Genomic DNA, 126,855 nt, shown 5'->3' on the forward strand with positions numbered 1-126,855 from the left:
TTAAACTCCCAAGGTTACAGCTTTTCTCTGACCTTGGCTTGGTAAACGCTGCCACCACCCAAATGCAAAAAAACCCTTGTGAACCCAGGAAGGAGCACTTGGGAATTCCTTCCTGTGGGGTACCCTCAAGCCCTTTCACCCTGCTCTGGGGAAGAGCTGCGAAAGAAAACAAAGGAAATTAGCTGTTGCCACCAGCTAATCAAACAGCATATGCACAAACCTCTTAGGATGCAAAAATCCAAATCCTGTTCTTAAAAAAGGTAAATTTTATTAAAACAAAAAGAAAGAAAATACATCTGGAATGTAGGCTTTTGCTAGATTTTAAAAGAGCAATTCCAAAAATTAAGCACCCAAAATAGCTTTCTTGGGGTTCAGCTTAAAGGTTAAAAGCAAACAAAAGCATCTGGGGTTAGCACAGAGGTGATCCACAAGCCAAAATAAACCTGATCACGTCTATCTAAACATTCCCTGTCTCAATGAATTCTTCTAGGTATGGAAGATGATTTTTCATACCTGGTTCAAACCTTACACAGCATTCCTGCTTATAGCATTGCTGCTCCGTGTCCCTGCAGCCCAGAGAGAACAACGGACAACAAAGGGAAGTTTTTTTCCAATTTTAAAAAGTTCTAGCCCTCCCATTGGCTCTTTTGGTCAGGTGCTCACTCCCCTTTTTTTCTTTTTCTTTTTTGTACCTATGCAGGGAGGCTTTTTAACCCCTTACAGGTAAAGAAAGCAGAGAACAGCTACCGAGAGGGATTTTACAGCTAACTGGCTAGCTAGGTGTCCATAAAAGGGAGCTGCCCTGCCTTCATTTATCACACCCGTGCACCCTGTTTGTCCAGGATTTCAAAATATTCTGAAGAAGGGAATCCACAACACTTGCTTATGCTCTTCCCTTTCTTGCTTTCTTTACTCCTGTTGGTCACCGCCGCTCTCTTTTTGCATAACTATCAAATTGTCCTTGGAATGCATTTCACTGAGGGGAATGTGTGGTGAATTTGGGCCTGATTCTCCACTCCCTTGCCCCTTAGTCATTTTCCCTTGCGCGGCGTGGCCATAAGTTACACTACCATTTTGTCTGTAACCTCTTCAGGGCAGGGACTCTCTACGACTGTGTATTTGTACAATACCTAGCACAATGGGGGCCCTGTTCTTGGTTGGTCCTTAGGCGCTACTATAATAAACATGAATAATAATAATAATATATCCCTCCCTTTGCATAGGAGTAAATGAATACACAAGGTACAAAGCAGAGGTCAACCAGACTCTGGGTATCATTTGAATAGATGAAGCCCAGAGCCTCCCAATGGGTCTTTATCTTTGGACACTTCAGCAGTGGATTTTATTTACTTGTTTATCTATTTGCCCCAGTAGTAAATAGTCCAACTCCAACTCCTGTGTAATGTAGCGGGTGCCTCACTTCATGTTGTCAAACATTGATTTTGAACATACGCAATTAAACCAGTTTCAATTCAAGAAGCTTCTGTCAGTTTGTCTCCTAAAGCAGACAGAGCGTTGTCTTGTCTGTCTAATCTGTGTTGGGGATCTCCTATGGTTCACCGGTGAGAAGGTAAGCAAGGGATCTTAAGTGGCTGCATGGGAGTAAATCAAGGAGTCTTTGCCGAGCAAACAGCGAGCACCAGCAAGGGAAGGTTTACAAGGTTTACCCAGCAGGACTCCACAGTGATTAGCTACACAATACAGCAATTTTAACAGTGGTTGGGAAGGAGACACGATTGCACCAGAGACTGTAACTATAGAAGCAAACAATATATTCAGCTATGCTTTTAATTATTGCGGGGAGGCTGACAAGAAGTATTTCAAATGTTGACCAGTGGGTGATGGGGGAGGAGGGGTCAAGGCTTACTGAAACCTGAGGGGGGGATCCAGAGCCAGTCTTAAAATTTGTGGGCCTTGAAGATCCTGGAAGGAGCCTTGAGTCATCTGCTACTTTAGTTATGCCTTCAGAGAGGGAGGTTGACAAGCCCCGAGTTGCAGAATTAGCATGGAATCTTGGGGTCCCTTGGAGCAGGGCTCCCTGTGGCATCTTGCTTTGTTTGTGCCAACAGCCAGCCCTGGGGGAATTCAAAGGGAACCTCTGCCAGGAAAAATGTTGTATGCCATTTAGTACAATTGGATGTATTCGACAGCCATATAACGTGTGTGCTGCGATCCTGTCATATTGCATGTGGATGGGATGGGAGATCTCCAATTATTAATAATAGTTGGGTCCACCGCCAAGGCTCACCAGCGCTGAGCCCCGGCCCCTCTAGGCTTGGCAGTTCATAACCCCGGCACCTCTGGGCTTGGCATGTCAGTTATAAATATAAAAAAATTGCTTGAGCCCCAGCAACTAATTACTTGAGCCTCAGCACCTCTTTCTTTACTAGGTTCCATAGGAAGTGCTTTTCTTTAGTCCACTCTACCCTCTATGTCTGTACTAAACCAATACAGTTTAGTTGGTGTTGGGGGCTCTGTACTGCTGGGTTCGATATAAAACCTCATTCCTAATCACTTGCAGTCATGCAACAGTCTTTTAGGGAGAGGAAGGGTGGTAAACCTGGTTTCCTGGCTATATTTCAGCTCTTCTAATTAACTTTTTCTACCTGAATTCCCCTTTTATTTTCAATTTAAATTAAACCCTAAATGGCTGTGTGTTTTCAAATGATTGTCACATTTCTCCCCAGAGGTGGCTGCATTTCACTGGTGGATGAAGTATTCTGTATTCATTCATCTGTAGAGCACTTTGAGGTTCTTAGGTATGAATATGGTGCCATATAAAAGTAAGATGTTAGTATAAATATTCTCAATTCATTACTGTCGTTATGATTACAAACATTTTTTCATTCATGTCCTGCCACGTCTCAAGGTTTTTGAGGCTGCCACACTATTGCAAAGACATCTGTCTGGTCAATGCATGAGATAAATCACAGAACACAGTATATACAAACAATGCATAGGTTCAAAAGCGACACCACCAGCCTAATGTAAAGACTTCTACAGTCGCCGCATATCTGATCTTGAGACACAAACACAATACAGATAGATGGGAGCTAACAATGTGTACTAACATACGGGCCTACAAATGTAATCAATTTCTGAATTCCTTTCTGTGTACCAGTCAAACTCTGACATCAGTCTAAGCAAATCTTCTCAAAGACTTCAAAGAGCGGAGCATATTTGCTGTCCACAGAGGAGAAACAATGCTTTCCCTTTTGACCCATCTCATAATAAAGTATCTCTGATAGCACATATTAACAATGCTGACAGAAGGGCTTGCCTAAAAACATGTGATAGAAAGTGTTTGCAAGCGATGCATGATGCTTTTCTGCAAAGCATTCTGGGAGCAAGATGGAAAGGAACTCACTGTATTTCTTTATGCATAGTGAAGAGCCACATATTACCACAGGGTCCAATCCTGCTGTTACTGAAATGTCAGCATTCTCCATTGACTTCAGTATGCCAGAAGAATTGGGCCTTTAGTTCTTGGCTAACCAGCTGAACTGGTAGAACAAGATTTGAAAAGTTACGTGTTCCAGAGTAGTTTGCTGTTGTTTAACTGGACTATTAAGTTTACATCTATCTGTGCCAAACATTTTTGGAGTTGCTGAAATAGCTAAATATAGAGGAGCTGTCAGTTGAAAGCTAGATCCCTAATGGTTAGAGCAGAACATAAGCTGGCATTATTCCTTCTTGTCTTTGGCATCTGCTTGAGAACTCAGAGTGGATTGCTGTAGTTTTCGAGAAGAAAGTTCCCAAAGAAACTCTGAGGATGAAAAACGGACAATTAAATTGGGATGAAAATCTAAAGGGACGAGATGGTTCAGGGATTGGCAATGGGTATGGATCCTTTCACCTCTCGACGGGTGTTTCAAATCCAAACCTGGTTGGATCAGGTCCTCAGCTTGTGTGAGTCAGCACAACATCAGTCCTAGAGTTCAGCCCAGGACCAGACTCCTTAGTGCATGATGCGGATTTGCACAAGTTCCGGACCAGTCCCACTTGTCTTTACGGCACGATGGGATGTCTGAAATGAAACAATGATACGGGGATAGAAGAGGAGTTCACTGCAACTGTACCGCCTTTCTGTTGGGCCACACGCAGAGGAGAGAAGATCAGTGGGTCACAGACAGAGGTGTTCCAACAAGCACGAGGGAATGGCTGAAACTCCACAACAAGTTCCTGCACACGGGGCACCAGAGTGGGAGTCAAGAGGCCAGAATCCTTTGGCCCACCTGCTGTGCCGCGTCAGGCAAGTCACGTCACCGCTCTGTGCCTCAGTTCCCCTGTCTATAAAACAAGATCTAAGGATTATAAGTGTTCTAAATGCCAATTATTATTCACTCACTGATGGGGGGAAAACCCCGTGCAGCTGCTCTCAGATAAAATCCAAAACCAGAGCCACACTATCACGGCTCTAATGCAAGTGGTGCCAAAGGAGGCGGTAACCTGATTTTGACTCAGCTTAGCCTGCAGTATCACCAGTGCTCCTTCAGAGCAAATACAAGACAATTGGTAAATGGGATTGACTTGTCTGAACAGGTGTCAGCCTTGCCTCACTTTCTTCTGGGGGGTAACAAAGGGGTCATGCCGCCTCCCGCCCCTCTTGTCAGACTTGCAGCTACAGAGGCTCACCACCAAACTTTTGAGAAGCTCTTTGCCGCACACTGCCCCAGAGCCAATGGGAATGCCTGTTGGTTTCGTCCCGAGAGCCATCTGATCAGGAGAAAGCAAACAGAACGTGGAACAGAAACCAGTTTGTTATCAGGCCATTGTGGAAGGATTGTAGCAGCATTTTCTGCTGAGCAAGTTCTCTAGGCTCATGCCACTTTGCAGAAGGAGGCCCTGGAGATTGGTACTAGAGGTTAGCGTAGTGGAGGGTGGGATGCAGGACTCCTGGGTTCCAGTTCTGCCACTGACTGGCTGTGTGACACTGGGCAAGTCACTTCTCCACTCCATGCCTTAGGTTCCCCCCTGTGAAATATGTGTAAACTGCCCCCAACACTGTTGCATGTTAGAGCCCAGCCACAAAACACCTTCCCTTATTATTCATTCTCCCGGCAGGAGTAATACATACACACAGCTGGACAGCTGTTCTGTGAACACTACTGTGCTGGCCAGAGGCCAGAAGTGGACCACAAAGCTACTTTTGTACAGTAATTGATATCCATTTGAGGGCAAAATGGAAGAGAGAGAGAGAGAGAAAATTTGCCCTTTGTACTTTATTCCTACATGGTTCTGTTTTTAAAACAATAATTAAACGTGGGCCAGATCCTTCAGTATCAATGCCCAGAAACCTCCCATTACCTTCAGCGTGTCCCTGGGAGAGCTATCCATCTAAATGCTGCAGCAGGGAATCTGGTGTTTGTAATTTGGTGGTGCTTTCTCGTGATTCCAAAGGACCACATCAAGCCCAGGGTGGCAACTCTCATGATCTGATCACAGAGTTCATGGTATTTGGTCTTTTCTGTAAAGCCCCAGCTCCTAGGGTCACAGATTACGTGAGAATTTCAGCTCTCACTGAGGGTAGGGTCAGAAAGATGTTTCTAGCCCTCACTGTTGCAGAGGAAAAGCTTCGGGTTTTAGACTCCTAAAGGCTCAGGAACCACAAGACATAAGAACAGAACATTTATTATTTTTTACAATCTCAATCTCATTATTTTGGGGTTCATGATCTTTGAATGCACAGGGCTGGTGCAGTGTGTCATCGAGACCAATTTTCCCATCCTTTCATTTAGGACAGGATGGAATGATTTGGGGGAGGGGAAGGTGGCTTTAAGCCACCTTTTTAGGCCCCATATTGTCAGGTGGTTCAAGGTACTGCCCACCCCAGTGTGAGTTAGAGCAGATTCAGGGGTGTTGTTATGACTTTTATTTGGTTGATTATAATAAGAATTCTTAGGGTTTCTTTTTTTAATCCAACTCTACATATTCACTGTAAAGGCGAATTAGAACATAATTATGGGTCTTTTGACCTGCTGTGCTCCTAACCATCTATTGTCATGTAATAATGGCATTATTGCCCCACTGGGTGTCATGGAAAAGTCAGCTGCTAATGATTTGCTTTATTATTCTTATAGGTGGCAGTAATCGCGAATGTAAAGTGGTGGCCCTTTGTTTTGTAGCGAGTCAGAATGCGGGTTGTTACTAATATAAAGAAGTGATCTATAAAAATTTATCTTGCAGCCATGTACGGATCTCCATTCACAAGGAATTCCCTTGTTAAAGTTTTGAACTGTAAAATAATTATCTTGCCTTGTAAAATTCTATTGCTCATAGATGAACTTTGTCATGTAACCAGCATTTGTCACTCTTCTCTTCACAACAATTCCATCACTAACACACACAAAAACCTAAACACCCCCAGGAAAGGAAGTCAGAGAAGAGGGTCCTTGAACATTATGAAAACTGCATCTCTCTTAAAAATTTGATGGCACATTTACCATGCATATTACTGTGTGTGTTATGAGAACACCTGGAGGTCTCACTTGAGATTGGGGCCCTGTTGTTCTAGCATCTGTACATACCCATTACCACAGTTGTGTGACAAAAATACATAGTAGAGCTATACACTTTTTAAAAAATACTGGTTTTATTAGGAGCAGTTAATACAGGATTACTTCTAAAATGAAAGATAACACTGTTTTCCTTTTTTGGGGGGGCACATCAGACAAAATAAAAATCCCTTTCAGTTCATGCTCAATTTTGTAAAGCAAACAGATTGCATTTCATCCTGAACAAGCTAAACAGTGACCGAAAAGTGACATGGGTTGCTTTTGCATTATTCGTTTTGGTACTGTAGTATCTTGTGTATTTTAGGTTTGTTCTCCTTCCGCTGCCCTCACTTACTGTTATTTAGGAATAATTAATAAAATGGTCACATTAGAAAGAATGGCACAAATTCTGTGATGAGTTGCACCCATGTAAATTTTGTCCATCATAGATGAGTTCAGTGCCTACAAGGTAGTCCGGGTGGCTGGTAGCCTTTTGGGATGTGGTACCTATAGCACTAGTAATCACAAAAAAGTACAATCTCATTCCTGTAGATGCAACCTGAGAATCCTCATATTTGCTCATTAAGTGATTGCAGACCCAGTATGTCTAAACCAGCTGCATGAATGAGCTCAGTGAGTCTTTTGTGACAGAGCAGAATTCAGTTTCACTTAAGCCCCGATTCAGGAAAGCACTTAGGCACATGAGGCCTGGGGTCTGATCCAATGCCCTCACTGAAGTCAATGGAAAGACTCCCGTTCACTTCATGATCTTCGGCTCTCCGCCCCCCGGTCCCCCATGCAACCACAGACTGTGTGGGCTGCAAGCGATGGTATGTTATACAGAATGACTCTGTAAAAGGAGATAGATTAGCCAATGAACGTTTCTAGGGTGGAGAAGCCTCTTGAATCATTTCATGAAGATGGGAAATGTTTTAGTTCTTAATCTTAACAATAGTGTTCACCATATTAATAATCTAAATAAGTCAGAACTATTATAGTTGCAGCCTTCATAAATATATGCCAGGAAGTAAATAATCTTTCATGAAATTCCATAGCTGGTTATTATTTGTATTACTGCAGAACCTCGGGCCTCAGCCAAGACCCCTAGGTGCTGTAAAAACACGTAAGAGACAGCCCTTGCTCAGAAGAGCTTACAGGAACAACAGACAAGACAGACATAGGGTGGGAGAAGAGTCCCAAGGCTGCATAATGCTGTGTCTTTCTAGCAAATGAAAGAGATGAGACTCGTCGCTCAACTGAGGCTTCTGTCTTGCTGATGTTTCCTAGACTTGCTGACGCACAGGAACTCAGAACCAGCTCTGATCTAAATTCGGATTTTCTGTCTCTTACCACTTCTGCTACATCAATATCAGAAGGCTTTAATTCTGCCAGTGGCTGTGCCCAAGTTCATTCTTGCACCCACACAATGCCCCATTGACTTTAGTGGGGCTCTGCATGGTGCCGAGGTCTGCCTGCATGCAGGTTCACGGCCTGTATCTTGTATGGTATTGCTTACTGTTGCCTCCATTAAATGCTGAGTTATTTGAATTTTCAGCCACCATCTTGGTTTTCCCCTTTCCAGAGAGGCTGGTAAATGTTTGGCTCTGATATAAATGTTTCCCTGGCTTGACTGCATTTTCCACCCACATCTTCTCACCCTTGTGTCCTTTCACTTTCTTATCTGCCTTGTAGTATTTATTATGTTTCTGAGGTCCTCACATCTAGTAATCTCCATCTTGCCAGGCGTCTGTCATAGAGATTCTCATTTGCCCTCTGTTCTTCCCCTTTCTCTAGGGTATGGTTTTCATTTGGGGAAAGAAGTAGGAAATGGGCACTTCAAATAACAGTGTATTTGAAAAACAAAATTTATTCTTTTTTTTAAAAAAATCATCATTTTATGACCGTTTTAAAGATGGTTCAGAAGTGAGACCACATGGGATGCAAAACAAAAAGTAGCATTCTGCCCAAAGCATCGATAAGACATAGCAAGTTATTTAGGGCCAGATTCTCTTACTACTAATGCTGGGTAGTATCTCACTCCATGTGGAGTACCATTAAGCCATAGCCTCAGCTGGTTTAAATGGTATAAACTGGCATAATTCCAATGACTTCAGTGGAACCATGTTGATTTACACCCCAGCCCCAGGGATCTGGCCTATAAACTTCAGTGGGGACACTCACGGAGTAAGATACTAGTCAGCATTAATAACAGGATCTGAACGTGGTCTTTTGTCTGCAGCTAAGCCCAATGCATTGTGAAATTGCCAATATTTAAGAGTAAAGTTCAGACTGTTTCATCAGCAGTACATAGCATGTTTCAGAGTAGCAGCCATGTTAGTCTGTATTCGCAAAAAGAAAAGGAGTACTTGTGGCACCTTAGAGACTAACCAATTTATTTGAGCATAAGCTTTCGTGAGCTACAGCTCACTTCATCGGATGCACCTTAGAGACTAACCAATTTATTTGAGCTTAAGGTTTCGTGAGCTACAGCTCACTTCATCGGAAGTGAGCTGTAGCTCACGAAAGCTTATGCTCAAATAAATTGGTTAGTCTCTAAGGTGCCACAAGTCCTCCTTTTCTTTTCAGTACATAGCATGAAACTGTCAAAAATTCATTGTCGAATTCAGTTCAGCTGAAGGGAGAGGGATTGGTCCCCAGGGAACTGCAAACAGCTGCACTTAAACTGAGCTGAATCTTTTCCCAAAAGCTTTATTAATTAAAGAACTATTTGATCATTGTCATTTAGACTCTTATAGTTTTGATGCTTGTTAATTGCTTTCAGCTTTATGCTTCCAACTACTGGCTGGAGAGGATGCAGAAATACAGACACTTCACAAGAAAAGTTCTCCTTATAGCGGTGTTTCTGCTCCAGCGAGAACCAAGGGACACCCGAAATCTCCCAAGAAAGCCATTGCCCCAAGATTCTAAGCCGGATATTCTTGAACAAACAGGTTCAGACAGACAAATTTCAGATAAGTGCCCAAACTAAGACACCGATGCAGATTAACCCAAAACATTGAAGCCCAGATCCGCAAAGTTGGTTAGGCCCAGAATTAGGAAATTAGGAGCCTTTAATACACCTTTGAGGATCTGGGCCTGAAGCTCCTCCTTTTTGTGCTTTAATAGTCTTGTAGTTGTTCATTTGACAAAGAGCAGGATTTAATAAACCAGCAATACTCTGCACCTATCTAGCACTTTGCAATCAAAGACCTCAAAGAATTTTACAAAGGTAAGCGTCCTTCACCCCCGTTTTATAGATGGGGTAAATGAGTCACAGAGAGATTATCCGGATGGGAGCTCTTTGTCTACCCTTTTGAATGTTACATCCTAAGTGACTTACTTAATGATTATAGTTAGGTGTCACAGTCAGTTGATGGCTGAGGTCCAAGCCTTGGTAGAATAATGTCAACACCGTTAGTGCCATAGCTGGTATTAAACTTTAGTTCCCTGACTTTCAGCTCCAGGTTCAATCCACTAGAGATATGGCCCCAAAATTTCAGACAAAGGTGCTCTAATTTTGAATTCTGAACTGGACTTTGTAAATGGCCCCTGTCTTTATAATGGAGTGAGTCCAAATCCCAGATATAAACACCCCCAAACTTTGGGCTGCTGGCAAGCCAGAATAAAACGTTTTTTCTGGAGCCCATTTCTTTTTCAGATTAAATCTGCGATAGTAATATGAAATATTTGATTTATTAAATCTGGCCAACTGGAAATCAAGATCAATGTTTCAAGAGCGAGGGAAACATTTAGCTTTATTCTTTGATGAGAAAACTCATTCTGCTTTCCACACAGCCTGTTGAATCAACATCTGTAGTATGGCAGTTACAAGCACTCACCTTGTGCTTATGACAGGTCTACCCTAGAATTACTTTGCAAACATTTAAATTCATCTTGTTTTTGTCAATGAAGGGATGAGGATATTAATGCAATATTACCTGTGCCTCAGATATACATCACACACCGACAGTGAGCCAGAAGAAATGGTATTTAATTATAGTATGCATCAAAATAAATTTCATTCCAAAGATGGCTTTCCAGTTCATAATGATTTATTATTTGTCATCCAGTAATTCTTACTAATCCCAATGAGGATTGGGACCCCGTTGTGCTAGGCATTGTACAAACACAAAAGTAAAAGATGGTCCCTGCCCCCAAAAGAGAATCTGCTTCTTTTATATTTAGTATTGATCATTCTGTTCACAGGAAGACTCTAATGAGGTTTACCCTTTTTAATTGCTCATGGAGTTTGGAATTAAGGCACCTGGTAAAAAACTTTTCAGAAGTGTCTAAATGGTTTAGGAGCCTGTCCAATTTTCAAGTGACTTAGGCATTTAGGAACCTACGTATCATTGCAAGTAAACAAGATGCAGGTCCCTAAGTCCCTTTGAAAATGGGATTTAGGCACTTTTGAAAATTTTACACCAGATCCTTAGCTAGTGTAAATCAGTGTCACTCCACTGACTTCAATAGAAGTATGCTGATTTACAATCAGCTGAGGGTCTGGCCCAGTATCCCTTTTTTCCTATAGTAGCTACAAGCTGGGGAGATGCTAGCTGTCTGATTTACATTCTAGAGCGGTTAGCAGGATGGAGAAAAGTTCCAGTATCTCGCTCCAAGTTTGGAGGAGGACCCAGAGGAATTTGTTATTTGTGCGCTCCCCTGCTGGCTACTAGTTGATCACTTGGTCTCCTTGCCAAAGGCCTTAATTCTGGTCCCTCCAATGTTAAGGAAAGTTTCGTTATGGATTTCAAAGGAAGCAGGATTAGACTCCAGTCTTCTGTTGAAATGAAGTTGGAATGGGAAGAGATAAAAAATTTGTTAGCTACACACCCCTCCCAAATGGGCCTTTAGCTTAATAATTCTCCCCTCTTCCAGGAAATAACTTTCTCAAATACCTCTACAGCCAACAAGTAAAGAACAGCCCAATACAGCAGTTCTGCCAGTGCATCAATGGGTGGCAATGGAGATATGCACTCAAAGCCATCACAGCCCCTTTATGGTCATTTTCCAGCATGTACTTTTCCGGTTTAGGGCCAGGTTGTGATACCTTTATCCATACTGGACTAAGTAGTACCTCACACTATGCGTAGTCCTACTGAATTCAAAGGCATTACTTGCTGAGCAAGACACTATTCAGTCTGAGTCATGGTATGACAATGAGGCTCTTTGTGGCAATGGGTATCTGGCTGTCAGCATGAAACACTCCCACTCCTGGCACTAGAGATATTGTATCCAATTGCAGAGGAGGGAAAGCCAGCAACAGGCTAGGAAGTAGCATCAGAACTATGGCCTTGGCTTGTTAATTGTAAAGGGAAAGTTAACAAGGCTTGAATGTAAGATAATTGGCTTATATTAATAGATTTTATTGGGCAGGAGACCAGGTGATATTAGGCAACAAACCCCTTCCCACTTCCGGAGGTGATATTGGAATTTCACTTCTCACTCTTCCCCCCAGCTCCAAAGAAGATCAGGATTTCTCCAAACCCCTTCAGAGGTGTAGAAAGTTCTCACTAAAAAGTATTGTTACCAGCCCATTCAGGTACATAGCAGCAAATGCTACAGGCTCATTTGAAAACTGCCCACATCTGTAAGCTGAAAACTCCCAAAGCAGTCCACATGTTTTAATTCCCTCTTCCCTTGCCCCTAAACATTCTCACTCAAAATGCCTACATGTCAGGGAATATCAGAAATTTTTGAGCTCTTGCATATTGGCAGTAGCCACCAGATGGATGGTGCATTTCATGGTTGCTGGGTAGCCAGAGGTTGGGTTATGTATTTCATTCCTGGTCCTTCACTAAATTTGGGTTCATATTTGCCTGGACTATTGACCAAACCACGATTTGTCAGCCTTTAGTAACAGCTGTACAAAGGATGAGCTTATGTCTGTCCTCACAATTTACTAGGCCCAGGTGTTTCCTCACGATTTTGTTCATTTAAAGAAAGAAAAAGAAAGAAAGACCTTCAGTTCTGACCTTTACAAAAAGAGAAATAAGAAAAATGTTGGCAATATATACAGGTGGGGAAATTGCACTTAATTACAGTAGTTTACATCCATTGGACAAAATTTACTTCTTTAATATAACTCTCTATGTATAGATGGAGATGGAAGGATCGGAGAGAAGTTTATCTATATTTACAGTTTAATTGGCTCAGTTCAACAGCACATGCGATTCCTTCTTCCAAACTCCACGTAACTGCTCCAAGTCTCATCAGTCCATTTGGTGAAGGAATATAACTTAAATAGTTTTGATCTTTGTCTTCCTCTTCTGTCAGTCATCAGTACATTTTGTTCTTATTTTCTCATGAGAGCCAATGCCCTCTCAAAGGCAAATACTTAAATCCTCAAGACATCTCTTGGAAATACTGCATGAAGGAAATGGAAAAGCACAGTCTCTGGGCGTAGGCACTTCGGTCCTGTCAAGTCACAGAAGGGTGGCAATTAGTCTTGAAGCGCCAGTCTTTTTCAGGTTAATGGGCTTCTCGCTATGGCACTAGACAAGCTGGCTGAGCTTCGCTATGGCAACACGCCTCGGACTTCGTTGGTTACCGGCGTGATGTTGTGGAAAATAAGTTCCTGTTGCTAGGTGCAGAATAAGTGAGGTGTGGAACATCACCAGGCTTGCAGGGGACACTGGGAGGGAACAAGCAGGATGCATGAGTTAGAGAGCGAACAGAAAAAAATGTTGCAATGTGCAGAGGTGGAGTCATGGGACCTGGATGATTTTATGACACTCGGGATTGAGCTTCCAGGACCATTCAGGTGTTCATAAAACGTTCAGAGTGATACAGACAGTAATTCGTATGCTGCCTTTCCTTCCATAATATTACAGGAGCAGAACATTCTGTCCTGAACCAGGGCTCCAATGTGCCAAGCAGCCTCAGCGCCACGGATTTCTGCTAGTATTCTACACATCCCAGTAGGTCCGTTTATTGTGCTAAGATCCTCAAAAGTATTCAGGGACCTAACTCCCCTTGGAATGAATGAGAGTTAGTCCCCTAAAGGCTCTGGATCATCGAGATCAGTCCTGTTTATACTAATTCCCATTAGCCCCAATGAATTCAAAGGGAAATACTCCAAGGTTGCAGATTGGGCCGATAGCTCTTAGAAGATTTTTATGCAACCAGTACACTGGGTCCAATCCTGTCAGCTGACTTGGTAGTTAAGGACACTCATCGGGGCCCAATCCAACTCCCACTGAAGTCAATGGGTGTTGGATCATGCCCAAGGTCTCAAGAGTTGCAATGGGGAACACAGTGGGAAAATAGTTTTCACGCCAGATGTTGCAAAAAAAGGGCCTGTGTGTGCCCAGCCTATGGGAGAAATTGTTCCAAGATCAGTTCATTCGCCTTTTCAATGCTGCCAAGATCAGCCAAGCGTATGGAGATCTGCTGAGTAAATGCAGTCACACGAGTTAAAAGTTGCTGGGGGTGGGGGTGGGGGAAGCTCATGTTACATACAGGCCAGGAGTTATGACCCTCTGATGGCTTTTTCGTGACCTATGTAAAATGAGTTGAGGATCTCAATCCCAGATCCACACAAGTATTTAGGCTCCTAGCTTGCTGGGCCTCCATGCCTACAAGGTAGGTGTCCACTTCACATCATCCACGCAACTGGTGCTGCCTTGCTAGCACTCAGCAGAAAATGGGACTCACTTCTTGCACCTAGAGGTGGCCCCTCCAGATGAGAGTTGAGGCATATTGACTACTGGGGAGCATAGGAGATGCTTGCCTTGCAGCTGCTTCTGCTGTGTGATGGCTACACAGAGGACTCCAGTCTCACCAGCACTGACTAGAGAACAACATGCCCCTCTGCATTTCTTTTCTCGTCTGCTCGGTTCATCCTCTCTCTTCCTGCCTCACCTCCCCAGCCCCACTCCTGACAAGGTGCATGTGGCATTTCAACAGAGGCTCCAAAGGAGGGAGAGAGGTGAGAGCATACACTGAGAACCACTTGAACAAGGGCAGGAGGGACAGAGATGAGCCCTTGGTGTCCCTCATTGGTCAATTATTTTCCACCTGAAGGTTCCATGATCCTTCACTCTCCACCCCCTCCCATCTCGCCTACTCAGTTCTTCAATTTTCAGATTTTAGGTGGAGAATGAGAAAGCCTGGGGTGACCTTGTAGATTCAGTGAACAACAATAAACATCATAACTGGGAGATAAGGAGCCACCAGGAGGCCTCTATGACATGTCATTAGAGATGGGCCTCACAACTATCTGATGTTTGCTAATGCAATAAAATGGTGGCTCAGCCTTAAGTGTTGTCAAAGGAACTGGGAGTTATTTACCCCTTCCAAGTCTAAACAACCATCTGATAAGAGATCAGCAATGTGGTGATCAGCCATGTGGTGCTGGTGAGCCCAGCCCAAAGGGGCGGCTTAACCACTTAAGGCAGCATTCTTCACTGTTGAGCCAGAGACACCGGCTGTGCTCCTCTTCCTGCCTCCCAGCAGGATGGGGATAGAGCACTGCGACTGGTCCATAGGGCAGGAGCGGGAGAGCCACCGTATAGGTCAGAGAGCAAAGCCTACCACCAAGCTACATAGATAAGCCCCATCCACTTTTGGTCTGCCGGAAGGATCCTGTGAAAGGCTAGGAGAGGGAAGATGAATCCCGGATAGGCTTCGCATGAAATCTCTCCTTCGAAATGTCTCAAAATCTTATACATACAGGAATTTGCATTGGACATTTCAGACTTTCCTGAGGAAGGAGCACCCTGGCCCCCCATTTTTATTGGTCTGTCAATCAATACAGATTTCCCATCCTGACCAAGTCTAAACAGTGGCATTTACCTATTTAGGAATGGGAGTGGAGACCATCTGAGGCATACCCTCTTCTCGCCCTCCTCCACACACACACTGAACGCCTTCCAGATACATTTCTTCTTTTGTACCCATTCTCTTCCTCCTGCAGCAGCCCATCCTCATAAGATATTATAATGCCCTTCTTCACCACACACCACCACCACAACAGTAGTTTCCAAGAAAATGGTAGGGTCCTCCTCCTACTTTGACCTATTTAAGCCACCGCTTGTATGTGCCACTCTCCACTATTAGCTGGGATGGTCAATCTGCTCAAGTGCATAAGGTTCCTCCTACTGACTGTTCTAGCAACAGGCCTCAACCCAAGGAGATGTACGTCTTGGAGATGAAGGGTCTGATTTTAATGCTCATCGCTGTATATGTGCAATGACTAAGTGGCCATGCTGTCTTATGCATTCAGCTGTGGCTGGATACAAAGCTATTTTAGCCCTGGGCCTTGTGCATTTAAGGTGAGTGTGTCTACCTGCACATGGCTTGGCACAGAACTTTACCATTGGAACCACTAGCATTATGCTTTCAACATCAGCACTCATGTCCTTCTGAACACTCAGAGCAAAACTCTAGTTAGCAACCAGTTTGAGGATGGGGGTTAAAGGATCCCTGTGAAGACACGTATGAGATCAGGAAACAAAAACCTTTTTATTAAACAAAGCCTTTTGACTCTTTTTTTGTCCTCTCAAAATAGAGCATAAATCAGTTAAATGATCAGCTGATGCCCTAGGGGCTGATCCAAAGCCCCCATCTAGGGAAAGGCTCCCACTGACTTCCCTGGGTTTTAAATAGTCCCTTAATGTCTTCTCTTCAGAATTCTGCTCACCTCTTGCTAAAAGCAGTAGGTTGCAATGAAAAAAAAAATCAATGATATTTAAGATGAAAATTATTTCTTGCCTTTGCCCCTAAAGGTCAAATGGTGCCTGCAGAATGGATTATAGAAAAGCAGGCCCATCTATGCATACTTGGACCGGGACACTTAATAATGAGCTTTGGGACTGCTGAGGGTGAAATTTATTCCAATGCACAGACCCTTGCATCACTCAACTCCCACTCTAGCCCTACTCTTGTGGACTTAAAATGGGTCTTAAGTGGTTCACTTGCCTGGTGCCAGGCCTGTGCCCATGGAGAAATTTCATTCTATGCTCAGTACAATTTGCATGATCAGGTGCTATGGTTGAGTAACATGGTATTTGCTTATTATGCTCAGCGCTTGTTTGCATGGGATAAAACAAGAGTACATTAAAAAAATTCAAGTAAAATAGTGGGGGGGAGGGAGGGGAAAAGAGTGGCTTGATTATCTTGGCCAGCCATGCTTCAAGGTAGCTGATCATTCTCTCCAACGAAGGGCATAAGCCGTCATTAGGCTCCATGACAGGCCTAGCGGGTAGCATCGTGCGCTATTTTGATTAAAAGAACATTTCCTGTATTCAGAGGGCTTGTTTCAACAGGCAAGCATCAAAGTCAACTAGGGGTAAGCCAGGATAATTAATCAAGAGAGAAGTTAGGGCTGAGCGCACACCAGATGGATTGATAAAGCCTTTCAAAGGAAATGGTATTCCCTAGGAGTGCTGATGCGCCTGATTGCCCGACTGATTGAGATTTGTGGGCACAGATAAATGTTTTCCCTGCACACTACAAAGAGTGGGAAACCTGACAGGAGTTGCAGGGGCAGTGGGATTTGGAATTACACTTTCACCTTCCATTTTGTGAGAGAAAGGTTCTGTGGCGGGTCCCACACCCGGGGCCAGATCGTCAGCTGGCATAAGTGTATCTCCCTTGACTTCAAAGAAATGCCGCCAAATCACACCCACTGGGGATCTGGCCCACTGACTCCAATGGAGTTGCATCAGTTTACACCAGCTGTGCGTCTGGGTCATTGTCTTGGGTTGGTCTTACACAACCCTGTTTCTTCTCATTTTTAATAGTGGCAGATCCTTCCCTCTGCCATCCTTGCATGGAAACTTTAAGGGCATCAATGAAGATGATGCAGCAATTCCAAACATTATTTGCTGCGCATTTGTTGCAAAGATTTTTCTCTTCCCACCGTTAGAGCTTAGCAAAAAGAAGTTTATCTGAATACAAGTTCAAGGTTGTCTCCTATTTATCTAGTAATCAATAAGGGCCACATATTTCCCACAGTCCCCAGAGCACTTTTTTTTTTTTTTTTTTTTTGAAAGGGGCTATTGTCTGATCTGGACACTAAAAAGGTAGGGCCTGATTCACCTTCACTGGTATAAATCTGGTGTGATTCCAATAAAAGTTTGGGGACTAGGGACCAGATTCACAGCTGGTATAAATCAGCATAGCTCTATTGACTTCAATGGAGCTGTGACAGTTTTTACCAGCTGGGGATTTGGCCCAATAATTTCAATGCTGATACACACAAGCTGAGGATCTGGCCCCAGATTCTGATCTCATTTCCACTCATGTACATTTAGTGTAACTCCAATGACTCTGACAGTTACACTACCTTGTCTCGCTTACAGTTTAGAGCCGGTCTCTCAATATGATCATTCATTGTCATTTTCAGTAAGCCTTGAATGACAACAAAACAGCAAAAAATCATTTTGATTCAAGGAAGTTAAATTGACTTTGATGGAGTTATGCCAGAGATGAACTTGTCCATTGACTTTGCTGCACTTATCAAAGGCTCTGCATACCACCTTCAAAAGACAAGCCTGGGAGCTTGAATTCATAACTTTGCTAGACACTAAAAATCATGGTCTTCATAAAGACACAGGATTTATGATTTATTACAACAATCTCTAACCCACTAATCTCCCTCTTTATCCTATGACGACAGGGGTGTTAATGGGCCACTTCATCTTACATTGTCTTAGAATCTGTGTGTTAACTACTTATGCTAAACAATCTGTTCCATCTTATATTTAGCTGGTGTGACACTCTGAGTATCTTTCCCAGACCTGAAGAAGAACTCTGTGTAGCTCTTTCACCACCAGAAGTTGGTCCAATAAAAAGGTATTACCCTTACCTACTGTCATAAATATAAAGGGAAGGGTAACCACCTTTCTGTCCACAGTGCTATAAAATCCGTCCTGGCCAGAGGCAAAACCCTTTCACCTGTAAAGGGTTAAGAAGATAGGATAACCTTGCTGGCACCTGACCAAAATGACCAATGAGGAGACAAGATACTTTCAAAGCTGGGGGGGGGAGCGGGAACAAAGGGTCTGTCCGTCTGTGTGATGCTTTTGCTGGGAACAGATCAGGAATGCTCTTCAGAACTGCTGTAAAAAGTTAGTAAGCAATCTAACTAGAAATGCATTAGATTTCCTTTTGTTTAATGGCTGGTAAAATAGCTGTGCTGAATGGAATGTATATTCCTGTTTTGGGGTCTTTAAGGTTTTGCCTAGAGGGATTCTCTATGTTTTGAATCTGATTACCCTGTAAGGTATTTACCATTCTGATTTTACAGAGGTGATTCTTTTACTTTTTCTTTAATTAAAATTCTTCTTTTAAGATCCTGATTGCTTTTTCATTGTTCTTAAGATCCAAGGGTTTGGGTCTGTGTTCACCTATGCAAATTGGTGAGGATTTTTATCAAGCCTTCCCCAGGAAAGGGGGTGTAGGGCTTGAGGGGATATTTTGGGGGGAAGACGTCTCCAAGTGGGCTCTTTCCCTGTTCTTTGTTTAACACGCTTGGTGGTGGCAGCATAGGATTCAAGGACAAGGCAAAGTTTGTACCTTGAGGAAGTTTTTAACCTAAGCTGGTAAGAATAAGCTTAGGGGGTCTTTCATGCAGATCCCCACATCTGTACCCTAGAGTTCAGAGTGGAGAAGGAACCTTGACACCTACCTTTTGCTTTTTAAAACGAGTCATAATAAATCAACACAGCTTGGTGTTACATCTTCATGCTAGCCATTTTTGGGGCCAGGTTTTAAGAAGAAAATGAACTGGATTCACAATGGGTGACAGGTGTTGGGCTGAGAGCTCTGGAGACTGGAGTGAAGTCCTCCATATATACACTGAATAGGCACAGCCCAAGCCATGCGAGGACAAGCTTTCCCCTAAACAGATCTGCCAACATGCCTTAACTCTGCTCTGGGATCACATATAGAGGTAGGTGAATAGCTCACTCTCCACAGCCCATTCACGCTGGGCCCTCTCCTTTGAGTCTGCCATTAAGAATGCCAGTTACCAACATGGACACTTGTGCACTATGAACAATCCTGAGACCACCCATTAATTTCCACGCAAAACATTCAGCTGCTGTGATTTATATTATGCACCGGTCATCCTGGTATTTAGGGCTGAATATCCAACACTATCCACAAACAGCAACACACAGGCCTTTGGATCAGCTTTTGTGAATTCTGATGTGGTCCCTGAATATCACTCTTAGAACAGTGGAACTGAGAAGCAGACACTGGGGTTTATTCACCACCAGATGTATTGGATTAAACTCCCATTAGCAGTAGCAGGCGTACCAGGGAAGTACACCCTGAACCGTTCACACTGAGAGAATCCTATCCCACTTTCCCAGTATGCGCCATTACCTGTTTATTGGAAGACATATTGGTTAATGTACTGATGCTGCTGGTATCTGTGACCACCATGGCTGATGGAAACCGGGAAGTGTGGGAATACTGGGGAGGCTCCTGCTTGTGTGCATACACTATGAAAATGAAGAGGACAGACAGCAATCATATAAATGTCTACAGTCTTCATGCAGATGCAAAGCAGTCAAGCCAAAAGGTTTTCAACACATTTGTGGGGGCTTTTTTTGGAAAAACAAATAAGAAGGAGTTCTCTGCATCCTCCTTAGAGGTCTGGAGAATCCACCTGATTTCTCTGCAGCAGCATGCGGAGAGATTAAAGATTAAAATGGCCTGGTTTGATCCAACAGCTGTAGACCCTCAAACCACTTTCTGGGAGGCCATTCTGCTGGAGAACCAAATGTACAAGCCAGACAATGAGAAGGAGTGCTGGACAAGAGCATTGGAGGCAGTGCAGGAAAATATCCTAGATGAAGTCAGTGGGAGTTTTGTTTACCAGGCTGACCGGGAATCGGAATGCCTCATGATCATTAAGAAGCAAGCTCTTTGTCCAGCTGAAAAGTGTGAAGCAACTTCCCATCCTGTTCTCCTCAGACAGGAAAAAGGTAAAAATAATTCTTAACTCTGGTTGGTTGTTTTGAAGGGCTTGTCAAAAACCGTTCGATAGAAAATTGGTTTTTTTTGCAAAAAAATGTCTGCTTTCTGAAGAAATTTTGGATTTTTTATCAAATAATGGAATTCCCCAAAACTGAAATATTTCAGTTATGAAATGCTGCTGCAGTGCCTCATGAGAAATGTAGTTCATGTTCCTCATGCTTTAATTCTTCTCTATGGCTGGTCTCCCCAGACAAACTTCATATCCCATGGTGCACTACTACCATATAACTGCCATGAGGTACTACCTCCTCTCATCAAGATGAGACAATGATGCATCTTGGGAGATGTAGTCTAACCAGGGACCCTAGTGGAGAGAAGAATGGATGCATGAGGTTCCTGAACTACAACTCCCATGAGGCACCACAGTGGTATTTCACAATCTAACTATTTTAGTTTTTGGACAAAATATTTTGCACAAAATCCAAATTTTCTGTGGAAAACATACATACACCCCACCTCCTTTTCTGACCAGCTTTAGTGTTTCGCAAGATACTCCATCTGCTGCTGCTGTCAAACCTCAGTTCGAGGACCTATGTTATATTCACCAACTGGCTGGCCAAGAAGAATTGGAAGAGTCTTCCCCTCACAGTCTCTGCTACTCCTCAGTTGGCCAAAGGCTTATTCTTTAGTTAAATGAGGCCCCTGGCTGCCTGGAAAAACTAAAAGCCAGGTATAAAGGCCATGTATTCCATTTGGCAAAACACCTTGTTAGTCACAAGGACCAGGCCAGCCTGCTTACTGCCTTTTTATCACCAAGGCAAGGATGTTTTAAAAAATTTGTTCTTAAGCCTGAGAATATGCTACAGGTAAACTACACCTGAAAATGCAATAAACATAACGGGAGCATACACTAGTTTACAATTAGACTGGGGTCTTGGAAAATAGTAAAATTGCAATTCACTTATATTATGCAATTAGGCATCTCAACCGCATTGTACATTTAAGCATCTTGCAGAACATGATTCCCCAATAATTTGGGGAAGGAAACCCTGGACACAAAAGATTTCTTACTCTAATCTAGGTCATAAAGTTGTTGTTTTTTTTAAATGATCATGAGAGTGTAAATGTATTGGACACAATCTGAAAATTTTTGTTCATAGAACTATAATATGAGAAAAACTCAACTAAAAAAACATCAACAGACATAAAAACAAAGGCATCATTTGAAGAACATACAGGTAGTTCATCCTCCCCCACATACCGATGTTCTAACTTCCTCCCCGAAGTGCAAAGACCATAAGAAGTAAAAGGAAATGGTTGGGATTGTCAAGGAGACTAAGGGAGTTAGGCACCTAAATCTTATGGATTTTTACTGACTCTCTTTGAAAGCCCATGCCAATAAATACAGCCATATGGAAAAAGTTATCATCTGTCGCCTGCCCAAATGTCCACAGAGCTAAACCTGTTTATTTTTCAACACCTGCCTGGCCCCCTAACTCCAATAATCATGTTGAGTGTACCTTAAAAGGGTGGTCCTATCAATTGCAGTTAGAGAAGAACTCAAAATTTCCTTGGATAGCACACTACAGGCAAGCACAGGCGCTATGGGGACACAAACAGAAGATCCTCAAACAAATTCTGCTCTGGTGTAAATCCAGAATAACTCCGCTGACATTATTCTGAATTTATGCCCGTGAACGAGAGCAGAATTTGGCTCCTGGATTTGCAGACTGGGGATGAGGAATAAGTTTATGCAGAGGGAAGGTGCACTCTGTATTCTAAAAGAGGAGCAAATACATGTACTATGGAAGGGTGAGACGGGAGGGATGTAACAATAGGGAGTGGACAGCATTAATTGCCCTGTGTTGGTTCCCTCTGATGAAAACTGAGTAATTTCCTCTTTGGGTTCTCACATAGTCCTGAAAGGTGAAGTTCTGGTGTTTTCATTCCCCTGTGCTCTCTGGGATTAAAAATTCTTCCATAGTGCAGCCTTTTTATCTGACTGTTTTAGGGCTGGAGAGTCTGAGATTCCCCCCTGAATCATTCTACTTTGGAAAGGGAATGTCCTAACACCTGCAGGAGAAGATGACCCCAGTCATGAGTTCGAACCAACGAACTGGAGGGGTGGAGAGGGCAGGGAGGGGAGAAAGCAAAGTTAATTCAAAATGTATTTATGACAATTGGCAGTTATAATGCAGCTAAATCCTTCCCTTCAGGCCTCAACAAATACCTGACAAGATCCTTACTGTGTGAATTCTGCAGCTGCGTCACTGTGGCCATAAAAGGCTGCTGTGTCATATGGCTGGGCGACTGCTGCATGAGTGGCTGTTGATGAGGACTGTGTAGCTGCTGGGAAAACTGGACGGGTTGTAAAGCTGCCAGACTTCCGGCAACACTGTTGATAACAGGGACGCTCTGTGCCTGGGAAGTATTTAGACCTATGAGAACAGAAGAGAACGAAACAACATGTCAAGATTTCAGTGCAGGTGGAATCAGAAACAGAGACAGCTGCTGCAGTGGAATAAAAATTGAGATGAATGTTATCTTCGTACATTGGAGATACCCACTAGGGTTGTGCTGTATGCTGTCTGCTTCTCTCTGCAGTACAGCAGGGTGTGCAGTAAACCCTAGTAAAGGAAAATCAAAGGGTTTTATCCCCCTCTCAAATACATCTGTTTTCACAGCTTTCAATGGAGTTCCTCATAGTTTATGCCTAGAGCAGCTGGTCAGATCAGGTCTTGAACACACTGGGTGAAATCCTGGACCCACTGAATTTGATGGCAAAACTCCCATTGTCTTCCACAGGGCCAGGATTTCACTCATGACACAGAGCCACTGCTTCCCTTCCCCTCTGAACTTGGTGGCGAAACACCATAGCATGCGGCAACACCACAAAGTGCACCAGTGCTGGAATGAAGAACATTACTGTACCCGACTGGAACCACAGAGGAGGGGGGATTCAGAGCTGCAGAACGGAAGTTACTCACATACTGCTTCTAAACATACCAGCCAAGGGGATAAAAGCCCCATCAACAGGAGTGTACTGAAACTAGAGAGTGGCGAGGCACTTACTTTGCGCGATTGCCATGACGCCGGAGAGCGGTGTCATGATGAGGTTCTGGGACTGTTGTGGGTTGTGATGGGGCAAGCTGTGGATATTGGTCAGGGTACTTACAGGGGGCAGCCCACCTCCCGAAACAGAGATCTGTCAAGAAACCAAAAGGGACAACAGACGTCAGAGGTGCAATGGACAGGAGCTGGGTGACCAAACAGCTCCTAGACAAACAAAAGTGACTTTGGCTAGGGCCAGCCATACAGAAATGACTCCCTTCATGCATGATGAGGCCGTTTCACAGAAAAGACAAGCAAAATCATCTCATGGAAAGTGATCCAGTCAGTCGGGGGGGACTCCACAGTTTACATCAGTTGGAAGCTCTCTGGGACAGGAACTCTCTTTTTGTTCTATGTTTGTACAGTGCCTAGCACGATGAGGTCCTGATCCATGACTGGGGCTCGTAGGTGCTACTGCAGCACAAATAGTTAAATAAACCACAACAGCAACAGAGAGAGGCATTTCAGGAAACCTGCTTCCACTGCTCCCATCAGTCTACCAGATCCTAAATTTTGGATCCTCAAGTCACACTGCAAAAACTCATCTTTTTGCCCAGGCCTTTTCTGAGTAAACAGCAATGTCGCCAATTCTTGAGAGTTCATTGCAATTTTCTTGGTATTTAGTGTTTTATTCTTAAAGCCTCAGATCCTGGAGTCATGTGATTATGGGAGAGTCAGAGGTTTCATTAAAAAAAAAATAAAATAAAGCACAAAAAACCCAATAACTTTCTAGCTCTCTGGTTACAAAGGAAAGGTGAAAAATTTGAATAATAAAGGTTAAAAATACAGAAGGCAAAGAACAGACCCCACATGTATTATTTTTAAAAATTTCATGAACTTTTAAGCCAGTTTCATCATTTTAGGGGGCTAGACTCATGATTTTTGAACTGCTGCAGCTGGCAATACTGAAACAGGCTATATGGTGGAGGAATGCTAGTTAAGTGACTCTGGTTAGGTTTAGGATCCAGTTCAGCAAGGGACTTAAGTAAATGCCCAACTTTAAGTGTGTGACTTGTCTCATGGACTTCAAGGGGACTGCTCATGTGCTCAAAGTTACGACACATGCTTATGTGAATGTCTTGCTGAATCGAGGTCTTGATGTTTCAGACAGCAACCCAACTGCTTATACATGGGTGCCTGAAATGAGGTTGTTTAGGCCTGGTCTGGAGGGGAGATATGTCCCACTTACAGCCATCACTATAACTGCACTATTGCAAACCCTGGTGCAGACAAGGCCAACTGCTTGACATCACAATAAGCTTTCCCAGTGCATATTGTGGCTTTCCTTGTCTGCAATGGTGAGGGTTTGCACCAGTGGCTGAAATTGGGGTCCCTGATGCAGGCAAGGATTCAGGTACCTAAACAAAACCAGTCTGATTATCAGAAGTGCTGAACATCCACAAATTCCACTGATGATGATGGGAGTCGCAGGTGCTCATCCCTTTGAAAAATCAGTCCACTTTTATTTAGATACCTCAGTATGGATTTAGGAGACACTTCGGGGTCCCCGGTGTGAAATTTTTGGCCTCAGTTTACGAGTGTATCTTGCACATGTGAGCTTGAGATGGGCCTACCTTTAATTGAAACAAATATATCAGTGGATTTCAGAACATGAGAATGAGTCAGATTTTCTTATCCGATATTTTCCCTCTTCAAAAAGTTCCTCAAGGCCAGCTTACACCACAGCAGGTGTGCAAGTCAAACAATCAGTCACAAAACCATGGAAGTCTCTTGCAGTTTGGGCTAATTTCAAACTTGAGATTAGGACCAAAAACTTGAACCAAAAGAAACCGCTAGAGATCACGTGACCAAGAAAGTATTCAAACCACATCATTAAAACAACCTTCCACTGTCATAAAACAATGACAAGCCCAAACTCCTTATAGGTTCAATAGCATGTGCCTCAAACAACAACATTATTTTAAGCCGCAATGACTTCCTTGGCTGTTGTTAATTTGATATGAGATATTAGAGAAACATGTTTACACACTGGAAACGACAGCCCACAGCATATTTGTGTTAAATAACTTGCAAGCACTAGCTAGCTCTGTGGAGGAGATCAGACATAAACTAGATAACAGCTCCATACGAATGGAGGACCATAAATGTTGTTGATAGTGCTGTACATCCTACACTTAAAGGGGCTGGTTGAGCACTGTGTCAAGCTGGGTAAAAGCTTTTACTGCTGTGCATGTTTCTGTGATGGTTAAAATTGGTTCCATTTCTGCTGTAACTTGTTCAATTTCAAACAAGCACCGGCGTGCTTTTTCCCATGCTGCCCCTCACACTTGGGAGGAGCTGCCTGTAAACATCTGCAAAACGACCTCATTGTCCTCCTCCAAATCCTTCCAGAAAGCTCTCCTTGGCTGTGATGGGCTACAGAAACCTTGTTAACAGTTAGGCAGCTAGAGTGCAGAGACCACTGGCTATCATCATGCTGACCAATCTCATCTAATTGTGCTTCCTCCATCTGTCTGTCTGTCTATGCACCTGCGGTCTCTTGCATAGGCGCTGACTCTGTGGGTGCTCCGGGGCTGGAGCACCCATGGGGAAAAATTGGTGCCCCTGCCCCACCCCAGCTCACCTATGCCTCTGCCTTCTCCCCTGAGCCCGCCACTGAGTCCTGCTTCTCCCCCAGGCTCCCAGCACTTGCGCCGCAAAACAGCCATTTTGCAACAGCAAGTGTTGGGAGGGCGGGGGGAGAGGAGGGTGAACACGGCATGCTCGGGGAGGAGGCGGGGCTGGGATTTGGGGAGGGGTCCAATAGGGGCATGGAGGGGGCGGAGTTGGGGTGGGGACTTTGGGGAAGGAGTTGGAATGGGGACGGGGCAGGGCCGGTGGGGGGGGCAAGCACCCACCAGCGCCGGAAAAAGTCGGCGCCTGTGGTTTCTTGTCTTATACGGAGACTGTAAACTCTTTGGGGGCACGGACAGTCTTTATTCTGTTTGTACAGCGCCTATCACCACGTAGTTCCTCTCTGTGACTGGGGTTCCTAGCTGTTACTGCAATACAATAAAATAAATAAGGTGTTTGGGCTACTACTTCAGAATACTCTCCTGAGTTTTAAAAGGAAAGGCTCACAATGCCTTATCAGTCATTTTATCCATTGATTTTTAATGCCTGATGTGTCATCTATTCTTCTGGATTATTTTTTATTATTATTCGTGATCTGCTTAGAAATGCATCTCCCAAATTTTTGGGGCATGTGAAATCTGAACATAGGGGGTCATTTGAAAAATCCAGATCTCTCTTTGCAGTGAGAGTCAAACCTAACATTCGGATTCAAAGGCTTCACTGTAGGAAGTTGTTAGGAATCTGGATTCAAATTCTGTAGCTTGGGCCCACTGATATTTATTACCATTGCCCCATACCTTTTTTCAAGGCTCTCATTAGGGAAGTACTTGAAGCCAGTTCCCATTGTCCTAATCTATATTATGACCAGGACTCATTTATATTTCAAAAGCCTGCGTGTGGGCCACCATCTTGTCTCTCTCACCAACAGAAGCTAGTTCAATAAGAGAGATTACCTCACCCATCTTGTCTCTCGAATACCATGGGACCAAGACAACACTGCAGGTCACCATCTAATTAATACATTGGGGAGTTGAATGGGGACCTCCAGAGTTAAATGCATAAGCTGCTACAGCTTGAACTACAGAGCCTTGTTTACTGGGTCTGTAATTAGAGCTTGGCATTTTCAAAATGTTAAAAATAAAATTGGGTCAGACCAAAGCCAGAGGTTTTTTTGAAATTTTTTGGGAAATTGAAGTTGAAAAACATTTTCATTTTGGGTCAATTGAAACATTTTGTTTAGCTATCCACCGTTCCGAATTGTTTTTGAATGTCTTAAAAAAAGAGAGATGATTCTGATATAAAAAAGGCCCTTTCAAACTGAAAAAAGGAAAAACATTTCAATTTTTTAAAAATTTTCAGACAATTAGGTGAAATCGACATGAATTGGCAAAATGTTTTGGTGTCACCAAATCTGTATTTTTTGCCCCCCCAACCCCCTGGAAAAAATGAAGAAAAAAATGAAAAAGAAAAAGCTTTGGCCAAAACTATTCCGCTCAGCTTGAGCGGTAACAGATTCCCATCCTCTGTGAACCAGGTGCGGAGGAGGACCAGTAACACACATCGAGCAGCAGGTTACGAGTGTAGGTGTTACCCGGGATGCGTCTGTGTGTGTGTGTCCGTGTGTGTGTGTTGGGGTCAGAGAGGGGAAGGGGCTTGCTTGTAAAGGAACTGCTTCCCTGGTGAAACTTAGAACTTTGGAGGGCTTAAGGAGAAAAAAAAAATGAATGAGCATTTTATCAACACGAATGTCAGCGTCAGCAAAAAACAAACAGTGATCCACCCTCTGTGCTACTTTACAAGGCATTCAATCAATAAAATGAGAACGGTCCTGTGTCAGGTTTATTGGCTGGGTTCAGAACGTACACCACTACCTGGCGGGGAAAGCTCTGGTCCAAGCGCTGCCTTTGACTCATGGCAGCTGGGATTTATTTTACCCCGCCCCCCAGCCCTACAATGCTTCATTGTTTAACGTGGGCCTTGTGTGAAACTTTAAAAAAAAAAAGAAAAAAAAAAGTCTTGTTTGTTTTGCCTGCTGGGCCCTCTTATCTTATCAGCTTTGGAACTACAATAGGCCAGGTGTACTCACCATTTTACCATCAGGTGAGAGTAAATTGTGGCCCGGGTCCAACCCTGCTGGAGAAACCTGCTGTAGGACGGACTGGCTGGTGGTCACCATGGCGTTGTTGCCGTGGTGACTGATTGTCGAAGAGGAAGTGACCTCATTGTTCCCCTGCTGGCTGTATCGGACTCCTGCAAAAACAAGGCCAAGTGCAGTGTATTAACAACCCCCATCAGCCAGACAGTCATAAATAGGGTTGCCAACTGTTTAATTGCACAAACCGAAAAACCCTTGCCCCGCCCCTTCTTGGAGGCCCTGCCCCTTCTCGGAGGCCCCCCCCCCACTCATTTCATCCCTCCTCCCTCCATCGCTCTCTCTCCCCCACTCTCACTCACTTTCACTGGGCTGGGCTGGAGCTGAGGGGGTTCAGAGTGTGGGAGGGGGGCTCCAGGCTGAGCCTGGGGCAGGGGGTTGGGATGCACAAGGGCTGTGGGGTACAGGCTCTGGGAGGGAGTTTGAGTGCAGGAGGGAGCTGAGGGAGGGAGTTGGGGGGCAGGAGGGAGTGCAGTCTCCAAGCAGGTGGTGCTTACCCCGGGTGACTCCCGGGAAAGACCAGCATGTCAGCACCTACGCCCAGGGACAGCCAGGTGGCTCTGCGTGCTGCCCCTGCCTGCAGGCACCGCCCCTGCAGCTCTCATTGGCCGCAGTTCCCAGCCAATGGGAGCTGCAGAGTCGGCACTCAGGGCGGGAGCAGCGTGCAGAGCCCCCGTGGACATCCCTGCATCTAGGAGCCAGAGGGATATGCTGGTCGCTTCTGGGAACCATGCGGAGCCAGGGCAGGTAGGGAGCCTGCCTTAGCCTCTCTGCACTGCTGACCAAACTTTTAGCAACCTATTAAAATCTCCCAGATTGGTTTCAGTAGCCACCGGGAGATTGATTCCGATTCTGGGAGACTCCCAGCCAATCCGGGAGGGTTGGCAACTCTAGTCATAAAGCATTTTCAGTATATACGACAGGTTAAAACAGCAGCAAACAACAAGTCAGCATGAGATGGTGACATTTCTGGGGAGAAAAAAGGACATTTTTCATGGCTTTTATTTAAAATAAACAATAACAATAATAATAAAAGACACCAGGGATAAAACTCTTCTGATACCGCATAGACAGAGACATCTGTACATCCGTTACCAAGGCAGCCACGATAGTTCATGATCTTGTTGCTCTGTGCCTTTGTTACTAGTCTTACATGTGTGCTTGCAAAAACACCAGGCCTCATTACTGGTGTTGTTTTCTTACAAGGAACACACGAGATGGGCTCAACCGGGACCTCGATTCCTAACACTCCAAAAACTCATGAGATAGAGCTCTTCAGAGCCAGAGATTTGCTTTGGGCCTGTTTTTAATCTTCTACGCTGATTGAGAACAGTAGAACTCCTATCCCTGCACCACAAGAGATGAGAAAAATTGTATATGAACCCACAATGTTTGGGCAGGTGGAAAGTTGGGGGTAAGTTTTGGGTTTGCTTCATCTCTCTAATCACTGACGACAAAAGCAGTGAGAACAAGACATTGGGCAAAGGGCTTGAAATCTTTTGCGCCTTAGCTCTGCTCAGTTGTGTCTTCTGTATCACTTAGAATCCGGGTCTCAGAGTGGTTTTGATTTGTTTTGCACTTACTTTCTCAGACCTGGTTTGAATCAATTTAGTTTGCTTTGCATTTGCTTTTAAATCTCTCGTTTTGATGGCACAGATGTAGGAATTCTGAAGTAACGGCAGGAGTGTTCGGGCTGCTCAATCACATGCAGTTATCCATAATGCTCTTCCTTCTAGCAAAGAGTTATTTCATGACCATGTTAAAAAGAGTCCAAGCAAATCGGTGATGCACGGAATCCAGTGCTAGGTGCTTTGCTAGCCAGAATTGGGGAATATTTCTCCCCTCTCTTCCAGAATTCAGGTTAGGGCAAAGTTTCCAAGGTGCCCTCAGCCAGGTCTCAATAATTGCACCTGCAATTTGGTTTTCATGATTATTTACTTGTGTAAATCAGACAGTTGGATGTCTTGCCACCCACAATTTGTGCATGCAAGTGCGATTCCTATGTGCAAATGCAGCATTTTGCATGCAAAAAAGCCAGCAACCAAAACTCAGAAGGCAACTGTAAACCACGTTGGTTTAAAATATGTTGCCCTTGTTGCATTGGGATTTGCTTTTACACCACTTGTTCTTTTAGACAGGTTACCCACTACTCTGCAGTCACGCCATCTATTGCATTGGACCAGTGACAGGCAGAACGAGAGTGCTCAGAATATGCACAGCACTGTTTAAGCCTGTCTAATTGCACTTTATGCAACATGTATTTGTTGCTGGGCTGAGAGGCGTTTCAGGGCTGTAAAACCCTTGATGGAGAGCTTTTGTGCAAGAGCCACCTTTCCACAGATGTTTACAACCCCCCCTCCCCCCGAAACAGTAAAAGCTAGAAAGCCAACAAGAGAGAAAGTACACAATGTGTGCTGACAAGCTGGCATGCATCCAGGAGTCAAAGGCCCAGCGTTTATTTTACTGTCAGTCAAAGTTCTGTCCCAAAATGGGTTGTAAAGACAACCTAAGCGGAGAAGGCCAAAGCTAGTCAAGGACTTGCAGGAAAGCACATGGAAAAACGATGTCACCTCTGATCTAGTCCCAGCTGCTGTTATTTAACTGCAGACTTGACAGCAGACATGGGGACTCACACAGGAAGAACACCAGCACTCACTTCCCAGATTCCCCTGAACCCAGTATTTATGTCACTAGAAATGTTTTTAATTTTAGTCCTGGTGCAAGATGCCAGACTGGCGCCGTGGTGACTCAAGGCCTCTATTTAACTGCACAATGGAGACTAGCCGAGCAAGATTCACCACCTTGTTCCACCTGCGACCGCCCCTCTCCTTGTGGCTGGGCCATCTCTCTGGGCAAGAGGGCATTTCATGTCAATTCAGTTCTTGGCCTTGCTATCTTGGACCCTGATCCTGAGGTGAGATCTGTGCAGATGTACCCCAGCAACATCCAAGAGCACCACTGGCTTCAATGGGGTCTGCGTGGGTGCAAGGGTCCACCCACTGGGAAGCCAGTTGCAGCGTACCCTTCACCCTGGTATCTGGGCCTCTCTGCTGAGACAACCCAACGTGCCAAAGAGAATTACTTGTGATGATGTTTCTAATGACATGGACACTCTCCCCACTGTAACAGGAAAGGAACCCCTCCCCTCAACTAGGCTACAACTGCAAACAAGGTAACGTACTCAGGAACTTGTAAGTGTTTATGACAACATTTAAAAAATGGGGGACAATCAGGGCCAAAAATTAACTTCAGTGTTCCTGGTAAATATCAGGGTTAATACTGGGGAACAGGAGGACAGAAAAAAGCATCAAATAAGAGAAAAATAAGAGTATTGAAAGTCAAAGCAGTTGAATGTATAGTTTACATATATTAACAGTATGTACACATATGTACCATGCACGCACGTGTATGTATTTCCCACCACATTGCTTTACTTTAGCAGACGGCCTTGCATTTACGCTTTGACTAACTTATTATGACCACATTACCTAATGTTACGTACTGGATTTTCTTACCATAATCAGTATTTTCATGTACTTAAATGGTCTAAAATTTGGGTGAAAACCAGTAAAAACCAAGAGTCTACGCTGCGATCATGACTGCAACTTGAGTTGACATCCCTGAGCTAGCTAGCCTGGGCCCCTGAGCAGCAAAGCCACAGCAACGCATGCTTCAGCATGGGCTAGCCAGCGAGTAATTCCCCAGGGTTCTGGACGGGCCATGCTTAAGCCTGTGCGGTTATGGCTTCATGGCTCCAGTACCCAAGCTAGCAACGTTAAAAGTAGCTCAGGTCCCATGACTGCAGCATAGACATACCCACAGTAATAGCTATAGATACAGCTGCACACTCCTGTCATGTACTGGTTTGGACAGTGAGGTGAGTGAATCTGTGTCCCATGAGATGACTATTCCCCCTCCTCCGGCCTTCAGCTCCTGATTCTCTCAGCTATCAAAAAGTTTTCCTAGCAGCCAAGTGCAGTCTGGTTCTGACTTCCCTTTCAGGCCTTTATGAATCACGTTTCCCCTCCTGACTCAGTCTTGAGACACTTATGAGTAACAGATCGTGTCAGGGAAATAAAAGAATGACAGCTCCAAAGGGAAGAGGACATCTCAGCCCATCAAAGTCTACATGCACCAACAATCCAGTCTGGAATTAGCACAATGCTTCAGTATAAATATATTTAATTTGGCTAAAAAATCCCCTGCATTGATAACCATAGGACCTGTAGTGTGCCATTGGAAGGCATCTACAGCTGATCACAAATAATTAACTGAGGAAACCCACTGGAAACAAAAGCTGCTTTTACGAGGCCACCTTGGCAAATGCAGCATAAAAGCCATTTATTATAAACAGTCAAGCGCTACATACAACAAGCAGGTTTAATACACTCTCTGGGGAGATTGAACTGACTGGTTATGATAGGTACAGGACTGGCAGCCCTGGAGCTTGATTGCCTCTGTCTATTCACAGAACAGATACAGCATGGGCAGCAGAGATGCAATTGCCTCGCCATTGTGCCTCAGCCCTGACGGAGAGGGACACCACCTCAAAAGGGTCTGAAAAGGGTTCAGTCTCCAGGGCCCATTCCATCCTTAACCTCTATGCTGAGACCCCAGTAAGAATGCTAGTTAGCCCCAGCGGAGATGCAGAGTCCTGTCCAGTAAGAAACTGGAGTGAGACCACCAACTCACTCACACAGGCCACCGCAAAGCTTTGAGATGTGACGAATATTGACAACGTAGCGTCTGTCATTGCCGAGAATCCAACAGGGTTTTACAAACATCTTTGAAAGGCTCCAAGTTAAAGCTAGATGAAATTTTTCAGCCAAACATTCCCCCCCCCACCAATAAAATAAAATAAAATAAAATCCAGATTCAGGGCAGCTGCAATATTTTGCAAATTCATGTCAAATTCACCAAAATCATCTCCGTTGATAATAACCTCCCCCCCCAACTCCCAAGACATTGAAACATTTTATTTCGACATTTTCAAGATGAACCATTTTGATTTTGCAATTTGAAAAGACTTTGTTTGGTAATGCACTTCAATTTCATTTTAAAAATGCTTTAAAAAGCTCAAAAAAACAAACAAAACATTTTGTTTTTTGGTCGAACAAAATGTATCATTTGCTCTGTAACTTTTTTTTTTTTTGAGTGTTTTGTTTCACTGAAAATTTCAACAACAACAAAAATTCATGTTTGGTTAACACTAAATATTTTGCCCTCAATTTTTCAGAATGGCCAGCCAACCAAAAAACAAACAAACAAACAAACATCAGTTATTTGTACAGCTCTACTGCAAGCCTCATTACCATCCTGTCCCCCCACTAACCTACCTACCTACCTTCCTTTCTTAATGACCTGCACCACAAGGGCTGTGATTGGGAGCTATGGACGAATTGTAGAAGAGCTGATTGCAGCTTTGACATGACATGTCCCAGCATTGTATGATGGCTACACAACATCGCAAATCCTGAATTTCACAGATATTGAAGTGACAAGGAGCTGTGAAAATATCAGGCTTTTCATGTGAGAAGGACCCAAGGAAATCACAACTGTCCTAAGCATTTAGGGCAACTTAGTGGCAGCCCCGTATAAACGAGAAAAATAAGATTCCCTACAGTCCACGTGGAAGGCAACTAAAACGTTCAACTTGGAGATGCATCAGGTGGCTTATGTGCAGCTCTGCACTAGTTGAGCTGCCTGGGGCTACAAACCTAGCCTGGAAACTTAGTGGATTTCTTTGAGAGCCTTCTGATACGCCTGCTTCTGGACAGAACCGAGCAGTACAGAGGTAGCAAAAATGAAAGATAATGGGGTGGTTGGAGAGGACAAAGGAACTTACACAAATGTCACAAGAAATTTGAAAAAGTTTGGGCGAAGTTTCACTTTGGTCATTATTTCAGCCAAGGGGAGAAAGGCCCAAGGGTCATAATATGGGTTAGTTCAACCACAAGTTGGTGGGCTTGATGCAGAAATCAGTGGGTAAAAGTTTAAGAACTAAATGATCGTTAATGGTTCCTTCTGGCCTTAAAACCCTATCAATCAATGGTGGTGAAAGAAAAATGAATGATGGTGGATTAGAATGATCTGACATGACATTTTTCCTCCTTTAAAAATTAGCATAGAAACGTAGAGTTGGAAGTCAACTCTAGAGGTCATCTAGTTCCATCACCACCCACTGAGGAAGCACCGAACTGACACATATGCACCCACCCACCACCGAAATGCAACCACCTCTGGAGAGAATCTGTATGATTCTTCACACACTGCCCAACAAACGAGTCCAGAATGAACATGAAAAGGCCTCTCTCAATCTTTTTCTTTAGATTTTCAGCTGGTTAAACATGTTGAACAGTTAGGAATCCTCCTGTGATGACTTTGGCTCCTGGTTTTTCCCCAGCAACTCTCCCATCCCTGATAATGGAAGAATGTTCTTTGGCAGGTAGACATGTGCCAGTCTGAGTGACTGTCCCAGCCACGAACAGGGTAAACATTACTCAACTAAATCACTGTCACACACATTCTTGTCCTGTATTCCTAACCACATGCAAAGTGTGTTCCAACTGCTGTTGGGTCAGAAAATCTGACAAATTATTTAAACAATGGGAGGGGAGATAAAACCAAGAAGGGGGGAAAGTGATATTTTTTAAAAAAAAAAAATCTATAAATGATAGACAGCTCCTGTTTTCTTTAGTAGGAAGCAAAAATATGATTTGGTTCCTGATGGAAAAGCCCTATCTAACTTATTACGGAACAAACCAATAATGTTTTATAGAAATGTAATAGGATTCTATAGAAATTACTCGAAAAACCGGTAGTATTTTATAGAGAAGGAGTGTCTTTCTAGAGGTTTAAGCAATACTATAAAATTCTGCACTAGGGATGTTATACTCTGTTAAATCCTAGACAGTTGTTTCAATCTCTATTAAATATAGTAGGGTTTTTCCACAAGGACTGATTCTGTTACAAACACAAAAATCACAATATTTCCAACCCTGGGTCTCAAAAATCATGAGTTAGCCCCTTCCTGCTCCCCCCGGCCAATAATGTGATTGGCTTAAACATTATATTCTTTTAAAATGATGCATTTGGGGTTCTTTTTATTTGCCTTCTGGTTTTTGAGCCTTTAGAATTTATATTTTCAAGCTTTCTTCTGCCCCTGTGAGAGTAAGAAGTTTTGTTTTAAGTAAAAAACAAAAAAACTGAGATTTTCACATAATCACATGACTCCAGGTGCTGGGGCTTTAAGAAAAAACACCAAATATTGCAAGACATGATAAAATAATGAGAGCTGGCTACACTGCATCCACGGGTGGTAAGAAAGATGGCAGTCTTGACATTCGTGCTAAGTGGAATTTTTTAGATAGGTTCAAGGGAGAAAGAGATTGTACAGCTTGGTCAATTTCAGAGAAACAGCAGCTTTAGCTGTGTGGGAAGTATCTACATGGTGAGGAAGCGAATAATTGCTAACATTGCACTAGGGTCATGTCTACACGACGAGTTAGGATGTGATTCCCTTGCTCGTATATATACACATACTTGTGGTAGCTCGCTGAGAGCGAGCATGAGTATAAACATCAGGATAGCTGCAGGAGCACTGGCTGGGGAGCAGAAGCCTGCCTGAGCATGTAAAAATCCACCTGAAACTGGAGGGTATGTACTTGGGACAGCTCAGCCATGCCTCCGCTGCCACTACCCAGAATGGCTACACTATTTATACTCAAACTAGCTTGCTGAGAGCTAGTACGCGCATGTGATAAGGACAATCATACCCTTAGCTTTTAGGTGGGTCCTACACCACTGAAATAAAGCGTATTGTGCAGCCAGGTGGTCTAAGCATGGGACTAACTCAGTTCTTCTCTTGGCTCTGACATTAAGCCACTCAATTATTCTGCCTTGAATTTCCCCTTCCACTCAATGGGGGTCATTACTATCAGTGATACAGCACTAATGCCAGGCAGATACTTTCACTTACGTGGGTGGATTAAATATGTAATGTCCGTAAAACACTGAAAAATGCTGGGATGATTATTAACTTATTAATGATTAATTATTATTATTAACAGTGTCCCCTAAATATCTTGATTGGCTTTTAGCACCCAAGAGCACTCAGTAGTTTTAGAGCAGAACACAGAACAGAACACAACACAGAGCAGAACGTTCTTAGCTATGTTCGTATAAGAAGCCTAGTAGAAGATGTCATATTTTAGGCTTTGCCCAGGCAGCCTCCATGCTCATAAGGTGCCTCCCACACCCATTCACCCGCTCACTCTTTTCTCCTCACATGCTTATTGAAGGGTTTTCACAATGCCCCACAAGAAGCGAGTTTGTAACATAGTTTGTACAAACAGGAAACACAAATCTATGCTCAGTCCTCCCCACCCAAGGGTTGCCCAGTGCATCCGGATTAAATGTTTTCTGAGTGGCTATGGAGTCTGAGATCCCTTAAAGGGGCCTGATTTTCAGAGCGTGGGTGCTCAGCACTTCCTGAAAAATCAAGGCTTTTAAGTGTCTCGGATTGGGCACCCAAAAATGGAGACATCCACAATCATTAATCCCCTTTTTGAAAAATTCTCCTTCTAGCCAGTAAACGATTTGAAACAGGGACTGCCCACTGTCCTATACTGAGCCCTTTGCAGGTGTTCAAAGGACACATGATCCATTAGAATCCTAGAAACATAGGGCTGGAAGGGACCTTAATAGGTCATCTAATCTATCCCTCATGCTCTGGTAGAATTAAGTATGCCTAGACCAGTGCTTCTCAAACTTTTGTACTGGTGACCCTTTTACACAGCAAGCCTCTGAGTGTGACCCCCCTTATAAATTAAAAACACCTTTTTTTATATTTAACACTATTATAAATGATGGAGGTGAAGTGGGGTTTGAGGGTGGTGGCTGACAGCTCACAACCCCCCATGTAATAATCTTGTGACCTCCTGAGGGATCACAACACCCAGTTTGAGAACCCTGGCCTAGACCATCCCTGGCATATATTTCTCTAACCTGTCCTTGTGTTTGGTATGGTGCTGATTGCCAGTGATCTTTTGGAAATCCTTGATCTTTGCCATCAGCTAGAAAAATCATAAGCTATCTTGCAAACACAGCAGCTGTTTTCTGCCCCAGAATATAATGCTTTCCTCTTGCAAAGACTTGGGACAGAGAAGGCCCTCAGAGATCTTCCTAATGTAGTCAGAGTTCATGGTTTACGGAAAGGTCGGACATCTTTTGTAAAGTTGGATCCATGGTTCCCTCTCCCCCCCTTGAAGTAGCTCCAGTGTAAAGAGATTTTATTTCTCCCCCGTCTTCCCTGCCCACCACCCCACTGCAGCCTGCGCTGATAGGAGCCTGCATAAGAAGCACTGTCAATGGGCTTGTGCTTTTTGTAGTGCTATCACCCTAATATAAAAGTCTGTTTATTGGACCTGGCTATTGTTTGGCCACCAACTTGTAGAGCCTGGGAAATTTTTTATTGGCTTTTCCATGTTTTCGAGGGCAACTAGCCCAGCATCAGCTCCAGCCCAGCCATGAAAACTTCAGCTCCTGATGGCCTTTAGCCACAGGGTTTTGTTAGACTAAGGCCGGGGCTTAAGAGGCAGATTCCTCCAGCGCTAGGTTTGACTCAGGATAAACAGCCAATTAAATGACCTACGAGGAGGAGCCCAGCATAGGCAAGAAGCTTTCCACTGCTGAAGATTTAAGTAAAGGCGGCCATCAGATGCTGTTTACGAGACATAGGTGGGGGCAAGGATTTGTGGGATGCTGGAGTCCACACCCAGGGTCATAGGACTGAGTTGAACCCTGAGGTGGGGAATTTTCCTGTCTCCGTTTTGCTTAGGTGATTCATTTTACTCAGCGCTCATGTCACTTAGAACCCTGGAGCTTCATGGGCCTTGGGGAGTTTAGGGGTGGAACCTGGGTTTGCAATGGAAGTTGGTGAGTTTCATTTGGCTTGAGATTCACTTGGCTTGAGATGGTGAGTTTCACTTGGCTTGTGAATATTCCACCTGGCTCCAGCAGTGCGTTTCAGGTCCCAAGAGGAGAGCAGTTATTCTTACTGATCAGAGGAAGAGAGCTATAATCACACAGATTACTGTCAGTGATGATCAGATGATTATTACTCTCTGGTTGATCCTGTGCTTTCCTGTCCCAGGTGAAGAAGAAATAAAAGTATCTGCCGCCAGCACAAGGGGTAAATCTTGCTTCCCTTCCCAACCTCTTGCAGGCATTGGAGACCTTGGAGGCAGCAGAACTGGGGTGGTTCTGATGTGCAATGGAGCTAGCAGGAGGGAGTCTGTATCTTATGTGCAACGTGGAGCTGTGCACTGTGGACTTTCTTCCCATCCTGGCAATCAGAGGGGCTAAGGGCTGAAGGGCAGAGCTTCTGGATCAGTACCTGTGTGGACTTGCCAGCCAAGCCAGTCCCCTACAGGGAGGCCTGCAGCAATAAGAACCCTACAACACCCTTAAGGCGGCAGTAAGGTCCCTCACATACGGCTCACTTGCTCAGGGCCAGGATTTAGCCCTACAAGCTGTAAAACTCTGCTCGTGTCTCAGAAGCAAGGAAGCCCCGGTCTGTCTCTCCTTCCTGGAGCCAGGGCCTTGAAATAGCAACAGGATAACACCCACAGAGATAAGTTCCTCAGGCATCACAGGAATCCCACTCTCTGTGGCCCACCTCAACTCCCTTTAAAGAAAGCCCAGGAGCAGAGAAAGGCAGCCCACCTCTGCTCTCCTGGCCTGAGTCCCTTTGTTACATTTCATGTACACCAGGCCTGAAGGCAGCCCTCCCGTGTGCCACGCAGAGTACACGCCACACAGTCGCCTTCTGCGTGACCTCTCAGGTACACAGGCCGCTATTTTAAATAGAATGGAGGCTCCAGACCTCATGTGTACTGATATAGCCACAAGCACTGCCATGTACATTAGATCTGCACCAAGAGCCTCATTCAGTCCCACTGACGTACGTCCGCTTCCATGGGAGTTGGATCACGCATTAAGGTACTGATCTTGCAAGATACAGTGCAGCAATAGGGGAGAGGAAGCCTGAATAAATATCAGTGAGAGCTGGGCTTCTGGTCTGAATAGTGCAGAGAGTGAATAGGTACAGGCTTTATGAGAGTACCTCCTTAAATCAGTCAGACCGTGTTTTTCAGATACTGGTTCATTGCTCTTCCTTGGTTTCACTATAGGAACCCTTATCTAATATAGAACCACTTGATCAAAGCCCCCACCCAGCTGCTGGATTAATTTTGATCATTATCAGCTCACTTTAAAAGGTCTGATCGGTCTCCCTCCAACACCCCCCCCCCATGCCCCATCACAGTAGTTGCATGGTACCAGAATCCTCTTGCAGGTTAGTCTGTGAAGGGCTCCCTCAAGCCCAGCACTCACTCCCTCTTGTGGTCCCATCTGACCCTGAGGTTTATGGCTTTTGGGATACAGTGCTAGATTTGTTTATTTGAGCCGGGTTTCTGCTGTGTGTGTGTGTATCTGGGAGGGGATTTATTTGGAGTGGTGCAGAATGAATTTCTGTGGGGCTTGTGACTGGTAATAGCCAGAGACTGTTTGAAAGATTTTTTAATATGCAGCCCACTTATGTGGGGTGAGAAAAAAATTACTGAATAGGGATCAGAAAAATGTATCCCGCTCAAAATAGGATTTTGGAGTTGGAGGAAAGAGCACAAAAAGAGTAAGTGCAACCCCTAATTGTTTTGGGGAGCAGGAATGCTGGTTCTCTTACAATTTAGGAACCAGATGGATATTATTTGCTTGAAAATTTAGCGTACTTGATGTCTTTTTAGTCTCCTGGGCTGGGGAATTAATATATGGCCAGTTTCAGTTGTGGGTGAATTTTTTATGGACTGCTTATAGCACCCTGAAAACAAAGGTTGACAATGCAAATGCTGACACCACTAGAAGGCACTTTTGTCTGAAGCTTCACTGGCTTCATAACAAAAACACCCCATGAACTACAAGCGGTGTCTGGACCCCAAACCTAACATCCGATTTGATCGGCCCTCAATGGACAAACTAATATGATCTGTGCTGTTTCTGTGGTGGAGCTACCTTGATCATCGTGGACAAAACAGTTTGCAAACATTTCAAATAGTGAAGTAGCTACCGAAACAGGACCAGCTAAATGAAAAGGATTGGTTTGCTTTTCAAATGGTTGTATCTTAGCCAGTGGCCCTGCTTTCAGTTGCACTTTGGGCTAGAGGGCAAAAGGGGAAAAAGCCTTCCTCCCTTTCAGATTTCCAGCTCAAAAGTGAATTGAGTGAAACATTATTTGCTTTTTGGGCTGCCACTCAAATTGTCTTGAAAGTGTTAATTTCGCTAAGTTATAGGGTGCATAGTTTATATCCATTATAAACCTGTTTATGGGGACAAGACCCTCCCATTCTGCTGGTGTCATAAAGTTCTAATTACCCCCAATAAAACCAGAAAGGCTCTAACAGCACACTGTACTGACCTAACAGGACAATGAACAGAACAGTAAAATATTGCAATTGCTGGGCAATGCCAGTTGTATACCTCTAGCATTAAAATCTAGAATCGGAACCAATGGAAGTAACCCTAGGCTAAAAAGAACAACCCTGTAAGATACTCATCTAAACTGAAATGATCAGAACCAACTTTGTACCGATAGGCCTTTAGAGAACAAGTACGAACCGCGTTTTGCGTCCAGATACTGTGATCCTCACTTGTATCAAAAGGAATTCAAGGGTATGCTACAAATATATTTTTATCGCGATGCCTCTCAGTTTGACACATTCGAGGATACAGGGCTAGCTCCTGAGCTAGTCTAGCCGCACTGGATTTTAATGGCATATGTCTAGTTACACCACCTAATGATCTGGCCTTGACAATACTCCCTGCTGTTTGGAGACGGATGGTTTTCTCTGTAGCTTGCTTAAGCTGGCTGAGTTGAACTGCAAATACACCTCCCTGGCCTAGATGACTGGCTCACCAGGCACCAAACCATGCCCACATTAGTTATGTGTACGAGATTCAAGCAGGAAGAGCTGACAAGGAATAGGTTATTGCTCACTCTTTACTTGTTCACTCAGTCCTGACCCTGGGTCCAGGAGAGGAGGTTTCAGTAAGATTGCGGTGCCATTCTTACAGAGCCTGATCCTAAGCCAGCCAATGAAAAAGACTCCCATGGATGTCAGGAAGCTTTGGAGCAGACCCACTGTTAACAGGAACTTGTCAGCTGTAGCTCACGAAAGCTTATGCTCAAATAAATTTGATAGTCTCTAAGGTGCCATAAGTTCCCCTTATGATAGTAGTTGTGTCCAAGGCACAGCATGACTATTTTCAGGGCCTCTCTCTCCTTACACTCTGGTTTAATCACTGGCTCTGTGTGATCTGATGACTCTCACTGCAAGTGGGATAAGAGATCAACTGTAGAGTTAACATTGAGCTGGATAACAGAGGCTCTGTTCTCCCGAAGAACCAATATTTGCTCCTGTTTCAGGTGGTATTTCAGGCTGTAGCACAGATGCTGGGGGGCTAATGTTTATGAGTGTTCGCTCCATGACCCTACATTGGCTTCCATGCACTGCACCCACGCAGACTATTCTCTGTTCCTGACTGTATGAACTAGCTCTGCACAGGCCCCAGGCTGTATTTGGGACATACTGTGTGTGCCTATTCTGGCTGCTTCCAGGTGCCAGCCTGAATGGGACCCAGTGACACACAGTTGCCTCATTTGTGAGTAGACACACCCACAAAACCAACTCTTGCCTGGCTTCTTTGTATGCAAACCCTAGAGTCTGACTAGGTTATCATGTGGAAATTGACAGCAGAATGCTTTGAGCTTTATGCTGGTTAATCTCGTCAATATTCTGATTGTTTTCAGGACTCCTGAAGATAAAAATGGTATAAACCCAGCGTCTGTGGGAAGGGCACAAGATAAAACAGCCTGACCTTCAAATCAAACAGACAATGGAGAACACTGATAAATGCGCTATAGGAAGGGACAAGTTCAGGAATTAGAAAAAGCCCCTTATGATAGGTTTCAGAGTAGCAGCCATGTTAGTCTGTATCCGCAAAAAGAAAAGGAGTACTTGTGGCACCTTAGAGACTAACCAATTTATTTGAGCATAAGCTTTCGTGAGCTGGAGCTCACTTCATCGGATGCATTCACTTCCACTGCATGCATCCGATGAAGTGAGCTGTAGCTCACGAAAGCTCATGCTCAAATAAATTTGTTAGTCTCTAAGGTGCCACAAGTTCCCCTTATGATAGTAGTTGTGCCACTTAAATAGGCTGTAAAATATCCATCTCTGAATAATTAAAAACTAGGGTTAAGGATTAGATGAATGGATACCCCCAGAGGATTTCACGTGTATTTATTTTGATTTGTTTTTAAATAAAGGCCCTCTAGGCACTAACCATGGTACTCACACTCCCTTCATTGAAGAATACACATTCTCTCTTTTTAACCAAAGATGTTAAACATAGGAACGATTTTGCCACTGCCCCATACATTCAAATCCCATTATTTCCAGGCCATAGAAGTCATTTGGAGAGGGAGGCTGGAGGAGGGGGGGATAGGAAGTGGGTGCTGCTGCAGTCAGGCATGCCATTAAGCTGTTAAGGCATTTAGTGCTCCAGACAGCCGCACACATGGTGCAAGGACAGTTCAAATCCCAGCATGGACAACCAGAGTTGAGGTCGGTGAAACAGCTGGTAGGGGGAGCTGCCAGCCAATTGCATCTTGCTGCTTTCTTGCAGGCATTACTCCGCCCTGATTAAAAATGCTTGGGGAAGAAGTCACTAACCAGCAATCTGAGGGCTCCTTACAACCTACGGGTAGGAGTTAGCAATGAGATCTGAACTGGAGCCCTGAATCTGAGCACCCTGCACATTTCTGGAGGGGGCGGGAGGGGAAAGATACTGTTTGATTGGAGCCCCTGGATCTGAACCTGACCCTGGGATTATGCAGACAATGTTGGATCAACAGTGGAAAGGGACCCCTCATCAGGATCCAATTCTGAAGTGTTCCAAGATGGCAGAATCTCCTAAAATTAGGGAGTTGAGAGATTTCTGCCATTCGGGGCCAAAAAAAAATTTAAAAAATTAATAAATGAAAAAAAATCACATGAAAGCAACTCAGGAGGGTTTTATACTGTTGTATCCAAGCTGGAACTCTGACCTCAATTCAGCCTCAAACCCTAACCCTAATCTAAATCCACACAGGTCTGCCTCTAGGACCAGCATGTCTGGACGGTGCTGTGCCCTCCTTAAAAGCCCCCCACCCAATCAGTTACCAGCGCTAGTCAAGGGGAAAGCCTCAGAAACATGGATCTGGATGCTTCAATAGACCCTCTTCTCACACCCCAAAGATCCCTCTATAGACGAAAATATTCTCCTTATTACCAAAGGCCCTTTCCCCACTCCAACCCCCTCCTCACTCTCCAAAAGCAGTGTTAAAATCCTACTCCCTATGCCAGGCACCCCACCATCCCCATCTCGAGATCATATACTGGATCTCTCTGCTCTTCTAGGCTGCTCTGTTCTTGGGAGTAGGTATGAAAATATGGCAAGAATCCTGCTCTCTGAAGAAACCGGCTTGCCCTTTGCAGACAGCAGTGCCCTTCAGCATAGCCAGAAAGCTGCCAGTCACACATGCGCCCGAGATCCAAGGCCAGCCTTACTCATATCCTGTGCCAATTTCCTCCTTCTTTGAGGAATCCAATCAATATGAGCACCAGTCTCCAGCAAATTCAATCAGTTCCCACAGCCAACCCCTTCTGACCTTTCCAAAGGGGCCTTTCTCCAATTGAGTAACTAGATCAGGGAGGCAGCCATCACTCCTGGCCTGCTCAAAAGAAGCCTCAGAATAGGCTGTCACTGGGGCCTATATCCCGGGACAGCTCCTGCTGGCTGAGTCTAGTGCTAGGAAAATAAAGGCCTAAGCTTAACGGCCTTCCAGCCTCAAGATAAATGAACATGGTTACAGCAATTGCAGTCCCCCTAATAGAAGAAGACAAAGGATGTCATGGAGCGACCCAATACGCAGTGGAAGGATGAGGACACATCAAAGGCAACAAAGCTTGTTCAAAGCCCCAGCTTAATTGTCAATTAAGCATGCATCAGGGGGACAATGCCATGACAACGCAGGGCTGCATGCTGGTGTATTATTGTAAAGCCAGGAGGAGAACACTGAAAACAGCTGATTTTGCTGACAATGTGCTTGTAGGGCACCTTGTAAGCAATCAGCCTATGACAGAAGGGCAAACTTCTTCCCTGCCACCCCTATTGTGGGGGACATTCCAGGGTTAGGGTCACATTTTGGTCATCATGTACTTGCTGTATGTGGAATGGATGCATGGCCGCTGGATGAGTAGCAATCCTAAAGCTTTCCTTACTGATGGCAAATAGACTCCCCCCACATAAGCCTGCTTTTATAATGACATTACCATAATACCTTCAGCACCCATTCAGAAGTGCCTTACATTTATGTTCTGAAATATATCCCACAGGCCACGCTGTGCTAAACCAGCATAAATCCAAATGGACTCCTTTTGCTTCGGTGGAGTCACCCTGGATTTACACTGGTGTAAATAAGAGTAGGCCTTGGTTGCAGTATGGCTTGTGTGGTTGCAGAGTCTTTGGGAGGATCTCAATGTCCTAATTCGTGTGTGTTACTATTTGATGCTTGTAATGCAGCCAGAGCTCCAGGTGAGGGTGCAATGGTAAATGCAAAGTGAGAAATATATACTGTAAAATAATTATTTACCCCTCACCGTAATGCAGGCAAGAAAAAGACATATTTCCAAGGGGGATCATGGGACTAAATTCTCCGATGTCTGAAAACCACGCTGAGATCTTGGATGGACTGCACAGAAAAAAATATCCTCTTGTTCATTACCCTAGGTGCCTGCTCTGAATGAGGGCAGATCGTTAAGTGATAGGTACCAAAGAGATACATCAGGGAGCTGCGTTATTGAGCATTTAACAGGAGGGGCCCAAACAGGCCCTGTGATTTCCTAGTTCAAACATCCCACCTTAGCCCCTCTGTGAGATTTGCCTTCTGTCTTCCCCCAGCCCTCTCTGACTTTTTGTTCCCTTGCTGACTCTCTCAAGTCCAGATGATTAATTGCAGCATCCCAGCAGAGATGCGCAAATGTGGCATTAAAACCAGTCGCTCACTCATGTTAATACTGATGCCCAAAGTGATCACCTGCTGTCTGACTGAAGCGACTGACCTGATAACAACACGTTAATTTGTAGCATAGGTTAAAGTTCCACGGGTAACCCACTTCCATGTCCGTGGACTCCTGGGAACACATCACAGGCGGCTCAGCACAAAAAGTGGACATTCCACATAGTTAACCAGCATCAATTCATGCAAGCACGAGGCCTAGGGTCCCTGCAAACAGTGATGCAGAGAACAGGCCTAGGGTCCCTGCAAAGAGTGATGCAGAGAACAGGAATAGAAAACAAGGCTGCGTGTTCTGGAAAGAAAATAAAGAAAACCCATACAGTGGATGGAGGGAGCCCATGAATCCAGCTTCTCCTCTTTCCCCACCAAGCCCATGGAAGTCCCTCCAGCTGAGCAACCACTCATCTGGAGGGTTGTGGCTGGGCTCAGGAAAAGCAGAAAATCCCGCATGATGCTGCTCTGAGTAGCATGGAAGGGTGAGACCATCCAAGACTGCCACCCTTATCAGTACTACAAGCATGTGCCAAATCTTACCTCCCCCTGTCGCCAGGAGTTAAGTAGCTTTGTCTGCAGGTCAGCAATGGGGCTCCAGTGGATGGGGGTGGGTGTGTGGGAAAATATGCCCCATTTGTTCATTCCCTTGCTAGAGAGACAGTTCTTATTCAAAAGTGAAGTTATCCAAGTTAGACTGTAAGCTCCGTAAGGTCAGGGACCATGTCTCAAGAATGGGTATAACAAGTAACCTGGACAGAAAGCATTGTTCTTTTCTCTTTGCCCCAGTGCTTAATTTGTACTAAAAGAGGTGCCAGAGCTCAAGCAATTCAATGCTGGGGCTCAAGCGATATTTTTACATTCATAACTGATGTGGCAAGCCCAGAGGTGCCAGGGCTATGCACTGCCAAGCCTAGAAATGCCAGGGCTCAAGCCCTAGCAAGCTCTGGCACAAAGTAAGCACTTCTTTGACCTCATCCTCCTCTTGTCTTCCCTTAGACTGGCAGCTCTTCTGGCAGGGATTGTCTTTGTTAGTCTTTGTAAAGCAACAGGTATATCTGTGATGCTATACAATAAATAACACAGCACTCAGTACCTAAGGAGGGATTTCCAAGACACTGACAGCTCTTATCCCCTGCCCCATGGATTTTAGGTAGGAGGGATTGCTCTGATTGTCTCTTTATAGCAAAAGAGGAGGATGCTGTATTGTTCAGTGAACCATCAGAAAGACCCAACAGTGAGAGCCGCTGACCCCTCACTGACCCCCACGCGACCCTAGCACTTGTCAGAAAGCTGCCCTCTTTTGTTTGCCTCTTGAGCTTGCTGACTTTGGTGTGTAGATTACAGGTACAAGGACAATGGGGATTGTTTTCCCAACAATGCCTCTTGCCCCACACCACTCACTCAAGTTAGGGACTTCTCTGATTAGCCTCCACTCTCTTCTAGCCTAGTTCTTTTCTGAGTCCCCTCCCTCCCTCCCTGCTCCACAGTGATGCTGTCTCTGGTTTAAATCTATTTAGAATTTTCTGTCCATTTGCTTTCGGTCCTTCCCCATTGTTGCAAATCTCAGATGAATTAAAGAACAAGAACATGGAAATGAATCCAACTGTGAAAGGGGAAAGAATGGAGCGAGGCCTTTATCCCAGACAAATCACCTGGACAGAGAGAAGTTCTGTCTCTTCAGTGAGTTTAACTGAGATGTGTGGGACAGAGGAATAGGGCACATGCAGACATCTACACTGATATTTCATGGTGGAATCAGTTCTCAGTTCCCAGTTCCTCAAGCCAGCCTGGCTCAGACCAAAAGACCATAAAACACTGTTGTTTTTTCTGGCTGGTGTGGGGAGGAGGAAGACAATTCTGTGCCTTGCAAGTAAGTTGTCACCCAGACACCAGAGTGGAGACCAAACCATCCCTTCCTGCCACAGCTCCTCACCCAAGTCTTCAGCATGCCAGCGGATTGTGCAAGCTCAGCAGAGGCTACCCTATAGGGAAGAGCTGAACAGCCATGCACCTGGTAACACCCTGCCCTCTCGAGCGAAACAAAGCGCACCACACATTAAATTCCAGGCGCAGCTTTCATAGGATGGGCTATTCTGAAAGGCAGTGGGGTGGGCCTATGCCAACTAGCTCCCACCACAGGCAGTCCCCTGCATTATTCCAACACAGCCCAGCACAGTGCTCTGCCCCGCTGTCAAAGGGCCAAACTGCGCCAGCAAGTTGGCAAGCCTGCCAAGAGAGCAGATCTGGACTTAAAAATCTCTTCCCATGCGCCTCCGTCTGGGGTGCGGCTGGTTGACAGCACAGCAGCCACACACACCACGGTTTGTACCCACAGTATCTGCATCACCATATTCTGCATTTTCTCCTATGTGCTCCCTGTGCCTTCCAGCCCGTAAACTCACGAGGACATGTGCGAGGAGAAGCGTTTGTGAACGCCAGCTGAGGAAAAACAGGGCACAGAGTAGTGAAGTGACTTGCCCAAGGTCACAAAGGGAGACCAAGGGGAAGAACCCAGGTTTCCCAGACTCCCAGCCCAGGGATCTTCACCACAAGACCATCGTCTCCTCCTGACAAGGACAGAGACAGGCACCTTTTTGGGGGTGAAGCGTCGATACCCCGAGGTGGAGTGATATGCTAGTGAGGCAGAGGAGGTCTTCTAGAGCCTCGATCTGCAATCATGGTGGCCTGGGTGTCAAAAAAGCACAGCCAACCCCTCTGCTGGCCATGGGAAAGGAGTCAACGGCTCTTCACTGGATGGGGTTGGGAGATGACTGCTGGGTTTGGGGGAGGGCAGGATGCAGGGGGAAAAGAGCAGGGCCTCTGCGCATTGCAACCCCGTCTCATGATCTGTTATGCTGAGGTGGCTGAACGGACATTGAGTGGCTTATCCTGCTGTTTTCTGAGTATCTGATCAATCCACTCTTTCAAACCCCACTCAGATCCCATCCTTGAGTGTTCTCTCGTGGGGGTTTGTAGACATGTGCGGTGACAGGGGGTTTAGACTCTCATGGATTAGCTCAACCCTCCTGCATAGGCCTGAAGCAAATGCAAAATCTCAGTGCAAAAAGTTCAAGTCAAATTGGCCAAGTTTCACCTAGTTCCAATGCACTATTGTAACTCGCTCCTCAGCTTAGTGGAGACCTGGAGGCTCCACTCAACGCGGGTTTGTGAATCTTAGCAGTACTTTCAGTGAGTCAAAACTTGGATTTGTAAGTAAAGCCCGAAAGCAGGGGAGTTTTGCATGGCATGGGGGTTCTGCAGCGGAAGTTTGGACAGTGCTCATTTCAGAAAGAGTGACTTAGCAGCAGTTTGAAGGAGAATTACAGGGGATACTTCACGTAACAGGGAGACAAATTTTGCTCCCAACTACGCTCATGCAACCCCACTGATTTCACATTACAGGTCAGAGGAATGATTCTTAGGGTCACATTCAGGCATGAAATAAATGGGATGCAAGTTACATATTGGGCCGAAGGGGTAGAAAGCATGTAAACTTGCTCCAGTTCGTGTTCAGTGGGTGTGCAAAATGAGTGACTTACACCAATTTGCTATTGCATGGGGACTACGTTCTACCCCGCCATAAATGTTGCATCTGCTTATGCTCCCCAGTGTGGAGGACAGGGCTGTGTTTTGAAAGTGGAACTACATGGCTGCTTTATCTTTCACCCTTCTTATTACTACTACTATTTATTTGCATTGTGGTAGCACCCTAGTAGCATCATGGTGCTAGGCGCTGTACAAACACAGAACAAAAAGATGGGCCCTGCCCCAAAGAGCTTACAATCAAATCCTTCTTAGTTGCTTTTCCTGCCGCACCCTTTCTTCCCCCAGTAAACTCACTTGCACACCCAGTGAATGCCCAAAGCAGTGAAAGCCACACACTTCTTTTCTGGTTCTGGCTAGTGTAAGGAATCGAATCAATGTCATAAAACCAGCAAAAATCAAAAGAGGCTCCACCTTGTTGAAATCCAACTTGCAATCAATACATAACATCAGTAATCATCATCTACTGCTCTTCTCCAACACCTTCACGTTTGTATTACGGTAGCACCCAGAGGGGCCAGCTAAGATCAGAGTCCCATTGTATCAGGTGTTTTACATACACATATTAAGAGAGACAGTCCCTGTCTCAAGGAGTTTAAATAGACCAGACAGATTAAAGCCTTAAACTCTACCCCAGGTCCAGGTTTGGAAAAGCAAAGTACCACACCCCTGCATTGTACAAACAGGGAATTGATGCACAGAGGTGCAAAGGGACTTGCCCAAGGTCACAAAAAGAATCTGTCACAGAACCAAGAATGGAAGCCACGCCTCCCGAGACCCAGTCTGGTGCCTTCACAACAAGCTCATCCTTCTTCTTCACAGACAATATTGCATCAAGCCACATCACCACCACCCTGTCACTTAGGGAATCTAGCCCTATTTTACAGACAAGGGAAACAGACTAAAATCACTCCAGCTCACAGAGACAACAGAGCTAGATCTCCAGATTCCTGCTTCCCACAAGATCACTCTTCTCTCCCCACATACACTAAGAAGCGGTTTGAAAAAACGATTCCTACTCCCCTTTGCACACAGTTAGGTTCTCACTTACCTGCCATTTTGCTGGGGGGCGAAGAGCTGGGCTGCGTGTGATGGGGTGAGTTGTGGGACAGCAGGAGGTTCATGCTGTGTGGCTGGCTCGTGCTGTAGGCATCCATGGCCAGCTTCTGGCGGAAAGCCTCCTCTTTCCGTCGGTTTGCGAACCAGTTGTAGACGCGAACCTCCGTCACCAAGTTGGATCCCAGCCCGTGCGCTTTGGAGGGGGACACTCCTCGCTGGAGACATTCCGCCCTAGGTGGGGAATGAAGAGAACACTTTGGAATGGGTCACTTGCTGCTATGAAGTCCATAATGATACATCGCATTTCCATGGCCCTTTACTGGTTCAAAGCACTATAAGGACAATAGCGAGTGCATCCCCGTGACATCTCTGCACAGTAGGTGATGAAGCAAAACCCCTATTTTACAGGTGGGGAAACCGAGGCAGAATGGGGAAGGGTGACTTGCCCAAGGCCACACGGTGAAACAGCAGCACATCAGCTAGATCACACTCTTTCGCAAGACATTTTTTGTAGGTGTTTATAAGATCACCCGTCCATGGAGGGTACTTATCTGGTCCATCACCTCTTGGTATTTATCCTCACTAAACCCCGGTGAAATGGGATTATGGCACTGCCCTATTTTACGATGGGGAACTGAGGCACAGAGAGACGACGTGACCTGCCCGAGGTCACCCAGGAATTCTGGGTGGGGGAAGAACAGGGAATTGAACCCCTGTAACCCAAATCCCAGTCTAAGGCACTGGTTGACCCTTCCTCTCCTTGCCCTTGCTTGCACCTTGCAGCTGCAGTTCCAATCGTGGCCAAGATCTATTAGTCCAAAGCAGCATTTAAAAAAGTTAATAAAATAAAAGTAATTCTCAGCATCTGAGAACCCCAAGGAGTGGTTTGATTTTGTGCTGGGTGTAAAAATGGGCAAAGGGTTGGGCTGGTGGGGGGCGTGGTTCTGATTTTTCCACCCCTCCCTAAACAAGGCTAAACTTGGCATTCGGGATGGGCACAAACCCAAACCCTAACCCTGTGTGTGGATACCACTGAACTTGGAAAGAGCTGGGATTCGGATCCAAACTCTGTGGCCTGTACAGGGCCCTGATCCAGCAGAGGCCGTAAGCGCCTAGTTCAATGGCAAACACTTGAATAGTCCCCTTGATTGCAGTGGTGTTGCTCATGTTCATGTTATGTACATGTTTGGCTGCTCTTCTGGATCAGAGCTTCAATCAACAGAAATACACGCACATGCACAGAAGCCTTGGGGAATGTCTGAGCCAAACCTTGAACTCAGGCCCATCGCATCTTCTTTTGGGGAAAGAAAGAATTTATGCTCAGGCCAGGTCTGCACTGGAAATGTACCTCGGTATAACAGTGTCACTCACAGGGGGTGAAATCCCCTCCCACCCCGACTGACTCAGTTATACCGACCAAACCCCTGGTGTAGACAACGCTACGTTGCTGGGAAGGCTTTTCCCATCCATACAGCTACCACCTCTCGTGGAGGTGAATTAACTATGCTGACAGGCGCCTTCACTGAAGAATTGTGCAGAAGGGAAGTGATGGAACATATTTTCCAGGATTCGATTGTCATTTATCTGTGGAGCCAGGCTCCTATTAAGTATAGCAGATTCCCTCTCTCCAACAGCACCAACTAGAAGCCTAGGACCATAGGGATTTGGGGCTTCCTTGGTTTGGTTGTTTTTTTAAACAAAGGCTTTCCAGCTAATTGAGAGACAATGGAGCTGGGGGGAGAGTAATATTCTCTTGAGCCAACTCAGTGCCATTTTACCTGTTACATTCCTCCACTAAGGCTTCCCTTTCCTCCTTGCTAGGGTTCTTTTGCCGGTCGTAGGCTTGGTACAAGATTTGCTGCGAGGCAGGCCCCCATTTGAATCGATTCCGTCGCATCTTCTTGCTGGGGGTTTCAGAGCAGGTGTCCTCGAGCTGGCCCGTGCCCTGGTTCTGCTGATTGAACTCTGGAAAGAGAAACAGCAGCTGATCCTGACTGCTTTTGTCTGTCATATTTCCAGAACCCTGGACTGTCTGGTTGAATTCTGAAAGAGAAAGGAGCAGATTTGATCTGGCCTGTAGCCACTGCCACTCAGAAAATAACCTGCATTCATATTCATATCGTCACATTGTTTCCTTGTGCTCCCCCATCTGCCTCCCTGTATCCACTTGCTGTCTGTTTTATACTGAAATTTTAAGCTCTTTCAGGCAGGGACTATCTTTTTGTTTGTACAGCACCTACCACCAGGGGGCCCTGGTCAGTGGATGGGGCTCTTGGCCACCACCACAATACAAATAAATAATAAATAAAAATAACAGTAGATTTTAAGATAAGGAGGAACCATCTCGTCCGGCCTCCTGCATAAAACGGGCCAGAGACTATCACCCAGTGATTGCTGCATTGACGCCAATTTCTTTGCTTTGTTTGTTAGCAAAGTCACATGAACAATTTTGAGACCCAGCACAGTACACACCAGCCAAACACCACTGCCATCAACTGAAAGGTCAATAAAGTTATCCTTGGATGTGTGAGACTGGGGCTGGCTAATCACTTCAGTCTGTGCCATTGATCTCTTCTCCTAAAGAGCCTTAGCAGGACTGCAGTTTGAAACAATAGGCAATTTACTTGCAGGCAGCAATCTGGATACCAGCAGGATCAGAGAGGGAACCCACTTCTCCCTGCCTTTCCCAAACCCACCCACTCCCTAGCAATGAAAAACATGAAATACAGACTTGTGAACAGCCCTTGCACAAAACCATGTACTAAGACCAAGGCTGGCCCTTTAGGGCAACCCCGACACCTTTTAATGGACCCTCTCTTGGGTGAGCTGTTTGCATCTTTGATGCTTTTTAGACTGGTTTACGTTACCCTTCCAACGGGCTTCCCCAGAGTTCCAGTCTCCACACCCCATCCCGCACTCAGCAGCACCAGTGCCAATCCAGAATAGCTACCGGCTTCAGTGGGTTTGCTCTGGATTGACACGAATGTAGCTGAGCACTAAACGTAACCCCTAATTTCAATGTTTTATATAGAGCCATCAGTGCACTTTACAGATTATTACCCTGGTGGGAAGGGGGAGATAGGGAATGGCTTGTGGTTAGGACACATTCAAGGAAGGCTGGCAATTGGGCTAGTCACTCCCCTTATCTGTGCCTCAGTTTCTTCTCTCAGCAGGGTGCTGTGAATCTGTTCAGTAATGTTTCAGAGGGGCTCAGTTGCATAAAAAATAAATAGCCAACTTCTCAAAATGGAGCAGATATCAACTCGAGAGAAAGGTGCCAAGGGCAATCTTGGATAAGTCACTCAGTTTCTCTGTGCCTCAGTTCCCCCAGCGCCCACCATTTGTCTGTCTTGAGGGTGAACTCTCCAGGGCAGGGACTGTCTCTTACTAGGTGTAGGGGTTCTTCCATTGTTGTAGTAAATCCACCCCTCCGAGAAGCAGTAGCTAGGTGGATGGAAGAATTCTTCAGTCTACCCAGCAGTGTCTACACTGAAGCATAGCTCAGTTTAATTACATCGCACAGCGTGTGACATTTTTCACTGCTCTGAGCAATGTAGTTAGGCCGACCTAACATTGTGTAGACCAGCCCCACGTCAAGGCCTCAAGATGCTACAAGTATGCAGTAATAATCAAGTAGCCATGGGCTAATCTGAAAGGGTCAGTTGTTCCATTCAAAGTTCAGAGAACGCATCCAAGGATTTGGAAGATTCTCTGTGCAAATCTCTTAAGTTTGCAAAGCCAGGCTGGAAATCTTATGAGACCAGGTTCTCTCCCCTCTGCACCAAGCTGGGACCTGGAAGTGCAGAGTCCCAAGACAATGACCAACGACTGCGGGTGGGAAGTTCAGAATTTTTGGCAGTTCAGAGAAGGTTCCATAGGGCAAAGGTCCAGCTTTCCCGAATATGTGGCTTTTCTCTGAGCTTCACCTCTCCATCTTGCGACTGCAGCTAATCTGCGAAATGCCTTCCCATGCCTATGCCAAGACACAGCCGCAGATGCATGTTCTAAAATTATTATGGATATGTATGAGCCTCACTGAGCTGTGTGGCAGCTCCCTTAATGAGAAGTCATATGCAGGCCATACATATTCATGGCCTGGCTTTCTGTGCCTGCCGTGTACTTGTTCGGGGGTGGGGGATTCTGTGAACTTAGACTAATACATTATGAGTTAGGCAGTCAGACTTCAAAGATCCCCCCCGAATTCTGCCTCTCTTTGTTCCTAAAGAACTCCCCTCCTTTGATACAGCTCCATTTCAAATTAATGGGAAACACACACACACTCCTACAGCAGTAAGGAAGCTTAAATCAACCCATGTATGCAGCGGGATCGCCATTTCCAAAACCGAACACCTTGGGCAATGCAGCTCAGCAGAGGCATGAGGAGAACGGGTGACCTTCCATGCCTGCCTGCCACAGAGCTGGGGCCTGTCAGCGCAGCAGTAAAGGGAGATTGATGGCCGGTTTTATTATTCTCGGTTTTGCAGGGAAATTCTCCCTCTTTTTATAATAGCTTTTCCCTTGGGACAACAACAAGAGAAGCAGAAAACAGAGGCCAAGGTTGGAGCAGGAGGTTGGTATTTTTTCCCTCTAGGTGGATTTTCAAAGCAATGACATTCAGTTTGAAAGACTTTCTGGACTCCGTATCTTCCTGAAATAGACCGATACTCCATCCCGTTGGGAGGACAAGTTTTGAACTACTTGTTAAGACACAGTTTAGGGCTCAACCCCGGCAAACCTTGACTCACGTGGATAGCCCCCGTTGGATTCAATGAGATGAATTGCAGAAGTAAGGACTAATTACATGAGTAAAGTCGAGGTCTGTGGGGCCATTCAACTCGATGGCACAAGCGAGATTGGGATTGTTAAAGAAGGCCACAGGAACAACCTGAAACCTTTCTGCATTCTTCATTGCCTAAGAATCACTGCAGGAAACATGGAAATGCAGCACCCAGGAATTTTAGGGATTTTTGTTTTAAAAGGGGCCATACTCCTTTAAAAGGAATGATGGAGGAAACACTATTGTCCTTCCATATACAGCTACAAACTTGGCCTTAGATCATTAAAGCAAAGAATTTTAAAATTCTAATTAACTTTCCACCACTTGGGCTGGCTGCTTGCTTCATTTAGTTTGTACTTCATTTCATTTCGACAGGGACATCAGACTAGTCAAGAACGAGGTCACTGAGTCCCTTGCCCTGTCCACGCAGGAAAGTTCTCTTTCTTAATTTCAGCCCATCACCCCAAGCTACCCCCAAAATCATCTCCCTCCTTCAAACATGTGCAAATTCATGTGCCCCAACTTACTGATCACTTAAAAGTTATGCGTATTTACTTCTAGGATCTGTTCCCATTCGCACTGAATTCAATGACAAATCCCACCAATGGGATCAGAATCAGACTTCATCAGTCGATCCTGCTTCTATTTTTTGTTCCTGGCCTCTCACAGATGCTGTAGCAAATGCTTTACTAAGATCCAAATATGTCATGTTCACTGAGCTCCCATCACCTGCTGACTAATTCTATCACGAAGTAACCAGTTTCTCTGGCAAGGCCTAGTCTTTGTGGGTGAAATTCATCAGTTTCAGCACCATTTAAAGTCCCACAAACCCTAAGCTTAAGGTGTGCTCAATTGCACTTCTGCATGAGCGTGAGTCTCACCATATAAACCTACACTCATTATTGCTCTTTGTTCCATTATCCAATATATTAAACTTTCTGATTTTCATGCATTAGCACAAGGCTGTAACCAACCAGTGGTTTGTAAAACACTGCAGAGGCATGTTTATATTCAGGCAAAAAAACCCAGCTGATTTCAATGATTTTTTTTAAATTGACAACTATATTTCTATCAATATATTAAAACTACAATTTTTGTCCAAGGCATTTGTCATTGCCACTTTAAGAATCCAGGGGAAGATTCCTAACAGCCTGGCAAACATGATAAGTACTGGAGTACTGGAAAATATTGCTAGAGAAAATAAGCTAGAGTACTGGAAAATATTGCCCCAAAAAGATTTCCTCAAGTAGTCACATCTCTGAAAAAACAGATTTTTTTCTGCTGTGTTCACATCCCCCTTTTTAAGGGTTCATTTCCCACAAATACTGCCGCAAATAAGTTCACTGATTGGAACATCCAGGGCAACAGCAAGTTTTAAGCAAGCGTTATAAAAATATTCCGAGGCCCTAATTCAGAAAGATACTTATGCATGTGCCTAACGAAGCACATGACTAACCCCACTGAAGCGGCTGGGACCCTTCACGGTATCTGAGTTAGGCTCAGCTGGGGCCAAAGAGCACAAGTATTCTCCCCCAGAAATTTGATTCTAAGAGTCATACCCTTGCAATCCGGGAACAGAAATAATATCAGATGACTTATGTGTCCAATCAAATCAGCTTGAGTTTAGAATCCTCCCAACAAACTGTTCAGAAACAAGCCAAGGACCAAGGATTATTTGAAGAAAATATTTTGAAGAAAATATTTCCCACATATTTGTGAAAAATGAATAAATGTGAGAAGCTGCGGACAGAAAGGCAAAAGTCATCTAAATCAGGTGTTCCTTATGAATGATTTGTCTGGTTCTAATTGTAACACATACATGGGGCAATTCAAAGTGATTTTAATGGGGGCTATATGGAAGTTGAACGTTGCTGCTCATTGGGCTTCACTGTATTTCTTATGGGCTTTTTCAAAAAACATGTACTTAAGATGCATCTCTTTTTTTTTTAATTTTATGCAGTAAAATTTCAAACAAAGCACCAAAAATGCAGTATAATCCTTTGAGTAATGGCACTACCAAGGAGCTGTGGTGATCACATGGACAGCTAAATCAGGACGTTATGCATGCTTCAAGGCATGAAATGTCTCAGTAAGACAATAAGCTATGATTTGAGCATGAAAAAAGGGGGGGATTATTCATTTTCTACCTGCTTCATTTCATTGATGGACTGAGAACATCTGATACAGAAACCACCGAGAGACTCAAGCCCTGATTCAACAAAGCATTTTCATCACTTGGTTAATTTTAAGCATGTAAATCCATGCCTATGCAGCAAATCACTACGCACGTGCTTGACTTGAACCATGTGGCCCTGTTAAATCAGGGGTTTAAAGCCAAACGTGTGCATGACTGGACCGAGGTATCAATAGAAACACGAAGCCCCACTATACGGAACTTTTCAGAGCAGATCTGCATGGTAACGAGCCGCGGCGCCCAGGCCAGAAGGAACTTAGTCTGTAAGTAAGCAGACTACTTACGTCTGAGAATCTCCCTCTGCTTCCGGACGTACCAGGTGTAGAGGGCTGCCCGCTTCTGCGTTTTCATAGGTGTCCCCTTGTTGAGGTGCTGGGAGAGGTGAGACTGATTCAGGCCTGTGACGTCCACCACCTCCCTCTGGGGGATGTTGTGCTGCTGCATGTAACCTTTGATCATTTTCGCCGCCCGCCAGGGGTCCTCACTACAGGGGAAACAAACAGTGAGTTTGGTCTGGGAGGGGGGGTGCCCAGGGTGAGCTTATTCCAATGACAAAAACCTCAGGCTGATGGCTAAGAATCTATTACCAGTAGGATGGCAGCATTAGGCCTTTTGAATGCACGAGGGAAGCCAGAATCCATTACAGGTGGGCATCCCAAACCCCACAACAGGATTTCCTTGCAATTGCCCAAGTTGGGCAGTTTCACTGATGATGGGTCGGCCTCCTTAAAAATCACTCTATCCATGAGCCCTGCACAAGGACAGATCCCACCCTGTTGCCCTGGAAGACCCTTCACTCCAAAGGGGGCAGGATCAGTCCCTTAATCTCAATCTGACCCTCTAGTATTTGATCCACAAATTTACGCCTTCCGGTCACATCCCGCTTCCAGCAGGAATAACCTCAGCTGGATGAAAAGTAAATTTGATAATGTTGTCCAGTGGTTAAAGCAAGGGACAGAGTCGGAGCTCTAGGTTCCATTCCCAGCTTCACACCTCTGTCTAGCCACCTAATCTTGGTCTGTGGCTCAGTTTACTCATAGGTAAAATAGAAATAAAACTTGCTTGCTTCACAGGGGTGTTGCAAGGCTTAATGAAGCATTTTGAGATCCATCATCCTTGAACAAAAGATCCAACAGAAGCATTAAGTCTGAGTAGTAGTAATGGTAATAATAATCCCTCTCCTTGATATGTAGGAACAACAGGGAGCTCCAGGTTCCATAATGGGAGTTCCCTCCATAAACACAGCGGATAGCGAAGACTTCTAATTTTGTGAAAATTGGACATTTTTCTTTTTACCTAGCCTCTGTTCTATGCCCTTTCACACGGCATTAATGAGTGATCCCCAAAAGAACTGAAGATCATTGGGAGTGTGACAGCACAGAACACTGCCTTTGTTGAGACCCAGACCTTTGCAGCTTTAAGGTGCGTTACAAATTACATCCAACAATAGCTTTAAAATGGTAAGTATTTTCGCCCTTCATTACTAGCGAGACTCACACCTTACTCCTAAGCCCTCCTATGATCCTGCTGCCTTCTCCAAAACCTGAGTAAAGAGATAGCCCAGCAGATGCTTCACAACTCTGGGCTCTAGCAGGCCAAGACAGGGCAGAGCTTGTGAAAGTTTGTTTCAAGTCAGAGCAGACATTTGGACTTGGGTCTGAAAAGCCCAATTCTGAGGACCTTCAGGGCATGTTGCAAAGCTCACGTTTCCCCCCAGGCTTTTAAAACCAGGATGAGAGAAATTATAAGCCTGGAGAACTGTAGGAGGGAGAAGGTGATTTGAGCTTCTGAGTTCCATCCGTGGAAGGTTATATTGGATTGTAGTGCTGCACTGTAATTATGGTTGAATATGAAGACCCCAAATTCTCCAGTGGATTCGGGCACATGCGTAACCTTATACACTCTCAATAGTTCCCTTGCAGTCAACCAGGGTACTCAGTGTGTAAGCAGTGTTGCCAGCTGTTACGGATTTTATCACAAACATTTCTTGTTTTCTTCCCTTAAATTCTCAGCTCCTGGAGTAAGTGGTTATGTGAGAATCTCAGCTTTCATTTACAAAAGTCATATTTTCAGCCCTCATGGTAGCCAGCAGAAAGCCCGAAAACATGAGCCCAATACACTGTTAATTTAAAAACCAGAAGACAAATTTATTATTTTTTAAAATCTGATTATTTTTGAGCCACGTCTCATGATTTTAATGCTTGGGCTTTGCAAGGCTGCATGTGTATCGGTATTTGCAAGATCAGGACCTGATTTTAATGTATTTTTAAATTATTTCCAGGGCACCTCCAGTGTCTGGCCAATCATTCTTTTTTGGGGTGCATATCATTCTAAATAAATACATTACATGGTAAATACTGTTAAATCTGCTAAGGGCAGTTATTGTAAAGACAGGTTAATACCCAAAAATACATTTCAATTATTTAAGATGATTGGATTTTTATAGACAAGGACGGTGAATTACAAGGAAGTGGTTTATGCTGAAAAACCATTTTTGATCATGAACTTGGTCACAGTTGTGCACTAAAATAATGAGATATTCTAATATTTTACTTGGAATAACCATCCAACTGCATTTTTAAATTTATTTGTTATTTTGGATCCTTCAACTTGTCAAGGAAAAAAAAATCCCATAGATTTCTTACCTTTTGTCCTGAAAGCAGCTTATAAACAAAGCTACTGGTAAACAATGTGAAAGTGAGTTCGGAAAAATTTTGTTATAATAGTGCACTTTTCCCTCATTTCCCCTCTAAAACAATAACTATTTTATTTAACAATAACGCCCAATCCTGCTTTCTCAAAGTACTGAAAATTCCCAGTGGTTGTTCTGTGTTTGTACAGCACCTAGCACAATGGGGTCTTGGCTCATAACTGGGGCTCCTAGATGCTATTGTAATAAAAATAACAAAATAATAAATAATTAAATCAAATAATAATAATAATAGGAGTTTGGGGTGTATTGATTATGGAATGCAGGATCCAACACAGTATAGCAGACTCAAAATTTGACACCCTACCCCTTAATTTTGCTCCAGCCATTAATGAAGTTCCTCAAATTATTTTGGTGACTTTTTCAAAAGGAGTATGTCAGTGACTTTTTCCCTACATATTCATTCATTCATATGACATCATGGTATGTATGATACATACTTACACATTGTTATTATTGCACCAGTGCTTAGGAGTCCCTGTCTAGGCGCTGTCCAAACAGAGAGCAAAAAGGTGGGCCCCGTCCCCAAGAGATACGCTGCCATAACCTAGCGCTTAAGGACAGCCCTCCTCAATACCAAACGTGTGCGCACATATGATGGAGGAAAACATTGGTTTCTAAGGGTTTGTTACAAACAGCGTCAAAATTAAATTATATGATTGTAAATGATTTTCAAAGTCTATTTAAACAGAACTGGACGGAGACAATCCACACATCAGTGAAATATCGAAAGACTCATGTATAGAAATACAGAAAGACCCAGAACATATATAAGGTGGCTTGAGAGTGGTGTCTCATTGACCAGCAACTGTAATTACCGTAATTGTGAGTTTTCAGAACTTACTGACTTTGCTCTACATCGGGGGTCCTTTTTCTTTCTGAGTCCTCCCCCCCTCCCTCCTGCCAACATGCTATAAAAACTTCATGACCCCCTGATGCCACAACAACTGTTTTTCTGTATATCCAGTAGATTAAAAGCCAGAGCCAGCATCAGGGGGTAGCAAGCAGGGCAATTGCCTGGGGCCCCATGCCATAGGGAGCCCCACAAAGCTAAGTGCTCAGGCTTCAGCTTCAGCCCCAGCTAGTGGGGCTCAGGGACCCAGGCTTACATGGCAGGGCTTGAACTTTCTGCCCTGGGTTCCATTAAGTCTAATGCCACCCCTGCTTGGCAGACCCCCTGAAACCTGCTCATGGCCCCCCCAGGGAGCCCCAGACCCCCGGTTGAAACTGCTGCTCTATATTTCATGCCATGTCCTCAAACCTGTAAAAACCTGAGCAGGGAAGCACTGTTCAATTGAACTATTCCCATAAGTTGAGTTATTCATGTGCTTACAGGGTCAATCCTGCAAACACTTAACTGTAGCAAACACCGTTACATTAGGGTTGTGACAGACTTCCAGATCCAGACCATCTGGGGAAATCTTCATTCATGGTGAGAAAACCGAGCTGCCCCATTCCCCCAACATAAAAATTGTAGAGTCAAATCTGATTTGTATTATCTGCAAGTGGAGCCAATGAAATCAGTGGGAAAGACAATCAGGACCAGGAATGCCTCCCATCCTCCTCCTACAGAGGTATTTGTCCTGCGCTTATCGTCCCTAATTTGGGTGACATCCTCACATTTCTTATACTTCATCAACAGAGATGACACATTCCCCCCAAATCTCTTACAGGAATAGACACTTGAATTAAAGATGATAATAACTGGCTTGCCCCAGCTGTGTCTACATCACGTTCCATTTATAGTGTAGCAAGCGAGTAGACTGGCGGAAATATTCACCTAAGCAGTAAGCTTTAAGCCAGTACTAGAGACTTTTTTCAGAAAGTGAGTTTGGAACTTTACCACCACCACAGACTGGATTTTAAGGGTTACACTAATCCAGCCAGTGAACAGAAACAATGCTACATGACCTGCCTCCAGTCAGCACTAGCCAAAATATCTCAAATGTTGAACATCCTAAATGAAATGCTTGCAAAACAAACAAACGAGCAAGCAAACAAACAAAAAACACCCTACCAACCAAGGATCATTTGTGGAAAGTGTTCAGTGAAGAATTTGGAATGGTGAATACATCGGGGGAGGGGGGGAATCTCTTATGAAGAGAAAGAAATCTATTCAGTCAATTATTCCCTACAGATTATTGTGCAGTTCTACCTGGCTCTGTGCTGTCATCGCAACTACCCCTAGCTATGGGAAGACTGAATCCCGAAGGGTTCCTATTATCAAAGTTCAGATAGTGCTGGCTCTCCCCAATTTATTCCTTTGTTATGGGTCACCTCTCTCCCTGTATGATCAAGGTGATCCAGCAGCAGTCTGTCTTGGTTGCAAATCCACATTAATCTAGCCAGGTCTTTCCCACTCTGCACGGGGATTACAGGTACACAGAGATCCAGAAAAACTGTAAACTACTCTGGTCACAGCCTCTATTCTTGATGTGGCTGGCCCTTGCTGGAAATTGAACGTCTGGCTCACAAGACTTGCCCTTCCTTGCTTCTGTGTTCCTCTAGAGGAATCATTTTATCGCACATATTTATTTAAAGATTCTTAAAGAGCTCATCATTTTAAGAGCTGGGTTCTATTTACCAAAGGGGAAGAGCATTCAAGATTATACAGAGAATTACCTATAAAAGCCACGGCTACTGTAAGAGGCAAGAAAGCTTCATTGCTTTCCTGTTACCTGGGAAGATGACGAAGAGAGCAGGAGGTGACTCATATATACACTCTTATATTACACTTTTTATCCTTCCATCTCAAGCTGCTTTATAAAAGGAGGGCAGTATCACTATTCCCATCTTACAAAAGGGGAAACAAACACAGGGCGGGGAAGTGATTTGCCCATGGTCACACAAAAGGCCAGAGCCAGGAATAGGAACCCAGATCTCCTGAGTCCCAATCCAGTGCTCTACCCACTAGACAGACCACACTGCTTCCAATCTGTATACGGATTTTCTTTGGCTGTCATTGGCTTATCTCAGATGAATGATTTTATAAAATTACTGAACAATAAAGTTACTAAAATAGAGTAACTCAGCATTTCTAAGAGAAACTGGTTAACTTCATACTAAATTAAGCTAGATTTTCGGAGCCCGATCTTCAGCTGGTGTGAATGGAACATCTTGACCCCCCACCATGAATCTGGACCTTAACTCCCTCCACATGCGTAGCATTCCATGGTTTTCTCAAAGCAGATAATGGGCCTGATCCTGCGTTCCTTGTCCATCCAACTCCTCCTATTGACGTCACTGGAAGTTCATCCCTAAGTAAAAATAACTAACAATAATTTGTCTGTGAATGTATGACCCAAACCAGGGATTTTCTAAAAACCATGCCTAGTCTTCTGAGCGGAGGTTGCCTGTTCATAGCTAAGTTGCATTGTTGAGGTCACATGAAGCTTCTTTCCAAGGATTCCCTCCCTCTCTCACCCCCGCTCCCCCACTCCAGCCTTGAAAAGAGGTAAATAAATCTCTTGACAACATCCTCAGAGAAATATGCCAAGAATTTATACTCTTGGATTATAAACCAGGCTCTCTGCATAGACCGTCTATCTAATCTGTATCTCTTGGTACACACGCAAAGGCTTAAAAGCTCCTAAGGTGTGTGATGTTCAGTCAACCCTTACCCTTTTATTTTAAACAGACTTCTTTATACTACATCGAAAGGCTGCCTCTACACCAGCAGATATTTCGCCAGCCATTTCTCGCCTCACCTTCCAGTTATAGGGGGATTTTTGCGCACCTCGTGCACAGAGCAAATTCCTATTGTTTGCATGTAGCAGTCACATGTCCCTCTTAGCCAGAGTCATTCAACAGTCATCATTATTAATTATGATTATTTACTGAGGATAGCCCCAGCCATGTGCTGTGCACCATCCCAACTCTCAAGGACAATCTCTGCTCCACAGAGCTCACAATCACAAGTGGACAAGTAGGCCGAAGACAAGGGAAGTCAAACAGCAAAAGGCAATTTAGATATGGGTAAGCCAAAGTCACTGTAAGCAGCATGGAAGAAGTGGGTCTTTAAGAGGATTTACATTTGGATAGAATAGGAGCCTGGTAGATGTGGCTGCACTATCCAGAAGGGGCCACACAGAAGAAGGCACAGTGGGGATTGTGCCAGAAACTATTATTTTCTGACCAGAGGTGGCAGGGTGACTACTACAACGCCTTAGGCAAAACCCAATGGAAGTCAATGGAATCACAGCAGAGATGGATTTAGTTCAGCATAACTGAAATGGTTACTTATTCTTATACCCCAGCTCCCTCTCCCAGTACGTATGAGCAGCCATACTGGGTCAGACCAATGTAGCCCAGTGTCCTTCCAGCAGTGGCTGGTGCCAGATGCTTCAAAGGGAATGAAAAGAACAGGGCAATCTATCGAGTGATCCATCTCCTGTCTTCCAGTCCCAGCTTCTGGCAGTCAGAGGCTCAGGGACACATAGAGCATGGGGCTGCATCCATGACCATCTTGGCGAATAGTTATTGATAGACCTGTCCTCCATGAACTCAGCTAGTTCAGTTTTGAACCCAGTTATACTTTTGGCCTTCACAACATCCCTTGGGAATGAGTTTCACAGGTGGTGCACTGTGTGAAGTACTTCCTTTTGTTCGCTTTAAACCTGCTGCCTATTCATTTCATTGGGTGACTCCTGGTTCTTGTGCTATGTGAAGGGGTGAACAACACTCTTCTGTATTCGTTTTCTCCACACTGCTCATGATTTTATAGACCTCTCTCATGTCTGTCCCCCCCGTTGTCTCTTTTCCAAGCTGAACGGCCCAGTCTTTTTAATGCCGCCTCACATGGAAGCTGTTCCACACCCAGAATCATTTTTGTTGCCCTTCTCTGTACCTTTCCCAATTTCTAATCTATCTTTTTTGAGTTGGGGGAACCAGAAGTGCACTCAGTATTCAAGGTGTGGGGTACCATGGATTTATATAGTGGCATTACATTTACTGTCTTATTTATCTCTTTCCTGATGGTTCCTAACGTTCTGTTCGCTTTTTGATTGCTGCTGCACATCGAGCAGATGTTTTCAGAGAACTATCCACAGTGACTCCAAGATCTCTTTCTTGAGTGGTAACAGCTAATTTAGACCCCGTCATTTTGTATGTATAGTTAGGATTATGGTTTTCCAGTGTGCATTACTTTGCATTTATCAACATTGGGCAACAAACTGGCAGATGAAATTCAATCACCCAGTTTTGTGAGATCCCTTCATAACTTTTTGCAGTTTGCTTTGGACTTATCTTCAGTAATTTCATATCTTCAAAAAATTTGCCACCTGTTTAATTTTTTCTCCAGATCATTTATGAATATGTTGAACAGCACTGGTCCCAGTACAGATACCTACTATTTATCTCTATCCACTGTGAAAACTAACCATTTACTCCTACCCTTTGTTTTCTGTCTTTTAACCAGTTACTGATCCATCCCTCTTTACTTTGCTTCAAAGCATTTGCTGAGGAACTTTGCCAAAGGCTTTCTGGAAGTCCAAGTATGCTGTATCCACTGAAACACCCTTGTCCACATATTTGTTGACATCCTCAAAGAATTCTAATAGATTGGGGAGGCATGGTTTCCCTTTACAAAAAGCCATGTCACTCTTCCCTAACATATCCTGTTCATCTAAATGTCTGATAATTCTCTTCTTTACTACGGTTGAATCAATATGCTTAGTACTGAAGTTACGCTTGCCAGCCTGTAATTGCCAGGATCACCTTTCTTAAAAATTGGCATTACATTAGTTATCCACCAGCCATCTGGTACAGATTTAATTGACAGGTTACAGAACACTGTTAGTAGGTCTGCAATTTCATATCAGAATTCCTTCAGCACTCTTGGGTCAATACCACTTGGTCCCAGTGACTTACTACTGTTCAATTTAAAAATTTGTTCCAAAACCTCCTCTATTGACACCTCAAAACTGGGACTGTTCCTCAGATTTGTCATAATGGCTTATGTGTGGGAATCTCCCTCACATCCTCTGCAGTGAAGAACAAATCAAAGAATTCATTTAGCTTCTCTTCAATAGACAGTTCTTCCTTTGAGTGCTTCTGTAGCCCTGCAATCATCCCGTGGTCCCACTGGTTGTTTGGCGGGCTTCCTGCTCATGAGGTACTTAAATATTTATTGTTAATTATTATTAGAGGTATGTATGTTGTTTCAGCCTCCATGATGGTGTTTTAAAAAAGTTTCCATGCTGCTTTCAGGCATTTTACTCTTGTGACTGTTCCTTTTAAGTTCCATTTAACCAGCCTCCTCATTTGCATGTAGTTCCCCTTTTTGAAGTTAAATGCCATTGGAATGGGTTGCTTTGGTATTTCCCCCCCCTACATGGATGTTAAATTCAATTACATTATGGTCGTTGTTACACAGCGGTTCAGCTATATTCACTTCTTGGAGCAGAACCGGTGAACCACTTAGGCCTAAATCAAAAATTGCCTCTCCCCTTTTGGGTTCCAGGTATATGTGCTTCAAGAAGCAGTCATTAATGGTGTCTAGAAACTTAATCTCTGCATCCCATCCTGAGGTGACATGTTCCTAGTCACTATTGGGAGAGTTGAAATCCCCCATTAATATTGAAGGTTTTGTTTTTATAGCCCCTCTAATCTCCCTGAGCATTTCACAGTCACCATGAGGGTGAGGTGGTTGGCAGTGTACTTCTACTGCTTCCTCCTCTTATTATTCAAGCGTTTCTAGCCAGAGAGATTCTGTGGTACCATGTGATTCATTTGAAGATTTTTACTATATTTGATTCTAGGCTTTCTTTCACATATAGTGCCACTCCCGCCCCCAAAGCAACCTATTCAGTCATTCCAATATAATTTGTACCCTGGTATTACCATGTCCCATTGGTTATCATCATTCTACCAAGTTTCTGTGATGCTAATTATAACAATATCCCCATTTAGACTTCTTGCATTTATATACAAACACTTACAAACTGTGTCAATATTTAGTTATCTGCCTTTATGTGATGTAATTGATTGGGGCTCTTTTTTGTTTGACTGTTTCCTTTCATTTCCCACCTGTACTTTATCAACTTCTATCCTCTCCTCTTTACTGGGTTATAAAATCTCCCCTTTAATAAGTCCCCAACTAAGGGATGCGTTTGTCCTAACCATGTGCTCCTCCACATCTGTTGGCTTTCCCCCAGCCCTTAGTTTGGAAACTCCTCTACAACCTTTTGAATTTTACATGCTAGCAATCTAGGTCCTGTATAGGCTCCTCCTTTCCCAACAGGTTCCCCAGTTCCTAATAAACTTAAATCCCTCCTCCCAATGCCATAATCTCATCCGCACATCAAGACCCTGCAATTCTGCCTGTCTAACTGGCCCTGCATGCGGAACTGGAAGCATTTCGGAGAATGCCACCATGGAGGTCCTGGATTTTAATCTGTTACCAAATCATAAGTTTGGCCTCCAGGACATCTCTGCTATCTTTCCCTATGTCACTGATACCTACATGACCAAGACCACAAAGGCTCCGCTTAAAGCAAACTGGGAGTTCTTTGCAAAAGAACTTCCTCAGGGAAGTGTGCCTGATCTTAAGAACAGCCATACTGGGTCAGACCAAAGTCCCTCTAGCCCAGTATCCTGTCTTCTGACAGTGACCAATACCAAGTGCTCCAGAGGGAATGAACAGAACAGGTAATCTAGTGATCCATCACCTGTCATCCATTCCCAGCTTCTGGCAAACAGAGGCTAGGGACACCATCCCTGCCCATCCTGGCTAATAGCCATTGATTGACCTATCCTCCATGAATTTATGTAGTTCTTTTTTGAACCCTGTTATAGTCTTGGCCTTCACAACATCCTCTAGCAAGGAGTTCCACAGGTTCACTATGCATTATGTGAAAAAATACTTCGATTTGTTTGTTTTAAACCTGCTGCCTATTAATTTCATTTGGTAGCCTCTAGTTCTTGTGTTCTGAGAAGGAATAAATAACACTTCCTTATATACTTTCTGCACACCAGTCATAATTTTATAGACCTCAATCATATCTTCTCCCTTAGTCATCTCTTTTCCAAGCTGAAAAGTCCCAGTCTTATTAATCTCTCCTCATATGACAGCCGTTCCATACCCCTAATCATTTTTGTTGCCCTTTTCTGAAACCTTTTCCAATTCCAATATCTCTTTTTTGAAATGGGGCGACCACTTCTGTACGCAGTAGTCAAGATGTGGGCCTATCATGGATTTATATAGAGGCAATATGGTATTTTCTGTCTTATTCTCGATCCCTCTCTTAACGATTCCCAACATTTTGTTCGCTTTTTGGCTGCTGCTGCACAGTGATGGATCTTGTTTGCACTGGAGGCAAGCTTTGAACTGAAAGGGCAAAACTCTGCCCAGAGTTATTGTCCAAGCAAACCTACCAGCTTTAGGGATGTTACACAGGTGTCACTGGGGAAAGGGGGCAGAATTCAGACCTTCACCTACTTCAGAAGAGGGCACACCATAAGAGACAGGTGTAATGAACAGCTGAGAGGAGTGTGGGGTGGACTGTCACACACCTGGCCTCTCCAGCCAGAGTGCTGAGAGAATCCCAGGGACCAAAGGGCAGGAGAGCACACCACGGCAAATGAAGATAGGGAATGCGAATCTCCTGGAAAACACCCTGAACACTACAGAAAAATGTTCTGTTCTGATCAATGCATCTTCACCAGTGTCTAAGCGGAGTCATTTTTAAGGAACTATTAAACTAATCGGCCTTCTTCTCTCCCCCCCCCCACACCCCCATTGTCTCAGATGTACAGATTGTAAAGTGTCTGCAGATGACATACAAGCCCTGTGCAGAGCACAATAGGGGCCCAAGACTGAGGCCCCACAAAGGACCACAAAACAACAAGGGGGTGCAGATACACCTACACAGAGCATTATAGTCCATTATAGATAGAGGGTGTGGAGAGAGCTGAGGGTGTTTCCCGAGGGGTGCAAAGGAGCTTTGTAGGTGAATCCCTGTCTGATAGATTGACTGAATGCTGCTGGAGTTATGCTGTATGGTTATTCAGGGTTAGGGCTCCTGGAGGCTCTGTATTATTTAAATCAAGGTAACTAGACGTGCAATCTGTAGGTTTTGGGGACTACAGCGGGGTGCATTAGAAATACCCGATTTAGACACAAACAGGAGGGAGCCTCCGTGCATTTCCCCCCGCCCCCCCCCCCCCGTCTCTCCCCCCTTAGGCGGAGGGGCAGGGGATTTCGCTGCCTTACGGGAGTGCATGTCCCGCTCTGGGACCGCAGCGCTCCCCGGTCCCCGACGGCCTCAGTCCCAGCGGGCTTCTGCTGAGGATACCCGGCTGTGCGGGGGGGTTCCGCCCCCACCCGCAGGCAGGACCCCCGCCCCAGGTCCCCCATGGCCTTGATGTCCTCCCCGTCCCCATAGTCAGAGGGCAGCGCCCCACTCTCGGCCCCGGGGCGCCCCGCTGGCCCCAGGCTCGCCAGGGACCGGGTGCCCGCACCGCGGCCAGGCTGGGGCAGCGACACCGCCTGCAGGGCTGTGGGGGGAGGGGGTTAAATCAGCTCGATCCCCCCCCCCGCGAGTCCCGACCCGGCCCTTCCCCTCTCACCCCTTCCTTCGCCTGGCAGCGGCCGGAGCTGGGCTCAGGGCCCGGGCCCTCCCCGGCCGGGCTCGCTCCTTTCCTGGGCACCCTTTGAGGCGAGCCCGGCGCTGGAGGAGCCGCCCGGCAGCTCCGGGGCGTGTTTATTTATATAAGAGAAGGCCAAAAAAAAAAAAAAAACCCAAAACCAAAAACAAAAACCCCAAACACCCGCGCCTGGGGTTTTCCTCTGCCCCCCCCCCCAGGTTTACAGCTTCGCCAATGAATAACCCGCCTCTCCCCGCAGCCCCGGCGCAGCCCCGTGTGTATCTTTCGGTTGATGATTTATAGACATAAATTAATACCCCCCCCAGCTCCAGGTGCGGCCGGTTGGGGTTGCCCCGGAGCGCGCGGAGGGAAGGGGGCAGCCCGCGGGCGGCTCTCGGGTTGCTCCGGGCGATAGGTTGCAGGTAACGCCCGGGACGGGCCCTCCCAAAGCGGCTTTCATCCCCTCGCCAGCTCTCAGGGCAACAAGCGCCAGCGCGGCCCAGAAGTGGGGAGCCGCCGCTGGGTCCAACTCTCCCCGCCCCGCGGAGAGAGAAGGGGGCCCCGGCTCGCTCGCTGCTTCCCTCCCAGAGCAGCCCCGCTTTGCACAGAAATCCCCTGCTCCAGTTAGCAAGCCGCTTCGGAACCACACCAGCCCCTAAAACCCACTCCGAGCCGCCAATGCGTCCTGCCACCCGTGCCCAGTGATTCGTTAGTTACACGGGTCGGTCTGGCTGTTTCCGCTGGTTTTTAGCAAGGGCTAAATTATGCTAAACTAATTAGGCATCAGAATAAAAAGAGTAAAAAAGTTACCAGCGGCCTGAAAAGTATTTTCTCTGTTCGCTTCTACGCTAAGACACTGCAGCCTTCGGCTAGAGACTTTCCTGGTGTGTTCAAGTCCCTGGGGTTAGTAAAGGGCCGGGGCTGGGGTTAGTTGATATTTTGCTAAAGAAAAAGAAACAATGAACGACGTGGATAATTAGTAACTAACTAACTAACTACCTTGTCAGGGCAACAGAGGTCGGGGAAGCGTCGCAGCGTTTGATCAGCATCCCCCGGTTCCAGGCAAGGAATCGGCTCTCCACGCGAAAAGTTACTCCAAAGTTTTATTCCTTGTTAGCCAACGTCCCAGCCGGGCTCGCTCGGAAGTGCGCGGATCTGCTCAGAGTCCGTTTTTATTTTCTATTTAACTCCATCCTCAAATTTCCCAACCCCACCGCGAATCCACTGGGAAGGAAAAGAATCCCAGGATCCTCACCTTACTGGTTAGCTGCACGGTATGGGGCTGCTCGTGTGTGGTTTCAAAGCGAGGTGTGAAATAGGAGCGGGAGCGAGTTTTTAAGAGACTCTTTCAAATCCAATTTTTAAAACACAAGCAAGCCCATCGCCACTTCCTCGGGTCGATTTTCCTTCCTTTTTAAAGTTTAGTTTGAGGCGCCCAGCAACCGCGGATGGGCGCAGACAGCCGCTCGGACAAAGTGGAGTTCAAAGGAGCAGAATTTCGTGGAATTCAGCGTTAAAAAAAAAAAAAAAAAAAAAAGCCCCACTCCGATTTACTGATTTACACGTGCCCTCTCTGGGCCCGAGCCCTGGGCTCAGCACGCCAGGAGCGCGGGGCGGGGAGGGCAGAAAATGACCTGGCAGGCGCGGGGTCTCCTGCTGCATTTACACGCGGTTAGAAATCGATTCTCTAGTTACCTGCGTGGGGGGGAACCATGAAGGGCAGGTTCCCAGGGGCTGGAGTGACCTGGGTTTAAGAGTCCGGGGAGGGGGCAGAAATGCAAGGGGACTACAGCCCACCTGGGCCTCTGGCAGCAGGCATATGGGGGGGGGGGGGAAGAAGAGGGAGCCCCGTTTGTACCTGATCATCCGATCCACCTCCGCTCTTTGCTCTACGGCCTCCTCCGTGTTGAGCGCCTGCAACTCCCGGAGGATCTGCGGGGTGTCGAAGTCGTCCCCGTCCTCGGAGCCCTCGTCCCGGACAGCTTGCCCTTGCTGTGGCCGTTGGTGAGGGTGTGGAAGACGGGCTTGCTGTCCGCCTCCGTCCCGCTGCCTGGGGACAGGGGCAGGTTTTCCAGCTTCACCCCGAAGCTGGTGGTGGGCACCATGTCGTCCAGGGCTTGGATCAACGCCTCCTTGGTGGCTCCGGAGCTGAGAAGAGCGCTCAGAAGTTCCTGCTGCAGAGAGCTGAGCTTGGACACCATTTTACCAGGAGGGGAGAGAGAGAGAGAAGGGGGGGGGTAGGGTAGGGGTGGGGTGGGGGGAGGGAAGGTAAGTTAAAAAACACCCCAAAGTCTTGGATTCCCCCCGTGAGCCCCAGACACCTGCTCCTCCTCCGTGCCCTGGTGAATCTCCTTTGAGAGGGCTCTGCAGACCTCTACCTTGCCATGATCTCCTCCATTAGGCAATATAAGATATGCAAATCAGTGGGAAGGGAGAGTCATTCCTGCAGGATGCAAATGGAAAGGGGGCTAGTGGGTAAAAGGTTTGGGGGGGGGGGGAGAGAAAAGAAGAGCTGCTGCTCTGGGCCTGGGTTTGACGGAGTTCGTTGTGTTTATAGGGGTGGCTGAAACCTTTTGATTGGTTCTGTTTTTATCAGCCAAACTTTAGCTGAACTTTGGACTTGTTGGGCAAGGAGGCAGCCAGCCCCAAGTGCACCAGCTCCAGGCTTCTGCAGCAGCGCTGCGGCTTGGGAGGCCAGGAGGAGGAATTAGGTAAATTCGATCAAAACAACTCAAAGCTCTTTAAAACAACCCAAAGCCCCAGCCTCTCAACTGAGCTCTTTACCTGCCCCAGGAAAGGTGAGATGGGAGAGTGGTGGCGTGGTGCGGGGTGGCAGGTCAGATTGTGAAAGAAACCCAGATGAAAGGGAGTCTGCAAAATATACCCATTAAAATCAAGGGGGAAGATTGCATTTGGCTTTTCGGTTTCATTGGTATTTTCATGTGGATTTGGTGTCTGAGGGAGGGTCGGAGCTTGTTAACAGAAACAACATCGAAGCGTTTGCATTAAAAAGAAAAAGCGCAAGCAGACCAAACCCACTGTCTCCTTCTGCAGAGCAGGACTTTCCCTTCTCACGTCCTTTCATGGGGATATTGGAAGAGGAATCAAATGTAGGGGTTAGAAATAAGAACTTCAAAAACCCAGAGGAAGAGAAAAAACCAAAGGGAGTGGTTTATATTCGTGTATATTAGGTCTTCACCTGCGCAGATTTTAGTCACTGGGATTATTACGAGTGTCGTTGCTGAAGCCGAGAGGGGAGGAAAAAAAACACAGGATGAGTCCAGTGGTAGCCGTCTGTCTGTCTAGCCATCGGATGTTTGTCTGAGGTTGCGTGTGTCTAAAACAAAGAAATCGGTTTGTATATAAAAAAGGGGCATTTGGTAAAATATCTGGGGAGCATTCCTTTGGGGGTTTGTATCTGCAAAAGAATTTTGAAACAGACCGACATTTTAAAAGCACGGTTGATATGAAAATAAAACAATGAACGCAAACTAGTGTTTAAATTGTGTTTGTTTTTTTTAAAAAGATCGAATTAATTTAGACATTTAAAAAAAAACGCTGTATTTATTTTAATCCGTGGGGTGTTTTTTTTGTTTTGTTTTTATTTTGCATTTCAACGCAGGAAATATTTTGCACTCAGAAATGCTGGTAAAGAAAATGCTTTTTTCCCCCCGGCATTAACCAACTGCTATTTTAAAAACAAAAATCAACGCTTCGAGCTATGATTTTAAATGTATTGATCTTGAAACGAATTAAGATTTCTTGTTTCACGACAGTTCGTGGCGGGGGTGGAAAACTCAGTTTAGTTTCCCGTCCCAGGTAAAGAGATTTTCATTTCCCTTTTTTCCCTCGGTCCCTCCAGGGATTTGTAAAATGTACTCGGTTCGGGTTATTTTTTAAAACGATCTCGGAAAAGGATTAAATCATACGAAATAGGAAACAATCGAAAGAGGGAATGGAAAAGTAACTCAAACTAGGAATTCGGTTTATTCTGGACTCCCGGAAGCAAAGGAGCTCTTAAAAAATGTTCGAGCCTGGGTGGGGAGGGAAAAAAGCTAGAGAATCCACTGAAGTTTTAAATCCACAAGGACAATTTGGTTTGTTTTGCCTGCAGTCCAGTTTACCCGTCCTCCTTCAGCCCAAATACAACTGCACTGGGCGCAGCTCGTCGCGTTCGTTCAGCAGGTAGGAGAAAGGCGCGCTGGGGGCGGGGGTAAATCTTTTCTTTCCAGTGGCAGAGGATTTGGGAGAAAACACTGGGCTTAAGGTACGTTAGTAGGAACCCAACGAATCCATCTGGTCCTCGCCGCGTGTTCTAAGTGGAAACAGCAGCGTTCACACAGATCATTGGGCTGTGATCTCCTGAAGCAAGGGAGTAGTTAGCCGAGCAACAAGCAAGTTCAAAAGGTTTGTTAAAACACCCCCCCCTCCAGGAGATCTAGTCTCCCCCAGTGGGGTCTAGCGAGGCCTCCTGGCCCAAGCTGCACGTTCCCTGGATTTCTTCTGGGATTGCACAGTTATGAAATACGCAGCTGGGCAGAGGCGATCCTGGCGACATTTCATGAATAAAACACGCCTGCCCTTTTCCCACCTGCCCGAGATCCGTTTATACCTAACATGGCAACGTGTTCCCGTCTCTATTTCACCATCTCTGGGCCCTCCTGAAGCCTGGTCTGCTCCCTACCTAGTTTGCTGATGAATTGAAAGGCTCGGATTCTAGGCTGCATAATTACACACCGATCCCTTTCCCTTAGCTATCGATTAGACTCGGCGCTGGTTTTCAAATGGTTGGTCGCCCTGTATTATTTTAAGTTTTGTGGCATGATCTACGTATACAATACCGGAGCGAGCCAATGGGCCGAATGCCTCAGAGCTTACGCCAACCAAAGGAGTCTTAAAATGATAAACAACCCCGCGCTATTTGCCCTGGTGAAATAGGATCTCAATAAACAAGTTTTGAAACGGATCGCCAATTGTTTGACTCTTTATTCTTCCTTGTTTTCCAGTGGGTAGCTACTCAAAAACAGGAAGCAGGGTGTGCTTTGGACTGTGGGATCCCAGCACTGCAGAGGCAAACCACTTCACTGGAAAAAACAAAAAACACAAAGCAAAAACAAAAAAAACCCAAACCACTCGCCTTAAAACTACATCCCTTACTCAGGGGCTGCAGCTCCTCGAGCATTATCTGAGCATCTGCCCCCCCCCCCCCCCCCCGCGTAAAACCAATTTCTGCTACAACTTCTGCTGCTCTTTGCATCCAGTGCCTTTTAGCCTGGCTTTCCCAGTGCTTTTTCTAAATGGGGATTGGTTTCGTTTCACTGGCAATCCCGCCCCCATTTCTTAATGCTAATGTTCTCTTCCCACTGCTGCACCAGGGCCAGAGAAGTCCAAGTCCAAGAAAATCTCAACTCCTTGGTGGGATTGTAATTAGACTGTAAAAGATCCATCCACAATACCATCCCTCCCTTCTGCAGGCCTGGTGAGCTGTTCTCTGGAGTTTGTGCTCCTCAGGAATTTCCACCCCACACGATCCTAACCCTGGGACCCTGTTACAGAAGTACTTGGGGGATTGGGGTAGAGATATGTCAATTTCAAATGAAATCATCTCCCTCCATGGTGAAGTGGCCAGATCTATTTCCCTTCCTTTTCCCTCTCCGTGTAGAAACCAGGAGCAGGGTTAGAAAATACAAAATCCAGGCTATTCCCTAATTAAGTAGCACTAGGACATTGGAAATAGACCCAGGTTTTACAAGCCAAGTCTCAAAGCCGGCTCCACCATCAGATTTTATGCTTCAAAACCTCTCAGAGGACAGAAAGTGGATGTGGATACCAAGTGACACCCCAACGCAGGGACCCTGTGTACTATGGAGATGGGAGGAATGCCTCTAGCTAAAGAACACTAAAGCACTGGCCCTTTAAAGCCAGAATTTTCAGAAGGGCTCAGTCACAACTGAGGCCAGATTTTCATAAGAACTCAGCTCCCATTCAGACACCAGAATGAGAGAGTAGATTTTCACTAGTGCTTAGCACAATGGGGGCAAAACCTGGGCTGTTAAATGTCACAACAGGAGGCGCTGGGGGGTTGAGCACTTTGGAAAATCTGGCCCCGGCTGTGAGTACTAAGCCTTTCTGAAAATTCTGGCCCTAAATCGCTTGGGTGAGGGGAAATGCTTCAGCTTTGGTAACAGATCAATTACTCAAGAGAGGCTCCAGTGCTCTGTACCGGCACACTCTTTCACCCACAAACAAGACAAAAAACAAAACAACCCCCCTCCAAAAAAGCCAACCCCCACCCCACCTTGCCCCCCCCCCCCCGCAAAAACAAAGCAAACAAAAAAAGAAAAATCAAGGTCATTTTAAACAACACCCACGCACACAAATCAATAGAGGGATGCACACACCCCAATCAGACTGAAGAGAGGCCATGGTCTACAGCACAGCAGGGCAAATTTTGCGGCATGAAGCTCTGACCAAGGTTTTCAATCAGAACGTGAAAAGATTTTTAGGTTCCTCAATTTTGATTCCCTGCCCCCGCTGCCTTGAGACACCTTAAAAGAGAGGTCTGATTTTCAGAGGAGTGGGGGTTCAGAATTCTCCCAATAAACACAAGATCAGAGGTCAGATTTTTAAAAGGTATTTAGGCGCTTAAAGATGCAGACAGGAACCTCATGGGGATTTTCAAGAGCATCTAGATTCCTCTTTGACTTGTCAAATCAACTTTAAAAAAACAAAACAAAAACAGATTACTAGTTTGATTGACAAAGGTAATAGTGTGGATGTAACACACAGCCTTCTGCAAGGTATTGGATTTGGTACCACACAATATTCTGATTAAAAAACTAGAATACAAAAATTACACATTAAATAGCTAACTGATGGGTCTCAAAAATGTAATTGTAAATAGGGAATCATCACGGGGCGGGTGCTTTTTCAATGGGGTCTCATCAGGATTGGTTCTTGGCCCTATACTGTTTAACATTTTTAATCAAGGACCTGAAAGAAAACAAAACATCATTAGTGATAATGTTTCCAGATGACACAAAGTCGGGGAGTAGTAAATAAAGAAGAGGCCAGGTCACCGAAACAGCAATCTGGATCATTTGGTAAGCTGGGTGCAAACAAGCAATATACATGTTAATATGGCTACCAGAAATTTCTTTTAAAAAAAAATCACATCTATGAACAAAGAACATAGGACACACTTACAGGACAGGGGACTCTATCCTGGGAGCAGTTAACTCAGACCTGGGGGACATGGCAGGCAGGCAGGCAGACAATCAGCTGAACATGAACTCCCATTGCAACAGTGGCCTTATCTATTAATCTATTTAACTACACTGATTTTGAAATTGATTTAATTAAGTCAATTTCATTTCTGTGTGCAGACCAACCCATATGCTCAGGAGAGTAGGGCTGCAGGATCATGTCCTACATACAGAAATGGGCTTCAGGAGTGAAAGGACCATGTAACTTAAAATTTACTTCTTATGGGCCCAGTCTCTATAGAGATCTCTCCCTCCCTTATTCATTTGACAGACCTGCTCATGAACATTTCATTTGTAAATCCCCATTGCTCTTTGCAGGCAGAGAGACCAATAGAGGAGGGGAGAGAATTTAGGAGCAAATCAAGGGATGTAAGAATGTGTATTAGTAGAAAAGCGTATGATCAGAGTGTTAGAGGAAAGCGCATTGTCTGAGAAGTGTCTGCTGTGCTGTAAAGAAAGGCTAAGTGATAAGAGTATCTAAAAGAAAAAACAAAAACACCCTCAATTATCTTAGGCCTGCACCAAGTATGACACCTCTGGAAAGCCAGAAGAAGTGGCAACATGAATGTGCCAAACCCTCATGAAAAGGGTTTTTCATTTGGCTGAGGGTTGCATTCAACTGTTTCCTGTGCAGAACAGGAATAGCACCTGCAACATTGCAGCCTACGCTATTTGCTATGGCTATTAAATGCTCCACTGTGGCCTTTAAGGGGGCATGAAAAAGCAGTTAACGCAGACCTGGGTAAATGCAGAAAAATTTCCCATTGATATTCCGCTGAACCTTGGAGAGAATGGGCTTTGGCCACATTCATGTTCACTTCCCATGAACATTCCTAGCATGAACTCAGAAAGCAAGTTTTTAGGGCACGTGCGCAGGCAATGGCAGAAGGAATCACGTGGATCAGAGATCTGCAGTGAAGCTGCAAGAGGACAATTTTGCCTGTTAGATTTTAATTATCATTATATATATTGCCATAGAGCCTAGAAGCCCCCTCATGGACCAGGTCCCCATTGTGCAAGGTGCTGTACAAACACATGACCTTGCCCCCCAAAATTTGCAATAGAAATAAATGTTTATTCTATCGAATGAGAAAATGTAGGCGTGTTTTCATGCCCCAGTGAACGTTCATGGTGGCATGTCATCTACTGAATGGAAGAGATCTCTTCACTGCTGTTCTTTAGAGTGAACTGAGCTGTAGCTGTCTTAGTACATCCCCTGCCATACACATGATCTTTAGGGAGGCATATGTTTAATAATGTGCAAAAGATGCACAGCTTGGAGGCTTGCCTTCTGGATGATTTCTCTTCGATTTGCTCATCACTTTGTGAGATGCTTCACTGATGCTCGTGACTCTTTTAGGTAAGAGCAACAGCAGTATCAAGGATGTACGTTTGCCACAAAACAGCCCAGAATTAACACTTCTTCAGCGACGGACCCACAGCTTTGACTATCATGCTGCCATCTTCCCACAACCAGTCCACTCGAAAAAACAGCTGTGGAAAGAAGAGCTCTTCCATTCAGAACAGGCAAGAGGTTAGGCAGTGCGGGTGAGCCTCCTGATTATTGAAAGGACAACTCATGAGTTCAAATAAAAATGAGGACACACAAGAGAGGATCGTGATCTCTGCAAAGCCAGGCTGTAGCATTATCTATGCTTGTAGGGCTCCTACGATCACATGCGAGTATTGGCCTGTGGATCCACATAGTCAACAACCCATTTGCCATGCTCATTACTAATCCTCCCTGAATCCACAAACATGCTTTTGACCACGGCTATGGATTGTGCCAATGGCGAGTATTACTCTGCAGGCGTCAAACACGTTACAGTATATACACATTAAAACATTTGGACTAAGCCAACCTTACCAACTATACGACTCACCCAGGGAGGGGTCTTGTTTACTGATGTGTTTTTGGTGGGCAAGTAAACCAAGCCTCAAGTTTTCTCAGTACCATGGAATACCATCCCTACTCCAGACCAACCACCATCACCAAAGCCATTGCAGTTGATGGAAAGACTCCCACTGAGTTCATTGGGTTTTGGATAAGACCCTTCGAGCCTGATCCTGAGAGGTGCTCATCACCCTGCTGGATCAGGCCTTGAAATGCCTTCTGAAAACTCATTTCTGCCGGGATATCTAACACAGTGGAGTTAGAAACATTTTCTCTCTCAGATCTTTATTGTTTCTACTTGGAGGCAGTGGGTCTAGTGGATAAGGCACTGGCCTGGGACAGAGGAGACTTGTTCCCCACACCCCCAGCTCTGCCAGTGGCCTGCTGGGTGACCTGGGGCAAGTCACATTACCGCTCTGTACCTCAACTTCCATTCCTGTAAAATGGAGATAATAATACTGGCCTCCTTGGTCAAGTACTTTGAGCTCTACTGTTCAAAGACAAAAAGAAAAGGAGGACTTGTGGCACCTTAGAGACTAACCAATTTATTTGAGCATGAGCTTTCGTGAGGTTCACTTCACCGATGAAGTGAGCTGTAGCTCACGAAAGCTCATGCTCAAATAAATTGGTTAGTCTTTAAGGTGCCACAAGTACTCCTTTTCTTTTTGCGAATACAGACTAACACGGCTGTTACTCTGAAACCTGTTCAAAGACAATGTAAGAGCTAGGTTTAAACACTGAATAGATCCAGCAAGATATGCACATATCCAGTCAATTAACCTAAGTAACGATGCGATCATGCAGCTCTATCCCTCCCCCCATCCTCTCTACTCTGATGTGTCCTCACACTTAAGGTCTAAATTGTAAACTTTCTTGGGGCAGGGACAGTGTCTGATTACACATCTTCTGTGCTGCACCTACTACATTTCTAGGCACTATGAAATAATAGTCATCATGGTAAAAGGTGGGCAAATAAGTCTGCTGTATGAGTTGGTAAGTTGTCCAGGACATTTTCTGCATGGCTGGACTTATCCCATTGGTGTCTTATTGGAAGGATTCTGTAAACCTGGACAAAGCAAAAATGAGAGCTTTCTTGTAAGTGTTCCATTTGTACTGGGGAACAGAACGCAGGTCTGATGCTGCTTGGACTCAGTAAGTATTATAAAATGCCTAGAGAGGAGCATTGTTTTAAAGAGGCAGCCATTTGAAAGAAAGAACTGGTGAGCTTCAACTTGGCCTTTGGACAGGTTTCATGGCATTGCATTACAATAATGTTCTGTCACAGTCAGTAACCTGGACCTTGGCCTGTTTCCACACATTTTGAGCCATCCAACTAATTAAATGGATATTGTTTTCTGGTCCATCTCTCATACCCTAATGCTATTTTCCCCCCTCTCTGCCCCTCGCTTAGCCGTGGTGTCAGGAGTGATATTGCAATTGGCCTTTTCCCATCGTTGTCCTGCACACCTCATTAATTCTTTTCAGCAGAAGATCATGGTCATTATGTTTCGGAAAAGCTGATGGGCTCTTCAGAGGGCTGAGGAATGCAGTTTCCCAGAAGTGCCAGCCTCAGAAATTCTCTCCCGAAGGAGGCAAGAGGAGCGTGGCTATTTTAGCAGTGCTGCAGGAAGGGAAGTTAGAGACAGTACTTGTGAAACACCAGCCATCTTTTGCACTAGGGACTTTAAATGAGGATACTGTTACTGGAAATGGAATACAGAGGTCTTCATTTCTAAGGCACTGGTTCAAATCCAGCTCTAGTAACTGAAAGCTGTCCTCTTCCCATGGCTATTTAGCAACTTATATTAAGACCACTAGGAACTCAAGTTCACAAGTGCCCATGTCCCCCACAATACACAACATGATACGCACTAGTTGGGCCCCTCGTAGATAGGCTCAGTACAGAAACTGGAACGAATGGCTGGAAGACACCTCCTAGAGGCCATCCCGCCAGGACAGCAGGCAGCTTGCCCTGCTGCTGCCAGGCTATGCCTGTCCCGTGGGTAGAGAATTTCAGTCTTCAGGGCCAGCACCTCTCACTGGCACTCCTAAATCCCAATTTAAATTTCAAACATGCGTTGCAGTCGGCTTGTCAGAGTTCATGCCATTGTGCTTGGCTACTTCCAATGGCTTGAGCACAAACAGCAGGCTTGTCTGCACGGGGAAATTTCCCCGTATAGCTATAGTGGAATAATGATAGTCCTACCACTACATAGATACTGGTGACGTAAAGGCCCTGGGGACCCCTTTATGAAGAGTTTTGTTGAGTGCCCTCCATAGGTGCACAGGGCATTCTGCACCCTTCAGGCTTGGGCCTCTCAGAACCTCTGTCCAGGGCATCGCAAATGTTGATATCAGAGAAACAAGGAATCCACGCTCGTTACCTCTTTCATGGAGCCCCCCTTCCCCACCCTGAACCTATACCATTTCCTTTTAAGAGGTGCGTTCTAATCACTCCTGACTTACTTGGGCTTATCACTGCTAGCGGCCACCCCATCTCATAGCTCATGAACTTTGATGGTCATATGCTGAATCTCCATTACCAGTGGAAGAAGCCTTAGGGAATCTGACCACAGCATTTACTTAAGCAGAGAAGCAATTCCCTCCCACCCAGTAGAAGCAGCCCAGTGCTCATGCTCTTCTTGGTAACTTCTGAGTTTTTGGGGCCATACAGGAGAACCTTGACTGTATGAACATCAATCTTACAAATGACCAGTGATGCAAACCATTTTTCCCTGATGGGGGTGGGGAGAAAAAGAAAAATCACATAAAAGAAGTGATGTCAATGAGGACTAGACTTCCCTTCCCATTCCAATACCTTCTATGCAGCAGAAGTCAGTTTGCGGTGGTTTGAAGGACAAGGGAAAAGCGATGCAGTACATCACACTGCAACTTCTGGACCACTTGGAGGGGATCAATTTTATGAACTTTCAGTTTTATGAACCCCTCAATCCCATATATTGATTTCCATGTGGGCAAGATAAGCAAAGCAAGGTTATAAAAAACAACCCCCCAAACAGCTAAATGGTCTTGAGCCAGTCAATGCTTTCTGAGTCAGCAGCGTTCAGCTTGAGACGACCTCCGGGGAGCCCAACGTGGATACCGCAACCATCCAGCATGCGTGGCACACCCTCCACAACACTACAGGTGCATAGTGGGCTGTCCTGGATGCCCCAGGCACGGTCGGTCTTGGCACAGCAAACAACGCCACAGGTGGACCTGTTAAGCTGGCTTCAGAGGTGGAATGGGACCCCATCATACAGCTTGGTGATGATGTAGGAGTTCCTGGTTGTGGCTCTCTCCTGTTCTGTCTGAACTGCAGATATCATCAGCTGGATGGAGAAGGTGCAGCCATCTCCAGATAAGATTTCTGCTATGCAGTCATTGGCAGGGTGCATCCCATAGATCCCTCAACGCTGCCAAGTGTGGCATTTACTATACCTTAACGATCAGTTTGTTGGCTGCATCCAGACACCAGATGTTAGGTGGAGGAATATTAGCTAGGACTGGTATCCAGAGAAGTTTTGTTGGCTTCAGTGTGCCTGTGATAATTCTCATGGTATGATTAAGCGGTGCGTTTACTAGTCTAGCATGGGCAGAGTTTAACCAGACAGGGGCACAATATTCGCCAACTGAGAAGCAGAGAGCGATCCCTGAACTACAGTGTTTAGGTACGTTGTACATTGGGTACAATGAGGCTACATTCTTGTCGTATACACTGTGATTACCCCTTGGGAGGAAACCAAAGCTGGGACCAGTGAAACAAATCTATTGGATCATGGTTACTGTGGCCCTAGACCAAGGGTGCTGGAACACTATAGTGGGGGTGCTGAGAGTCATTGAGCCAAACTGTAAATTCTGTATTTGATGGAAACCACTTCAAGCCAGGGCGTGCAGCAGCACCTTGAGCAGCCCTAGACAAGAACAAGGAGCTGCTATAAATGTTGGTCCTTCCCTTAAGGTGCTATTGTTGAATAGTGAGGGCCTCCCAGCCACAACCGCTCTATAACTGAAAATCCCCGGTTAATAAGATAGGGGTTCTACTGCAATCAGTTTAGATGTGGTCCCTCCAGATCACAACTGAAAGCAGATTGGCAAGGGGGTAGCACGGGGAACCTTGCACTTAAGATAAGTATCACTTGAGTAAGTCTGGCACTGTTTTGGGTTGGTGAGGAAGACCACACTCACTGAGCACACAGAAGGAGACACTGTGGAGATAGAGGATGCTGGGACCCACTGAGGTGTGGTTCTGTACTTACCCTCCCAGAGCACACTGGGATTTCATTCCTTTCCTGCGGCACTGGTTAGGTCATGATGAGTCATTTTGGAGGCTGGAATGAACTTCCTGGCTTTTGAAACACAGGGTCAGGCAGTAGCTGACTCAAAGCTGCTCCCCCACGAGGCTGGGGATGCCATTTCTGCCAGGGTAAACCTTACCTTGGACTCAACAACAGAGCCCTTAGGAGCCCACACCAACCCCGTTCCAGTCACCCAGCTCCAGGGGGGGATGTTTTGAGTGGAGATGCTTGCGAATTTTTTACAGGGGTCTATTTTTGAAATGTCATTAAACACCTCAGCGCATGCCAATGTGTCACACTCTGACCATTCGGCCAGTGGGCGAGAGATTTCTCCGCAAACAAGGCCATTAAAACCCAGTGAGTCGTCCCGCCCACCCCGTGCAGATTTTTGCATTCTCTCTTTCCCCACCTCAGCTGCATGGAGTGCCGTCATGTTTTGAAGCCCTCTCCCATCTCCACCTTTATTAAATATGACCCGTGTTTGATCCCAGCGCTCGGGCGAAGGGAAGCTGTGGTTTGAGAAAGGATCAGACATGAAAGGGATCGCTGACCATTTTGCTCTAGGCTCAGTCAACAGGTAGTGAAGGGAGTGGTGTACATATGCATTAGGGAAGTTCTAACCCTAATATTTACAGTCACAAGTGTGGCAAATGTAGAGGTGTTAGAGGTGGTGACAACCGAGGGGGACTATGAAATAAATAGCACTTTTATGGATCGAGGAGCAGCAGCAGCTGTTGGAATTTTGCTTTTGGGGGGAGGGGGGGTAAATGGACACACTGCCCTTGCTTGGGGGTGAAAATTTTAATTCTGAAAAGGTACTCGACTCCCTCAAGCATCCCTGAAGTTAATGGAAGTCGAGGGCACTCTCCCCTTTCAGCATCCTGCTCTTTCTGGCACATGATGAGAGGAAGGGGAAATCCTGCGTTAGGAATAACAATCCTCACTAGGAGAGGGCAATGTATACATACCTACATATACACACACCGGGGTAGGTTTCAAAGTGTGGCCTGTGTGTGGATGCAACAAGGTGCACACACATTATTTTTATGCATGGATTTTTGTGCACAGTTTACACACAAAAACCCATCTGCCCAAACAGATCCAGCACCAATGCCTTTTTTGCTTTGCACATTGATCATTTCCAAGGGCAAACAAGCATGGAAGAGCATGTGCACACCCAGTTCACGCACAAAGTTAACAGCTCACCAAAGGAGTCTTCCTGGAGACCCCCTTTGAAAAGAAACATAGCCCAGTCTCCTTTGTTACAGCAGTGCAATTCCATTAACATCAATGAACTTCCATAGATGCAGATGAGAACTGAATAGGATTCACTAAATTCAAATCTTTGCATGATGCATGACTTGGTTAAAAACTGGATCACCACAAATAACGCTATGGCCCATGCTGTGTTCTTCCCCTTCCAGCAAACTGTTTAAGGACAGCCCTTTCAGACAAATGTTCTACTGAGGGCTTGGCCACACAGTGACGTTGTGCACAGCCAGCTGGGGTGTGAATCTACCGTGCACAACGAGCCCATTGTACATGACGAGCCCATTGTACACTCTCATCTTGTGGACTCTGCTGCCGTGCGCTAAAAGTTCCGTTGTGTGCTTGGACATAATTTACTGCAGTGAAAGAGATTAAGCTGCCAGCTTTAAGTTCTTTTTAAAAAATCCTTACCAGGGTTACAAATACCAGGTTAGAATTTTTTTGTATGTCTGGGCCTGTCTACAAAGAGAGAAATTTATTGCCGTTACTACCTTATGATAGTTATATTGATATAAGGCCCTGCGTGGACACTCTTACTAGGACTACCAGTGGTCTTTTGCGATTTACTTTGCTTTGCAAGTGACACAAGCTAAAAAAAAAAAAAAAAAAGACACTGTTCTTTCCAATAAGAGTGGCCCTATGGGGAATTATACCAGTATAACTATAGCAATATAATTTACTGCCATTTCTATATCAGTATAAATATACCTACAGGGACAAGCCCAAATTTACTTTTCACCATTAATGCAGTTTGGCTTGCAAAAAGTAAACAGTTTGATGACTGTGAAACTAAAATGGTCAGTTTCAGCTTTGAGTTGTCGCAAACGGCACAGCATAATTCTGCCGTGTTTTGATGGCAGAGAGAAACAAAAAAAGAGTTTAAAAAATACCTAATGACTTTTTTTTAAAAAAAAATTGTTTTGTTTTGTTTGTTTTTAAATCTGAGTTTTGGGATGAATATGCCAGACAGTGTTTCTTTAATGTTGTGCCGTAGAATCAGATCTCCTTTGTTGGTTAATGTTAGGCAACCGACTGGCTTCATGTTGATGGCAGTGAGAGGACTTCCATCTGAGCCCTTCTAATATGCAGTGTAACATTTACAAAGTGTGCCTTGTAAGTCACAGGTGTAGAATACAAATCCTCAAGCGATCAAAAGATTCTGATGCTATTTTAGCCTCCCACACACTGCACAAGTAAAGCAAGATGTGGAAGAGAACTTTTAAACAAAGAAAAAAAAAATTGTCCTAACTGTTAAAAGTTTGCTAGGTCCAAATCTCAAGCAGAATTTCTAAGAATAACTAAGTCTTACCCCTACTCCCATCCCAATTAAGTTCTCACTCAACCACATGATGTGGCCTTGATGCAAGAAACAAGGGATAGAATTATATGGCCTGTGTTATGCAGGAGGTCAGACTAGATGATCGTAATGGTGCCTCCTGGCTTTAGAATACTATCAAAAGTAGTTTCATTTTCAAATGGTAGGCTAGTGGTACTCACATCTCCTATACCCTGCTTCACAAGCATAGCCCAGCATTTAGGCCCAAATCAGCAAGATGTTTCAGAATGTGATTTAGTGCTTCACTGAATAAGGGCCTTAGCTTGGGGGTCTTAAGTAAGTATTGAGATTCTATAGTCTACCATAACCAAGGTGGTCACCAATCTCCATTACAGACTGGTTCAGATCTGCCATGACAGCGAACAAGCCCATTTCCACACACCCCCTCCCAAGAGATTCACTTCTTAGAAGCCTGAGCCAAGAGCCTATCATACTGAATAGTGGCAGAAGTGGCCAATCTGTAGTGGACGTGGACACTGGGTTTAATACGTTTCAGTCAGACTGTAGATCGTTCAAAAATTCTCTGAAGGAACATCATGGGGTAGGTACTCCATCGGAAGGAAGAGCTACATACAGCACCAGTTCTACAGCAGTGCCTATCAGGCCCCCAATCCTACTCCCATAAAGGCCAATGGGAGTTCTGCTATAGACTTTAAGGAGCGAGGGCCCATTGCAGCTCCCATGCATCCTTCTACAGGGAAGTTGGGCTCACTAGAGACCAGAGCTGGAAAGAGCCTATTTGCAATCCTACTTGTGATGGCAGATACTAGCAGTGGTGATTACTAAGATTTACCCAAAGCTAAAGAAAAGGGGTACTTGTGGCACCTTAGAGACTAACCAATTTATCTGAGCATATTTGAATGCATCTGATGAAGTGAGCTGTAGCTCACGAAAGCTTATGCTCAAATAAATTGGTTAGTCTCTAAGGTGCCACAAGTACTCCTTTTCTTTTTGCGAATACAGACTAACACGGCTGCTATTCTGAAACCTGTCAAAGCTAAAGGTTGATCCAGCCCTTGTCTTGGCAAGATCTTTGAGTCTTTCCTTTAAGATGAAGGACACACTGAAAATCATAATTTCCTCCTCAGAATACTAAAAATCCAGTGCAGTTTCCAAACACAGAAGTGTATCATACATCTGTTACCCACCGCCCCATAGTTACATTCAGTGAGCATGTGGAGGAAAGCAGCATTACAGGGAGCAAATGCTCAGAAGGTAGGTGGACAGAGCTAGTGGGCTGTTTGATGGAAGAGATCCTTCCCACTCAAAGCTTTACAGTCTTGCCGTAGACAGTAAATAATAGCGTTAGAAGTGATAGAAGGCTGGGACATTATGGGCCAAATTTCCATACTGCCCTTTGCACTTGCAAGCCAGTGAAATGGAGAAACACACAAGCAGCTGGGAGCACGGTTACCTAACTGCCCAGTTCACTCAATCGACCTAGCCAGAGAAGTTAGTTACAGGAGCAAAGAGATTGTATATGGAGGCCACTTCAGGTTTGTCTGACAGTTTGGCCCTAAAGATCCTATAGAAAGCAGGGTTGCCAGTGAAAGTTTGTTTCTGCACACATTTTAGGGGGCGGGAAGGACTTGTGGAAAGGGGACACACAGCAGCAGAATTAGACTGTCACTCAGATAATTAATGCTTTTCTCCCACACTTTGCAAATAGCCAGAGACTCTGTGTCGAGTGATAAATAGCCCCTTTGAAGTTTTCCTTTCTCAAAAGCAAAGCAATGAAACACCTTCATAATCCAGCTTCAACTCCTTGTCCTTTGCAAAGACTTTAATACTCCTGTACCGGGTGTTTGTCATAATGCAGCATGTTTTAATCATATAATGCCCGATTTACATCTTTATGTGTGTGCGGTGCTTAGCACAACAGAGTACTGATTCACGACTGGGGCCTCTAAGCACTGTTAGAATACAAATAGCTTATACACTTAGTGGAGTTACACCATCATATAATCAGGGAAAGAGGAGGAGGATTGGATACACTCGGTATAATTTAAAACATGACATGAGTTTGGTTGGTGACATGCTGCAAATTGTTTTCTTCTATTACCTGGGAAAAGAGATTTTTTTAAAATACATGTATTGTTTGGGAACAACATGGGATTCTATAGACAAATCTGGCTACATTTCATGTTGACAAGGATTGGGGTCAACAAATTAAACTCCACATTCACATAAAAGTCTCACATAAAAGTCAGAGTGTTGCCTAAGTCAGGCATTTGGAACTGGTCCCAACAGGAAAGTCATCATTGCGATAAGCAGGTTTAAACTAAAACTTCAGGAAGTACAAGTTATTAGAAATTAGAGGACATGCCTATGGTGGCCAGCGGAATGGCCATTTTAGAAGGAAATACTTTTTCACGTGTGATTAAACTGTGGAACTCATTGCCACAGGAAGCTGAAGCCAAGAATTTAGATTCAAAGGAGACTGGATATTTATCTAGTTAACAAGAATATCCTGAGTTCTCATAATTATGACAACAAAAAATTTGGAAGGGATATTAAACCTTGTGCTTCTAGGCTTAAGCCAAACTCTATTAGAGAGCAGGATGAGAACTATTATTTCACATCTGCTACTGCAGGGGTTTTATACCATCCTCTGAAGCTTCTGGTGACAGCCATTGTCCGAGTTAGGATGCTGCATTTGACGGATCTTGAGTCTGATCCAATCTGGAAATCCTTACATTGCCATGATAAGGTGATTTCAATCTCCACCATTTCTAATTTCTATGAAAGTTGGTATTCTCAGGACTGATTTTTTGTCATACAAACTGACCAGAATTATTTTCTGCAGACTGATCCAGTCTGAGCATCTACAATATCATGAGATCGTTACTTGCATTGCTTCAAAACTTAGAGTTAGCTCAAAATCATCATAGGGTGTAATACAAGGGACAAGACAAAGTGTTCTCAGACAATTCCACCTATGGAATAGGCACAAACGAACCTTTCTTCGACAATTTGTCATATCAGGCTCTGTTGCTTTAGAATCTGGATTTCTCCAGTCTCAAAGTTCCTCACTTTGCTAGGTGAATGCCTCTGCACAGAGAGAAAAGCTCTTCACGCAGACTGGGGTACCACCTGGGCCATGCGGTTATTCTTTGTGCAGAGAAAACACCAACAGTTCAGGAGGAGAAAAATCTAAGGCCTGTGCTGACCTTTCCAATCTATATACCTACTCTGACCTCTGTAATAGGAGGCTTCTACTTTAAGAATAGCTGTCAATATAGCAGGGAGTTAGAGGGAGTTTTCGTTACCGGATTATATTTGTAAAGATGTTAGGCCATTGGTGTATATACTGTAAAGGATACCGTCATTTTTTTATTAAGCCTGGGATTGTCAAAAGAGCTCAAGGATGTTAGATGCCCAACTTCCATTGAATCAGGATGTGGCACCTAAATCCCTTAGGTGACTGAAAATCCCATTCCAAAATTATTATACTCATGGTTCCTTTGAAAATTCCAGCCTGGGTTTTTCTTATCCTCCTGCTTCACTTACAAGGTGAAAACAGGTTCAGTTAGATCACAATAAGTATCAAAACAGTGAGGGTGATGGAAGTTACTTGAAATGAATGCAAATGAAATCAACATTTGAGAAATTAACCTGCACTTGCAGGTGGTCATTGGGTTTAAGTGTCACCGCAATGCTATCTCCAAAAGAATCACAGCAAAAAAAGAACACAGTGCCCACCAAAACCCCAAACAAGGAATCATGAACCAGAGCATGTCACCTTTAAGCAAGCAAGCTGTTAGTACTGAGGGAAGTTTTAGTGACCTATGGGATAGGAATTTGTGTGCAAAGAACTCATATAAAACTCTGAAGGTTTCAATCCATGTGCAATTGTACCTCCCAACTCTAGTTGAATTTTTGGTTTGAAGGACCTAAAAATCCCACAGAGTTCACAAAACCATGAATTTCACAAAACCATGAATTTCAATGAGTCCAACACAAAATAAGCCCAGGATCACTTGAGAATGGACCAAGACTTAAATCTTAACGATCCTATTGGCAAACTTAGTCCAAACTTTGAGTTTGAAAGGAAACTAGGAGACCTCTGCATGGCATGAAGCTTGCTTACAAAAACTTCACATAGCATTCTCTCGCGTTCACCATGTGCTTCTGGAATGGCTGTATGTTTATTCAGAAGACATTGCCAGGAGAAGTTTTAGGGAACCAAACCCAGAATGTTTGTGCTTCAATTACTTTTGTATTTTTTAGGGCTTAGTTTCCATTTGGTTGAAAGGATCATTCAGAAGAGACCCTGCTGCTGACAGAACAGAGCTACTCTACCAAAACCCTGAGATACTAGGACACAAGGAGAGATTAGGATGTATCTTCAGTAGACTTTCCTAAGTCTCTTTCTGAAGAGTCCAGTTACTTGCACAGGACATGTATTTTGTCCAGGCCATTCTGCTCCATTGAGCACTCATTTGTCTGATGACTTTCTGTTAATTTTTAAGGAGAAATGCAAGGAAAGATGCTTTGGTGCAAGTATTTTCAGGTGTTTCTGTTTTCTTGCAAACAATACAAAAAGTAACATCATATTGTGCCACCGCAGATGGCTTTACAATGTGCTTAATATCACAAAGGTACCCTACTTCTCACGCCCTCCAAGAACTCCTGCCTCTGTAAGTGGTTCCAGACATTGTAATGGAGAGCTTGTGAATGCTGCCTTCAGATTGTAGGCTCTCTGGGGCAGGGGCTTTGTGCTGGGTTTGTACAGCACCTACCACAATGTGGCCCTGGTCCATGTTCGGGGTTTCTAGGTGCTACCACAATAAAAATAATAAAATAATGTAGACTGAACTAGCAAATATGAAATCCTAGAGAGATTCCCCCTTCCAGTTTCCCATTAGACCTCTGGCTAGTCCAGAGAAGACACTGCCTCCAGTAATCCATGCCACATCTTATACTAAGCTTAATGCATGCTTGGCCAAAACAAGACTTTTGGTAGGAACCCACTGCAATGCAGACAGTCACAAAGTGGATGGGTATGTGCCACAGGATGGAGTCTCATTGCTTTCACTTAAGGAGATCTCATTATCCTGGGGCACAACACCTACCCCCACCACCGCGCCGTGAAATGCCTCTCCTACTTCCAGGTACCCTTCTCTCCCACCCCTGCGTTCTAAGACACTCACTCTGTTCTGGACTGGCCCTGCTGAGCTAGTCTTTATTTTGGGTGCAGGAAGTGACTAATGGGCGTGGGCAGACGACAGTGTTCTAGCAACATTCACCCTCAACAAAAGAAAAACACTGTAGGCGAGATGCAATTAAATGCAGATGAGGTTATTCCTGGAAGAGCTTTTTAAAACACAGAGCACACCTTGTCCCACTGGCGTGGTGAAGGGGCTTTCCGAGCGGCTTTTTCGCACACACGTTCCTGCTGTACAATGTCAGGTGGAGATCAAAGACACGTGGTTTCCAAACACATGTGGTTTGGGTCCTATAGCAGAGCCTGGGTGGGTTTCTTTTGAGGGGGCTAAAAACGACCTCCACCGACATCTCTCTTAGCAGGGGTGTAAGCTACAAGCTGCAGTTACTTGTAACACCACCATCATAGGAGCCGTACCTAGAAGATCATGTACAATCCTAGGCATCTCAGTACTTGGGTATCTCCACACAGCAGCTGGGAGGTGTAACTCCCACCTTGGCTAGATGTAGGTGTGCTAAGTCGGCTCAAGCTAAGGCCTCGTGGTAGCAACGTGGCCATGGCAACATCCTGGGCTAGCCACTCGCATCCATAGCCAGGGGGTCAGGTGGGAAAGTACTCAGGTAGCTAGCCTGAGCTGCTGCCTGTGTGGCCAACACCACATTGCTAATTTTAGGCACTAGCCTGAGCAGAGCTAGCAATTGTATATCCACCCGAACGGGGAATTACACCTTCCAGCTGCAGCCTCAACGTCTCCTGAGAGAGTTGAGGGCAGAGAAACCTGTTTCCCTCCCCAGTGGAATTACCGTTTTCAGTTCCATCCCATACTATAGTGAGAAGCACTTTACAAACATTTAATATCAGAAAGATGCTGGCAAGCAGGCGGGAATTCACGGAACAGGTACCAAACTATTCCAGGACTAGATGGGAGAAGTGACCTAAGACTAAAGGCTTCAAATACATGTTGCTTGCCCAAATGACAACTGGATGGAGACATTATTAGTAGCATTGTGGTAACCGGGGATCAGGACCCCATTATGTCAAGCACTGTAGATGCACAGGATGAAGAGACAGACCCTGCCCCATCTTCACAGCAGCCAAAGGTGCGAACAGCAGGTCATGTAGACGCACCCGTTCTAGCCATACTCCAGCTAGCTAACTAAAAACAGAGGTGAGGACACTGCGGTGCAGGCTTTAGCTGGGGCTGCATGAACCCACCTGATAGCCCCCTCTGCCAGGTATGTACGATGCAGCCTGAGCTGTGGCATCCTCTCTTCTATTTTTAAATGAGCTAGGTAGAACGTAGGTTTGTCTGCACCAGTTGCCATCTTCACCCCGGCTGCAGTAGAGACATGTCCTGTGTGCTTGCTTAGGGTATCTGTTTACTTATAGCTAAAGGGCAGGAACACCCAGGGCCTGATCCAGCTTCCCTTGCAGTCAGAGGGAAAGGCTTCCATTGACATCAACAAAGGTCGCAGCGGGTCCAACTAGAAGAGGGAGGGGAATTGTTCAGGCTGGAAGGGAGCAGCAGGATGAAGCTGACCAGAAGGAGAATCCTGGAGCTCTAGTTGACAGACAGCAGAAGGCCGGCCCCGTGCCCATCCACCCACGCCTTGAGGTGGCTCAGCAGAGCTCTGTTTAGCAGATGATATAACCAAGCTGGACTTCGCCTCCATAAAGCCTCAGCCGCTGATTTTACGGCTGCTGAACATGGACCTGCTCTGGGTTGCCTGTCACTGCCTTTCCCACAAGCTATAGGTCACTGCATTCATCCAGCTAGTGACCCTTCCAAGAGACGAGGTCTCTAAAGCCCTGTCATTTGGCCCCTTCCCTTTCCCAGGGAGGCAGCAGTCACCCTCCCAGGGAGCGCCTCTGAAACCCGAAAGAAATTGGAAGGAGGATCCACTTTCTTGGACAAATTTCCTGCTGTCGTCAAGTCGTTTTGCAGGGAGAACTCGATCAGCGGAGAGGGCTGGTGGAAGCACTCTCCCAGAACCCAGCCAGCTGCACCAGGCACTGTGTCACCAGCTGGGGTGTGGAGGAGGTGGGGGATGGGGGAAGGAAGGTCCCTTAGTCTTTGGCTGAGGCCCCGAGGCCTTGAAACAGACAGGGTTTCCACCAGGCCATTTATAGAGACACAGAGAATGAGAGGGAGGGATGGACGAGCGGGGTGGGGGGGCAAAACCAAAGAAAATTGCAAAAGTCAATGGCCTGGAACAGCAGTCAGCCTCAGCAACTGCAGTGTGAGTTTGATTCCCCTATCATAATCCTGAATTAAAAATTCAGGCAATTACCTGCATGGCTTCCCTCTGATTAGGCCAGGCCTGGGGCTCATTAATGCAGCCGCACAGAGGAAAGCCATTAGGGCTTGTGAAATGGAATGTTTCTCTGAGAACAGTTCCGCTTGAGGAAGAAGCCCAGCAAAAGGTAAGTTTCACACATTTCTGAGCAGAGAGTCACAGGCTACCCGGACGCCACCCCAGGCCACGCAGCGCTTGCTGAAAGCTGCCTTTGTTTCTGACGCCTCCTTCCATGAGTCGCAGCTCGCCAATGGGAGAAGGAGCTGCTCCTCACCCCGACTCAACTTGCAGCCAAGTCAGAAGCGCCAAGGCAGGGGGACCCCAGGGAGCACACAAGCTTTACTGGAGAGGGTCAGTTTTTATGGTGATCATTTACCCATTCGTTAGGTTCCTTGAAGATGGGAGTATCTCAGAGCCATCACACTCAGCCCCTATGGGGCAGGAGCATGTGGTGGTGGTCTGAGGATTCGAAACAGAGTTCTCCATTGCTCTGACAGATTTAGGAGTCACATCAGGAAGCAACTGCTGAGCAATTTAATCCTGGACCTACACTTCAGGCAAGAGCTTAGATTTTGATCCTCCCGTGGCCTTTACTCTCCCTGTGCAAGCTCAGTGATGAACAAAAAGCTCTTCGAAGTCAAGGCCACGTCTACACTACTCAGCTGCAGCGGAGTTGCTGTAAGGTCTCCTGTGTAGCTGCCCTATGCCGGCGAGAGCTCTCCTGCTGGCATAATTAAATCGCCCCAATGAGCGGTGGTAGCTATGTCAGGGGGAAGAGCGTCTCCCACTGACATAACACTGTCCACACTGGCGTTTTTGTCAGTGAAACTTGTATCTGTCCAGGGTTTGGGGTTTTTTCTTCGTTGGTTTTCACACACCCGACCAAAAGTTTTGCCAACAAAGGGCTACTGTAGACAAAGCCTAAGCCAGCCCTTTGCTCAGAGACTAGCTGGAATGAGCACATTGTCTCCACAGTCCTACGAAGGTTTGGAAGGGAAGAGCAAGATCCCCATTATTAAACACAGACTTATCCCCTGCTTCTAATGACTTCAGTGTCCAGTTTTTGTCCCCCCCACCCCCACTCTCTCTCAGGGCAGAAGGGAGCCTTGCAAGATTATGGAAGTTACAGGGGAGAAGAAATCTTCCAGATCACCTAGTCCATCTTCCCTGCCCATGCTCTACAGAATGAGTCCGCACACTAGCCAGTGGTCAAGGGGGTGATACGCCACATCCTCAGCTAACTGCAGCTGCCAAGGAGATAGCAGACAGCAACTCAACAGCTCCTCCACCCTGCCGGGACTAGGCCAGGCTGGCCTAGGGGAGAACAAGAGCAAGTGGCCGTAGCCAAAGTTAAGGTTAAAAGCTACAAAAGCTCCTGACTGCCAAGCTTTGTAGTAGAAAGCAGAAATTCCTTCCCTACACACAAAATAGCCCTAACTTCCCTCTCTGGGCTTTGGACAGTCCATACTGAGGCTCTGAGAAGAGAGCAGCTGGTCAGAGTGGGAGAAGATTGAGTGTGTTTTGAAAAATCCCCACTCATTCCCAAACCTGGCAGGTTAGGTTCGATCAGTGTTTCACTCTGAGGAATTAAGCTCACGACTCAGGCCTTAAGCCCTGGCATACCATAATAGAAACTCAGTACTTGGTGTACCACCTTGGTTATTGGAATCAATGCCACAATAATGGCTTCTTATTCCAATACTATAAACCATCCTATGTGGTAAGGTTCAGAACCACTGCTTTATGCCTTTTATAATGGAACATGCAGCACTGCTGAACCTTAGGAGAAATCACAGCACTAAACACAATAGTGTCTGATCCCACGTACGGTACCGCCATGTCCTACTTCATTGTCAGATCTGACCACCTCACATCCTTGAATGGATTTATCTTCACAACAGGAGAATGGAGACACAAACACACATCCAAGGCAATACAAATCTATGGCAGCTCAGGGAGTTGAACCAGGGTCTCCCAAGCCTGTCTGTCATTTTAAACGAAGATGAACCATAAGGTGGATGAGTTTACTGGTGTATAAATAGCATGTTTCAGCCCAAAGGGTCCCGAAGTGTTTTACAGAGTAAAGTTGACATACAAACTACATACAGGGAGCACTTCATTCACCCCAGAAATGCAGCTTCTTCTGGAGTGGAACACTCTAGGTGTTCAACAGTGCATGACACAAGTTATAGATAGGGGAGGAAGTGAAAATTACCACATCGACTTGAAACTGCAGGGGGGATTTGGGAAACAGACTAGCATTTACATGTAGCCTCTGAGCTCATTCTCTGCTCATAAAACACAGAGGCAGTCATTCATTGGCTATTTACTTCTGCCAATGGGCAGAACTCATCTTTGTTTCAACTTTGTGCCATCAAGGAAATTTCCTTTACTTAAAAAACAAAAACACAGAAAAAAAAAAAAAAAACCCCAAAACCCATGTCTAGACTGAATACCAGACCCATCTGACACGCCGCATGCCATCAAAATACCCCCAGCAAATCAGATAACCCATATCACTGAGGGTCTGGCACATGACTGTTCAGAGACTGTAGATCCCCAAACACATAAGAAACTGCCACCTGGCACCACTCCTAGAGAGAAACCTAACCGGCCATTAGTGTAAATCTCAATCCATTTGTAGGCTGCACATCTCCTTTTCCTCACAGGGCCAAATGTTCTAAAGAACTCAGCTCCCATTTAGGCACCAAAATAAGCAGCTAGATTCAAGGGTGATCAATAACCAGCATACTGAACACTTCTGAAAATCTGGCCATCTGGGATCTGCTGTGTGCAGAGCACTATGGAAAAGCTGGCCCCAAACATGGGCGCTGAACACTTGAAAATTTGCCCCCGAACTCTTTCAAAAGTCTGGCCTACCCTTCACCTCTTCAAACCTCCAAATGATGTTATTTCATCACAGCCACTGAAGGGGGAAAGAAATAGCTAGTGACAAAAATTAAAATCCTTCCCCAAACAATAAATGCACAAGCAGCCCTCAGGTGCAAATGCACTGTGAACTCAGAGAACCCTCTATCCATCAGAATCACTTTTTTTTTTTCAGCTGCATTTGTAGCTCATTGGCTCCCCACTGGCTCTCATGAAATACTACTTGGTTCCTTTTTGGGAGACTCAGACATAAAACTGATCTATCTTGTCCCTTTTTAAGGGTGTTTGTTTCTATGAAGATACCTTGCACCTAAAGAAACAAGGCAGCACAGCATTCCCCAGCAGACAGCATTGCTGGTTAGAATACGCCAGGTGTCTGACCACTAGGCCACCACACCACACAGGAGCAAAGGGGAACAAGTTGGGGTCACTGACCATTATCTTTCCCAGTGGCTCCCAGTTACCTGTGCTGAAGAATTTTGTCCAATTGCCTATGGAGCCTCCTGCCTGCCTCTCGCACTGGAGGAGTTGGTGGCAGGTCTGGAGGAGCTCAGCTCCCATTGCTATGCTCTGAAAAGAAAGCGAGAGCAGCAGGTGAGAATGAGATCCAGATGAAACTCATTTCACCATAACACTTCAGCAAGGCCTGCTGCAGCCTTCCTGTTGTGCCACTTCCTACTGAACCCCATCCAGCCCCTTTTTCTTCCCCAGGAGTTTCTCAGAGCTCTCCTAGGAAGCTCAGGGGTCACCTGCCATGACTTCCTTTCCTCTTTTTAAGCAAGCCCCATTTAAAGAAGCCATGTCACATAGGAACGTTCCTTCCCATTGGGAGTTGGCCTCAGCCCCCTCCAGAGAGAAACTCTCACCACTGCTGTGCTGGATGCAGCCTCTAAACATTTAGGTCCCAGTTCTGCAAAGATTTATGCACGTGCATAACTTGATGGCCCACCAGTAGTCTGAGGGACTTCGTTATCTTTGCAGGGTCAGGGCCTCGGTGTTCTTTTCTTGCCGCACTGAGCGACTATAGGCAAGGGGCTATGATCAGGCCCTGAATCCTGCCTATTGCTGGGACAGCTTTATTTTTTTAAATCCAAAGCCCCCACTTTGGTTTTATTATTTAAAAAAAATACCAAGTACAAGCAGGTAAAGCAACTGGTCAATAGCTTAGATAGATGCGTCCCAAAGAATTTAGCAAATTATATCTATCCAGCCCCACTGCAATGGGATGGAGAAAGGCACCCAGGCGGGAAGCAAGCTTCACAGGTGAAGGAGGAGGGGAAAATGAGTCTCCAACAGTGACCGAGGCCGTGATCCTGCAATGAGCTCCATGCAGGTGGACCCCTGAGTCAGCCCCTTATAATTAAAGCTAAGATTTTGTCACAGATATTTTTAGTAAAAGTCACGGACAGGTCATGGGCAATAATGAAAAATTCACTGAAGCCTGTGACCTCTCCTTGACCTTTACTAAAAATATCCATGACAAATTAAGGAGCCTGTGCAACTGCAGATGGGCTGAGAACTCCAGGGCCCCCCACCACCTGTGGGAGCTCAGAGGTCCAGGGTCCTCCTGTGCTGGTGGCTCTGAGCTGCGGGTGTCCTCCTGGCCTCCCACAGCTGCTGGGAGCTCAGGGCGTTCCCCCACTGCCCATGGAGGCAGAGATCTGTGGGGGTCCCCATGCTGCCCGCGGTAGCTGGGTGCTCCGGGGGTCTCCCATGCTGCCCATGGCAGCGGGCAACTGCTGGGGCCCCCCTGCCACCTGGGGCAGCAGGGGTACCCTGAAGCTCCCTGCCTCCACAGGCAGCAGAAGACCCTGCAGCTCCTAGCCGGTGCTGGATGAAGTCATGGAGGTCTTTGGAAGCCAAGGAATCCGTGACCAAATCGCAGCCTTACTTATAATTTTAAAAACCCACTTTTAAAAATATCCAGCTTTATTACAGTGGCAACTTAGAGCCCCAGGGTGCGAGGTGCTGTACAAACACGTGTGAGAGACAGTTCCTGCCCAGAAGATCTCATGGTCTAACCCAATAAAGGGTAGGAGAGGAAATGGTGGCCCAAAGTCACACAGCTGGCCACTGGCAGAGCTGCAAATAGACCTTAGAGCTACAATGTTGCAGTCTCTAACATCCCATTGGAGCACCCTGCCCTAATTTTTGACTTGACGCTTTTATTACTCACGTTGGGCTCAAGCCATCCCTGGCGTAACTTGATTCCAGCGGGGTTACGGCAGCCTGGAATGGCTTTCTCAAACATAAAAATAAAACGTTTACCTGCTCCTTGCCTGAGACTTTCTACATCAGCTTTTAGCCCCAGGCAGACTTTTATGGCTCACTTCTAAACCCCAGACTGGAGGGTTCATACAACGGTGAGGTTAACATAACCTACTGTAGAATGTCACTGGAGTCATGGTATCATTTAACAAGACTTCACTTATTAGAAGCCTTTGTAAGAGGGGCTCAGTCATTGTCAGAAAATGTGCCCCAAAATGGGATTTCCCACTTTTCTTTTAAATGACTGGACTTTCTTACTGTGCTTTAACACAGAAAAAAAAGGAACTGACCCCAGTCTGTTGTCCTGATCATCTGACTATTGCTTTCTTCACCTTCTGATGGCAAGCAGTGTTAGGTAAAAGGCTACTGGCCAAATTCAGAAGGGGTGCAAGCAGGCACAGAAGTCAACAGACGTGAGCCAGCCATGAAAGTACCTTGGTACCTTTACGGCCCTCTTCAGCTTTGGCGTCAAGCAGCTCACAAGCACGAATACATTTATCCTCTCCAGACGCTTGGGAAGTAGGGAAATAGTCTTATCCCATTTCACACCTAGGGAACTGAGAGGTTCAAAGTCACAGGGGCAGTCTGGGGCAGAGCCAGGAACTGAACCAGATCTCCTAACTCTCAATCCAGTGCCTTGACCACAGACCATCCTGAATTGGATCTGTCTTGCTTCGGTCTGACCCAGTCTGGCCATTCTTAGGAGAGAAAAGAGGTGGTGCTTAGAAATGCCTGTTAGACATCTAGCCTGCAGGACTTCAGCATTCATTTTCTAGGTCCCTATTTGAATTCCTCATAGCATCTTAGTGCTTAGGCTGTGGTCAGCCATACGGACCCACTCACTGACCCTTGTCCCTGGCAACCCTTGGCGGGGGGGGAAGGGGGCTTCATAACTGCATGTTGCTAAACTGAACCTCCTTTACTAGATCTTCATCACTCCCCCCTTTAAATAGAGATGGGTTGGCCCAGAAGAATGCTCCTGGGTGAGGAGTCAAGAAACCCCAAATCCTAATCCCAGCTCTGCCACTGACTGGTGTGGTCTCACCCAATCACTTCCTCCCTGCCTCAGTTTCCCTGTCTGTAAAACAGAGAGAATAGTGCCCTACCTCATTGGGGGTGCTGTGGGGATTAGCTAGGGAATAGTTTTTACAGCACTTTGACCCTGAATAGCATTCTGGATTATTAATTATAAGAATGGCTTTTGGGGGAAGGAGGGGCCCTCTGCAGCCCTGTCAGAGCCTCAGGAACTCAGCCTTGTCCTTCCCACCCCATACAAGGCCTCACATCACAGCCACCATCCTTATGACCAATGAGGACTACTTCTTTCAGAACCCCCCCACCAGCGCTGCTCTTTTATTGCCCAGGCAAGTCTTTATGGACCAGACATTTCCGTCCATGAGAGCTGAGCATGATGCCTCGAGTGGTCAGAGAAGAATACGTGAAGCCACCCCTGAGCTGGACATAACACAGTGAGTACTATTACCTCTAGTTTATCAATGGGGGAAACTGCGGCACACAGCCACAGAGCAAGTCAGAGGCAGAGCCAGCGAAATTCAGAATTATCTCAGTTCACCAAACTTTTGCAGCAAAGCTCGTGCCTGTCCTTTTCATGAGCAAGATGGCACCACTGGACCCTAAGCTCACCAGCCGTTTATGGGCTGGCAGGGCCCTGCCTTGGCTGTTATACTTGGAAGAGCTCAAGAAAGCTTTGAACTGCTGCCAGGATGAGGGAGTCTGTCTCATCCCAGAAGTACATTCACTTGTAATTGCCTCCTCCATGCAGGCGAGCTGGGGTTCTGTTGGTATCCAATAAATCAATGGGCTGGCTCAGAATGCTGTTGAAAGCAAGAATGACAGGAGGTTGTGGGGGCTTGGGGCGGAACAGACAGGAGGAATCACTGGATTAGTGAGTCCACAGGAGGGACAATTCTACAGACTCACTGACTGATTCTCCTTAAAAATCTAGTTGTGTACCAACCTCAGCCCTTTCCGCCCAATCTAGCCATTGAAAATCACCTGACTTCACAGGATTGTTATTATTTGTCTCCTAGGAGTCCCAGTCATGGACCTGGACCCCATTGCGCTATGCACTGTGCAAATACAGACAGTCTCTGCCTCCAAGAGTTTACAATCTAAGTATAAGACAAGATATCCTCTGGTACACAGGCTCTACACCACATATTAGGCCATTGTAAAATAGCAACTGTGGCCCAAATGTCACTCTCTTTTACCCTAGTGGAACACCTGTGAAGGCTGAAGGATTGCACTGGTGAACCTGGGCCAAATTCCAGCCCCACCATTTACAATGGGAATGTTGCCACTTCTTTCAGGGAGACCAAAAACTGACCACTGAGTCCAGAGTTTGGCATAGTGTTTATATAGCTCTGTACCAGGATTTTCACCTTGTATATCATATGCACCAGTGCTAAGTACATAATTATTTATTAGTACTTGCGGTGCCATAGCACCCACAAGCCCCAGTTAAGGTGCTGAACTAATTCATAGGCAGACATGGTAATCTCTCCACTTCAGGGACAATCTAATTTAAGACCAGGCTCAATAAAAGGCATAGAACAAACAATAGAAGGGAATGTGTGTATGTGAGACTGTAAGAAGCTGCAGCTACATTGGTAGCTATTGCACGGCTGGATGGTTTGAAATCATCACCTGAAAGTTTTGAGGGTTGTAACTAAGCATAATCCGTAAACCCAACTAATCGGGCCCTTTGTTCAAATGAACCATCACTGGCTGGCTGGTTTCTTGCAGATGTCCAAGCAGGAGTGGTTCTATGCTGGAGGGATGTGAAGGAGAAGACAGTAGCATGGCCTTTGGCTAGCCCTAGCAGAGTGTAAGTGGTGACATAAGGTGGAAGGCAGCAGGGGCTTGATATTGGAGCCCTGGAGCTGAGCAGGTCAAAACATGTTTTCATGAGATGTTTTGAGATTTTCCACGTACTTCTCATTTGGCAGATTCCAGACCAGAACCATTTTCCATGAAAGCTTCCATTGAAAGTTTATTTTTGAGAGTCTCATTTCTCCTCTCAGTGGAGCCAATGGCAGTGATAGTGTTGAAGGAAGAATATGGCCCTCAGCCTTCATTCCAGACAGCTGTGCTTTCCGGGCCAAGTCCTGAGGATCAGGATGACTTCTGAGCCCTTATAACAAGGGCTAACTCTAATGCAGGGGATGGGAGCTATTGATCTGAATACACCTATTATCATAGTGATTTTAGAGATGTGAGGCACAGAAAGGTTAAGTGACTTGCCCAAGTCACCCAACAGACTAACTGCAGGCCCAGGAACAAAACCTGGGTCTCCTGAGCTCTAGTCTAGTACACTGAGCAACATTGCGCTCCTGAAAGAAGTTCTACAGTAATCTGAAGTAATAGGTCCAAGCCCTGCTGTTTACACTAGTGATACTACAGTACTTCAGGCTTTTACTGTACAATACGGCCATACGCTTTCTAATAATGGAGAATAAGCTGTCTCATTACCATGCATCTCACCATGATATTACTGTAACACAGCCCCACTGGTAGCTGTTTAAAGGCCCTCATCTCTCCTCCTTACTGGCATTGGCAAGAAAAACAGCTTAATGAGTCATCTCAGGTGGAATCCAAGTTGCAGTGAGTTGGCTGCTCAATAGCATATTAACCACGATGACTCTCTCTCATTGCATACAGGATGAAAACTCTCTCATAGGGACCAGGCCTAATCAGTCTACTGCAGAAGGAAGCATCACAAGTGACTGCTGCCGTGTAAAATGTATCCTTTAGGGATTATTCTTTGCTTCTTTTACTCATCTATGTCAGCCAAACAGTTGAAGGAAACTAAAGGTGAAGAACTGTCTTTTTTGTGTGTGCGTGGACATGGTTGTGTGGTAGTACTTTATCTGTTACCAGCCATTGGAGCACTTGATACTGATTTGCTTTCATTTTCCTTGCTTATGGCCTAGTTTAAATTCCATTGAAGTCAGTGGAGAGACTACAGTGGGCTTTGGATTTGATCCATATTACTTGTTCCTGTATTCTTCTAGTATTTCTGGAGCTTTAACAGAAGCTACTAAAGTTAGACATTTTTAAATCAGTGGGTCCAGATATCTTGTATCCAAGAATTTTAAAAGAGCTGGCTGAGGTTCTGGCTGGCCTGTTAATGTTGATTTTCAATAAAAGGCTTGGAAGACTGTTCCAGAAGAATGGAAGAAAGCTAATGTTGTGCCAATTTAAAAATTGTAACTGGGATGATCCAGGTAATTATGTGCCTGTCAATCCTGGGCAAGATAATGGAGCAGCTGATATGGGACTTGATTAATACACTTAAAAAGAGATCTTGTCAAATTAATCATCTCTTTTTTTGATGAGATTACAAGTTTGGTTAATAAAGGTAAAAGTGTTGACATAATAGCTGTCAAGGTTCCTTCCCCACTCTGAACTCTAGGGTACAGATGTGGGGACCTGCATGGAAACCCCCCTAAGCTTATTTTTACCAGCTTAGGTTAAAACTTCCCCAAGGTACAAACTATTTTACCTTTTGTCCCTGGACCTTATTGCTGCCACCACCAAGCGTCTAACAAATATAACAGGGAAAGAGCCCACTTGGAAATGTCTTTTCCCCCCACATCCCCCCCAAGTCCTACACCCCCTTTCCTGGGGAAGGCTTGATAAAAATCCTCACCAATTTGCATAGGTGAACACAGACCCAAACCCTTGGATCTTAAGAACAATGAAAAAGCAATCAGGTTCTTAAAAGAAGAATTCTAATTAAAGAAAAAGAATCACCTCTGTAAAATCAGGATGTTAAATACCTTACAGGGTAATCAGATTCAAAACATAGAAAATCCCTCTAGGCAAAACCTTAAGTTACAAAAAGACATAAAAACAGGAATATACATTCCATTCAGCACAACTTATTTTATCAGCCATTTAAACAAAACAGAATCTAACGCATATCTAACTAGATTGCTTATTAACCCTTTACAGGAGTTCTGACCTGCATTCCTGCTCTGGTCCCGGCAAAAGACAACACAGACAGAGAATCGTTTGTTCCCTCGCCCCCCTCCAGCTTTGAAAGTATCTTGTCTCCTCATTGGTCATTTTGGTCAGGTGCCAGCGAGGTTGTCTTAGCTTCTTAACCCTTTACAGGTGAAAGGGTTTTTCCTCTGGCCAGGAGGGATTTAAACGTGTTTACCCTTCCCTTTATATTTATGACAATAGCCTTCTGTGAGACGTTTGACTTGATACTGCACAACACTTTGATTAAAAATTAGACTGACATTAAAATTAACATGGTACACATTAAATGGATTAAAAACTGGCTACATGATAGGTCTCAGCATGTAATTATAAATGGGAAATCGTCATTGAGCAGGTGTGTTTCTAGTGGGATGCCACAGGGATTGGTTCTTAACCCTACCTCTTTAACATTTTTATCAGTGACCTGGAGGAAAACATAAAATCACAACTCAAAGTTTGCAGACAACACAAAAACTGGTGGAGTGGTAAATAATGAAGAGGACAGATCACTGATATAGAATAATCTGGCTCAGTTTGTAAAATGGGAAAAAGCAAATGATATGTGTTTTAAGAGGACTAAATATAAATATATACAACTAGGAACAAAGAATGTAGGCCATATGTACAGGATGGGGAACTCTATCCTGAAAAAGATTTGGGGGTCATAGTAGATAATCAGCTGAACATGAGCTCCCATTGTGATGCTGTGGCCAAAAGAGCTATTGAGATCCTGGGATGCAGAAACAGGGGAATCCTGAGTAACAGTAGAGAGGTTATTTTACCTCTCTATTTAGCACTGATGTGACCACCGCTGGACTACAGTATCCAGTTCTAGTGCCCACAATTCAAGAAGAATGTTAATAAATTGGAGAGGGTTCAGAGAAGAGCCACAAGAATGATTACAGGATTAGACAACATGCCTTAGAGTGATAGACTCCAGGAGCTCAAGCTATTTAGCTTACAAAAGAGAAGGTTAAGGGGTGACTTGATTACAAGCTATAAATATCTATATGGGGAACAAATATTTAATAATGGGCTCTTCAATCTAGCAGAGAAAGGTCTAACACCATCCAGTGGTTGGAAGTTGAAGCTAGACAAAGTCAGACTGGAAATAAGGTGTACATTTTTAAATGGTGAGAGTAATTAACCATGGGAACAATTAATCAAGGGATGGATTCACTATCACTGGCTAATTTTAAATCAAGATTGGATATTTTTTCTAGAAGATCTGCTCTACGAATTATTCTGGGGAAGTTCTGTGGTCTGTGTCATACAGGAGGTCAGGCTAGATGATCACAATGGTCCCTTGTAGCCTTAGAAGCTATGGGTATACTTGACACTTGGCTGTTTCCCTGAGAGAGGCTCAGTTGATCTTTAACTCTGGCATCACTCAACAGACTTTCAGGAACCACAAATGGACACAAACTTTGTGATGGCGATTGGCGAGGCTGGCAGAATGCAAGGTGCCCGAGGGCTGAACACAATTTGCATAGACATCCACATCAGTCTGAGACCCGAGATCAATACACAAATCATCATCAGCTTGGTTTGGATCTTCACTTTCTCTGGCAGCTGTATAGAAATGGCTCGTGCTTGAGTTTCCCCATCAACTGCACTTGATCAAGTTAGTTCTCCGCTTAGAGTTAGAGGATCATGTTTTAGGACATCTGCGCCTCTGACTATTATTACTATTACATTAACACTTAGAGATCCAGCCACGCACAGGCCCCAGTATACTGGCCAGAGACACTTGATAAGAGACAGTCCTTGCCCCCAAAGAGCTTACAATCTCAACAGACAAGACTGAGAAAGGAAGTGTTATGACTAACCGGTATTTCCCTCTGCCTCTGCTAATTCGACACTACAAAATTCTACTCACCCACAGCAATTCATTTGTTTTGATAGGTAAATGTAATACCGGTAATTCCACCTGCCTCCATCATCCACTGTGTGGTTAATTTTCATGGCCATTTTACAAGACTGTATTTACAGGGCTGCTGGTATGTCAAGACCACAGCTTACCATGCTGGCCAACGTTGGCTCATTGTTTACGGGCACTCCCACATCTGTCTGTATCTAACTGTTGTCTCTGGTCTTATTCTTAGATTGTGAGCGCTTTGCCAGGACCATCTTTTTTGTTCTGTGTTTGTACAGTGCCTAGCACACTGGGGTCCTGGTCCATGACTGGAGCTCCTGTACTAAGACAGAAACAAGGTGATTTCCACCCCCAACCCTATTTCTTTATTATTAAGAACTTCTTGTGAGAAATTCAAAATCAAGTTTCATGCTAATTCAGAAGCTGAGATCTCACTAACCATATGCTGGTGTCCAGACTAAAGCCACTGTCGCTTGTACATTACCTCTTTAAGGTGCAAAGAGTAGGTAAGAATTGAGTTTGCACCTTTTTTGCTTCTTTATGAGGTACCATGAAGAATTTTTCCCCCTCCCTGTTTGACTTAAGAGGGTATCAGGGAGATCAAGGTTTGTATTCCGTTTGCTCTCTGAAGGATGAGAGAATTGCTCAGACATGGGGACAAAGCTGTTTGAATCTCTTGTGGAAAAAAAAAAAGCTTCTCTCCCAGGTGCTTCTCCACAGTTTGAGTTAAATAGGTGTTTGGAGAGGAGAAGGGGAAATTAAAGAGATTTAAACAGCCTGCCTAAAAATTCTTCCTTCTCTCAATGGCTCATGCGTTGTCTTCTTGTGATGTCAGAAGGCTACCAATTTCTTCAAGGAGTCCTCCAGCAAAATAGGGAAAACTAACAGGAAAAATAAGCAAAGGGGTGAAATGGGAGAATCCCTTTAAAAAAAATCATTGGTGGTCCTCTTGGTACGTTACAAATCAGGAGAACGGGGCTATTTTTTCATGTTTTGCTGGTCACCTTTTAAACAAACATCTATCCCATGTTTTTGGGAAGGGTTTGCATATTTTTATTTAGTGCTGAAAGACTAATCCTCAGAATATCAATAAGCAGAGTTGACTGTGAAACACCAGGACAAATAATTTATGGGAAAAATCTCAGACTTATTCCCTTTGGTTCTCTCTTTTAAACCTACACCCCAATTTTTTTAAAAATCTCAATCAAGTGTCCATGACTATGAAAATGATTTATCTCGTCGAGGTGTAATCTACCCATTGTTAGAAAAGGATGGCCTCATGGTTAGAGTGCTCTTAGACATAGAAGTCCCAGATTTAATTCCCTTCTTTACCATTAACATCCTGTATGACCTTGGGCAATACATGCCTTTAAAAAAATTGCCCTTCATCTCTCTGTGCCTCAATTCCCCATGTATAAAAGGGTGCCAATAGCATTGCCCTACTTCACAGGAGAGTCGTAACGATAATTACATATCAAACATTGAGGTGCTCAGATACTGGGCTCCTACTTGCCTACATAGTTACCAGTGCTGTTAAATCTGCGTTTCTCAAATGCTACCACTGTGACCACATGTGGCCACCAGGGGCTTTTCTTGCGGCCACAGCCTCCTGGGCTGTGATGGGGGCGGGGAGCAGTGGCCTCTCTGCCAGGGCTACCAGCAGGAGTTGGGCCCTGCCCCCCTCCAGGGAGACAAACGCTGGCGGTGCAGGCAGTTAGTAAATTCCCCACTTTCCCGAGGGTGGCGGGGGGAGGGGCATGCTTCAGCTGCGGGGCTTGGGGCTCCATCCACATGGTAACAGGCTCTGGTCCCAGACTCACCATCCACACCATCGTCCCTGGGTCCCATGGCCTCCCTGCCCATCCCCACCCCCCATGCAGGGCTTAATTTCTCCCAGGGCTTGCCGGGGCTGTGTAGGTCTGCTGTAATAAGTGATATTAAGAAACATACAAATATTACTTTTCACAGCAGCAGACTTACTATCTAGCAAGTTTTTTTTAAAAAGCAACCAAAAAAGCAAAAGAAACAACAAAGACAAGAACATGCAAAGCACCTTATTTGTGTTTCTATTCTGATTAGGTCCAGTAAAGAATAGAAACCACTGTACATTATTTTTATTACGGAGTCTGAAAAAAACCCTACATAAATTACAATGATTTGGACATGTCTATGTGCATATTTATTTGTTTTTTCTAAAGTTAATTAAGTATTTTAGGGAAAAATGTCAGCGCGGTCACCAGCAAGAGTTGATGGCTGCACTCTGAGGCCACCAAAACAATTGTTGCGAGAACCCCCTGTGTTAAATTGAATTCAATGCCACAGTGTATTGTTTTTCCTTTGATTTCTTTCTAATCAAACTTCGTAAAAGAAACTCAACACTGTCACTAGACCAAAGAGGTGGGGGAGCAGACAGGGAAAGCATCAGCAAATCTATTGCAGCTCTCAGCACTGGTCTCTCTCAGGTCTTTACAATACAATGCAATCTTGATCCTTCTCTAGGCCCCAGATAGACCAGTCATTATTGTTTGCTTCATGTCATTCTGTTGCGGTGTAGGGGTTAGAATTCGGCTGTCTGTTCATGGGTGGGGTCTCGTTCCTATTCATTCCCACCTTCCCTGAAGAGAAGCCGGGGTTCCTTGTCGATCAAGCCTGGCACAATTCCACGCTGGTGGGATGAGGGCAAAGAGCGAGGAGGGGAGATATGAAGGTGCTTTTCCCTCTTGGTCATGCTCGTTAGATGTCAAGTTCAAGAGATTTGGCTCTCCCAATATGCGCTAGCTAGCACCAGGAGTATGTCACATTCCAGACACTGTGCCTACGCAGGGGGATGCTGAACCTGCTGCTCCTTTTACTGATCTCCCTGGACACAGCCCACGTTCCATTATCATCGTGTCAGGTGCTTTCTTTACAGACAGTGCAAAGAGAAGGGCCCTACGCCAGAGAGTTTGCGCTGAACAAAGCTAACAGCTGTTGGCTCAGGCAGTATTCAGTCAAGATAGTTCTCACAGAGTGTGCGGGACTGAAAGCCGTGGAGGCCTCTTTAGCAGCAGAGCAGGAACAGGAAGGGAGGAAGCTGTGCCAAGCTGTGCACCCCTGTGCACACACTGCCCTGCCAGTGGGCCTCACTTGCAGGGATCCCCTCTAGCACGAAAGGGGAGTTCATTCTTCACAGCCCATTAATCCTCTGCCTTTCCAGATAGATGGCCAAGGGGGCGATTTGTGTTTGATTTGTTTTGTGCTACAAATACGTGTCCGCTGGGAGCTGGACAGAGGCCGCCAACTCCTTTCACCTGGGGCCGCCTGACAGCCATCAGATGGTAACTGCCTCCATTTCCATATCCGCTCCCTCATGGTATCTGATGGCATTACCTTGGTACCTAAGAGCATGATCCAAAGCTGATTAAGTCTTTCTATTGACTTCAGTGGCTTTGAATTAGGTTCCATGGGCAGTTACTACCGGGGTGGGCAGGAGTCAGACTCATGGCCTAGAGAAGAAAGGGTGTATCTGCACTTCCTAGGGACAACTCACTGTCAGGAGTTTTGTGCAGGACCATGAAAAAAAAGCAGGGGAAGCTTCCCCCAAACAATAATGGTTTGAAACAAAGGATTGGATTCTCAGAAGGCAGAGGTCCACTGAAGTCAATGGATCTGCGTTGATTCACCGCAGCTGAGAATCTGGCCTGGAGTTTCTACCATTTTGATCATAGCAGGTTCTCAAGACCCATGGGAGGCTGATTAGATGATATAATCCGTGACTATAACTTCCCACCAGTACGACGGGAAAAGAGAAATTGAGTTTATTATATTGACCAAAATGCCCATCATGTTCATGCCTTGGCATACAGATCCTTATTTAAACAACTGTACTATTGCACAAGAAAGGCTTCCCGAACGCTACAGCGTCCTTAAAGCTGGTTTGGACCATGACTGTTGGAGACTGTTTTAATTTATGGCATTCTAACCTGCAAGCACCATTCAGAGCCCATGGTGTTTGTAGGTAATAATATCAAGTTCTTGACAACATACACCCTGGGTGGGCAGGTTACATTTTTACCCTAGTTCCAGGCCTGTTTTGCTACACGATTGGACAAGACACAGTGATTTAGACTCGTCTTGTCTGCCACTCTTACATTTGCTGCTAAATATTCCATTTCCACTAGTGGAACAATCATGTGGAATAAAGAAACCCACATTTTGAGGCAGATGATTTGGCAGTTGTGCCACCTAGTGGCTAAGTGAGAACTCAATTGAGCTGTAGCTCACAAAAGCTTATGCTCAAATAAATTTGTTAGTCTCTAAGGTGCCACAAATCCTCCTTTTCTTTTTGCGTATACAGACTGACGCGGCTGCTACTCTGAAATCTCCTTTGTTATTCTGGTGCAAAGGTTTATGAATTACAGAACGTAATAACATGCCATTGTGAGGGCTGCATGGTGTGGTTCTGTTCAGCTGCAGAGTTTTCTGATGTCCCAGATTCTGGGTGTCAGCTATGAACCTGGATGTTGCCAGTGGATTTACCAGATGCTATAAAGATATATTGTTTGAAGGTTAGTTTGTATGTATTCATGCACTGAACTGAATCTAGCTGATACTTGTACTGTAGATCTATGTGGAGGGGGCAGAGGGGAGAACTGAATTCAGTACATTTTTCAATGGCTTGTTCACTTTTCCACTTTTGTTTCGCAAGATTATCTGTAAAGACCATGGGCAAAAAAAAAAAAGGCTCCTCTCTGACCTGCACTGTGGATGCTCCGTTCAGAGCTTGTTGCACAGTCTGCAGGGGTACGTGATCAGAATAGCAAGTGAAGTCAGTATCAGCAAGGTGCAGTGAGCTACCTGTAACAGTCAAAACAATGGAAGAGACTGTTCTGTAAAGAAATGGATCCAGAAATGCAACTGGGGTAACCATTGTCTTCCATCTGGCCACTTCCTGCTGCACCTACACAAATTCCCCTCCCTCCCTTGACTGAGTTACTCGGGGTGATGATATTTGGACTGTTACAGAAAGTTCTTTGAAGTAATTAACTGTGCCCATCTCCCTTTTTACCCAGGGCAATTTTTTATCAACTATGTCATTAGGTATGTTTATTAATTATTATTTGTTACAGTTAGGCTTAAAAATGTCTGGGAACGTTGAGTTACCTGAGATTTGTGTGTGCATGTCTTCACTTTGTGGATGAATTTAGCATTCATGCAAATGGGAGAAAACCAACACAGGCAAAACCAACTCCACCTGGGACATTATATTCTGAGCTAAAGGCACAGCTTCTACTATTTGAGTTATGGGAGAAACTCCATTAGCTAGCAGGTATAATAGACTTTTATCCTCCTATGTGGATTGGCCACTAGAGGGGGCACAAAGACTCACACTCTCCTAGACAGCTGTTGTGAATGCAATAAAACAGCAGCAAGGCTAGTGAAGTGCAAAGGGGAGCCACAAACTTCTCCGACTCATCTTCACAAATGCATTTCAGGCCTGAAGTGCACAACTCCCTGCTGTGCCAAACCCTGGTCCCTTCACAGAGCTCTACTTGCGCACCTCCATCCTGACCCTGCCACACACCCCAGGTAGTCTGCAGCTAGACTCCTACACTACTCTGCTAACGTACCTCAGTCTTAATCCGCTGTACCAGCTATTCTTCCAGGCTTAGGGCTCTCCCAAGGGATCAGGTTTATTCAATTATGTCAGACTATGCGCTGGTTTCGTAGGGGATTAGGATGAAAATTCCACCAGTTTATTTATTATTTGTGCTGCAATGGCACCGGGGAGCCCCTGGCTCAGAGAGCTCACAGTCTAAATCAGAGATTACAAGGAGGCATTCCAGTTTGGTCATGGCATTTTCTTTCTTCCAGACGGGCAAAAGTTTAAGTCCTTGTCTTGACTAGGGAAAATGCTGAGTTTAGGTTGGGCTTAGTGAATAGGCACTAGCTAAACCTGACCTAAACTCAGCTATTGTTCCTAGTCAAGACAACCCCCCAAGACAAGTCTTTGTGCACATGCCACATTCCACAGCTCCTCAACTCCCCGCTCACGAAGTCTTCCACCGCCAGCCATATAATTTGATTTAGAAGTTGGACAGTTCTCTGCTGTGTCCATTGGGGACTGTGGTTTATAAGCATCTTTTTGTTTTTCTGTAATAGCAAGGTGCTGCTGTAAATCACGGGAAGACGGAAGCAGTGGTGGCTGTAGCTTTGCAGGGAACTTGGCTTTCGATGATATTTAATTGGTTGCATACTTTACTTATCAAACCAAATGTGCTTTTCTTCTCTGGGATCACATTTAGGCCAGCTAAGTTAGTTTAAAGGTTTTATGTTGGGGCCATTGAAATTCTTTAGGGTAATTTACCGAGGCTGTATGGGATTATATGTACTTATGATCATAGGTCTTTGGGGTTTCCATCCCGCTCCTTCCCTGGTGGGATTAGATGGCTTTCTGGTTTTGAATGGTGGGAGGGAACGACCTGTCCCAGTAGGGAACACAAGAATGTTTGAGGGGCCAGAAAGAGAGAAGGCCTGATGCTCCTCTTGAGCTGGTGAGAATCAGGAATCAATCCAGTGAAGTTAATGAGTTACACTAGGGTAAAACTGGGTTAAGCAATTGGAGACTCAGGCCCAGAATATTCACCTACTAAATTCCCCTTGCAGAGCCAACCAGCAATGGGGGGGCCTGTAAAGCTGAGTGTTTGCGTCTATAAGAATACAGCGATAGTTCACAATAAGAAAGCTCTCTCCCCAGGCGGCTCCCGTATGGTGCAGCAAACAGGATAAAGCATTTAGGGATGATCAAGACAAATTTTCAGAGGCACAGTTTTACCTACTGGGTCTCATGCACACACGGGAGGTGGAGCTTGGGCTCACCCCCTGGGCCATGGTAGCACTTACTCTGAGAGAGAAAGGAGACTTTCTGAAAGGTGAAATCCTGGCCCCATTGAAGACAGTGGCAAAACACATTTTACTACACCCTAGGTTTTAGTGCCTATTAGATTGTATGGGCCAGCATAAAGGGGCTGGGCTGGAGCTCAGGAGACTTGCATTCTCTTCCTAGCTCCACCACTGAGCTGCTGGGCAACATTCCCCCTGTGTGCCTCAGTTTCTCCCTCTGTAAAATGGGGATAATCATACTTGCTGCCTTTGTAAAGTGCTTTGAGGTCTGCTGGAACTATGCAACAGTTGGGTGAAATGGCCATTTATGGCACAGAGACTAAGAATGGATGGCTAAAGACACTTTAGGGAGTTAGAAGGGGTCTTGTAAGATTACCTTTCTCATAGATGGGCCTTAGTCTTCCCTTATGGGATACAAGTAACTACTAACTTCCTATGGCAGGAGACCAGAACAGAGTGAGTACATTTCACAACCCCTAACCCAGAAAAGGAGTCTGACAATTACAAGGACCAGGTTGGCCAGTGGAATGAGTCTTTCCCTGTATATGCTGGAGTTGTGCTGATGTCCCTTATTCTGGCTATGCAGTTTATTTACATTTTGCACTTCAGTCAGCTGGGACAATGAAACTAAATTAGTCAGTTTTGCTTTCTGTCTCTAGTCAGTGTCACTTTATTTACAGGTTCTTCCGAACTATCTCAGCACTGGCATGTCTGGAAATGAGCTCTGTCCATTTCTCCCTTCCCCACCCCCTCGGGGGGAAAAAGTTTTAATTCAAATGTTGTAAATGTTTGAGAAAACTTTGTTAACAAATTCTGTAAATCTTCAAACAAACAAACAAACAAACAAACAAAGCCCTAAGGGTTCAAGTGACTTGACTGTGTCTTTTAAAGAGGTACCAAAGGAATGGAATGAAAGATGTCAGCCTATCTCAATCCCAACACTTTGGAGCCTGGATTCTCCTATGCTAAGCATTATGAAACCACGTCATTCCCATTAATGCTCTCAGGGTGATGTCACCGGTTGGCAGTGGGGTCTATAGATCCCCAAATGGTATCTGCTCCCGCTGAGATCCAGGTGACACCTTGAAAGTTCAGAACCTTCTCTCCCCGCCCCCCACGCACACACTGTTTGACCCCAGTGCTACTTTGGGTCAGCAGCTTTTGCAGCCTGAATAAGTTAATCACTAACTGTCAGATGATTAACATACTACTAGCCAACAGACAAGAGAGCTTAGTGGTGGCGCATAGCATCATAATTCTGTTCTTTCAGCACAAAAAAGTGCTGAGCGGTGAATCAAATTCTTACCCTGTCCTAGCAAATGTAGAATATGGAAAGTAAAGATGGGCTTAAAAGTCTCATAAATCGGTGCAGTGCCCTAGGTGACAAAGTCCAGTTTTCAGACTTGGGCACTTAACCAAGAGCACTGAGGTGTGCATGTGGGCACTCCTATAGGGATTTTACTGCCCAGCGGTCTACTTCAAGTACCTAAATGCCAGTCTGAGCCCCAAAACGCAGTCTTAAATTCAGTTCAAACACTGGGCCCGCATGCTAAAGCCCATCCCTATTCAACAACGCCCTCAAGAATTTTGCTTAATTGCGGCCGTAAAAGGGATGGTCCCCGGTGTGCTCAAGTTAGGGCAGCACCTGCGAAGAAGGACTATTCCCATCCAATGCTGTTAGTTCAGCTCCGTCTTCTACCCTTCCATACCTAGCGATCCCTTCTGAATGTCAAGTTATGGGAGAAAACCCATCAAAAGACAGAATGACTTGGATGAGCGGGGGGAGAAATGTATCTACTTCACTTGAGGAGCCTATCACAGCACAGTGATTGGTTAGACAGGCGGGATGGATCTTTATCTTGTCTAAATTGGAATGCTGGATCCGATCATATTTTTCAGATCCCTCCTTAATGAGCGAAGGGAGCTTGCACGTGGTACCGTAAGCCACAGCTAACCCAGGCTGCTAGCTACCCGATAAGCTGTGGAGAAGCGGGCACAACTTCAGAAGCTGAAACCGTCGCACCTACTGACTCACTGGGGTCCAGTTGAATCTCCATCTGCTCTCAAGACGGGATTGCATTGGGTGAGGCGTTGCAATCGCAGGGCCTCTTATCTTGGACCAAATCCTTATGGAGACCCCACTCAGATAGAATGCCATTGGCTTCAGCAGGAGCAAATGCTGCAGAAACTGGCTCCAGAAAAATAATCAGCCCCATCGGCTTGACTCATTTCCTGACAAACTGAGGGTCTGAACCTGTGAGGTGCTAAGCCCTTCTGAGAGGTAGGAGTTGAGGATGCTGGGAATTTCCCAGGATGCCTTCTTCCCCCAGCAGCACCAGGTCTGGTTCTCTGCTCACTTAAGCTCAGAAGGGATTCCATTGATGTGGCTGGGTTGACACTGGAGGAAGACATGTATCAGGCAATATCTCGGGAACAATTCTAGCGCACTTGTCATTGGCTAAGGTGGCAACTGCCCAGGAGTCGCTGCACAAAAGCGATCTGGGCCCAGGTTGTGCTCTCACTCACATGCCTTGCAATTTCGTGGAATTAAGGTGGGTTGTACAGGTTAGAAGCAAAGGCAACCTTTGGCTGTGTAGGTTTTTCGAGTTAGCCTTGGGAGGGCCACACCTTGTTACAGCTGCCCTCCAAGTGTGTGGCTGACCAGCCCTGATGCTGACAGTCCGAACCCCAGACCTGGAGCCCCACTCTCTACTCTGAGAAAACAGACACGAAAGAGATGCAAAGTTTGACATCCTTGAAACCTGGAGTGCCATGCTCCAGTGCTTTTAAGAGTTATTGTGACCCTAAGCCCATCTAGGTGCTGAGAGTAAGATGTGGCTCCAGAGAACAGACCTTTCATTGGGGACTCCAGCCTCCATTGCTGGCATTCAGATCAGGCTGAAAGAAGATTAAATCTCTGTGTAGCAGTGGCTGTCATGACTAATCAAAATGGGGGACTCGCAGAGGCATTTCCAGTGTCATTTCAGCTGCTACAGGTGCAATAAAAGTTTGACCCAGAGGAATGCTGTGACGAGCCTGCACTTTATTTCCTGGCCCCTGTCACAGGTCAGGGTTACAAAAGGTTAAGACCTCTGTCACATGGCCGAGTTTCAATAACCACTGATTCCAATAGCTGCTGTTACAACTAGATTGTGTGTGTGTGTGTGCAATTTTAGCACTCACAAGCAGCACCAGAGCGAGTGGCCTACAGGAATCAATTTCATTGCATGAGAAAGGCTGGAAGAATGAAATAAAAGATCAAAGCAAAGAGCCAGACGGAGAGACGGGAGGTTCTCTCCTACCTGTTTTGATGCTTTGCCATGCCTTGTTGGCACAGTACATCCGCCTCGCCTGCCTCCAAGCAGTTCCACTGACCAACACTTCAGAAGTTTTCCCACTCTTTTCTCTTTACTTGGAGCACACTGGACATTACAGCAATTAGAATGCCAGTTTAAGGCTTTGGTCTTGATTTTCCAAAGCAGTTAATGGATCAAGCCCCGGGTACATTAAAGACTGAATTTCCATCTATGAATCCCCACGACAGCTGGGCAGCTCTGGGACCATGCAGGTCACAGAGCCCAGGATGAAAGGTGTGAGAGCTAGGGACAAAGCACTCTCAGTCCAGGGGATCCAGCCATGGGACAAAGTCCCGGAGGAGATCAGGTTTACCCAGAGTCTGAGCCTCTTAAGGAAATGTTGCAAAACCTTCCTCTTCCAAAAGCCTTTCCATTGTAAGCATGAAACTCACAACACTAACACCTCCATAACTCCTCTCCAACCAACCCTCCCTATTATGGGTTTGCTCGACTCACTGCTATGGCATCTCCTTGTGGGTCATCTGGGGATTAGTTCAGCACCGGTTTGACGCCTCCGCTTGCAATTTCTCCGATCCCTGGTCCCAGCCTCTCATTCCGCAGCCCTGCTCACACTCCACAAGCTGCAGCGCTTCCTCTTGGTGGCTGTATGCAAGTCCCCTCTCTTCCTGCTGGGCTTCAGGTTCAGTTAGGGCTGTCCATCTAGCCCACACCTTCCCCAGGTGCAGCCTATCCTGTCAAGCAGCCCCTTCTGAGCCCAGGTGGACACCCCATCACACTCCCCAAAACGTGGAAGTCAATAAAACCTGAAAACCCAGAAGCAAAAACCCCCACGTCCAAGCAGACTTTTTACCCTGAAGGGCCAGAGACTCCACAAAGTCCACTAGGGACTTCACTGTTGCTACTGATTTTTGCTCAGATACTACGGTGATGGGCAGCAATATAAAGGCCTTATATTGCTGGTGTGTCTACAGAGCAGCGGGACGTGTGACTCGCAGAGTGGGCAGATGTACACACTCTAGCTCTGATTGGGCTAACCTGTGACAAACAGCAATGGGACTGCAATGGCACGGGGACTGCAATGGCACTTGGGCTAGCTGCCCATGTACAGTCCTGCTGCCCGTGCTGTACAGCTCAAACCAGAGCTAGCGGACGTACATCTATCCATGCTGTGACCTACCTGCTGTGTGGATGTTCCCTTCGATAGCCGGAAATCCTGAATTATAGCCCTACACAAATCTTCTCCACTCTAAAAGGGCTGTTTGGTTTAGAAATCTGCTGGCAGAATACCAGCTACATGAGTTTTGGAGCCGGTGACATGAAAGATCTCAAGAGCATACAACCATCATTACTAGGGAAACAAACTACCTTTCATAAAATAAGTCATCATCTTCATTCCCTGCTCACTTAGAGTGGAAATTAAAATCTCCAAACCTGGGAAATCAAGTTACAGGCAGGTTGGTCTTTTTGACATTTCTGTGGTTATTAAGTTATGCCTAAAAGTGGATATGGAGAAATGCACAAAGGAAGCCATTTGTAGTGCACAACAAGTTTTGTCGGTTCAACACAACCCAAGAGGTGGGCTACATATTCGTGGATACCATGTACTGGTGCCTTTTCTATCAACTAATTTTATACTTACGCAGCAAGACAGAGCACTCTTGTAACAATTGAATTATACATTGGGGCTGGCATTCTCAAAAGAGCCAAAGGAAGTTTGGTGCCCACACCCCACTGAAATTCAATGGGAGCTGGCATCTAACTGCCTTGGCTCGTCTACACATGAAAGTTATTCTGAAGTAAGGTAGAGCGTATTTACAACAGAAGAGCTATTCCGCAAGAACTCTATGTATAGCCAAGTGCGTCCAAAGTCCCAGCTGATAATATTAGGCAAGAAAGCCAAGGTAAATCAGGATATAATGGGACAATCGTATGCTGAATTGAGCTGTGTACAAATCCAGTTAGTTTGCTGGATTTGTATTTGTACAAGGCATAGGACTTGCCACCCCATACCTTCCCTAGTCTGAGATCCGATCCTGAAAGGGGCCGGTACTAGCTGCCCAAATCCACTCTAAATATGGATTATTTGTAATGGTCACTGTCACAATGGAGGCATTATTTACAATACATACCCGCTCCCTCGCACCGCCCTGACCTGGTCCTGAAGCACTTGCTTAACTTCCACTGAAGTCAATGGGACTTCTTGAGCACATGCTTTAGACCTTTTCTCAATCAGGGCCCACATACTGAGCTCCGAGGATCCATTTCATTGTTCAGCTCTCTCCACCTCCAATTTAGCTCCTTCCTTCCATTAGATTCATGGCTCTATGACCCCCAGTTTCGTCCCCTGTCCCATCTCTGTCATTTCACCCCGTCTCCATTTCTAGAGGCTGCTTTCCAGGCTATTGCAATCTCGCAATTGCAATCTTGCAATTCCAGTGCAGGATGCTAATAGCAGCTCCTATATCTATAGAGACTGCAGAAGTCACTTGTGCATTTGTTCAGTTACATTTAATTTACCACCCTCTGCAATAGTGCTGACAGTCTATTAGTTGTTATTGATTTGCTTTCGGATATTAGACCTGCTATACTAACTAACTAAGAAAGGGTATGATGGGTAAACGCGTGGTCTTTCTAACCCAATAGCCACAAACGATTTCTGGCCCCTTGAGCCTTCTTGGAAACGAAGAGTAACTCCAGGAAGCTGCCCACGGTGAGCATGGTTTAAATATAGTCAAGGATGAAAGCACAGAGAGGTTTGCATGTGTTCAGCTCAGCAGATTTTGCTATGACCCCTACAGAGCTTGGACTCTGCACTGGTACTAAAATTCCCTATGCTCAGTGATCATTTCACACAATGAATTCATCTGTGTAATTGGGTTTGGTTGTCCTAAGATTAACCCTGTGTTTGTTTGGCAATTAGAGCTCTAGCTATGCAAAGCTGAAGCTTCTTTCATTTGGCACTTATCTGGGAAAGGAGCCCCCATGGAATTTCTTGGATTTTTCATTTTTTTCTCTTTGGCCAGGATTAGGAAGCAGGGGGAGAAGGGAGTAGAACAAAGAATTCCCCTCTCGTTTTATTGTTATTTTTGCCATGCAGTGATTTCACAGTCTCAGAGCCAGTCAGGTTTTTCGTAGTTGCAATAGTTATGATTGTGAGTCAAGTCCCAACATCCTAATCCAATTCTACTTTGAGTGGCTGCACTGTACCTACCTAAATTGCCCCTGCAATTTCAAATGCATGCAGGTTTTCCCCCTCACTCTCCAGTGTTACTTTGTCGTGTTAAACAACTGTCATCTTACATCCCAGAGGCAGCTGCATTTCACTGGTAGGCAAAATGATCTCTATACTATGGTATGGGAACCTTTGTGATGACAGACGCTGTATAAATGCAAGACCTTTCTCTCTCTCCGTCTCTCCTTGTTCCCTTTCCTCCCATCCTCATTATTCATTCTCTAGAGTGCTTAGTGCAGAAATAAAGTTTGTTACTGTCTTGCAAAGAGGATTTCTGTGCAAAGTGAACTGAAGTTTATCACAGTCATTTTATGTGTTATTAACATGGCTTGGGGCCATTTCTAAATTGTTTCACAAGCTACTTTTGCCATTGCTTGGCTTATGGATGCGTGCAGTGTGTTCTGGCCCAATCTCCTAGGAAAGCGCATAGATGCCTTGAGAGCACTCCTGCGGCCTTTCAGACAGGAAACCGCATATTTACTTATCTAGGTAATGCAATAAAGGCGGCTTTATAACTTGAGCTGCAACCTGATCTTTGAACTCACTCCACTGCTTGACTTGGAACAAAAAAAAAGGAAAAAAAGTGCCTCCCTCCCAAGGAAAAATGCTTCGAATCCAGGGCTGCAGATTGTAGCAAGTCAGGATTGGAACCTCTTGGGATTCCTTCTCAGCCAGGTGAGTGCATGTCCTATAAAGGAGAGATTTCCTGAGTCACAACTACATGTGAATGCAGGCCACACAAGGTCAGCTGGGTAACTAATCCACTGGATTAGGAGACATCTTCAAAAGGCCCAGTCAGTCCTTTGGTGTCCCATTCACTGCAAAGCCTGGCCCTGGAGTTTGGGAATGTTCAGATCTGGGATTTTGGCTCAAGTTCATCTTAGTCCAATCAAGACATGTGGCCTTTCCAGCTCTCAAATGGGGGCGATATTTACCCATTGATTTACTTCAGAGAGGCTGTCGCAGACCTTTTCTTTGGTGTCAATCCCTGCAGATCTACACTTTCTGGGTCTGAGTCCCTCTCATGCCTGTGTGCATTGGGAGCAACTCCAGTGAAATCGATGGTGCTGTACTAGGGCCTGATCTAAAACTCACTGAAGCTAATGGAAAGACTCCCATTGATTTTAATAAACAATTGTCTATGGACTAGGCGCCAAGAAGAGAGTCAGCCTGCATGAATTTGGGTTCAAACACTCTCTAAAACTTAAAGCTAAACCCAGGTGGCAGAACCTAGTTTCAGCGGGCTTTCTGTTCACCCCTTTCCAAATTTTGCATGGTTTCCATTGCAAAACCATAGCTGGATCTCCCCAGATTGGCTCAAAACTGGGCCCAGGTTCTCCTGGAGGGATCATTAACGTTCAACAAATCTAGGCTGAGTTTCAAGACTGGAACAAAACTTGAAACCAGGTGAGTTTTTATGAGAACACATTTCACCCAATGAGTTTCGCACAGCTCTAAAAATAACCCTCAGATTCATGCTGTACATGCCCCACCTCTGCATACTAGTGCCACTAGGAACACACAAGTAACAATGCAGGCAGAGCCATTTTGAAGGCCAGGAAGGAAAAGAGAGTAACTCCTGATCTAAGAGCTCAGGATCATCATCCACTGAAGGTGGTTTCTGCATCTTGCTCTTACTTGGTCAGTTCTTGGTTCCAGCACCGGGAGTGGAGTTGTATGGGGCAGTTTTATTGCTTTATGAACCTCAGTGCCTATGTCACAAATCATTGGCACATCATGATTTTTTAAATATAATAAAATTGCCAAGGGATTCAGCAGACACAATGGCACCATTAAGTAGAAGGAGATTAATTTACAGTGGAAATGTATCTGTACAGAACTGGGAGAAAATTGGCTATGCTGGCATCTCCAGTACAGCCACAGTGAATCCCTCATTCAGTACAACACAGGTAAGTGCATATAAAGACGTCCACCGCCAATTAACGAGGGGTGAGTATGTCTCAAGAGCTTGCTCTTAAAGAACACTTGCAAGTTCTGCCCACTCATGACAATGAGGGTTGCGTGGATATACATGAGGGCAGCATTTGGTCCTTAAGTGATACACAAGGACTTGTGCATAGCCCGTTGCACTGGAGTGACTTTTGCCCATGGGCAGTATCCATCTAGATATTGTATTTTGGGGTGAACTACCCTCAAATGATTCTTCAAGTAGAAAAATCCAATTATCTAGCCACATGCTCCATTCATTATCAGTTACAAGGTTTGGATATTAAAGTCAATACGGGCTTGTCTACAAAAGGGAAACTGACCACAATAGTTCCTGGGCAATAAGCTATGAGAGCGTCCACACATGGTGCTATTTTGCAATAAATATTCAGGTCAATTTCCCAGTATAGACATGCCCTAATTTCCACCTTGTATCTGGTCCAATTACCGACAGGTACAGTAGGTTTGATAGAAGAGTCCCTGCCCTGTAACTAATCACAGAGCTGGATGGAAGAAGGTATTGACACGGAGGGCCTTTTATATTCCATCTACTTAGTGAACTTAGAAGAAAACAAGCTCTGTGCTAAAACATGTAGATTGCCTTTCAAAGAGCCGATGTGTAGCTTGAATGTCCCTTGCCACTTCTTTGGCTATAAATCATGCTGCATGTGATAAGGTAATTACCCTCTCCTTGAAACAATTCATAGAAAAAGCTATAAAAAGCCTGGCTTGTAAACAGAACAATAAAGAGGCAGCACAATAAAACCTCATTCAGGGTAGGGAGGGTACTACATTTCTGCTGGCCATTAAATGCCTCTTGTTTTTCCAGACCATGGGGCAAGGGATATGTGCGCGCGCCCTGGAACCTGGAGATGCTTTACAGAGGCCTTTGCCATCAACTCCCTGGGAGCTCCTACATTCCTTGCACAGGGACAATGTACCCGCTATAAAACAAAGAGACGGCGGAGGATAACACCACGACATCTTCTCTAGCGTCAACAATGGAGTGTCTGCAGCCAGGACAGCCCAGCCAGCCGCCCAGCATGGGGCTTGCTCTCAGGCCAGGGAGGGCCAATGGGCATGGTCAGCCCATCAAAATTCACCAGTCTTGTCAATAAAGCGTACATTTGCCACCCAGTTACACCACTGTAATCTGCCTGCCCTTTGCAGGCCAATGCCTCCGGGCTCAGAGGAGCTTCTTGGTTTTCCTTGTTCCCCTTCCCTGACCTTCTGGCTGATGGAAATCAGCTGTAGCTCTTTCCAGAGCCAGTCAGTGCTGGTAGCCATGGTTAGATCATCCAGAGGGGAATTGCTAGAGTGTTTTATGAAGCAACACCATGAGTTCCTCCCAGAGCCGGCCCACAATATTTTGGCACCCTTTGAAACTGTGTACTAGTGGTCCCCCCCACAGTCTGGCACCTGAGATGGCTGCCTCAGTTCACCTCATGGTAAGGCCAGCCCTGGTTCCTCCCCAGCCCTTGCCAACATAGCACTCACTTTCTTTTCCAGATAGATACATTGTGGGGCATATCATTTACAGGGGTGGTGGATTTCTTCACAGCCAATCTTAAAAACAGAGCACCCATATGGCCATTAAAGATGCTATAGCTCTTTTTACAAGAGGAGAGGTTTGCCCTAGACCCCGCTGATAAGAGATACAAGACAAATTGCTAATGATGAGGATAACACATTAGCCTCTCCTTTACCTGGTAGCCTGGGGACAGGTGGTTGATGTTACAGGTTCTCTCTTTGCAGAAGGGAAGTGCATGATTGTGAAGGCTCTGGGAGGGTTATTCTGCCCTCTAGATTGCCTTACAGACACAGTCACTGATGGAAATTATTAACCCCAACTAGGGGGCGGTTACAGGTCTGGCGCCTCCTCTGAGCTGCCTTTAGATTGGCCCCCAGATTAAAAGCTGGCTATAAAAGCATCCTTGTGGGTTTCCCCAGGGGCTAACATGGCTTGAATGTCTCAACAGGACTTTGTTAGTGGTGGAGCTGAACCTTGGGTGGCTTCACAATAACTCAGTAAGAAGAAAGCTGATGCAAACAGCTTCCAGGAGCCCTCTATGCAACTTGGAACACCAATAATTGACTCAACTTGTCTGCCTCTTCTGACATGTTTGGGCCTCTCTGCACAAAGTGAAAATGCCTTGAACCAAGTATTTTCTGTCTTAAGTTTGGCATGAGGCCCAGCACATCTACGCTCTAGATGGGCCTAGGTGAGTAGTGCTGTATGCATATAAGCAAGGAGCTCTGGGTGGAGGTAACCCTGTGCTGCATCAGCATCCTCGCTGGTAAATCGCTTTGAGCTCATTTAGGATCAAAGACACTCTCATGTGGTTTGCTGCTGCTCCGATTCAGGCACTATGCTGACATCTCCTCTTTAGAACAATTGGCCCACCCCAATTAAACTTTTTTAGGCAGTACATCAAAATACAAGATATTTTCAAATCTACATTATTTGTTTTAAAGATGGGACAAGCCCACAGCTTCAAGCACTCCCACTGTTCAGCTACGCAAGCAAGCTCTTTGGCTCAGGCCAAGCTCTGATGTTTTGGGAATAGCCTGTAAGTCCATGTAAAATGACCAGCAGAAACTGGCATGTGGCTAGCAGCAGAGTATCTGCTGCTTTATAATGTGTCCCCACAATACTTATTAATAATAAGGGGTTATTTCTGCCTGGCCCCATAGGGTTCTCCTGTCCTGGACCATCACTATGTATCATTCTGTGTTGGAAAATTCAGTGGCACACATGCTTTTCTAGTATAATCAGGAAGAGAGATGCAAGTTTAATTCCTTTCAAAACCAAACAGAAAAGCCCTACCCTGGACTTAATACACCACCACTCTGTTCCGACCCACCCTCCTCTGTTCCCATATTAAAGGCATAAGCCAGCATCAAATTTTGAGGTACACATTCTCAGTGCTTTGCAAAATATCTGGCAAATCCCTGCTGGGGAAGGTGTTGAACAAACCAATTTGCTTTAATCAATAGCTAATACGTCAGTTCCCTCATTAAAAGGATTGCTGCTATGGGAAAAGATGGCTTATATCAGCTTTACTGAAGGTGGTATTTTAGAAAAGCTACCTTGAGTAATCTTTCAAAGATAAAAATATTCCTATCGTCCCTGCTGAGCAATATTAGCAGATCCAGAACCACAGGTTAACGTGTATTGTGGAAATAGATAAAGTGAGATATGCTGAGCATAAAAACACTACAAGCAAGTTTTCTGCCATAGTGGCATCTGTTGCACTGACACAGATGATTAGCTAAGGATTGCAAATGTTCTTTTATGTTTGTTACTCTCATCTTTCACCCTGGCTCGCTTGTTCGGCTCAGCCACTTCTTACGTCTCGTGCGTGCTGGTGGCGGCACGTAGGATAGGTGTAGCTACACACCGCAGTGAAAAGCAAGCTGCATCGCGCTGCGGTGTGTAACTACATGTGGCAGCGAAAGGCTCTGGTGGTGGGGAGGAAGGGGGGAAAGACTCTGGCAGCGGTTTGGCGGCTGCCCACCCTCTCTGTTAAGAGTCTTTCCCTGCAGTGGGGAAAGGCTCCAGACCTGGGGAGGCAGCAGTACACTAGAGCTTGGGCATGGAGAGAGCTGTGTAGGGTGCGTACCCTAAAGATCACACACGGCCTTACTCTATTTGCCTAACCAGGACCTTCCCGTCTACACTGCCATTTCTATCCATTCTAGGTGGGCGTGCAGCATCTATACTCAATCTGACCACTCCAAGTGTGGACCTAGCCTTCGAGGACAAGGGCCAGATTTGTATAGGTATGTAGGCCCCTAAAGATGCAGTTAGCCCCTACGTGCTTTTGAAAATGCCACTGGGCACCCAGATGCATTTTTAGGTGCCTAACTGCCTTTGAAAATCTGGCCTGAAGCTCTCTGGGGCAGGGGCTGTCATTTTCTGTGGGCTTGTGAACCCATTCTGTGCAATGTAGTGGTAAAGAAATAATGCTTCCAAAGGTTGTGGGTGACACAGCAAGGAAGAAAAATAAACACCCGTGGGCACATTCCAGAGGGGACTCCTTGTTCAGTTTTCAGGGAGCTGAACAGAAATATGCAGCTTTCCATTAACGTTCCTCTGGGATTTGGCTTTTACAAACCTTAAAGGGAACGGAAGCCCTGTCTCGTCACCTTATTTTACAAACAGGGGACAGCCCGAAAAGGGCCACACGTTTCTAGATTGCAACCCATGTAGCTTCTTAGCAATAAAGTAACAGCTCCTTTTCTCAAGGACTCTATTAATGGGCTTTTAAGTCAACTGTGGGTATTCCTCAGGTCTGAAACTTGGCATGCAATTTTGGCTGTTCTGCCTATCACTGGGTGTTTAAGCACTGGTCACTGTTGAACCATCAGAACAACCCATGGCTCCGCCTATTTTTCCGCCTGTATGACTGCTAAAATATGGGGGAGTACGGAGAACAAGTCAAAGGAGAGATCCTTGGAGTGGGGAGCACATCTTATTCTATGTTCTGTACAGGCCCTACCGCGCACTCAGCCCTCAAACAATGAGAAACCTCGACTGGGGACTGAGTGGCTTTGGCCACAGGCAAGTACTTGGGATGTGCACCTCAAGTTATCTGTACAGAAACAGGGTGTTGAGCTCCTCTGTGGGTCCACCTGTAACCCTATCACTAATTAAATAGTTGAAATGTTTGTGCAGCTGTTTGGGGGGGGGGGTTTAAGCCAACGGCTCCTTTGAAATACGATCTTTGATTAAACACTCGGTGTAAAAAAAATAAAAAAAGAGGAACTAATCTCAAGTTATGTTCTGTGTCTCCATCTTCTGCCCATGAGCAGGGCACTCTGTACGTTTCAACCCCACGCATTAGATACATTGTATTTTCAGCTTTGAAACCTTCACAAATCCTGGGTGTGCCTCAGTACTGTCCCCTTCTGTCTAATCACAGTTTATAAACAAACGAAGAGAGAGAAGAGGTTTGTTTCTACAAGTAATGCGAGAGACTGCAGGATAGTTTCCGAGGCTTGCCGCTCAAAGGAAAGCTATGGAAAAAGCAAGAATTAATAAAGTTTCATGCGTCTTCCTTCTCAGCCTAGAGAGCAGGGATAAACTAGAAAGTAGGCTGACAAACGAGCTCCGTAGCATTAACGCTAAAGCCCTTTACACTTCTCGGGCAGTGTAAGAGCTTTAAGGTGGGTGGAAGTACAGCATCGGATTGTGATTTCCATAAAAGATCCTGGCTGCAACTCTTGAAAACAAGGCTGATGGTTATGCTTGACAGCAATAATTTTTGGTCTGCAGCAGTGCAGTTTAACGTACTCTTCCCCAGACAGTTGCTGAGTGTATCAATGCTTTTTAGCCAGCCTCGGATGTAAACCAGCCACTGCTGTGTTTGTTTCTGCTATGGCAGAGTCAGAGGGAGACAGTTCAGCGATGGGTGGTAATAAAATGTGCTTTTCAAATCTACCTAGGGAATCTGGAGATCCAGTTCCATTAATTTGAACAGGAACTGGGCATTCAAATTGCTTTAGGCAGCTTTGAAAACTGCAGACGTAGATTCTAGGAGGGAAAAATGTTTTCAAGGCTGTAACAAGGATGGAGCGTATAAATAAATGTACAAAAGCTCTATCTGAATAAGCTTCTGTAACAAAATTAAGACAGGGCATCTCTGTTTTTTTTGTTAATTTAGGCCCAGTCCTGCAACGACAACTACATAGACTCCTGTGGCCACTGGAGCTCATGGTAGGATAGGGGTCTTAGCTCTTGAAATATCTAACATGCCTGCTTACCCCAAGGTACCATAACATAGGCATAGGTAAATGTGTAGCCCCCAAGCTGTTTGGGACCTGTGAAAAGTTAGGTATTTGGTACTCTGAGGTGGGAAAGGGAGGAATTATTTTGGGGAAGTTTTATGGCCTGTGTAATACAGGAGCTCAGAGTCCCATCGCTGGCCATGGGAAATATTTGCTGTTAGCAGTTGAAGATTGGCTACATACTATTAAAGGCAGTCTCATCAGACCATCCCCTCCATAAACTTACCAAGTTCAATCTTGAGTTTTTCCCTCACTGCTCCCCTGGGAAGGCTATTCCAGAACTTCACTCCTCCGATGCTTAATTTCATCTAATTTCAAGCCTAAACTTGTTGGTGGCCAGTTTATATCCATTTGTTCTTGTGTCCACATTGGCATTTAACTTAAATAATTCCTCTCCCTCCCTGCTATTTACCCCTCTGACATATTTATAGAGAGCAATATCTCCCTTTAGACTTCTTTTGATTAGGCTAAACAAGCCAAGCTCTTTGAGTATCCTCTCATAAGGCAGATTTTCCATGCCTCAGATCATCCTAATAGCCTTTCTCTGCACCTGTTCCAGTTTGAATTCATTGTGAAGATGAATGTACAGAAAATATGAGGAGCTGTGTATATATACTAAAAACTATGTTCTCTAGTCTGTAGTTAAAAAGCAGGTCAATCAAAAGTATCTTGTGTCGAACAAACTTCTCCAGCCAGGAACTGGAAGACACTTATCTGTATGGTGGACCATTGTGTATTGCATATTATACAACAGGAATCTATGGTCAAATGCTAATGAAAAGCTGGTGCAGACTTCAGAAGGAAATTAACAGGAAGA

The 126,855-nt window shown here is 45.2% G+C and overlaps 1 protein-coding gene and 1 long non-coding RNA gene across 3 annotated transcripts; one reads left to right on the plus strand and one right to left on the minus strand.

The window, feature by feature from the left end:
* Positions 1-10,469: 10,469 nt before the first annotated feature.
* Positions 10,470-71,989, minus strand: HNF1B (HNF1 homeobox B). Its single transcript, XM_073315733.2, is given in 10 exon segments — positions 10,470-13,128; positions 19,830-19,948; positions 22,673-22,864; positions 23,499-23,631; positions 28,198-28,361; positions 50,028-50,266; positions 51,814-52,078; positions 57,291-57,490; positions 71,160-71,277; positions 71,280-71,989. Coding segments are annotated over 10 exon segments (1,674 nt in total). The 5' UTR covers positions 71,503-71,989; the 3' UTR covers positions 10,470-13,107.
* On the plus strand, positions 71,534-106,654 carry LOC140899746 (uncharacterized). Of its 2 annotated transcripts, XR_013634781.1 has the most exons (5): positions 71,534-72,099; positions 73,416-73,486; positions 99,349-99,453; positions 101,666-101,747; positions 104,392-106,654. It is a non-coding gene; the product is annotated as an uncharacterized LOC140899746 (long non-coding RNA). The 2 variants fall into 2 exon arrangements; XR_012155437.2 differs by lacking the exon at positions 71,534-72,099 and having other exon boundaries at positions 72,894-73,486.
* The last annotated feature ends 20,201 nt before the right edge of the window (positions 106,655-126,855 follow it).

This window comes from Lepidochelys kempii, chromosome 17 (genome assembly GCF_965140285.1).
Source record: "Lepidochelys kempii isolate rLepKem1 chromosome 17, rLepKem1.hap1, whole genome shotgun sequence".
Lineage (NCBI taxonomy): Eukaryota > Metazoa > Chordata > Testudines > Cheloniidae > Lepidochelys > Lepidochelys kempii.